This window comes from Oenanthe melanoleuca, chromosome Z (genome assembly GCF_029582105.1).
Source record: "Oenanthe melanoleuca isolate GR-GAL-2019-014 chromosome Z, OMel1.0, whole genome shotgun sequence".
Classification (NCBI taxonomy): Eukaryota; Metazoa; Chordata; class Aves; order Passeriformes; family Muscicapidae; genus Oenanthe; species Oenanthe melanoleuca.
In genome coordinates this window covers 31946839-32091017 of record NC_079362.1, presented here as the reverse complement: position 1 = coordinate 32091017, position 144179 = coordinate 31946839, and the positions used below count along the sequence as shown (strand labels likewise).

The window sequence follows — 144179 nt, the reverse complement described above, 5'->3', positions numbered from 1 at the left end:
AAATCACTCTTGATATCTCATGCTATAAATATATTAATGAAGCAATATTAGTGTCCTGAAAACAGATAGAAAAGAACACCTAGCCATTGCCAATGTCTCTAAAAGTTATCTTTAGCAAAAAGTTGCAGTTTTCTAGTGTTAAATATTTATAGGCATATGGGAATACCAGTACTGCCCATCATCAAGATGGCTTTGAAATAAGTTATTTGAGACAGCAAATCTGTAAAACAGGACTCAGGAAAATGAAATAAATAAACGAGGTGAAGCACGTTTAAAATCATAGCAAGAACTTACTGCAGTGTGTAACGGAGCTGCCAGGCAGACTAGATCCCTCTCTTGTTGTTACTGCTGCTTCACTGCACTTTCACATGACAAGGCTCTGCTTCCTCTAAGGAGACTGACTGCTGTGTTCTGACTGCGTTGGATTCTGTAACAAACATCCTTCCTCCAATGCAACAAGCAGCTGGGCAGTGGCAGGAATAGTCTGTGTCTCTGTTAACTGGAGAGACCTGTCAGAAATGGATGCAGCAGTTTAAATGATCCTGTCAATGCAAGTAGGCTCATCTACTGCAACAAGATGACGGAACAGCCTCCTGGTGCAAATAGGAGGTTGGGCTCTTATTTCCTAAATGTGTGTCTTCAGGGTTTGGTGAGGTGTTGAGCTTTTTTAGCTGCCTAGGGCTGTTGGAATGGCCTGACCATGATGCACAGAATATGAGTTGTCAGTCACCAAATACCATCCAAATCACCATTTCTCCTTGTAGCCATTTGGGACTAACCTACAAAGACTCTAGGACCACAGGGCATGGAAGAAACAGATTCAGGCCAGACAGCAGCTGTTGTAAACACAGCCAGCAAAGTGCTGGGCTAGTAACCAAATGAAAGAGCCACAGAGGGCAGACATTCACAGTGCATAGACTTTGCTGCTTCTGCAGGACCTGATGATGGTGCTGCTATCCCATCTGGAGATTCATCTATCAGGATCAAATACATGGAAGCAAAGTGCATTCTTGTAACAATGGGATTTTTCACTGTTGACAGATTTTGTCACAGAATGGACTTTCTGGTACTGTAAAGCAGTTGGATACAATGGGGCCAAGCAGGTGTAAAAGACAAGAGAGAATATAGCAAAAGAGAAAATTTAGAAAGGGCTGGACCTTGGCCAGACACTGTAAAGTTGTGATGGGAAGCAGTAGGGGAGACCCACAGCTCCTGACTCTTTTCACACCCATCAGTGCATCAGGATAGGGTGCAGCCAGCTGAGTGCTCCCCTGGCCTGGAATTGCTGTGCTCTGCCTTTGCAGTGGTCTTCCACACGAGTGTACTGACCCCACTCCCTAGGGCAATGTGGCATGTAGCTTGGTTCAGCTTTCCCCACGCAATTCAGCATGGAGCCAAGCATTCAGCCCTGTCTCTGCAGAGACTGCCTGACAGTTGATGCAGGGAGAAAAGCAGCAGTCAAATTTCTCATTCCATTAAGATTTCACACTTTCTTCCCCTATCTTGCCGCTGTTGATTCTAAACATGACAGACAATAATCAGAAAACAAAAGCATTTACATTCTCTCCGCTGGCAAAGCAGCACATTCACAACCAACATCAAAGGTGGGTTTAGCGATCATTAGTGCAATACTGCTCTTCAACATGATCAAAGCAATCAGTGCCCAAACACAATAAAGAAAATGGAGCTCTGATTCAGCTCATCCATAAAAGGCAACGTTAAAGTGATCTGGGGAGAAGGTGAAAGCACATAAGTATATGAGGGCATGCAGCTGAGATATTCTTTCACATCAAACAATTTCTCATTTCATATCCAATTATACCTATGAGCTGTTCAGACCAACATTTCTGTCATCTCTGGCTTTCAATTGACATTGCAAATTGAGGACTATAAAAAACTACAATAAAGCATGTCTCAGCTGAAATTCCTCCTGAAGTGTGTCACTGCAGACGGATAACTGTTTGAGAGCTGGGATACTTGTGCCGGCCTTACTGATGCTGCCAGCCAGCTTCAACCATGTTTGGGTGAGGGACTCTTTACCTACCACCTAGTCAATGAAAAAAGCATTTTTGCTTTACTGTCTGAATCACAGAATCATAGAATAGTCTAGGTTGGAAGGGACCTTAAAGATTGCCAGCCCGCCTGCCATGGACAGTGACACCTTTCAATACACCACACTGCTCAGAGCCTCATCCAACCTGGCCTTACACACTTCCAGGGATGGGACATCTACAGCTTCTCTGGGCAACCTGTGCCAGTGCCTCACTACTCTCACAGGAAAGAATCTCTTCCTAATATCTAATCTAAACCTACTGTCTCTCAGTTTGAAGACATTCCCCTTTGTCCCTCTCCATCTTTCTTGCAGGCTCCTTTTTTCGTACTGGAAGGCTGCAATTAGGTCACCCCAAAGCCATGTCTTCTTGAGGGTGAACAAACCCAATTCTCTCAGCCTTTCCTCAGAGGAGAGGCACTCCATCCCTCTAATCAACCTGGTGGTCTCCCAATGTCCTTCCTGTGCCGGACCCCAGAGCTGGGTGCAGGCTTCCAGCTGGGGTCTCACAGAGCAGAGCAGAGGGGCAGAATCCCCTCCCTCCCCTGCTGCCCACGCTGCTCTGGATGCAGCCCAGGACACGTTTGGTTTCTGGGCTGGCAGTGCCCATGGCTGGGTCATGTGCAGCCTCTCATCCCCAGCACCCCCAAGTCCTTCTCCCAGGGCTGCTCTGATCTGCTCATCCCCAGCCTGGGCTGATACCAGACCTGCTCTGAACCATGGTTGAAGGTTCAAAGTAGAAAGTCTTAAGTGCAAGGACAATGCACTTTGTGATGCTGGGTATCCATAGCCAGAGTAACAAATGTCATTCAAGGCAAAATGTAGACATGACATTAATCAAGCCACTGTAATGGACAAATCCTTTTGTTTCTTGGACTCGTGCTGCTCAGGCCACAAAAAATCCCATAGGAAACCCTCATCTTCTGCCTTACTGGGGGCAACACTCAAATTCTGAACTCAGCTTTGTCTTAAAATCATTGAAACAGCCTCTTCCACATGAGAGAGGAATCATTTCAATGCCTTGCCACAGCAGTTATATATTTTCCCTGAATCCATGCTCAAAATTCCTGAGGGAGGCTGGGGGAAGGCTGTGAGAACTTCGGAGTACAGGGGTCAGAGGGGGTTTGTAGGGGACAGTTTGGATTAACAAGACATCAGATCCAGGAGTCTGGTCCCTAAGTATGTTGTCTGTGACTGCAACTGAGCCACTCTGTCTTCTCTTGTGTAAGCTAAACTGCAAAAGCTTCTCAAGCTTTTCTCAGGAAGATGGATTTTCCACACTTGGAATGGCTTGTAAAGAAGATGCTTTTAAGATGTATCTCAAGGGAAGAATACAAACAAAAGACAAGGAAAAAGAAAGGCATTCAGTGATATTTAGCAAGGCAGGGCAGTGGTTTGGAAGTGGCAAAGCATCAATGAATATTGACATGTTGTGTCGACAGCAAATTAAGCCAACGACAAGGGGAAGCAACTAAGTCATGTGTGTTTAAAGAGGAAGACAAGGCAGGTCACAGAGGATACAGAATACAACTTAGTAACAGAGCAGGGATGTTCTGCAGGGGGAGGAGACTATTTTGTTCCGAAGGATGAGATGAGTAAAAAGTTTGAGGCAAAAGGTGCTCAGCTGTGTTGGCAGTGAGTGTAAAACTGTTGCACTCACTCTCACAAAGCTGCATCAGCATGCTCAAGTGAGCTCTTTGTCTGTATTATGAAATGGCTTAAATTGGATAGTGTTCCCATTTTTGCTTTATAAATACTCACTGTCTTCTGGGTAACAGCAGCATGAACATAGCTTCGACCTAGTGAAACATTTTAAAATTAGCCTACCTCCTCTTTCAGAAGTAAAAAAAGTTTTCTTTACCAAAAGCTTCAAGGTCATACAATGAGGAGGCATAGTGACCTCTGGCTCTTCAGCATTGAGTCAAACATGCATGTAATTCTTGAAAAGAGCATAGTATGCATGTATGGAAACTTTGGGAGCTGGCCTGCAGAACAGAGGGTGTAAACCAGCAAGCAGAGAGCACAAACAGCAAGCAAAGAGCACTGTAGGGAATTGCAGTCAGACATGAAAGATACCTGGGCACTTTTTGCTCCTCTGGATTTCCACTGTGAGTGGGATCCTGGACAAGCACTTGTCTTTGTCCATTACTTATTGCTCAGTCCTATACCTGCACTTCCCATAAGGAGCTCATGTATTTGGTGTGCACTTGGGAGAGAGAAATGAAGAATTTTGACCTATAAGGGTAAATAAAGGCACAGAATTACTGCTTTAAGTTGTTCTAGTTCTTCATTAAAGACTTCTTTCCAGACTTTTCTGAAGAAAAGTGACTCTGCCCTGGGAATCGTGCCTGCCAGTGTTAGGGAAGCAGGCTGCAGCTCAGGTAGTGTGTCATTCCAGAAAATACTCTACTCACATAATTAGTTAAGAATTGTCTGCTTAATTCTGTTACTCTCTACAGTTACAGTTACCCTGTTACAGAAATACTTAGTTAATAATTTTTAAATTATCACCTATGATAGCTGCTCCACATTTGTAGCATGGAGGGATTGTGCCTAAGACTTGATTTCTGTGAAAAACAGTAACATGTCCCCGCCTTGATCAGCCCCACCACCTTCTATGCTCAGGCCCCACATCCAGGCAAGGCTGTATAGGGAAGGTTCCTGTCTCCTTGCTGCAAGTGGAGAGGAAGAGATGAAGCATTGGCACACAGAGTGACTTGGCTCCTCTTTCTCTTCCTGAACTGCCAGACTAGCAGAGGCCAAGTGCATTGGATTTTTGCTGCGTAACAGTGAAGAACTACAACAGACAAGAAAGGACCAGCAATCACCCATTTTCCAAGAAGTGGCTGTTCACCAGCTGCTGCCTATTTATGAATATACCTAAAGCTACCTTCAAATTCAGACTTTCTGAATGTAGTCTGTTCTGTGCCTGAAAGAAATATGGAAAGCTTTCCTTTCTGCCACATTTTTGTGAATGTAACCACCATATGAAAAGAGCTGCAATAGCAATGGGACAGATCACCTTTCAAAAGTCTGTATGTAGAGAAGAAACATTTGGTATGGTCCTATAAATACAACAAAGGAACATGTATCTCAAGGCTTAGTTCATACATTATTCCACATTTCTTATGTTGTTGTGATCACAAATTGGTCCTGCTCATCAACAGCAAAACAATTTGAATAGGACAGGCAGTTTTACACAGCAAGGATGTGCAGAGCTTCAGGCATATATTTGTGAAATACCTGAGGTAGTGTGACTACTGCTGTCAGAGGTCTAAAACAGAGAGTGAAGCCCTGAGGGAATCCATTCCAGCCTACACATTTTTCCAAGCAGATTTTCACATCCTCTTGGGCACCAGGTTATCTAAATACACTGTTGCTTATTTACATTGATGGACAGAGGTATAATGCACCCAAAACCATCTCAACACAGGCTGAATCCCTGTCCTGAGAGAGGAGAGCGCATGAGCAGATCTGTAACTCAGCTCTAAGTACATGGCTGTATATACTGTGGAAGAAAAGGCAGGTCCAGCGCCATCTCCGGCTTCCCCATCTGCCTTTCTGATCTCCCTTGGCTAGGGAGACTCCAATCTGACAGTGGAAGTGAATCTGCCTGTGCTCTGGTGGACAGCTGGAGGAGGCAGCCTGGCCTTTCCTCACAGGGCCAGAGAGTGGATGTTCTCACGTGTCACCTCTCTGAGGATGCTGGGGAGAAGAACACATGAAGTGTGGGTGGGTGCGGTGCCCAGCACACCCATGAGCCAAGCAGCCCCACCACAGGGGGAAGATGTGAACAAGCAGCACTGGTTCTGATGGAGAAGGAGAGGGCTTTCCTCAGAGAAGACACAGGCACCAGCTGGGAGCTGCTGGGAGGCAGATGCTCCGTGGTGGGAGGGTGACACCACCAACAGCAATTGTGCGTTATCTTCCAGAGCAGTGGTTTATTTGAAACCTGTTTCCAACTGACCTGACAAGTTCATTTCCAAAGCAGCAGCAGATGGCAGTAGACAGATGGCTCAATAATTTCAAAAGCCTCTCCAGAGAAAGGAAGTGTCACTATAAGCCTGAACTATCTTAACATTAAGAAAGAATGAGATCTTAACATCTGCATCAGCTGAAAATAGCATGAGGACACATGTTGTAGGCTGGATTTTTGCAGCCTTATTCTCATGGTTTCCATTGGCATAGCTCCACAGTTCTCAAACCTTCTCCTTAATCTCAAAATGGCATTTTGATCCAATATTTAAATTATTTATTCCATGACTATAGATGTTTTTCCTGCATCATCTTGGTCCAACCACATAGTTCCTTGATGCTTAGCCTCTTGTCTGCAAAACAGAGATAAAAATCCTGTACTGATCCTGTGCTTTTAGACAGCAGACTCATTCACAGAGTATTTTTCCATATTTCCCTATGTTCTTTCTTTTTCTTCTTTGTTGAAGTGGGACTTTCCTTTGCTAGAGCCTTCCCCTGCAAGAAACAATGGTAAGAGAGCTGTATTCCTTTGCTATCAACTGATAAGTAAGGGAGCCTTCATTTTGACTGATTATTTCTTAAATTTATTTTTAATTTATGCTAAGGGTTTGCTTTTCTTTGTTGCAGTTTTACTGCTGCCTGTCCCACCCCAAAACTTAACTCTTTTTGATAATTTTTCTTTTTTCAATTTTCTCTTCCCTTAGATATTTTACTACTGCAATTTTTGGAAAGAATGAAGTTTGCTCTCCCTTTTGCATCCCCATCACATGACAGAAGGCCCATTAAATGCTAGAACCAATAATTAAAACATTAGAAGTGACCTCTTCCTTCTGAAGCCAAGTTTCTATACTCTCAGCTCTGACCTGTCCTCCAGAGTACATGTAACTTCCTCATCTTCTGAGAAGGTAATCAAACATAATCAAAAGAAATCAGGGGGATGACTCTGTCTTGCCATCTGGTGCATCCCCATTAAGCAGAATCAGGAGACAGGAGGCTTGTGGCACAGCATAATTGATCTTTGGAGAGATGAAATCACGGATAAGACTCTTATTTCTCTCACTTTAGACAACTCACAGCTCAACTCAGTGGAGTTAAATCCTCATGAAGTTTGTATAACTTCAAGGTGCACCAGGCCTGAGGAAGCCCAGACCCTCTGTACCATTGTGGCTGCTCTTCAGGCCATTGGCTATCCTGAATTTTCCTTTCTCCTCTGCTAGTGAGAGCAGGTTTCCTCACTTGGACCTGCTGGAGTCACAGAGAAGGTAAGGCTTTGACTGGTGGTGATGAGGCTATATCAAGCTCAAGCCCAGAACTCCATGAGGGTTTAAAAATTAGGAAAGGTAGAAGTGATAGTGTGTGGGTACTGTGCATCAGGAGGAAAGGTATAAGTGTATAGACCCAATGGACATGAAAAGATGCTCACTGTCATCAGGCAGAAGATGACAATGAACACAGAAGGAGAAAGGTCTTATAGGAAGATATAAATGAGAAGGGAAAGAGCTAGTCCTTAATAAAAAAGCCCATGAGTAGTGACATAATCTTAACACAGCAAGGGATAAACTGTGGAGCAAAAATAGGCAATGTCTGTCGAAACCAGCATGCAACAAATGAACTTCATTCAGCAGCTGCCACAGGGCTGTTTGCTGTTCACTCTTCAGACAGCCCTTGGTTAGGTGCTGCAATACATCCTGGGCACAAAAAGACAGATCACCTCGAGATGGAGCACAGCTAATGAAGGTTGGTCTGGCACAGCTGTGACACAAAGGGGAAGAGGTGCATTAGGATGGAAATTACAGGCCTCCCATAATGTGGAAGGGGTTATATCTTGAGACACACAGGTCTGGGAAAACTCTGGTTCTGCTAGCTGCTGCAGAGAGGACATACAAGCTTAGAAGACAGAAGATGCTGGGAACAGTGTAATATCATTCCCAGCTTTTACCAAAATGTTCTTATCATCCTCTTGCCTCTCATTTTTTTTCTTATCAGAGCTGAGTCAGTAAGAGCTATCCTGTTTGCAGAATGTACCCTAAGATCAAACAGGATCTGGAGACTGACTATGTTCCTCTAGCAGAAATCTGGGCTCAGGCCTATCATTGCTCATCCAAGTCAGAATTTTGATGCTCAGTCTGTAGCTAGATGAGATGTGTGGATTTCCACTAGAGAGCAATGGTGTCTCCTATACAAAGGATTCTGCCTTGCCAGTTGAAGGAAGGACATTCAAAAAAGCATATGAGTAACCATGGGGATCGGCACCAGCTGCTGTAAATGGAAAATTCACCAGTGCCTGAGTGCACACAAATCCAAACCTAAAAGTACAAGGACTAGTTCACTGTTTCTGGACCAGGAGAAGGCTGGGGGAAAAGCACAGCAGTCTTACTTTCTGTGAAGCCAGCACTGCATGAATTGCAGTCTCAGCTCCAGCCAATATTCATCTGTTTCCACACAAGCTGTGAAAATAGAGAATTAACTGCTGGGTCCATCAGAATGATTCTGAGACATCTGCAAATATTCAATAAACCCAAATGTGGACAGTTGATCCAAATATATCTTCCACCATTAGAAACAAGAGGCAGGGGGGAGCCCAGTCACTGCTCCAAGGACTTCAGCAAAAATGATGCAAACAAAGACAGGTTATTTTAGAAAAAAGTATGTTATTGACTTGTTTCCTGAAAATTACATTTCTGCCAGAAGTCTTCCTCCAGTCAGGATCCTTTCTGCAGCAGACAGGAAGCAGGCACTGGTCTCAGCAGGCATCTGGCTGTGAGGGTAATTGAATAGTACAGCACTGCAGGTTTGGGACTCATCAACTCTCATGGGCTTTAAAATGAGATTACACAGCTCTTTAAATAAATCAGCTATATTCTAGCCTCTAAGAAAAATACTATTACTGAAGGAAACTCTTCTGGGTTTTTTACAGCAATAAAATAGAGCAAACATGTTGTCTCTGCTGCCCAGTGTGGTATTCACCAGTCTTGACCTTGTGCTTGGAAGTCTTGTGATCACCACAGGTGAGAAAGGGAATTAATTCATGTCATGTGACAGTCATATTCTCCCATTAAAGCTTCCTGAGAGAGGCTTTAAAGTTTCCAGGTTCAAGGGAAAGTCAGACAAGAGCTGGACTTGACAAGATATTCTTCTGTACTTGCAGAAGCTATCAATTGTTCTGCCCACATGAGACATGAATTCTTTCCAGTCAATAAAGGTGATTTGTTGGTCATAAAATGCGTGTTTTACATGTTTGTCTGGAACTTGCCATCAGTCTTGCTGCCTTTTATTTCTCATAAGACAGGACTGCATAACTCATTGGAAAAGGAATTAGCATGGTAGATGATGGGGAATTTTTAAGATACATTTTGAAGTAAATTAAACATGCATTTTTGTTTAAACATGAAAGAAAAGCTTAATGAACAGTACCTGAGCAGAGTCCTACAGCAACAAGAGGTTCTACACAGACTCTGCAAAGTTGCATCACAAGTACAAGTTTTGTATACGCTCGTAGCAGCACTGATCCCAAGAGTGGGTGCATGGGACATCTCAGCCCAGCTGAGTCTATTCCCCAGTCCAGTTCTGCTGTCCAAAGGTGTTCCCTGAGCTTGGGTTCCTCATGGATCCCATTCTAGGATGGCTACAAGACAGTGCTGAGGCTGTTGACTATCTCATCACTGAGGGAAACTTCACACCCTTTACAAAATCCTTCTGTTCTCATGGGCTCATGTCACTCCTGCTTCCAGCCAGATTAACACCTCCTTCCAGATGGGCCTTCTTGCCCATCATGCCATATCATACCTTGGTCACCAATTTCCACTACAGAGCAGTTACAATTAGATTTTCCCCTTCATAGATCAAATTGGTTGATGAAGGGAGGTTTTTAGTGTCTTAAAAATTAATCATGAGGGGCATTTTGAGTAGGGGGACAGAGATTCTGACCTGGATTTTGTGTCAAGAGAAGAGTCAATGTGTACTTACTTTGCCCAGTACTGTTAAGGAGATGATCTCCAGCCACTCACAATTTTAGGCCCACTTAAAGAAAAGGAAAGCTGAGGCCAGGCTTTTGGAATTGCTTGGGAGGCACTAGACGCAGCATATGGGAATCAGCCCATGCACAGATAGGCTGTGACATGCCATGTAGCCCCACCTCTGACCCCTGTGCTGTAAAATGGCACTGACAGAAGCCTCAGAGAGGCTGTGTGCATCGCCCAAGGTAACAAGTGTGTCTGAGCTGAAAATGGTGCTCTAGTCCCCTGGGACACCACGTCCCTGCAGTACCAGCCCTCCTGCCATCCTTAGCCTGGCTTTCCTCTGATTAGACAGTAATGCATGCTCCCATTCCCCTACAATTAATTAGCAAGAAATAATTTATTCTCTGAGAGAAAAAACATATTTCTCAGCCTGCTCTGTGTTTAGACAACTATAAATCTCTTGAATAAATTGATACAATAACTATGCTGAACTTCTAAATCCTTATGGAAAATAACCATTGCAGTTTTTATGTGCATGTCTATTAACTCAATCCCTCCTCAGGGAAGATAAGAGATGTCAGCCCTGAACAGGCACTGGAGGTCCATGAGGTGAGAAACAGGGCTTGCAAGAGCCTTGCTGGCATCACTCATTTCTCCACCACGGTGCAGGAGAGATGATGTCCTGTGCTGTGATCTCCTCCCCGGACAGGTAGGGCCGATGCAGTCCAGGGGCTATGCCCAGGCAAGGAGCAGATCTGAGCAGCATCAGTTTGGAGGGCACAGGGACATGACAGGCTGTCACTTTCTTCATAGCCCTGCTGATCTCACAGTTCCTGCACTGTCATTCTGCAGCCCTGTGGTGTCCTTGTAGTACCCGGCTGGATTCTGGGGCCACTGACATTTGGATTAGCTCAAATATAAGTGCAGATGACCATGGTTTAAGGCTGTGGGAAAACCCTTCAGTAGGAGTGAGTAAAAAATCACCCCCAGAATCCTCCAGTTCCAGTATGTTGATCATTGCCAGAAAGTTCTCTGCTTCCCTTGTTGGTTCCTTTTTGCTGCAATAATTTTAATATTCCTAATTGCCCTTCCCTATTGGACCCCTTCCCTAAACTCTGCCTTAATTCCTCCCCTCCTCCAAGTTTATAGATACCCCTGCCATGCCTTAACACTTGCTTTTAGCCATTTGCCCTTGTGCATGGAATTAGCCTTCCTGTGCCATCTTTCCTGGTTCATTCAGTACAAACTGTTCAGCTTGCTGTTTGTTGTTTTCTATTACTAAAGTTTTTTAGTTCCAGAACAATCAGGTCAGATTTTCTTTCTGCAGAAAATCGTTGAGTTCAGTGGAGCCACTGACCCTAATAGCCAGGCTAGGAAGGATTGGAGACTACACACTGAATTGCATGAACCAGAAGAAAAGCATCAGTGAGAAACGTGTGATGCCATCTGCTGGGAATACAGATTTTTACAGATGAGACCTCAGACTGATCTGATGCTATCAGTCAGACTCTCTGCAGGCCTTTGCTGACACTTTTGCAGCAAGATGTTTATGGAGGGCTCACTGGCACTGCTGAAACTCAGAATCCAAATCTGTCTGTTTAGAAATTTCTGTGGGGCACCTCCTCCCACAAAATATTAGTGTAAGAGTGTATGAAGAACTGCTCCTGGCTTTTGGACCTAGAAGAAGAACACATTCGTGCTGCTGTGGTAATGTGGAATTAAATGCCCTGCAGCTGTGACAGACAGATGTGGCTGTTTTGGGGGGGTCTCATAGGAGAGGAAAGTGTTGAGTTTTCAAAAGAGTATTGGAGAGATACTCTTTTCTGCTTTTGTCAAAGTTGTTTCCCAAATATTTTGATAGAACACCATTATAAAACAGGATATAATTTTGTCACTAACCTTTGCTTCAGTGCCAAAAGTATCCTAGAACCAGAGCTCTGGGGCCTGGGGAGAGACCTTTTGCCTAGAAAAGACCTTTTCTAGACACCTGTATTACTAGATTTGGCCATAGTTTTGGTAATGAAATAGAATGGGGTACAGACTGCTCAGCAGCTCCTGTGCCATTTGGAGCAGCAATTTCTCTTTTTTTGTTCCTTTTTGTTCACAGTACTCATAGCCAAACACCAAGTCAGGTTTTGCTGCAGTGTGCTGTCATTTTGTCAGATCTCAAAGTAGAGAGAAGTCATCAATAAGCCATTTGCTGCTAGCCTAAGACTGTCCACATTTGATTCAGTGGGTGTTTCATCTCTAATTTCTGTGGGGAAATTATTATGAATGTCTTAGAAAAATCCCTTTTGAACTGCAAATTTATCGCCTTTTAATGTTTGAAGCTTCCCTCCCTGCCTTCATTTATTGCTAACACATATTGTCTAACAAGCAAAAGCCAATTAATTGCTAATATTTTAAATGCTGTCTCCAGCAGTTATTTCAGATGAGCTATTTGCTGTATTAGAGCTTCAGGTCCCTGTTTTGCTTCCTAAAATAAGTCACAAATTCATCATGTTGGCCTAGTAACAGAAATTCATAAATGCTTTAATGCTGTGTGAAATAGACCTGAGACATTTTCAGAACAACAGGTTAACACATGGTTTGGATCCTGACTCGGACTGCATGGCAGATACAGCATGGATGCATGAAGGTTCACTCCAAATCCTAATCTAGCAAATTTCTTTTAAGTGAAACACATTTAATGGAGGAACTTCAGAACAGCCCCTTCCAATGTGCTCTGCTGTGAGCTAGGATGGGCAGGCTTTGCCAGAACAGGACTTTGAAGCTGACTTTCCCCACTGATGGGCTGCTGTTTAGAGATGGGTCATTAACCCTCTTCCTCTCTGTTTTGAAGGGTTTGCTAGGTTTTTTAAATTTATTTATTTAAATCCAACTGCTCTATACTTGATGCGCTAATATGTGCCCACAATAGGGGCTCTATTGTATTTGAGTAGAAAAAAATAAAAACCCAAGACTGACTCCAAGAGATCTTAATTCTGTCTGAGACAAACCAAGATAAAAAATGGGCAGCCCCCCAATCTGTAAATTTTTCAGTGCTGTGACTTTTTAATGTGTAGGTGAGAGAAAAACCCTTTCAAAAGCTCTAGCCTCAAAATCCCAGCCTGCAGTACTAATGTTCCTGGGAGAAGGCAAAAGCATCTGTAGGGAAATTGCCTTTGATCTCTTGTGCTAATGTTTGATGTAAATGGCAATATTCTCCCAGTTCCTGCTTTGCAAGGCTGTTCTGAGAGCTGCAAGGGTTTTTACACTTGAGATTAGTTTTCCTCAAATCCTGAAAGGGAAACTTGTAGCGTCCTTCTTCGAAGCACCTAAATACATAGTTCCATGTGGAGAAACACCCTCAATGTTCTCCATTTCTTAATCCTTGACTTTGAGAGAGTTTCAGTGTATCCTTAAAAGAAAGTGCTGGGGGAAAAAAAAAACAAAACAAAAAAACCAGCTTTATTTGGGAAAGGAATACAATTCTACCAGCCTTAGAAAGTGGAAATATAACGCTCTTCTGAAAATCATGTGTAAGAGGGAGAGGGAACAGGGGTGAGTGAAAGTTAACATGTTGAGAAGGCTGGGAAGGGCAAATGGGGACAAGACACTTGAGATGATTTCCTGCTTAACCATGATGTTAATCTGTGTGTCACAAATCCTTTTTAGATAGAATTTTAAGTGAAAACATGTGAAAATATGTGTGCTTTCTTTTGAGAGGAGACGTAGTCTCAGAAAAGAAAAAGAAAAAAAAAAAGTTGGTTTTATTTGTCTGCTAGAAGTGGTTTATTTTCAAACTCTGAGGCCTGGTGCCATTCTTGTTTACACAGCTTTTACATTCATGAAGATAGTTTCACTGGCTCTAACAACTTTGCTCCTGATTTGGACTCATGTCCAGAATTCTAGCCAAAAAACAGTAAAAGGATTTAGAGGGAAGAAGCAGAAGTAAACCAGTAGTGACAAGAATGTCCCCACAAGCTTCAGAGCTGGAGCTTAAAACAATGTAAAGCATATGTCACATCCCTTGCCCTATAAGCCAGTGACCTCAGAAACTCCAGTTTATACACCTTCATTTGCTAAAAGAAAGGGAAAAGATTGTCATGGTACATTGACATGAAGGTTTGCATGTGAGAGGCTCAAAGGAGATTTATAACCTCTGAGCTTTCTTTACAAATAGTCCTTGAAATAGAGGTATGGGAGGGGGGAAGTCAGACTTTTCTCTAGTACCAGATGGAATAAGCAGCTTAGATTTTTTCCTCTCCTTTTTGTGATCCAAGGAGAGTAGAGTTAGTCTTGTCTGAGCTGCCTCACAGAGGCAGTGGTAATACTGACACTGATTTGTTCCTATACACCCCTGGAGTATTTTATTTGCTGGGGAGCAGGGGGGGATGTCTCCTCCTTACCCTCTGTGAGAAGTAAATTTTTCTAAAAACTGCTAGGGGGGAGTGCTTCTGTTCTGGAAAACATGGTATGGGCTATTAGGAGCAAAGAAGAGACTCCACTCCTACCACTTTCAAGTGCTTTTGGGACAAGAGCACAGTCCAGCCCAGTTCAGGCTGCACTGTGCATGTGTGCTGAAGCCCTGCCTGTGTGGCTGGCAGCACTGATTTCAGCAACAGCCTGGTTATCAGTATGTGCTAACAAAGACCTCGTGCCCTGACTCCAGTGAATGATTAACTCTGTCTCTGGTGGCCATGTGGGCCATATGCCTTTGCAGGCTAGTGCTGCCTGCTCTGGGAGGGCAGCATTCGTTTCCCTTACCCCTCCTGACTCTGCCTGAGATGTGACTTAGTGCTGCTTTCAAGAAGGCTTTTGCTAAAAGCCTTGTTGAAGAGTGAGGTTTGCTCCAACATGCATGGGAGTCACCAAGAGCCACAGAAGCCTTCACATTTGGTGACACAAGTGTTATCAAGTGGAGAGCTGAGGGAGTGCATGACCCTCTATTTCAACAATGTGCTTTGCCATGGCAAATGTCACAGGCTGCACACAATCCCTCCTGTTCATGACTCTGAGTGGCACCTGTACCCCCTTTGACAGACAAGGCTTCTCTGGAACAGGCTTTCTGCTGGCTAAACCTTGGGGAACACATAATGAAGAGAGAGTACAACAACAACAACAGCAACAACAACAACAACAACAACATGAATGCTATATTTGAGTCACACAGAAAAGGACATGCAGGACTTGAGTGATCACAGGAGCAGTAACATAATACACACCTCGGAAGTGTTCTGCTTTCAGTGGGTGAGTAACTCTACTGGATATGGCACAACAGAGGGGAAGGGAGGCTGCTGACATATATCTGATTTCCTTCCCCAAGTATGCTTTCCAACACCATTCAGCAAGCCTATGTTAAGCTGTGTCAGGCTACTAACATTTCCATGCTGTACCTGAAAATTATGCTTTGACATCTAGTACTTTTGTAGAGTAAATATTTGCATAATGTAAAGGAAAGTGGGGAGATTCCAACCTAAAGCCTTCCTGCCCCTTCTTCTGCATATGGTACGTTTTGGTTTAGCCACACAGTCCTGTCCATTCCCCAGATGGCCATGCTCACAGTACACTATAGAAATGGGATGTGATTTCTGGTAGGACTATGTGAGTTAGCTTGGAAACTGGAATTCAGTTTAGCAAAATTGTAGGAGACATTTGTGAACATTGTGTTTAAGTGACAAACAAACCATGTTGCAAATGCAGAGGCTTACAGTCTCCTTCAGCTGTGAAGATGCCCAGTTGTGAAACTCCCCCTTCACGTGAAGCCTCTCATCTTCCACTGGGTGCTTGTTCCTGGTAGCTCTCCCCACGCACCAATGTCTCTGCCACTTCCCCATCCTCAGACCAGCTGGTGCTCCTCCATGCCCTCCAGTGACACTAAGAGGAAAGAGACACAGCTGTAAGGATGAAGTAACTCCCTTTTATTACTGCAAAATGGCTTCCAAGGGTCTTTCCCATCCTCTTTCTTTGGAAGTGAGAGCATCCTGCCTGTCTCCCCACACTCAGCTCTTGCCAATGTGTTGATTGCACTGTGAAGCCCCAGATTCCTGACCTATCCCATGCCTCCTTCCTGCACCTATTACCACCTGCCAGCACCTCCACTTTCTGAGAAAGAGTTTCTCTGTGTGCAATGTGTCTTAAACATGGCAAAACAGGTACTTGTCTTTGTTCCTTTGCTTACTCTATGGGGTTTAGCAGCTTAGGTTGGTTGTAGGAATTCTGAGCAGCCCAGTAATGTGAGACTGCAGTATCATAGGGCCAGGTTCCCAGCTCTGTCTCAACAAAGCATTGGCAGCCATGTCTAGATTTTCAGCATGTGAAACCCCTTGTTGGCTCCTCTGCATATTTAAGGACTGCAGGGAATGAGGGCCAAGGCCAGGTAAAGCCGAAAAGCTTATGTGTACTTTTCAGTATGATGGATAAAGAGTGTCCATTTCCCTTTCTAGGATGACAGTGCCATACTTGCAGATTCATCCATGCCATCAGCTTTTTGCTACCAGGCACAATAACTTGGAGATGGGTCTATTTTAACATTTACTGTGAAGGTAACACTCCTCAGACACTAAAATCTACCATGTGACTTCTGTAGAAGTGGCACAAGATGGAAGGACCTGGAGGGAATAATACTGCAGGGATGCATTGTCATGAGGTTTGTCAAGCTGAGAGCACCACACAGTACACACATGGCTTTGGTGTTTCCATCTCCTGCTCTGACGTCCTAAGTGTTCATGGAAACCACTGGAACTAAGAAATCTCTTATTTAAGTCCCTATTTCACTTTGCTCCCAGATGCCTTCACTTCCTGATGTACTTTCTGTGTTCTTTGTCCCTGTGGGTACATTGTCACAGCCAGGAGCATGCCAAGGAGCTTTGTAGTGAAGGTCCATCAGCCTGGCAGCTGGGGCACTCTAAACAGAAATCACTGAGCAGGAATTGCATGTAAGGGACCACGTGTTGGAGGCCTGGCTGCACATCACCATGTGTTGATTGTGTTTTCTAAGGAAGGAATTTGAGTACTTCAGCTTGTTGTCTGGGACACCTCTGTGATGAACAGGTGATTTCTGATGATCAGAAAGTGTTCAAATACTATTAAGAATTTCAGGGAAAAGACATCAGATGACTTGGTCCTTGATGAAAGTCCTCTGCAATGTTTAGTTTCTACATGCTAGCATGAATGTAGGTTGTACAGGGCCAGGGAGATATGTTCTGTCAGTGGTGGCCTTTGGCTATGCCTGGTTGTGTTAGGAAGGGAAGGTTTGTCTTAGATACCTGTCTAAAATTGATATACTGCATGTTTGAAGGAGAAAGGGCAAGACATGCTCCTCTACAGGCTGGCTGAACCTCCCCACTGAAAGAACAAGCCAGTTAAGCAGCTGTGACTTTCATTTCAAACACAGCTCTCTGTATTGGCTGATAGTCGAAAGTGCCTTTTGAACAGCTAAAACAGTTTAACATGCTTAAGCAATGGCTTTAGGGATCTTCCTTTCATAGGAGCAACACATAAAAAGCAGCCAACTGCAAAATCTCACCATCCTAGCTGAGGGTCCAGCTTTGGTTTTCAAAAGAGACTGCTGCTCTGCCTGACCGAAAGTAAAATGCATAAATCTCTAAATTTATTTAAAGCAGATGGAGGAATTTCTTTCCTTTTTGCAACATCTGTCAATGATCAGCATCAGGATTCTGTCTGATTGCTGGATGGCTAGCAAATCCAAGTTGAAACATCTGTGCATCAGATATGCATCATTGCTGATCCATCTGCAAAACACATCAGATGTCAGTTGATTGATTTGAACTTGATAGGGCTAGAAAACCAAGCAGTAGGAAAAGAGAAACTACATGGCATGGTGAGAGTTGTTCCCCCTGCCCCTCCTTCTTTTCAGCTCTATATATTTCCACTGTTTATGTTTTTGCCTTTGTTTTTCTATATGGTGCAGTTATTGGGTTGGATACGGATAGGAGAATGAAAGCACACATCTCAAAAATGTGGCAACATGTCTGTTCTTGGCAAAAAATAACTTTATCTGTAACTGACATCACCAAAACCATAAATGAAATATATAATGATATCTTCCAGAAACTGCTTGGGATCTCAGTGGGAATACAGAGGGTGGCATTCAGGTTCTGTTACAGGGTTTTTAAATTTTTGAGTGTCTTCTCTTTTAGTTTTTAAATCACATTTATTCAAATGCAGATATGACACTAGAGATTGTTATTTGAAGCCAAAGTCTTATCTCCTGTCCTCCTAATCCCTGATTGCATTTACACTGGTCACCACCATTCATCATCGCTTCATACTGCCCTCTTCCTACAGTACATGCAGTTATTGCCTTCTGTTTGCTTCTTTATTGACCTCTGGAAGTGCAGACATGCATGATGATGATTAAGAAGACTCTCATTTTTAGTTCTTTAATGTGGTGTGCAAGGGAATGTGGCCTGGCTTATGACTGTGTAATCTGTTGCAGCAACTACAGTATCCTTCAGTGCCATAAAATCAGCCTAGATCTGGGGCTTGTATTGCCCTTCCAGCAATCAGTGAAGGATTCAGCAATTATCACTCGAGTAGCAGGTGTCCAAACAGTACCTGAGAGGAGAAAATTAAAATCTGTCTCACTCAGCCCTACATGGCATCATCGTGGGAAGTAATAGCAGCACACTGCTGTGAGGTTTTCAGGCAGATGTGACCACCCAGACACGATAGAGACAGCAGGTACAAGACTAGAATAGATTTATACAGCCATCTTTCTGATTCTAACTGCTGTTGATGTGCCACATCTGGATAGGCAGCAACCAAATCCTCTGCTGAGATCATGTCATACTCTATTTTTTTATGCTGCTCTGAGAGCAGTGAGTGTAGAGTGTTTCTGTGCAGGCAGTACTGGTAAAACCCTGTTTCTGAGACAGGGAGAGATGAAGGCTTGCTTCAGCAGCCTTGTGGGATTCTGTGACTATTATAGCTGACAGAGGGGATACAGAGTCTAAAATCACAGCCATCAGCCAGCCTGTTAAATGATCTTCCCTCTGCAATTCAAGGGTAGCTTGTTAGCACAGTAGTTCAAACTTCCCAGTATGATTGTGATGTCTGGGTAAGTGCTTTGCAGACTGTATTTTATTCCTGGTAGGAGCTGAGCCATCATTGAGCAGCTGGCTGGCCTAGCAGATGAATCCTCTCTTCTGTAGGCTCCCCTGTGTGAATTACAGATGTCTGCATGAGAAAGGAAATCTTCTCCTCGAAGGCTGTGTCTCAGGTATTATGCATGAGCTGCTTTATTTGTATCATGCCATCTGGAGGAAAGATTTTTCTGCATCAAAAGAAACCAGCAGAAAATCACAAATGGGCAGAAAAGTGTGGATCTCATAACTGTGTATAAATACCTGAAGAAAGTGTGCAAATGTGTTTGAGCTAATCTCTTACCAGTGATGCTGAGTAATGGGACCAGAGGCAATGGACACAGACTGAGACACAAGAGGTTATCTCTGAACACCAGGAAACATTTTTTTACTTTGAGGGTGACCAAGCAATGGTGCAGATGAGCCAGAGAAGGGATAGATCTCTGTCCCTGGAGTTATTCAAAAATCATCTGGACTCAGAACTGGGAAACTGGCTCTAAGTGGCTTTGCTGGTCCTTGGGAGTGATTCTATGACAGTGAGTGAGGATTTCTCTTCAGACCAGTCTAATGTGAGCATGGTCTTCACCCAGGTAATGGGAGTTAATCAACTCAGTGGCACATGGCAGTGAAATGGCTTAGCCATGATCACCTCCTAGTAGCAGTGCTTCCTCTGGTGCAGCTTCTCTCTGCTGCAGACTCAGAAGCACATTAGTAAGGACCCACATTTCACAACCATGGGAAAATGAGGCCCTGGAAAGCGGATATAGGATCGTTTAGGTGTAAGACAGTTCCAGAGGCCAACACACTGAGCAATATCACTTAGTGAGCGAGGTGGTTGTGCAATGTTGTCCTAGGGAAGAAAAGAATCAAAGCATTCCAGGTTTTTCTCCTACAAAAACTCTGTGACATTCGCTTTTCCTTCTGTCCTTTATGCCTGGGGGCAATTTAACTGGTAACTGACAAAAGTGAGATTGCTGCAAGCGTGCCCTGCTCAGATCTAATAAATCACATAAAAGTAGAAAAGGAACAGAACTGGAAATTCTCTGAATAATCAGCAGATGAAAAGCCTTTTACAATCCACTAAACTTGAAACACAGGCAAAGATTTGGTCCATTTTGTTTCAGAACTAAGTAATTCTGTGGTATAAATTAAATAAAAAGCCAGCAAGAACATTTCTCTTCCACTGTGTGGGGGAAATATGCTCCAGATGCTTGCAGTCTGTTGGTAACATGCAGCAGTGTGATGGACTGGATGGATTTTGAAATCATACCTCTAACTGATCTAAAGAAAAAGTAATGATAAAATGTTTAGCAACTGGCTAGGTGGAAATAACAAATGGAGTGCTGTAACCCAGACCTCAGAGATGCCTCTTACTGTGCTTCTTTGGGGGCAATTTTCAGAGACAGGACACAAAAACAGCCCTAATGGTGAGTGATGTATTCTCTCAAGGTACTGGTAGATACAGGGAAAATTTTCTGCCTGGTCTAAGACCTAAACCACGATTCTGAGCATGCTGCACTGGAAATGCAGAAGAGCAACATTAATGCAGAGATAATTTGCTGTCTGTGGAAACCAGCCCTGACTCTGAGAGCTTTTGGGATCTTTGCCACAGCAATAAAGTTCTCTTGAGGGAGAACACAGCCACTGGGAAAAACATTGTTAAGAGTTTAAGACATGAAGTTTCTGAAGCTGATACAAAAAGAGAATTTTGTCTCAGAGCACCAGCTATGTGAGATATCAATGCCATTTTGCAGGGGGTTTCACCCTTCTGATGTTGCAGCAGAGTTAGTTTGGAATTCTGGTGCCAGGATCAACCTAGCCTGTGCACAATCAGTGGCATAGTAAGACCCTGGGATTCTGTATTTTCATTGGGTTTTACTCACAGGGTACCTTGAAGATAACTGTGTCCAGAGTTAGCAGAGGTTTTATGGCTAGAAGACTAGCAAATGTGCACATGGATCAGCGTGGTGACTTTGAAGAAAAGCCCTATTACTGGTCAGAAGACTACTGCAGCAAGGATATCCTGCTTCCCCAGTGGCTTCTGTGGCAATTGACTTCTGCTAAACTCATCCGTGCTACTCACACTTGCAAAGGTGCAGCCACGTTTTTTTGTGAGATTGAAAACTTTTTCATACTACAGTTATCACATATATTAGAGTCATGTAGTTATATAATCAGCCATTTTTTCTATTAAAATATCCTTTCTAAACTCTTTAGAGTTTAGGTTTTGCTTACAACAGCACTAGACAATGATTGTGACAATGGTAGCTGCCAGAGGTGTATTAAGATGCCTTTACAGCTTCATTTTGGGACACTTTTCATCCTCCCTAAGGATGGCTCCAGGACCCTGTCCACCCCAACAGGTGGTGGACACACCACACAACCTGGCCCCTGCACATGCTGCTGTATGGAGCTGTGCAGCCCTACCAGCCTTTGAACTAGCTTTGTTATGTCAGAACAACACCACATCTTTATTTGGCATTCATCCCACCTGGATGTTGAACTGTATTCTTCAGCTTTTCTGAAAAGATAAACTGTAAAAGTATGATCCATTCTTTCACAGTCTTCTACTGGCTAGAGCGAGGTGACCAGTCTCAAAACCTGGTTAGACTCTTCTGACACAGCAGGCAGTTTGCAAATATGAATTGTCCCAGCTTTTCACTATGTGCAACGAGATCTGCCTGAGGAGGTGGGTGAGAACAGACAGCCAGAAAAAATTATTGTGATCAGGTTTCTGGAGGCCAGGCCCTGTTTTGGGATGACAAGTACTGCCTTAAAATTAGACAACAAGGGGCAAACCCACAAATCCCTCCAACGCAAATTTTCTTGAAGGGAATCAGAGAGAGCAAGCCCACGGAAATATGCTGGAGGCTGCCAATAAACTGACCTCTTGATAGGTGCTGGTGAGCAAAAAGGGTGATTAGAGCCAGAAGGATTTGAATCCCAGGCAAGGAGTGACAAGGTTTCATTGTGTCCCCAGGAGTGATGGGGAGAATCCCAGGAAACAGGGTGTAAATTATCTGGTTTCTTCCACTGGAGTCTAGCCAAGAATTTAACACTCTTGTTTGCTTAGGAGAGGTCCTGCAGTCCATTTAGTGTCTGTAAGGACCCCCATACTGCTGCTGTCTCATGCAACTGTGCTGAAAGAGCACTTCTGGAGAAGTGTCATGAATCAACACTGGCCCAGGCTCCCCAGGAAAAAGTAGTCAGTCCTCCAGTCTTTACTGGGGGTCCCTCAGTAATTTATGGATCCCTGGTATACTTCTTGAGGAGGTGCAATCTGCTCCTCTGGTTTAGGGTTACAGCCTGAAGGCCATTTTTAGAACTGACAGGGATGTGTCCTGTGCCAGCACAGGAAGAAGATATCCTGGCACACTGCATCTCATCATGGTCTCCACTGGTACATCAGCTGGTCCTGATGAGCAACTGGAGGGAGTTTTCTTGCAGGTTGACATTTTGCACAGCCACACAATTGTTACCACAGAGATCTGTTCTTTAAGTGATAATGATTTTTTAAAGTGATTATCTCAGGTGGAAAGGCTGACTTAATGCAACTGTATGTACTTACTGTACATAGATAACTGAAGCTCTGGTATCCACTTTCATTTAGTCAGCCTGCAGCAAAGCCCTATCAGTTCCTGGGACTAGTGAATTTGTGGTGTGTGCAAGGCACTGAGCCCAAAATCACAAGCCTTGCCAAGTTTGAGGTGTCATTCTGGCAGCAGTGCCAAGCAGAATGGAGGAGCGAGAGGTTGGGAAAAAAGAAATGCCTACTAGCAGAACACCTTGAGGATGAACTAAGTGCAAATAGGCAGAAAACTTCTCCTTTTCTAGACAGGGTCAGGGAAGTAATCTTGTGGGTGATGAAGAAGATAAAAAGGCAATGCAAACACTGGAGGAGCAGCAGATATAGCAAGGCTGCTGAGCTGGTGTACAGAGTGTTTAAGGGGTAAAACAGATGGTGAACAAAGCCAAGCTCTGGCACCACAGGTTTTGTGACATGTAGAAAAAATCTTGTGCCCAGTCCCAAAATATGGAATGAGTATGTTGGGCTTTTTCCTCTTTCCTCACCAGAGGAAACAGATTCTGCCAGAATGCATTTGTCTGAATTCTCATCCAGGTAAAAGCCATATACTAAGCTCGTTCCCTACTCCAGCCTTGTATATAACTTTTAGAGGCCCAGCCTAGCAGTAATGAAAATTTTGTTCGGCTTTAACAATAAATTCACTGTCAAACATTTGGAGAAACAACACAACCTCTTCCAGCCTTAACTTCTTCACCTGTCTGTTCTGACTTGACAATGACCAGGATGTATCCTACAAGATATTGTAGATATGGTATTAATCCAACAAAGCTTTAATAAACTTTTAGACAAGAAATGCTGTTGATACCACTTCTCCCCCAGATTTTCATATCTTTAGTACACAGTCTCTGTATCAGTGATGCTAAAACATGTTCTGTCCACTTCAGTTGTATGACTGCCACTCCATCTCATTGCTGAATCTGTGCAGAGAGAGACTGACACATCTAGATACTGACTATTCTTGCTTTATTGGTCTATTGCTTGATAATAGAAGGTGGCACAACCAAGAAGACAGAAGTGGTAAGAAACATTCTTTAAATGCATTTAAAATTGTTAAATAGGACCAGGAAGTTAGAGTTCAGGAAAAAAACAGTGCCTCCCTTATTTCCTGTAGTAGAACCATTCAAGATTGTTTTCTGTGCTGAACCTAGCTGATTTTATCTGAGCATATGGTCCTCTTGACTTCTGTGCAGAGCTGTGAGAGCTGGTTTGTAATGACACTGGATGCTTGGTACCAGTCTGCACTCTTTGTGTGGAGTCTAGAGGCTGCCCTACTACTGGACTGTGATGTTGGCAGCTATTGAGCAGAAGGATGCAGAGGCAGATGGTTCATAATATCTAAGAGATATTGAGGCCTGAAGCCTTCCAAAGTGGGGAGAATCTCCTGAAGATGGATAAGGGGAAAGAGGCCGCCCTGGGAAAAGCACAGGGCTATGCTTTAGGATGAATCCATAGAAATCATAATGCCATCTTCTAGTCAGAATGTCTTTATGGATCAGAAGAGGAGAAGAAACAACAGTACATACCAAATCCCTTTATCTGCAGAGAAAGAAGAGTGGAGTCAATGCTGAGTGCTGTTCAGAACCTCGTCTGCACAGTGTCTTGTGCAGATCCCATCTGTGCCTGGGTGTGCACTTGGGCTGCAGTCTGGGCTGGGAAAGTAGCCCTGGTCCTTTGAGTGCAGATTCAAGAAAGCAGATGAGATAAACCTGTAGGTTTCTGATAAAAGCTGACCCCATGGCCTGCAGAGAACAAAGGTGTAGCAGCTAGCTTAGCTGCTTCTCAGGTGTGGAGATGAAGTGACCTGAGAGATTCATGAAAGTCCTACTTTGGATCTTGCATTTTTTAGCAACAGTTAAAGTGTCCCTGTCTGTCTGAAGGAAGGCTACAGGCCTCATGGAATGTCAAAGCTAATTCTAGCAAATGTTTCTGAAGCTTAAAAAATGAGGCTTGGGTTTAATATATGCAGGGAATCATGGTAATTAAGTAGGAGTGCTGTCCACCACTGGAAGGCAAATAAACAGGATGAAGTACCTTCAGTGCCTGTGCCTCAGATCAGGAAAAGAATGGCTTGTCTTGCTAATGGTTTGGCACATACAGCTCAGGTCTTTAATCTTCACATGGTGAGGAGATATCCGTAGGAAAGAACTCTCTTCCCAGGAACTTTTGTCCTAAATGTTTTTACATGTATTTGGTATTAAACACACAGACCAATGGAGGGTTCCATTTCCTTTGATTGTTCTGGTTTGGAGTTGTTTTCTGCACAACAGAGCATTAGACCAGATTTCAGCCTCAAGTGGAGAGCTGTGGTACTGTCCATCTGCTTCAAGTTAAATCAATCATGCTTCCAAGAGCCCTCCTGGTTTGAAGGGACATGGTCCTGCTGCTTTCATGTCCCTGGCAACTCACTCACTTGAAAGACACCGCAATGATGAAAAAAGTTTGTTTTATGTCATCTCAGTGGGTGCAGAGGAGGTAATTTGGCCTGTTTTTGTAGCACATCCTTAACACAGGATTTAGTGAATAATCCTGTGGTCACTGAAATCCTGGACAGAGCTGTCAGTGGAGAGAGTGCAAATCAGATCCAGACTGGCTAAGAAAGTTACACAGCATTTCCAGCAGAAATGTTCATGGTGCCTGATAAAGGTTTGGACAGGGTTTCCGCTCTTCAAGATCACCTGCTTGGCAAAGTGAGGTGCAGCAGCTCTGACTGTGACTAGAGGCAGTTATTAGTCCCTTCCCCACCCAAAAATGCTGTTTCAGCAAATAAATTCAGCCTTTAGAATGGCCAAGCTAGAGTGGTGCCATTTCTTGGAACAAGTAGAAAGCACATTTTTTGGCTCTTCTAAATTTATCTTCTTTAATCCTGATGAAGAAGTGTAGGCATTTTCTTCAGTCTTTAGCAGGGAAAAAGAAAATTCCCAGTTGACAGAAAGAAAAGCGAGTGCTGACTAAAAGAAAATTACCCATGAAAATAGGGATAGAATAAAAACTTAATTTCAGCTCTGCTACACTTGATGGGCTGACAAGAAACAAGAATCTTTACAGTCTAGTGAGGAATAATCACTGACGGGCTCATATCCAGCTATGTGGTCTCTTGAGAGAGCTCAAGGCTAGTCCAGAACTGCATGAAACTTTCTCAGCATGCTGTTTCTTTAATTTCCCTGGGACATATTGCAGTTAGGGAAGCAAACTGTCTATGTAACTCTCCACAAGGCCTGAGCTTTAAATGCCTCAAGGCAGGGATGGCCATTAGCTCTGCAAGTCCATATAGCAAATATCCCAGCAGGATAAACAGTGGCTCGCTGCTGAGCAAGGACACATTCGAGTGCTTCTCAGAAAGCAGGTCTGAAAGGGCTGGAAAATGCATGGCAATTCTGTGGTGCCACAAATGGCTGATTTGACCTTCACCACCCCGAAGGAAAATTCCACCCCACTGAAGTCAGTATCCTGAAAAACACCAAAAATGGTTTCCCTTGTGCTGGAGCTTCACTCCCATCATGCACTCTGTGTTACTGCTTCAGCTAATGCCTGCAGAGTTCATAATGTGTTTATCTGGTTTAAAAAATAAAATTAAAAAAAAAAAAAAAAAAAAAAAAGGCACCTTACATACTGTTAAGATAACATTATAAACCAAGTTACTATTGCTTACATATTGTCTTCAACTCTGACACGCTTGCTCATATTTTTTAGACCAAGTTACAAAACCAGGAGAAAATAAGTATTATTTCTTGGAAAACTCCTCTCCTTTTTGTAGAAAATCCTTAATTACAGTTCCTAAAAAACAAGGATAGCTTTTTTTCCCCAAAGACATCCTGAAAAATAAAAGCTAATTGAATTGAATTCAATGCAGATCTAAGTGTCTGAATTTCCTTCAGTTGTTCCAAAGCAAAACTGTCCTGATACTTCCTAGAAGACATCAGAAATATACCTATGTAAACTAAAAATTTTACAAATTTTGGAGTTTTCCTGAGGGGCCCAGTCTTTTCAGCTGCTTCCCAGATGGATGCTTATGTGCACAGGACTAGGCTCACCCGAGTTTTCAGGACTGACTTCTCCTGCATCTTTCCTCCAGCCCAGTGAAGGGCTTGAGAAAGGAGTGCAAAGAGGAGAGGGACTGTTGCATCCCTCCTTTCCAAGGCCTAGGCAGCTGTTTTTCTGCCAGTAGGGCTGAGGGACATGTATAGGTTAGCTGTGGAGCTCCAGTTCCCACACAGAGAGAGAGACTAAATCCCTGTTTACTAAATTTAATAAAATTACACATTAAGCACATTCATTTTCCCCAATCTTTTGCTTTTTTTCCTTCCAACATTGTGAACTACTAACTGACTAACTTTTTCACTATTTCATTAGCACTTTATTTCTCACATTTTAAATAGTTTGGGTTTTGACTGCAGTCTTATAAAAATACTTCCACATTGGGGAAAGGGATTTGTAAACTGCAATTTAACCCTTTCCAGCCTGGCTTCAAATGATCCTCTCCTTCATTTCAAAAGCCCTGGGGCCTACACAATTCAGAGCTCCCTGTTATGGTCATGTACTTTCTCTTCACCTCCTTTCAATATTGAAGAGATTTATTTTTGTTTAGCTTTCCCTCTCCATTCAAATTGAGATTGCTATTATTAAGATGCATTTGGAGAACAGAATTCCACTCTTTTCTGTTTATTTTTAGCTTTTGGCTAACTATGCTTGATAATTACATGTAACCACTTCACTTTGTAATATATTCCCCATATTTCCCTTCCAGCTGACCTAACACTTTCATACAGTAACATACTACAAAGTTCACTAACCCTTTTTTATGCAGAGGCATAATTGGGGCTCTGTGTTCATGAATCTCTGAAGTCCACATCAATCCTTCTAAGCAAACTTCCTTTCAAATGCAGATAGAGTACTTCTTCTCAACTTGATGAAGAAAGCTCCTTTGCTCCTTTATTATGTGCTTTATGATATGTGTTTCATAATTTTAAATGGTGAGAAATACTCATGCTTAAATTTCATGGTCTTTAAAATCAGTTTTGAATTCGTGTTCAACAGTGGGTGAATCAGAGCTGACCTGCCTGTTAAAGGACTGTGAATATATTTCTGTCCTGAACTCTGTGCAAACCTCTTTTCTGGCAGCTTCTTTCACTCAAGATTTACTGTGTTTGGCTGCATGAGGTGGCTTTCTTCCCCGCTGCAGGTTAATGTTAGGCACATGCATAATCTGGAGGTCTCTCAGGCATGGGTGTGCTGTGTCACATGTAGACATGGATGCCATCCCAATTAGCACGTGCAGGAGTTCTGGACTGTGATGCTCTGCAGATCTGTCACCAGTGACACCCACTTGAGGAGACTTGTGCCTCTGACAGCCTCTCAGCCATTTCCACATAAATGCTCTTATGGCCTGGGAAAATAACTGAAGTTAAGCATCAGCTCATGTAACAAAAAAAAAAAAAAAAAAAAACCAAACAAAAAACCAAACAAACAAACAAACAAAAAAGCAGTCCATTCTTGCACACAGTCCAGGTCACCTCTCAGCTCTTGGCTCCACCTGTAGGCATACCTAAAGCTTGGGGTGTGAGTGTGAGCAACTGCTTGTGCATGACAGCTGCTTCAGCTCAAACTGTGCTGCTGTGAGAGACACAGCTCCTTCAATCACCTTGAATTAAGTACCAACCAGTGACAGCCAGTGACTCTCCGTGGTCCAAGGCCCCGATCCAGAAAAGCATTTCAGTGTGTGCTTGTTTAGCCTTTCTGTACAATGTTCATAAGCACATGCTTGGATGTAAGGACATTTTGAAGTCCTATTGAAATAATTTTTCAAGGGACTGGAATAAACAGATCCTGGCCATGCTGCAGATAGAAATTATTAAATAAAAGTGTTGGGTTTATCTCCTAGGTTTCTGCTAAGAGAGCTAGGGTGTGTCTTTCTACTGAAATGTGGCAGTGCAAGTAAAAATTACTTTGGAAGTCTCTTTAAGACACTGCCTTTGTCTTTTCTAGTTCCCTATTTTTCATTAGCCATTCACCACAAAGAATGCATTTCCCACCAAGCAGCATGTTAATCTGCATTGCCTGTAGGCCTGTGAGCTGTATTTCAGAAAGCACTGTTATGTATTTTGCTACTTTAAAACAAAAAGCAAACCAAATGGTCACACAGAAGAATCACTCTCCCAGCACATCTCTACGCCATGAAAAATTTATTCTTATTCTCTTTACATTGATCAGGGTATTGTATGAATACTATCTGTCTTTCATGCCCAGGCATACATATGACCAATACGTGACCACTTCATGCATTACTCCAGAATAATTCTCCTCATCAAAATCCACAAGATTCAGATATATAGTGATGAATATAAAAGAAGGCAAAACAACGAAGGGTTTGGGCTCTGCCTACTTTCATCTGGAGGCAGTTAATTTGCACCAAAAAAACAGACAAAAGTAAAGACTGGCATCTTCTCTTTCTTTGAGCTGATGGGAAGTTTGCCATGGACTCTGAACCAGAATTTAACCTTGGGACAGATATCTGGATCTCTGGAGTGGAAAAAGATGTGTTTAGAAGTAAGAATATGGGAAAACTAAAAAGACAGTGACTATTGAGTCTGTGAACAGCCAGAAATGCTTGTCTTTTGTTGCTTTGCGAATTGTATTTTCACATATACAGCTTTGGAAGGAATGATCCAAATTAATAAAGAAATTACAACAGTCTTTTAAGACCATTTTTGTTCATTCTGTGTACTTAGCCCATGGGTTGGTCAGGACCACCAGCAATTTTTTAAAAATACCAATAAACAAACCCAAATCAGAAGAAACATCATTCAGTCCCTCAGGATAGCGAGCATAAAGGTCATTACCAAGGTATAAATTGTAAAAATACTACTACTGGATTGTATATATGACTAATATATTGATATATATTCTTAGTATAATAGTATATATAAGTACTGTATACTATATTGATAGATAACATGTATTATTATATATAATCAGTGAGAAAAGATGGAAAAATTAATCATAGAGAATGAGCTGCATAAAAGAAACGCCTTATTTTTCTACTTAGACAAAAAGATACTGCTTCATAGAGTGGCATGCCTTTCACCTTTCATTTGACTTTTATGGTCTTTTTATTTAAGGCTCCAATAGATTTTGCCTTTGTTGTTAGGAAGTACTTAATTAAACCAAGTAGGAATGATGCAGAAAGGATTGCTCCATACAATAATGTCATACACTTTAGTGAGCCACAGATAGTTAGCATTTTAACTTTAAGGGTTTGCCCAGCTTAAGCCTTAAAAGTCCTAACAGTTTTGCTATATATGAATTATTTACACGTGCCATAATAAAATTATCAGGAGGGGACTACTGAATATTTTGAGAGCTGTGAAAGCTCGCTCTTTTAATTTGCACTGGATTAAAACCTGGTGCATTTCTGGCTTTTCTGAACATTTTTAAGACTGTACTTTACAGCAAGGTGTACTTTTGTGTAGATTTAAACACTAGTCTTCACGGCAGGAACGGCTGAATTTCTCTATTTGAGACTGATACATTCTTCAGCGTTATTTTTGACCATGCCAGGCTCACACTTAGAGCATGGCACTAATGGTACCAAGCTGACGGTACCAGGTTCATCGGTTCGACGCCTTCATCGGCCATCCACCGACGGGCTGGGCTCAGCGGTCCTTGCGGTCCGTCCAACTCAGAACACGCGGTGATGCCGTGACACCGCTTGTGCGGAGCACACCGCACAGCTTCGGAGCGGCCGCCCGAGACACATCAAGGAGTCAAAACAATTCAAGCCGACGGCAAATAAAAAAATCGTGAAGAATGACAATATTGCGTTTTATATTCGCGGTACGAAGGGCAGGGACCCAGGCGGGCAGCCCAGGGCGGACAGAGCGCGGCTCGCCGGGGGCTGCGGGACGGGGCACCGCCGGCCCAGCCCTCGGGGCCAGCAGAGATCCCGGCCCGGTCCGGCCCGGTCCGGCCAGAGGCTGCGGGACCCCCCGAGGCCGCCCCAGCGCCCGCCCCCGCTGCGACGGGCCCCGCGCCCTCCCCTTCCTCCCCCCGCCCCGCTGGGACCTTTAAAGAGGAGGGGGCAGCCACTGCAGGGCTTGGCCGGGGGACGGGGCCGCTGTGCGGGAGCGCTGGGACTGGGTCGGACGGCCAAGACCAAAAAGTAGCAGGGAGGAGGAAGGGAAAAAAAAAAAAAAAAAAGGCAAAAGGAGTAAAAAAAAAGATAGGTAAAACCCGAAGTGCGGAAGCAGGGAAGGAAAGGTGGAGGCAGAGAACAGAAAGCGCAGGGGGACGCGGTGCGCAGGCTGCGCGCAGCGCGGGCATGGTGCGCCCCGGCGGGCTGTGCCGCCTGCTGCCGCCGCCGCTGCTGCTGCTGCAGGGCTCCCTCCTCCTGCTGGCCACTGCCCCGCACGGCCGCGCCGCCGCCTGCCCGCTCCGCAGAAAGGTAAGCGCCGCCCGGAGTGCCCCCTGCCTTGGGGTGCCCCTCTGCCTTGGGGTGCCCCTCTGCCTTGGGGTGCCCCTCTGCCTTGGGGTGCCCCTCTGCCTTGGGGTGCTCTGCCGTCCGTCCCGCTCGGGTCTGGTCCCCTCGGGCTGCGTGCGGGGCCGCCCGGCCGCGGCTCGTTCCGCTCTGTCCGGCTGGGGCGGCGGGCGCTCGGCAGCCGCTTCCCGGCGGTGTGCGGCGGGATGCCGGGACCGCTGACATCCCCGGTGCTGACGAAGAGCGTGACGGGGGCGGAGGATCCCGGGTGAACCCCGGCAAGATCTTGCCTGCGCTGAGTGGGACGAGCTGCGCTGCTCGCCCGAAGACACACTGGCCGGGAGTGACTTGGTGGCACCATCCCACTTCATCTTCACCATCCCCTAGTCCCGCTTCAGAACGCCGGGCGTGCTGGAACAGGTTCGGACCAGCAAATGGCCATTTGGCGTGAAAACGCGGCTACGCTTTATATTAGCAGCCTGACTGTAGTGGCCAGGAGCAGCGTGTGCTGACTTAGCTCCGGTGGGTGGTTAGCACAGCGGAGATCCGTGCTGCACGTTAGGGGCGATGCTGTGGCCAGCGTGAAGCTTGTGTAGACAGTGTCCGTCATTTCTGTGAAAAATCAGGAAAAGTCGTTCTCGTTGAATCTTCTGAGATAAAAGTACCAAAAATCATGTAGGAAAAGCCTCCTTGAACTTACTTTGTGTTAACAGGCTATCCGTGCTGTCTGTAGGCATCTCCTTGGATCTGACGTGCCTCTGGGATATGTGTACCATCACTTCACCTTCCCTCCAGGCAGGGTTTACTCCACCAGCACAGCTCTTAAGGAAACTGGAAGCCCTTAGAAGTAAGTGCAGACCTGCTGCACTGGGGAGGTGCCAGAGCCACAGCAGGCTCACTGCGGGGTAGGTGTGAGAGTTTTGCGACTGAAGAAGGTCTGCTCTGTGACTTCACTCCGCTCTCTCACCTGCTGATGTACCTACGTGTAGCCCTTGTTTTTGGGGCCTTCCTGCCTCTGTGAGCATGCTGGCTCCCCAGAATGTCTTCTAGAATTTAGGGCATTATGGAATCAGCCACATGTCAAGCTACATATTCTTCACTGGGGGTGTCTGCATGAGCTTGAGTTAAGCAGAGCCTAGCCCGGCCTTGTGGGATGGTGTCTTTACAATTTGCTTGGAACCAGTTTGTCAGCTGGATTTGTAGGTGGCCAGCTGTGACACTGCCATAAAGTCAGGCCAAGCCTTTGGAGTGGGTGCCCTCTTCTCCTTGAGGGCATGATGTGCAAACGCCTCTGGGCTGGTACGAAACTAATGCATGGAGCTAGTGAGAACAAGGATAAAGGGGACAGCTCCTGAGCAGAAGTCACACTTGTGGAAATGGATAACTTCACAGATTGGGTGGGACATGCAGGAAGCTTCTTTCAGGAGCAATTGACTGGACTTCTGCTAGTTGCTAGCAAGACTGGAGGTGAAATGTGTTAATGGTAGGTAATTATCTGCTGATTACGCTGTCATTAAAATGTGAGACCACCTGTAGTTCTGGAATAGGCAGGCCGTTTCCGAGGGTCGTTAGGATAGTGATAATAACCACACTGTCTAAGAATGGCAGCATCTGCCTTATTTGCAAAACTGTTGAATTTATCCTTATGAATATTTACATGAGCAGGAAAAATACACTGTCTTGTTCCTGCATCACCGTGAATGGCTTTTTAATTTACTTTAGTTCTTTATAGGATTCCTTTTCTTACCTCTTAGACAGGTCTAACGTTCTTCTTTTTGTCAAGTTGCCTCAGTCTCTTCCTGGAAAAAAGTATGTGTGTTGTTGCCTGAAAAACTGCTGTTTTAAGGAATGAACCTACAGTACTTCAGAAGGTTTTTTCATCATGATTCCAAATTATAATTAAAGCTACAACCAATAATGTGTCTTATCACTCGCCAAAAAAAAGCCATTGACAAAAAAAAAAAAAAAAAAAAAAAAAGCCAAAGACATTGAAAACAGTTAATTTAAAATAAGTATGCTGGAATATTTTTGGGTTGTATTCCAGATACTAAGTAATGTGGTCTGGTACTGCTCTCTTTTTGCTTAACCTTGGAGTGTATTGGAAAAATCAAAGCCAGAAATCAGGGATTAATTGTGGAATGCTTGTAGTTGTAGTTGGTTAGTATTTTATGATGTGCTTTTCCTGATAGAGGGCCAGTTAATCTATATGGCTACCTCTCCCCATATATGCCCTTCAGCAAGCAGAGCAAGTAATTTGTCTGCTCTTAACCTGTGACTTTTTAGTTAAAAACTTTATTTTTCATTTCTGGCACTTTGGATGTGGTTTTTTTTGGTTTGTTTTTTTTTTTTTTTTTTTTTTTTTAGCAGCTGTAGCCAGTGCAGTGTTTATCCCCAAGTGAGCTCTGCTTTAAATCTTAAGCAGAGTTTGAGAGTGTCCATAATGCAGCTGGGTAAAAGCTCAAGATAAGTGCTATTAAAAATGTGGCTAGAATTTTTGTGTGTGTTGCCATAGTTGCATGGCCATGAAACATGGTGAGTAAAATCTTTGCCTCAATTAGGTATAAAGGAACATGACAAGATAGGATGCCAGGATAGATAAGAGAGAGGGAGGAAGCCATATAGGGAGGGTTATAGGGCTGTCTGCCTGGGTGAAATACTGCATGCCATGTTCTTTGGCTTCTGTAGCAAGCAAGAAAGATAAAGCATGAGAATATTGTGGATTGAGAAACAGTGCAGTTCTGAGCTGAGGTTTGGAGGGTGTGGCTGTGGTGAATATTAGGGATCCTGAGAGACAGTGAAGCCACAGAGGGCACCTGCCTGCGCAGTGAGGTATATACACCTTGTGCTTTGAAATGCATAGCCTGCATAGAGGAGACAGAAGACAGAAGGAAGCAGAACTCATGTAGAAGGAAGCAGGCCAAGTGAAGATTGACCATATGTGGAATTCCCATCCAGTTCTTCAGTCTCTAGACAGTAGTTTTCCTTTCCGTCTGAGCCTTCATTCCCCGCATCACCACAGACTTCTGTCTTTATTTTTCTGTTTAATTTTTTATACTCCCAAGCTCCTCTAGATGTTTCGAGTGCTGTCAGTAGATGAATTTTTTGTTCCTCCTGGTGTCTTTGAGTTGTTTTCTGGATGCTTGCCAATTTTATTCTTGTTAGTACATAATTCAGCCCAATTTGAGCTAGTTTCCCTGAAGAAAACAGACACTTTCTCTGATTTTCTTTGGCACTTCTCTTTCAGAAGAATCAATTGCTGTTTCACTTGAAGTGATGTATGATATCTGATGAACGCAGTAGTATTTCTGTATTTGAAGACTACAGGTTGCATCCTATAATAGATCTATAAGCAGTGCTGGAAAAGCAAGCTGCTGGTGCTAGTCAAAAGGAATAAAATCTGAGGCTTGGGGTTTTCTAATCAAAAAGAAAGAACTTCAGCTCCCAAGGAAATACTGTTGATGTGCACCATGCTTTTCCAGAAATTTTGCAGTGGCTGACACCCTTGTCCTGTCACATTGAGGAAATGTTGTCTGTCCCTATGAGTCCCCATTGCACCTCAATGCACAGTGAAGTTTGTCCCCTGTGCAGCCTTGGTTGAGAAGGTGGCTTTCCAAGTCTTGTAGGTAGGGAGTGTATCCCACAAATCCCAGTGCATTCTCTGTGACAGTGTCAGCTTTTTCACCTGGGGAGCTAAGGTAGAGGAGAAGGCACCATGCCATAGTGCTGAGCATTCAGCAATACCTTGATCTGATGGTTCCTTGAACCTTTGTTTGGCAGCAAGTTGGGAGACCTGTATTCTCTTGTGAGACTGCTGTTCTTTCACCTTTTCAGTGAAAAGGGTTTTTCTTGTGATGGGTAACACATTGAGTACCACCTGTCAATTGTAGAGTGGAGGCAGAAATATGCATCTATGATCATCCTGATCTATTCATGAACCTTTTTGTTGTTACACTACTGGAACTGAAATTCCTCACTCTGTACAGCCCAGCTGCCATAAACCTCCAGCACAACAGTTTGATGTAATTTGTTTGTTTTAAAGCACCTTTTCCTTTTGTTGCAACAGCTGTTTTAAAGGATCTTACTGCAAAGGAAAACTGGGCTGTAGCACTTTTATCTACTGCATGCTCTCAGGGAAGTGAGGTGCCGCAGTGACGGTGTGTGGTGTGATGCTGAACAAGCCTCAGTGCTGCTGCTGTGCTATTTCATGGCTGCCTAGAGCACTCGTCAACAGCTTCCCTTTTATGGCTTTGGGGTGAGATTATATCCTTGCTTTTCTCTCTCTGAAGCAGCACTGAGACATGCGAGAGCTCCAGGGCAGGGAGATGGGAGTGTCTGAAGATACAGCAGGGGAACACAGCCCTGCTGAGGCACACCAGGGGCTTTGTCCCTTCCCCACTCTCACAGAGCAGTGACAGGAGGCTGTTGGCACAACAACTGGCTGTTGGACAGAGGCAGAGCAGTGCTGGGATTCCAGACTCCGCTTTGGAAGGAAAAGGAGATGCCAAAGGAGTGTGAGGCACTAGCATGTCCGGAGCAGCTGTAGTGCCACCTTTTAGAGGTTTGTGAGCTCCCCATATACCATCACTTGGTGATAACAAATACTGGTGTCTGATATCCCACGGAGGGATTCTGCAGGGTCCGGCAAGGTTCCCATCAGTGGCGGGAAACTGAAGTTGCTCTATATGCTTGTGCTGGCTCCAGGCTTTCTGTGAAGGAAATTCTGAGTGGTTCTTAGGGTGATTTCTCAAGTTTGTGACTACTCCTTTTGACATGCAAGTGCCAGCAAGAGTACTCAGCTGCTTTGCTTTGTAATGGCAGGGTCTTGAGAACTGTGTGAAAATCTTTGCTGTGTCTCAGCCTGCTTTCCTTCTGCCTGTGCTACAGGCTCTCTAAAGGAAGACTTCATGTACTCTGTGCCTAATGGCCTGTTTTATTTCTTCAGAACTACCACTGATAGCTGGCAGTATTACTCTGCTTTCAGTATAGATTATGAAAGTTGTGGGGACAAGCAGAGGAAAAAAAAAAAGTGTAAGGCCAAAAGCTTTTCTGATGGGCACTAGTCTGTCTTTTCTGTCTGCACTAGTGCAGAGCAATGCTAATGATCATGTTAAAGTCTGTTACCAGTCTTCCTGGGCTTGAGCCTTCTTGCTGTATTTATTGAGGAGCTGAAAGGTTGGCTGGTGACCACTTGTTCTGTACAATTCCGTGCAGTCATAGCTGGTTTTGTGCACTCCCACATACATGATCAGACTTGCTTGAAGAGTAGGAGTATTGACCTCCTAACCTCATGCCTGTCCCAGGTACCCCCTCTGTCTTTATACTTGCAGTAGATAGGAAGCAGCACTTGTGCTCATTCCTCCTTGCTGCCTGACCACTACTTCCAGTTCATTTCTCACCACAGTGGCATGCCCTTTTATTTTCCCCTTCTGACTAATGTCCAGGGAGAGCCCTGTCTTATTTTCCCTCTTGTTTTACTTTGCGTATTCATTCTCCTGTGTTCTTCCCAGGTCTCTGTTAGATTTGTATTCACCTGTTGCCCTGTATCTTTCGTATCCCCTGGTGCTCTTCATGTTTGTTATCCCTTTTTCCTATAGTCTCAAGGACAGTTTCTGCGCTCTGCAATTCAGGTCTGCATTCCAGGACTATCCTATAAGATTTGGAGTTGTAGAATGGTGTTGCCATCATCTGAGGTATCCTTTGAACTCTTGATATGCTGCGGAACAGTCCTTTGGAATATATTTGATTTGTACGATGCTCTTGGGCACTTGGTGCAGGTCTTGAGGTTCTCCCATGCAGCTCTGAGAATTGAACTTCAGTGATCCCTGTGTGTCCTTTTCAGCTCAGGATATTCTGTATTTTATAGTCCATGCAGGTGAAGTGGGCTGGTGGTAGCACTTTGCTGAAGTGCTGCCTGATCTGTGGCCTGGTTTTGATGTACAGAGCTGATGGAGAAGGTTGTGGGGGATGAGCCATTGCAGGGCAGTCTTTAAGATTAACCTTTCTGACCCTGAGTCTTTAGTGTCAGAAATTTATAGGCAATGTGCTTCCAGTAAATTCCTCCAAGCAGCCTGTTCTGCTTTTGGCAGTCAGGCAGGCGTCTCAGATCAGCACACAGGCACAGTTAGCTCCAGTGCTGAGGCTAGAGTTATCTGCTGGCTCAGGATTGACCAGATGTCTGAGTGCATCTGGAAGCCTGTTCTCTTACTTAGGCATGCAAAGGCTGCCTCTTCCTGTCTGTGCAGACAGGCACCCCTTGTGTCCATTGTCCCAGTAAGTACTGCTGGACCAGTGGGGGACTGTGGGTGATGAAGGTTGTGCCTGCTGTTGGTGTGAAGTGAGTTGGAAGGATTCAGGCAGGATCTGTGTTGTCTCATCTGCTCTTCTGTCCTGTGGGAACACCACAACCCTGTATTGAAGTATCTCAGGTGGTGCTGTGAGGTGTATTTTCCAGCAGAAAAAAATTAAATCTGATTCTAACTTCCTGATGGCTGTGGGTTTTGAGAGATTTTAAAAGCTGGCTTTAAAAAATATGCTTTTTTTTTTGTTTATTCCTCTGTGTTTACAAGTGTATACCCTGAAACCACAGGCCAAGTTTGTCCTGCAGAAATGTTTTTTTGCTTTTTTTCCAAGGTATTGCATGCTCTTCCCTGCTACTCAGGAAGGAGTACTGCACTGTGAGGAGTCTTTACTGAGTGTCTGTCTGCCATGTGCAAAACTTTTTTTCTGCCTGCTCCAGCAAGTCTGCCTGCCAGCTGTGTTTTGTGCTACTCATTTTCTTGGTGTCATGCTGTTGTGGTATAACCCCAGCTGTCAACCAAGCACCGCACTCATTAAATTCCCATTCCATGCAAGAGAGGTTGCAAGAGAGCATTGGAAGGGTAAAAGTGATGGGTTCAGATAATGACAACTTAATAGCTAAAGCAAAAGTCATGCACACAAGCAAAGCAAAACAAGGAGTTCATTCACCACTTCCTGGGGCAGGCAGGTGTTCAGCCATCCCCAGGAAAGCAGGCTCCATCACGTGTAGCAGTGACTTGAGAAGACAAACCCCATCATTCTGAATGTCCCCTCTCCTCTTCCCCTGCCCTCCCTGGCTTTTTGTGCAGAGCACGATGCCATATGGAATATTGCTTTGGTCAGTTAGGGTCAGTTCTCCTGGCTGTATCTCCTCCCAGTATCTTGTGCACCCTCAGCATACATGCTCCCAGTCATACGACAGAGAGAAAAGGCCCTGGCTCTGTGCAAGTGCTTCTCAGCAATAACAAAAACATCTCCATGTTATCAGCACCATTTTCAGCACAAATCCAAAACTCAGCCCCATACCAGCCACTGTGAAGAAAATGAACTCCACCCCAACCAAACTCAGCATACCCAAAGTGGGAAGTTCACCTGTGATGCTGCACCACCTTCTGACTTACAGAAGTTAAGAGTTACAGCAGTTTCTTTGATGAAAAGTGCATTGCTGTGCTGAAGTGAGAGGTGAAAGTGATAGAAATCCTGTTGTCCTGCTTTGCTTCAGCAAAGTGATGCCAATTTTTGACTTGATGAAAGGCAGAAGTTGGGTAAGTGTTGTGCTTGAATGATGGCTGTGCTCTGCTACTGCTTTTGGTAGATGCCCAGATGGTGTATCAGGTAATATTACTGTTGAGAAGACAGTGTTACCTTTTAGGAGGAGAAAACCCAAGCCAGTATTCTTATGTTTTTATTTAATGAAACTGGAATTTTTACCTCAGGACCTGAGAAATGCAGTCAAAGAGGACTTTATGTGAGCAACTTTAGGAAAAGTCCATGCTGGCAAGCTGCTGAGCCAGGTGACCTGCTGGCTTGGCACCGTGTTTTCCTTAAGCCCTCTGCTGCAGTGGCCTGCCATAAATGCATGTACTTACTCAGCTGTGTCTCCCTCTCTCCCAGCAAAATGAGCTCAACTCCTTCCTGTGGACAATCAAGAGAGATCCCCCATCCTATTTCTTTGGCACCATCCATGTCCCGTACACGCGTGTCTGGGATTTCATCCCAGAGAACTCCAAGAAAGCCTTCCAGCAGAGCCACATCGTATACTTTGAGCTGGATCTCACTGACCCCTACACCATCTCAGCTCTCACCAGCTGCCAGCTCCTGCCACAGGGGAAGAACCTCCAGGATGTGCTGCCCCGTGACATCTACCGCCGGCTGAAGCGGCACCTGGAGTACGTCAAGCTCATGATGCCATCCTGGATGACCCCAGACCAGCGGGGCAAAGGGCTGTATGCAGACTACCTCTTCAATGCCATTGCTGGCAACTGGGAGCAGAAGAGGCCGGTCTGGGTGATGCTGATGGTGAACTCCCTGACAGAGGTGGACATCAAGTCACGAGGCGTGCCCGTCCTGGACCTGTTCCTGGCCCAGGAAGCGGAGCGGCTCAGGAAGCAAACGGGCGCTGTGGAGAAGGTGGAGGAGCAGTGCCACCCGCTCAATGGGCTGAACTTCTCCCAGGTGAGGCGCAGTGGTGTGCAGGTGCCAGGCTAGCTGCTGAGCTGGGTATCGCAGCAGCAGCATGGGCTGGGGCGCGGGGTCAGTGCTGTATACCCAGAGACTAGTGTCTGCTCCCTGCAGCCTGCGCCTTTGCCTGCATCCTCAGAAGAATTTGCTGGCACAGGACATCAGGCCAGAGATCAATTGACCTAGGCCTGGCCTGGGAAACCCCTGTTCTCTTCCTTGGGCAGCCTTGGGCGTGTCCTACCCTCAGAGACACCAGACCTTTTGGATGTGTGCTCTCTGACTCTGACTGGGCTGCCCTGCAGGAGCTCAGGACAGGCTGGGGCTCAGTGTCCAAACTTGTTTTTGTAATAGCAAGTTAAAGAAGTGATTGCTTGGGGAAAGCAGGGTTACTGTGAGTAGTGCTGAGAAGTAATTGCTGATTGGAAAGCATCACAATGAGAATTTTTGTGCCCTCAGAAACAGGGGCTCATCATCCACACTATTTTTTGTTTGTTGGGGCTTTTTTTTCCCTTCCTTTGTTACCATGTGAGAGTCAGTACAGCTCAGCTTTCTTCAGGGAGCTTCACAGACTAGTACAAATGCCTTGTGCAAATGTCTTTGTGTTTGCAAACCTATTGGAGTACAGCACTGTTGCTCATGCAGCAGGATGACCTCTGTGTTGTCCATGTGTTGGATGAGGTGCTCCTCTCTGAATAAAATACACCAGGCAGCAGTATCTGTTGTCTCTGCCCAGTAGGATCACAGGCATAACATTCTCTCTGATTTGGGGTACCTTCTCTGCAGGGCAGTACTTGGGGAGTGGAAATGGCATTTGCTTAGGAATAATCAAAACGTGCATTTCACAGTATGTCCTAGTAGCACAAGATGGGAGGATCTTTAGTCATGGGGCTGGGGAATTTTGACTGATGCCTGACCCTCTCCCTTGCATCCTGAAGCCTGTCACTCACGCATGGTTTGGAAGGGAAAGAGCAGAAGGCGCCTGCAGGGCAGGGACAGCAGCTCAGAACTTCAGAAGTATCTGAAGTGCTGCTACCCCAGACAGCGTTGATGGGGAGAGTATGGTGCATGGAATAGCACAACAGCCCAGGCTGCATCACTTGAGCAGTCCCTGACTGCAGGCAGGGCTTCTACACTTCTTTTCCATTGTTTGGAACTGGGCAAGCTCATTTGCATCTCCAGTCTTTTGCTTAACATGGTGCTGTGAATCCTTATGCTGTTGCTGTTTGGTTGCAGTTAACCTGGGAATAGGCTGGGAAGTCCCTCCTTTTCCACGTCTTACCTGGTTAAGGATTTATATACATTATTGCCCATGTTTTTCTTTTGCTGGTGTTGCCCCTATAGTTTATCATGATAGGCGTGGAGGCATGGGCGTTTTTCTCCACTGCCTTATAAGAAAGTGGTAGGGAGACTGAGAAATGTTGGTTGCAAATCATGTCCCTGCTAAGCTCATGTAAATATTGACTCTTAGGCCTTCACAGCTTTCTTTAAAAAGCAGCTGGTTTTGTGCTGTTCTGCAGATGGGATAAATACCAAGTGATCCAAGAAGCTGCATGGGCAAGGGACACAGAGCTGCAACATCCAGAATTGCCCAGCTTTCTGAGAAGACAAAAACTGCAGGAGAAACGTGCCTCTGGTTGGGAAATTCATACCCCATGGTTGCCCCACGGTGAGTGGAGGCGTGCATTTGCATCAGGAAGGCTGCAGCTCCTCCCATGCCTGCTCATTTCCCTTGAGGGAGCAGGTCTGGAGCAGCTGCTGCACTGCAAACTCACACCTCCACTGCTTCCCATTACTAGATTTCCCGTACAGGCAGCCCAAGGAAAAGGAAAACCAGAGGCAGATGATTTTTGTGCTTCTAAGCCAATTTCATGGCTGTTTCAGAAACTGACTTGTGAGCTTTCATGGTTGGCAGTTGTGTAAGTCTTTGATTTTAGAGCTTTCTTGTCAATTTGTTCAGGCAGTAGAGTTAATTACGTGTTTAATAGAAAACAAACAAAGAGTTTGAAATAGGCTCTTAGAAAATTATTTTCTGCTGTTTGGAAACCCGCAGTATTGGGACACTGCTGTGATTGCTTTTTAAACAAGCAAATGCACAGGTATGACTCAGAAATTTCTCTTGGGGAAAGTCGGGAAAAACCCATAAGGAATAGTCTAACACTGTACAAGGAATATCACAGAATCACAGAATGGCCTGAGTTGGAAGAGACCTCAAAGATCGCTTAGTTCCATCCCCCATGCCATGGGCAGGGACACGTTTCAATTAGACCAGGTTGCACAGAGCCACATCCAAACTGGCCTTGAATGCTTCCAGGGATGGGGCACCCAAGCTTCTCTGGACAGCCTCTGCCTTACCAGTCTCACAGTAAAGAATTTCTTCCTAATATCTTATGTAAACTCACTCTCCTTCACTCTGAAGCCATTCCCCCTTGTCCCTTGTGAAAAATCATTCTTGTCTCCTTTCCATACTGGAAGGTGCATTGTAAGTCACTCCAAAGCCTTCTCTTTTCCAGGCTGAACAATCTCAGTTGTTTCAGCCTTTTCCTGTAGGAGAGGTGCTCCTTTCTTCTAATTCATCTTGGTGGCCTCCTCTGGACCGACTTCAACACATCCATGGTGCTGGGACCCCAGAGCTGGGTGCAGGCTTCCAGCTGGGGTCTCACAGAGCAGAGCAGAGGGACAGAATCCCCTCCCTCCCCTGCTGCCCACGCTGCTCTGGATGCAGCCCAGGACACGTTTGGTTTCTGGGCTGGCAGTGTCCATGGCTGGGTCATGTGCAGCCTCTCATCCCCAGCACCCCCAAGTCCTTCTCCCAGGGCTGCTCTGATCTGTTCATCCCCAGCTGTGCCAGTGATGGGGGCTGTCCTGACCCAGGTGCAACACCTGGTGCAACACCTGGCACTTAGTCTTGTAAAACTACATAAGATTCCCATGAAGCTTGTCCAGGTCCCTCTGGATGTCATCTAGGGAGATGCTTTTTTCCTTACAGCAGAATTACAGAGAAATTATTTATGTAGCAGAGAAGCAAGTTCAGTGTTTTTAGTTTGTTTTTGCATGAGGTTTGCTCTTTCACAAACGAAATTCTGGCTGGTAAGGCAGACTCCCAAGCCACTTTCAAACTTTACATTGTTACTAGCTGGGTCCCTGTTTTGATCCATTCTATTGAACAAGGCCTTGTTGGTGTATGTTATCGCAGGTGAAGGTCTGGAACAGTTCATTGTTGTTTCCCTAGGCATAGTGCTTAGAGACTGCAAAGTACAGAATAACTCAAATTAGCGACTTCCTTCTCCTTGCAAAGAGAGAACATTAAAAAAGGGGGCGGGGAAAAACTCAATCAGAAAACACATGCAACAGCCAACAGTGCCTGTCAGGGGACTCTTTTTCTTTGGCTTGTTGTACCAAACACTTTTGGTTTGTGACTCTCTTATTTTACCTGCCAAATCTCTCTGTTCTTGCTCAGCTCAAGCTGGTTACCCACACTGCCAAATCATAAAAATATCATTTCTGTTCAGTACGCAATGATGTGTACACAATCTCTTAAATACTTTACTGCCTTTTCAATCCCCCTCTCTTGTTCCAAATTCTGTGCAACTTCAGGAGTATGGAAGGATTAGTTTGTCTCCATGCCAGGGCCATGGTGCTTATTTCTCCTCTGTCATGCAGTGTCCATCCTAGTTTGTCTTACAGATTTGTTCTCCCCTCCACCTCCTTGCTGGTAGTACCTCTCTTATTGCAGTACCTTGCATAGGTCTCATTCCTGGCTGTGCCTGGGTTTGTAGCTATGTGTTGTGACTTCCAGCATGGAGTCAGTCCTTCCCAATTGCTTCTTTCCAGTTATGCCTGTGCTTACATGTTTGCTGTATTGGAGGCCTTAGTGCTCCAGCCAAAGCAGCTTTGCTGTTGGCTTCAGTAGTGTCATGAACATCAGTTTAGTATTGGCTCAGAAGATGAGCAAGTTTTTGCCCTTTTACTGTGCCAGGCATTTGTTTGGTACACTAAGGTGGTGTCCAGGCTGTACTCCTCACAAACTAGTCTGAGCTTGAACAGAAGTTTACACTTGTATCTACCCTTTGTGTGGAGCCATGGTTATATATGCAAGCACTGTCCAGCCACTGCTACTTCCTAGCCATGACCCTGGCCAGTTTGTCTTCTCCAGTACTGGGACACTTGGTGAAAGATTCTATTCTTGATTTGAGAATGTGACTTTCCCGTGGTCATACCTTGTCATACCTGAGCATCTGAATACATGGCTTTATATTCAGACATAGTCTTCAGAGCTGCTCGGGATGCAGTAGGAAGCCAGGAGCCAATAAGGGCTGACTGCTCATGAAGTCCTGGCTCCAAATCTCAGACCCAGAACTTGAAAGTCTTGTCATTTTCGTCTTTCAGCCAGTCCCTAATACAGCTCATTGCAGACAGGAAATGAAGCAAAATTTTCTACATTGATCATTTTGTATTAATTAGGACTGTTTTTTTAATGTTTCTATTCAAAAAATAACCTTTGCAATCAACAAGGTGATGAGGAATTCTTGTTTTTCGCAGCACTTCCAGGTTCTGGGTCACTAGCATGACTGTGTGAGCTATAGATGGCTGCTTAGCAAATACAGCCCTTCTGACATAACAGCAACATCGTTTTTCTGCTTCATCTGTGTACCCACCAGGGTGAAAGGGCCACCCTGGATAACCCCTTATACAAAGTTATTATTTAGGAAAAGCCTGTATTTGTGGGGAAAATAGGAAGCAAAGACACCATTGCTTTGTTAACAAGTGTTACATGATTTGTTCATTGGCTTGGATTTTTTCCCGTTCTCATTTTAAGTAAAAGGGGGTTTTGCTGTACTTGGTTGGTCAGTTATAATTGTTGTCTTTAATTTCTGGAGTGATGAGGCCAGATTTGGCAGTGTTTCCATTCACAAGATCTTCAGGCTCATCTTTGACGAGAATGGAGAATGTCAAAGAAAGAAAAAGCAAGGAAGAGCACCTATTACAAAATCTGCAAAGAGTAGATTAGATTCTGTAGTTTAGGTCCAAATTTGGAGCTGAGCAAGGCAAAGAGCAGCTGCTTGATGAAGGAGCTGATAGAGGAGCAGAGGATTTTATTGCTGAACAAGTTGGATGGGACACTGCTTGCAGTAACCTGATTGCATCTGCTGCCCCATGGGTGCAACTTCCAGATTTATTTGTTAGGACCAGCCTTCTTTCCTCAGGTGATGGGAATATCAGGATTTTGCAGTGCACATGAACTGGAGCTGGAAAAACTGAATTGATCCTATTTGCATCTTTGACTGCTGGAGTCTGTGACCTAGATTTGTTTTTGTTTCCAGTCTGTGTGTAAACAAATCTGCAGACTCCATGTCTAGACGTGGAGAATGGGCTAGGGATGGGGAATGGACTGGCTGGTGGGAACTAAAATAACTAGGGCTTTGCCTATGTATTGAAATAATTACAGTTTAATTAAGATCTTTTAAACTCCCTGGGGATATCAGGGTTCTTCCCTCAGTGAAAGTGGCATTCAGTGGTGATATGCTGCTTCTGCACTCAGGAGGGTGGGGAGTTTGTTTAAAACAGCCTGGACTCTGTGGTGGGGCTTTGAAATCTCTTGCACTCTGTATGCCTATCAGCTGGCTGGATTTTCCCATTAAAAATGCCCTTAGCTCACCATATTACATAGCAGAAATAGAAGATGTCAGGGGCAAAGATGGGTTTTCTGTCCTTGCTGCCCTGACGAGGCTCCTTGCAAGTGTCTGGCTGCCAGTTCTACAGTGTGAGCTGGGCAATGAAATGTGTGCACTGCTCTGGCAGCTCTTGTGACTGGCTTATCCTGCTGACCTCTGGCAGTGCACTAGACTGGGCTGTGCTGCTGTCCTCTGACAAGCAGTGCTAAACTGGTGGGCTGGTTGGCGGGTGCCCTGTGTGTCACTTACATCCTCCAGCTTTGGCTGAGGGCACTGTTGCTGCAGAGGAGCATAACCCTGTCAGCAGGCTGAGGGGTGCCAGGCATCAGTGGCCACCCAAGGTGTCTCACAGCAGCTCTGAGCTGAGTGCTTTCTGGAGCAGCTCAGTCAAAAGAAAGCAGTGTGGAGCAGGGCAGAGACATGGCCTTGGTTTAATTGGCTGTTCAGGAGTTGGGTGCCCCTGTGTGAAGCTTTGTTGTGCACCTTCTCAAGTCCTGACAGAATAACAATGATGCTGTGATTCTGGTGCTGTGCCAGATGTCTGATCCCAAAAGCTCACTACTTATTGCCAATACAGAACCCAAAGCAGGGACTGTAGCTGCCAGCTTCTTACTTGGACAAAAAGACTGCAACCAGTCTGGACACCTTAAAGGCATGTGCCTGCAGAAGTTGTAAAAGACAGCTGGACTGTGCTGCTGTCCCATACTGGTGAGAAGGTACTTCTGGCCCAGACTGGATTGCAGGATCCATGGGAATCCATGTTGGCTCCTGCATCCCAACTGACAGTGTTTCTTACTCATGGCAGTGGCTCTGGAGACTGGTTTTTAGTTTTCATCAACAAATTCAGATGAAAAATAAAGCCTAGCTTTAGTTTTCATCTGCTTGATTTTGTGAGGGTTTGTATTCCACTGGAGAGCCTCTGCTGTACTTGTATGAGCATAATTTGAAAGATTGATTGCAAGTAGGGTGAGGCTGAAAATATTTTTAAGATAACTGTTTATTTTTCTGACCCAAGGCAAAAAGGAAAGATAGGAACAATTATTTGTATTTTGTTGATAATAGAGAAAAGACTGGGTTCCTCAATAAAATTCTTATAATCCAGCAAGCCTAGCAGCTATATGCACATCCTTACCAGGCATCATCCATTTCCAGCATGCCTGGATGAAAGATGCTCAGACACCAAGGCGTGTGAACAGTTTCAAAGGAACTAGATGGATGAAGGATAGTCACAGCAGGGAGCTTCATACATGTCTTAAGCTCCATCTCTGGCTCAAGACATCTCTGTCCATGACAGCTTGAATTGAGGGCAGGTGTGAGTGGAGGAGCTCTTCCATGGGTTGTGCACTTCTGCTCCACTGGGCAAATGTGGATAGCTTCCTCCCAAAATGTAGCTGAGGTGGGCTTGGGAGTTGATACGGAGTGGGTCTGCTGAAGTGATCTTGGCAGTATCCCTGCTGGAGCACTCAGATGCCCACATGTTCTCCCTTTTCACAAAACTTATCTTTCTTGAGTGTGCAGAGGTCGCATGTGAACAGATGAATATGTGGGGAGCAGTTGGCTATGCTCCCTGAAAACAGGGAGAGATTTAGGAAGGTTTATCCATGGATCTTGAGAACAGTCCTGTCAATTAAGACCAAATGTGTAACAGTGTTTAGTCTGCAATTAACTGTGATGTCAATCCTGGCCTATTACTGTTTGAGGGAAGATTTAGGTTGCTGGCCTTGTGCATTTCTCAATCTCTTTGTTCTTAATAAGATTAACAGGATTACTAGCTTCAGCCAGAACTCAGATTAATCTTTGACAAAAATAGATACACTCACTTGACTTCTGCACAGTCAAGTCTGGTAAATGCATTACAAGACTGTTCTAGCAAATATTTTTTTTTTAATGGCAGATTTTATATGCTTTTGTGTGACCTGCTTTGCTTTTTGAGTGCGTTCATTAGCAGCACATAGCATTAGAGGCTGATTGGCATCTTACTCAAACCTTCATTTCTATAGACTATCAGTGTATCCCACTCCCTCCATATTCCCCAGACAGCACCATGTGAGAAAAGTATGTATGTGTATTTTAGGATTGTTAGGCTGTCAAACCTCAAATTGGGTTTGCAACTACGTGTCAAATCTGGCTGAATTTGCTCCAAATAAATCAGTGCTTGCAGGAGCTACTTGATGTAGACAACAAGCATTATCCCATTCTCCCCAGGTTAAAACTGAGATTTTGGCTGCCTTATGCTGAGTATGTCTGGTGGAGAGGCATGGTCACACTGGTCACTTGTAATAGTTTTAGGGAGAGACCCCACTGAGACATGGTTTGTGGGGAGAATGTTGTGCCTTGTTTCTGTCTTGAGAGCACCCAATGTAGAGTTAGCCCCTCTGCCTTTCAGCTGGCTCACTGGGATGTCACATAGGATGAGCCACCCTACTGTCACCAAGGACAGGAGTTTCATGGTCTCTTGATTGAGTGGGGAGCCTGTGCAAGCTTTTTCTCACTTCTGCTTCAGAGAAGTCAGCACAGGATGGCTTCATACAGTTCCTTGGCTTTGGTCTTCCAAATCTTACAGTATTTTGAAGAGCTTCCTCCAAGTTCAGGGAAAGTGTTTGTGTTTCCCATGGGAAAATATTGTATAAATAACACCAGATGCTCTACAACAGCAGGAGAACTTGCAGCCCTGCTCTGGTGTGCTGCTGGAGGCATCCCAGCACAAAGTGTTCTTGAGGACTCTGGTACTGACACTACAGCTCCCCTGATTCAGTGTAGGCCAAATCTTCAGTTGTGTTAGGTAAAAGTTTTACCTTTGTTTGGGATACTGGATTAACTGCTTAAGGATTTTAATGACTGAGAATTTCATCTAGACATTGTCCTAGATATCTTCCTGCTTCTCTAACTGCAAACCTTTGGGTCCTGGCTCTTGCACACACCTGAAGAACCAGGGTGAAAAGCAGGTTTTGGTATTGTTGTTGACTTGTTTTGCAGAAGGAAGCTGGCTAAATTACTCAGATGCTCAAAATCCAATGGTTTCTTCCCATATTTTTACCTCTCAGCCTTCTGAAAGGCAGGTAAGTTATGTTCAGAATCCACTGGTAAAGAAAACTAAAGCAGTCCAGCTTTCTGTGGTTACACAGGATCAACACAAAGCTAACTCTCACAGGTCTTTCACTAGACATCTCACTCAGGGCTATGCAGCTTTGGGAGCTCTGTGGTTGTTGACCTAGACCAGAGCTGCCTCAGCAGGAAAGACATGCCCTTAGCCCCTGCTAGGCAGGCAGATTTGCTGCTGTTCAGTTTTCTGTTGAGTTCAGTTTTTAAGCTCCTGCCCTATCCTGGCCAAAACACCCCGTTCTGCTGGGAATGTGCAGCAATTTGATCACCTGATCACACAAACACAACTTCCAGATTACAGAATAGTCAGAGTTGGAAGGAGGAACACACAAAGATTATCAGGTCCAGCTCTTAAGTGAATGGTCCATGCAGGGTAGAACCACAGCCTTGGTGTTATTAGCACTGTGCTCTAACCAGGTGAGCTAACCATAGCTCAGGAAACAAATCACACCATACAGCCTAAGTCTGAGCTCCTGTACAGTCTCTGATGCTCAGCCAGTATACAGTTACTTGTTATGCTAGGGTGATTTGATCACAAGTTTCACCTCTGTGTGAATTTATAAGGTATGTTTATAAGATAAATGGGCTATTGTCACAGCTGAAGTCCCATGGGGCAAGCTGTATTTTTGTCATGTTCAAAAACAAAGTAGCTACAGCCATGTTTTCTAGGAAGAATGAAATGGAGAAGGCAAAGAAGGTGAACTCCACATTTATTTTTATTTGCTTTGAAGCTGTTGGTAAGTCAGGAAGACGTGGAAAGCTCAAGGTTGTAGCTGATCAGCAGTAATGCAGGAATGGAAGTATCTGTTATCAGTATTGCACAGTTCTGGGTGAGCATCTCCTTGAAACTCTATCAGAGGAGAACAAGAGAATAATTATACTCCAATTTAGGTGCTTCAAGTACTTCAGCACTCCAAGAAAGCTATTCACCTAAAACACATATGTGAATAACACTGTCTAGAAAGTATTGATGCTGTCTTGGAGTAATGCAATTTGAGTCCTCATCCAGGTTAATAAAAAGTTAATCACTGAACTGAAAAGAATGCTTGCTTAGGTACAAATAATAATGACTGAACTTTATTTTTATGTGAGTAGAGAATGTATGATTGGTGCTCTAAGGGGTCTCAGTTTTTTGAAATGGAAAAGAATTATAGGCCAAATAAAGCAGAAGGAAGAACTTTAGCATAAAAATGGGAATGATAATTGGGAGTAGTTCAAGAATCTTAATTAGGTCCCTGAGAAATCACAATTCTGCATTTGCAAAGACTAATTTTTTAGTTTTAAAGGAAGCTGGTTTAGTTAAAAAAGGAGATTAAAGGAGCAAGAAACTTCAAAATGCAATGAATAGAAAAATGAGCAAGCAGCATAAATAAGTAATCTGCAAACAAAGACAGACAATGATGGGGGAACTGAAGGGTACCAGTGAAGAGCTTTTGGGCAGCGTATTGTAACAATAAGAAGGGATTCTTTAAATGTGTCTGGGATTCCTGAAATCCTACTAGTGGTGTAGGCTCCATACTGACCAGGAATGAAAAAGCAGTGGCAGAAATAATCACTATTTATTTTGTGATGTTTGGAAAGAAGACCCTGTATTCGTAGGTTGGTCCTAAGAGAATGTTTTCTGCTGCACTGACAAATTGCTTCCAGTAATTAGGAAAAAAATGTTTAAGGTTATTGTTTTTAAATGTTCAAAACAATGGTTAACTTACAGTCCATAATTTTTAAGAGTAAACCAAGGAGCTCTATGAATCATTAATTGCACTTGAAAAAATTCAGGGGAGTGGAAAAAAACCTACTGTAAGAGTATTATTCTGGGACAATGAGGGAGTAGCCTGCCAGACTACCCAAAGTTCAGTTTGGTCAGAGCCCAGAAAGTCTGATAAGCTCTGCACTGGTGAAGAATTGAGAAAAGACAGTATGGTACTAGCCAATTTTCCCTGAATGGGAAACTGGCTTTGTCAGACAACTTCCTCATATAAGCATGATTTTTGGTAATAATTGGTGACATAATTACACATAGCTTTGGAAGCTTTTGATTTTGTTCCTGGTGATACTCTGTTATAGGAGTTCATGCCAGACAAAATTAAAATTACTTATTTTGAATAGCCAGAGTATTTGTGCATTCTTAAGAAACAGCTGCACATGGGGAATCATCCTCCACCAGTGAGTAGGGAAACTAAAACAGTCTCGTACAGAAGAGCTAAAGGTGTCTGTTCCTGGCCCTGCATTACCCAGTGGCTTTGTCAGTGATATTAATGGTGCCCAAGTGTTGTCACAGGCATGGAGGTGCTGTGGTTGGAGGGGATGCAAACAGCAGGGGAGCTGTGGGAGCAGAGCTGAGTCACCTGAGAAGCAGGGCTTGTCTGGTGCTATTCTGTGCAAGGCTGTACATGTACAGCTTTGAAGCACGATGGAGGCCTTGTCTGGAATATCCTGGTGGTGCAACAGGCTTGGAAGATGCGAGTTAACATGACTGCCAAGCTCACTAGTTCAGCTGAGACAGAGCTCGCAGTCCTCAGGTGAGTGGTAGGAATAGGGGGAAATGTTCTGTGGACCCTAGTGCAGGAATGCTGCCTAGTCCTGGTGTCAGCACTTCAGAGAGTATTGAAGAGCTGGATTTAGGCCAGGAACGAGCTACACTTTATTCTGGGACTTGAAGACCATGCTTTTATAGCAGGAAAGTAAACCAACTTGATCTGAAAGTTGTGTCCAGAGAAACAGACAAATCATTCCTTGAGTTTGCTTGGATATTTGAGGTAGCAGGACATTATAACAAATGCTGTATGTCCAGTGGCCTAGATGTTGAGGAAACATGCCATCAGATTCAATATAATTGGTCTCTAGTGAAGGCAATTAGCCAGTTTAATGAAGTTCCTTAGGACCTAGTGAAACTGCCATTATTTAGACTTCAAGTAGCCACCAGATATCCCTGAAACAGAAACTGGTTCTAGGTAGCTGCTGATTTGTGCATGGTATCAATGTACAGTTTGATCTATCTGGCCAGTGACTGTCTTTACCTTAATGTGAAACAGACCTTTTCCTTACAATGAGGCATAGGATAGTAAGGTTTTCTAAAACAGAGGTACTGTAACTTCAGCAGGGTGGGGTGGCAGCTGCAGGTCAAAGCTGTGTGCTGTTTGCTGCACATCCTCTGCAAATGGGCTGGGCTTCCAGGAGCATATAAATGAACATAGAGAAGGGGGAGTGTTGACACACTGGAGGCCCTTGCTAGCTTGTTTTAAATGCCCTCAGGCGTCAGCTCTGGGTGTGTGTGTTTGTGACAGGAACCAAAAAACTTGTAGGTCTGCATGCAGTGCTGCAATGCCTGCAGAGAAAGACCCCCTAAGGAGCAGGCACCAACTCTTCTGGGCTCTGTTTACCTGCTTAGCAAGGAATGGAGTGGGAACTTGAAGCCATAATGCTGCCTGGAAGCCACATTCCTGCTCAGGTTATTCAGGAATGAACCTCTGGAGTTCAACAGGGCCTACACCTCAATAAGGCCCTGCCTTAACTTTGATGGTTTAGTCTGTTTCAGGATACTGTAAAGGTCCTGTTTCTGTCTGGAACAAGGGCAGGGGATAGCCCCCAGAGTGTGGCAGGTGCAGGGATGCATGGCAGGTGGACAGAGTGCCCTGTCAGGATGTGGTGTGACACTGGACCCCCATATCCACAAAAGCCCTGTGCAGTCAAGTGGAGGGTGATTTTGGTAAGTGATAACAAACCCAGCTTGTCATTGAGGTTTGGCAATGAGCACAGGGAGCACCAGACAGATGGAGGATGATTTAAAAGGCACCTGTGTTTCCCCTTAATTCAAGGCTGTCCTGGAACACTAGACACTTTCCTGTGTGCTGTTGTTAAGATGGCTTAAGTTGATCCCCAGAGCAGTGTTTTGTGAAGGTTACTGGGACAGCAGCAGTGTCAGGGACCCTGTGATGCACAGAGGTGGGAAACTGGCAGCAGTGCTGATGTTAGGTAGCTGAATTCACTCACTCCTCTTGTTTATACTCTCCAGCTGAGGTTCACACTGTCTGAGGAGCATGCAGCATGTCTACACAGTGGCACTGTAATTAATTCTTGGGGAGTAATCTAGTTGCTTTTGCCCTAAATTTGGTTGTTATAGGCTTGTCCAGTTTGTTGGTAAAAGTTAAAATTTCCAGCTGACCAAAGGAATAGTTGGAGCTCATTACCACTATTGCAAATGTGGTCCTGAAATATCATTGTGTTGTCACTGTTAGAGATAGCATTGTAGTTAAGTGGGAATATCTCTTCTGTCCTCCCCATGCTTGGTGAGGATTTGCTTGATGAGGATTGGAAACCTGGCCAAAGACATTGCCTGGCTCAGGCAGTTTTCTAACAGGTTCAAGGCTACTGTGGTGTTCTGTCTTGAGCATATCTGCTCCCTGTTGTGGTGGATTAGGGAAGATGGGTTGCCTGTGTTGCTGGAGCATAATGTTTTTGTAACTTCCAGAGATCAGCTTGAAGGGGAAGTTCATGGCACTGCTTTCGTGTTCCATTTACCATGTATGATTGTGCACATGCAGCTAAGCAGACATCTAAAATTTAAAGGAATTATGTCCTTAGCTCAGGAACCTAAATGAATTAAAGTCTGAATTAAAGTCTCATAAGGTGGTATCAGGTCTTAGGTTGGAATTGATAATCTCAAAGGTCTTTTCCAACCTAGTTAATTCTGTGATTCTGTGTGACTGTGGGACAGGACAAGCAGGTGTTTCCATCCTGCTGTCTTTAGGAGATGTATGTTCATGTTCATCCACAATTATTGCTTCTGTGTATCCTCCTACCAGCAGTACCTCTCTGGAAGGAGCCACTGTGCAGCTCTTTGCTGAACTCGGGGGTGGTGGCTGTGGTCTGTCAGGAGGCTGGATGCTGACATAAAACGAGTTCTCAGGGAATGCAGTGGAGTGATGGTGGTTACTCAGTAGTGTCTGGCTAGTTTACACAATTGTGATCACATGTGCTGCACGCTTTTCTGTGCTTGCTCCTAATATAGGTGCTGGGGATCTCTTGAGAGCCTGTTGGTTCAGGCAAGTCTGTAGAACTGACATCACCAAGTCGGGGCGTTTGCCATGTGATGTAGAGACAGAGTGGTTGAGCTTTGGACATAGTGTTAAAAGAAACATCTGTATTCAGTATTACTATCCCTTGAGCTGGGTTTTCTTCTCTCCCCATCTAAATAGCAGTGTGGTTTAGGGCAGATGTCACTGCTGATTGCAGAAGTTAAATGAAATGCTACTTTGTACTCACATAGTTGTATTCACAGCAAAAACAAGACCCAAGGTGTGTGTGTAGCTGGAGAAGGAGAGAGATAAAAGCATAGTGGTTTGAGTTACTCCCATTTTCTGCTTCAGATGATCATTCTTCCTTTTGTCCCACATTCAGGGCCGAGTTTTACAGAAACTCTCAAGTCAGGTTTGGTTTGCCTGGTACTAGGATGCTCCATATAATCCTGCTGCTGACACTTTCTCTACTGCCTCTAAACTCCACAGGCATCAGAAATTCAGTCCTGTTCATCTTCAGGATGAGAAAAATTCTTTTTTCATCCCCTCTGCCAAATTCTGGGCTCATGCTATTTTCTGGAATAAGCATAAAGGGGCAGAGTTAGAACTGAGTTTTAACTGCATTCCTGCCTGGGTCCTTTTTACAGTTTAATGTCAACACTTGGCCAGTTGGTTTGGTTTGGTTTGGTTTTTTCCTTTCCTGCATTTTTCCTGGAATACGCACTGTTATTCACAGTTGGATAGGTCTAATGCAAACCAGTGGAGTGCCTGAGCTCTGACTGTAATCAAGCAAGCACTTTTGCTTCTTGTTTAAAAAAAAAAGCAACCATTAAGCAAATTTTCTTGACTGTTGGGTGATAGGCATCAGCCCTGCAAAAGCCTTGCTGCTTCATCTCCTTGCTGTAGAGGCAGCAAGCTTGCTGGAAGCTGGTGTCTGCTGAGGGTTTCTTCTCCAGCACCACAGGCAGCACGTGTGATGTCCTGGCAGGGTGCAGGGCTCGGGACAGCAGGTCTCCCCTCTGTGCTCCTGGCCTCTGTGCATGCACCAGGTGGTGGTCCAGCCTGCCAGGAGATGAGCAAGAAGGAAGCCCAGATTCCTCCCAGTCTGACTGCCACGACTGTGCTACACTCCTCGTTGGAAATACCCTCCAGGCAGGACTGCATTCCTGGCTGGATTTGTACATCTGCCAGCTCTGCGGGTTGCACAGCCAGAGGTGCTGGGGGGGTGGGTAGGACCTAGGTTTCCACTCACTGACAGCCCCTTGTGAAGTGAAAAGGAGTGCTCTTCCCTCCAGCTGGGAAATGGAGCATGGGCTGGTGATGTGGGTTCACTGGGGCACATGCTGTACAAAGGCAGTGCCATTCCTCTGGAGGTTAAAGAGCTTTCTAGGGTCTGGTGGTGAGAGCTGTGCAGACATTTGTCATCTTCTACCTGGTAGAGGAAACAAAAGATGTGATTTGTTTCAAGGCTGGGAACAAGGCAGTTGCCCTAGTGCTGCTGCATTTCTCAGTTATTTTCTCCCTAGCTGAGGTCCTTGGTTTTATATGCTCACCTGCCTTTCTCAGGGACTTTCAGTGAGCCAGAGGTTCTCAGTGTTACCACACTGTCCCAGGGCACAATGCAGTGCTTCTGTTCAGAGCCTTTTTCTTCCCCCTCTTTCTCCCCCTTTTTTTTTTTACCAGTCACCCATGCCAGGCAGAGGTGCAGTACTGCTGAATTAGGAGGAACATCTGCTTTGATTGACCATGATCTTCAGTCCCAGCATCTCTGCTTGCAAATGCCTGCTCTGTGTTGTCAGAGCTCAAGTGTTTGCATTGGCACTGGTGGTTTGCTTGAACTCCTGTTTGCTCTCTGTTCACACTATGTTTTAATCTAGCCTGGCTCTCCTAGAAGCTAGTCAGTTTATCATCCAGGGTCTAGCTGTGTGTCATAGAATGGAAACCTGGAGATTCACCAACGTATGTGTATTCACATTAGGTATTGTAAGTATTACATGAGGTTTTCAAACAACCTGCAGATAGCTTACTCTGGTTCTAATAATATTTGCCCTGGCCAAGATGCTTTCTTCCATCCCTTTCAGTCCCTAGAGCTGAGTGATTGCAGATTAGTTAGCTGATAGCAAGGACTTTACCCTGGCCACAGACAGTTCCAGCAAAGGATTTTATTGATGTACTTTCATTGCTGAGAGTTAATATGGTTGGGAAAGCACTTTTCTGAAAGCTGTGCTGCATTTAGTTTTAATGAAGGCAGAAACTGTACTTGCCTCAGACCTATTTGAGTAGAAGCAGTCATCCCCTATCTCTGCTATGACCTCTAATAAGAGTGGCAGGAGAAAATTAAGGTAATGTCTTGTTGCTAAGACTCACAGGAATGAAAATCTGGTGACGTGTCTAGGTCTTGGAGTGGCGACTGAAGCCAATCCATTTCTCAGCTTCAGCTCCTACCAGGAAGATGATTTTATCATCAGTCACATGCCATCTTATTTAGTAACTGTGGCAGAGCTGTGGTAGGAAACAACTCTGCCCCAGCATGAGTCAAACAGCAAAGGGATTGCTAGTTTAGGCTTCAAAACTGCACAGCATGAGCAGCTGTGGGAGCATGGGTTGTGAAATGGTTGGTGCAGGAGTGGAGAGGGCTGAAGTCAAATTTTTCAAGGAGAGAGACTGTAAGTCTGAGAGATACTGCAGTCATTGAGTAAGTGACAGAGCATAAGTGGCAGAAAGGAACAGCTCCTAGTGTTGGCATCACTGCTTACCCCTCTGCTTCTCCAAGCTATGTCAGTGAAGGTGCTTGGAATGTCCTGTAGAGGTCTAGTTGCTCTTAAGTGTTTACATTTCATGCATATCTGGTCCTACTCTTTTAATGTGATGTTCAAGCAATGTGTAACCTTTCAGAATTCTGCTCTAAGGTTTTTCAAGGTGGTTATTCTTACATCAGTGGCTCTGCCACTGAGATGTAAGGGTAAGTTACTTGTCACTTCAGGTGGCAAATAGAGTGGCAGCTACATAAAGCAATGCTTAACTGCAGAATTAAAGACACAGGGTGCAGCTTGTGAGAGAGGTGCTTGATGTTCTCCATCACTTATCATATGTCACTTCAGGTTTTAGATGTCCAAGTCGTTTGAAGTTCCCTGTGGGAACTTGTCCTGGTGAAATAGTGAGGACACCACATGGCTTTGCCAGCCATGAATCCCTTTGCTGATTTGTGGCTAGGTGGGCCTCTGTAGACTCAAAAGAAAGGCTTGTGTTGGGAAAAAGGAGACAGGCTGGGGTGTTGAAAAACAGGTATGGAGCCCATTGGATGGTAGCCCATTATGGTTTCTATTAGACTGCAATCTTAATAATGCTCTACAGCAAGTTGTCTGGAGAAATGTACCAAAGATTGCCTAGCACTGCATCAGTAATTGTTAGTGGTGTAGGCTATGATAGCAGAGAGCCCTCTTCCTGCGCTGTTGATAAAAGTGTTTCTTACCTTTTCATTTTTTTGATTAGTGCTGAAACAGCTAGTAAATCTGTCCCTGATGTGCAGTCTGCTACATTGTAGACTTTACTGTATTTGATTTGCAGTTCTGTGCTCTATCTGATCAGATGTTACGAGGGATGCTCCAGTTTGCTTTGTAGATCAGTTACACTCTCCTGAGCTAGCAGTTTACAACTGGAAATTGCACAAGGCAATCTTTGCTCACTTACACTCTTTCCAGTGAGCAGGGGAACATGAAATTCCTGGACAGAGATTGAACATAGCAGTTCCCACTGTTGCAGCACAGCCTGACTCATTAATGTCAATTGTGTATTCACTGCTTAGCTGTAAAAACTAGAAGTTATGACTCTAGATTGTCATTCCAAAATCTAGGGATTTGATTCCTCAGAAAACATAGAAAACATATATTTCAATGGTTTACAAACCAGAGAAGGGTCCAGTTGTGACAGGCACAGCATAGTGGAAAATACATGCAGAAAATTACATTTAGAAGCAAGAAAATTAGAAAGGATGAGAGGAGGAGCCAGATAAACTCTTAGCAGTGGTATACTGTGAAAAAAGATCATTGTATTTTCTACAGGAGAATGAGACACCTTAACAGACTTATTTATCAGTTATCTCCATGAATCTTTCAAAGTGGAAGTAGATAACTTCCCTAGAAATGGTACAAGAGCATGTGAAAAGGGCTGGTTTGGGATTGGACCTGCAAGAGAAGTTTCCATTCAACCATCTTCCTTGTAATGTGATTTTTGTATCTGCTGATCTTCTGATAAACAGGTAGCTTGTTCCAACAGGTCAAAGTATGTTGATCAGGTCAGCTGACTTAGTAAGTGTTGGCCTCAAATGTCTTCCAGGTTTTCTGAGGTCGCTGTTTCCTAGCTTTTACTTAGCCTGCTAGAGGCAGGCAGTGTAGTATTTCACTAGGTAGCTGGGATGCAGTGCAGCTGCCAGCAGATGATCTGGTACTGCAGCTGGTGCATCCCTCCAAGGCCTGGCTAGCTAGCTTCTTGTCCAGCTGTAGCCAGGAGGGAGAATTGAACAAGACACAGTCCCATAAAGGGGTGAATCAGAATGCAATGCTGTTGGATGATTAGCTCACTGTAATAGGTTCAGAGGAGCAGTGTGCTCACATATCCATGTTAACTGTTCACATGACACGAGCTAGGCTGGCCTGCACCCTGCATTGCAGTGTAGCATGTTTTCCACGTTTACCCATGCACTATGAACCTCCCCTTGGACGGACATGAGCATAGAGCACTGATGTTGTTGTAGGACTGGGGTATGTGAAGAGGGAGAGCAGGGATCAGGAGCTCCAAACATGTGCTGTTTCTTGGTGTAAAACATCTGGCTGCATGGTCTCTTTTCCCTTACCTCTGCTCCACATTTGTCTCCAGTGATTAGTTCTGACGTGTACCAGAAATGTGGCATCCAGTGAAAATGAAAGAAGGCTGAGCCCAAAGGATGTGTTCAAGGACACCAGGCAAAGCTTACAAGGCAAGACGTGGAGTAGGAGCAGGTGTTCAGGAGAAGGAGATAGAGAGTCTTACTTGCAAGTGGCTGGAGGCAAGCTTTTCAAACAGGTCCTGTGTGCTCCAAGGGAAGAGAGTGTGGTTGCTATTGTGTTCCTGCAGACTTCTGTGTATGTTGTTCAGGGTGATAGGTGGTGTAGTGCCCTCCTTGTCTCACCTGTGCCCCGTGTCCTGGGCCAGCTCTGGTAGCACTGCAATTCCTGATTGCCAGTTCTGTTCTGGTCTTTGACTAGAGCTGCTCTGAGGATCTGAGGTGAACTCTTCTACCAAAAGTTTTGTGAAAAGGCCAGAGAGGCCTTGGTTTAAAAGAAAACCATGAACATGTTAATGTAGTATTGATGATGGTTTGAAAAAGACTATACTGTAACTGTTATGTGGGTTTGTTGGTGGTTTTTTTTGAAGATTATTTCTGGCAAAAGCATTCTTTTCCATTGAAGGATGCTTGGGATAATACGTGATGGACAAAGAACCTGGTGTCTCCAGGCTGAGAAATTATAACTAAGAAGACCTAGTTTGAATTCCAAGACTTGCCGTTGTCTTTCTGCCTGTACTGTGCCTTCTGTTCCTTGTATAACATCAGGATTTACCGTGCTGTGTGGAGCTGTCATGGAGATGTTGCAATGAATATGCTGTGCCAGTACTTGGAAATAGCAGTAGCAGAAGAGTTCACAGGAGCAGATGATGGTAGCATGCTGCTTCTGCTGTTGGCTTTCCTAAACAAATACAGCCAGCCACATGCTGCAGTCACACTCTAGGTTCAGTTTTTTTGATCCTTTCCTAGCCTGAGAATCTAGTTCCCTTATTAGTAACAAGCCATTTCAGTAGCCTTTTAGGGAGGTAGAACTGGGTTGTTACTGCAGAGCAAGCTGAGGTGACATGTGAGGGAGTCTGCCTGCTTTGAATGAAGGTGGATTTAGTTCCCCAGGCAGTCTAGGTTTTTCACATGCAATGAAACTATGTTAATAAATTAGATTTCAAGTATTTTCTTTCAAGAGCTAATAATGTCTCTTTGGTAAAAAAGTAGAAAGACTGCATCAAGATTACAACACATATACTTTCCTGGATGGGTACAAAATCTGTCCTGTAAGCAATAGCCAAATGATTACCTAGGAGAAGAGTAAATACCAGAATAGTGTTATTTTTCTTACTCTCTCCACTGATGAATTAATATGTTTTGAATCAGGTGATGCTGCTTTTTTTATGATGTTTCCCGTTAAAGAATTTAGAGAATGTGGATTTTGTTAATTTATGTTGGTTTAATTTTGGCACAAATTTCATTAAGATTGACAGTGGCTCAGCAGTAACTGGGTGTTTTCTGTTTTGCCTCTTAATAGACCTCTGTTTCTCCAGGAGGAATTAGATTGTCATGTTTGGGAAGATTATATTCTAAAACACAGTGCTTCAGAGAATAGTATTGCACCAGTGACTTTACATACTTTTGTGGAGGGAAGATAGGTGTTGTTTCTGGATTTTCTTCTTTTCATGGCTCTAGTGAGTGTAAATTGTATTATTTTTGAGACCAGAACAGTATTTCACACTTCTGTCACCAATGGGCCTGTTAAAAATGCAGCAGGAGGGTAAGTGCCTTAAGACTGGGGAAGAGGGTGTGTTGGCAGGAAGATAATGTTCTTGAGAGTTTTGTCTCGTGAGTGCTTTGTCTCATGGTTATAAATGAGTTCTGCTGGGTCATGGCAAGTTTTAGTTCAAGCCTATGTGTCATGTTGATGGGTTTGTGTTTAGTGCAGGAGGTTATGTACAATTTCCTGCAAGCTTCTTGCAGTGTGAAGAGCATGCCTTTGCTCCTGGATATGATGTTTGCCAGATAAGTAAATATGTGCTGGCTGAAGCAGATTTTGAAAAGTGTCAGGTGGGTTACAAGAACAAGCATCTTAGTCACAATATTATTGGACTCTTATATTCCAGCCTGCATCTAAAAATCCTTGCTGGGATAACCAAAAATCTGCATAATTCTGGATTTTTGAAAGAGCTGTATAAAGGGTCCTATTTCTTTTCAGTGTGACTGTTTGTTAGAAGATGTTAGGTCTGAATCTCCTCACTGTTACTTTGCCTGTGTTGTGACAGCCCCATCACCAATGTCACTGCAGAAGGAGTGTGAACAAGTAATTTTCCAGCTGTTAGTGCAATGTAACAGCTCAGATTGCTGGAGGTGAGAAGATTGCTTCTTGCTGGTTTGGCTGTGCTCTCAGCTGTGTTGCTATGTAACAGAGATGGCAAGCAAAGGCATCAGCACGCTTTCTAGCCTAGAGCAGAGTGGAGGTTTTGGCTTACTTTCCAAGTGCTCTGCTGAGTATCTTTTCCATGGATTATGCTTACAGTGAAGATGGTGGAATAGACAAATGTGCAAACAATCATCTTTCAGTCATCTCTGGTGGTGACTTTTTTGTCTTTTTGAAAACATGCTGTAACTCAGATCAAAGGAGATTGGAACCTTTTGCACATACAACTCTCACTTTTTGTTATGGTATCGTGTTGTTAACACAGGAAATTAAACAGGAGGAAGACTGACTTGGAGAAGGCAAGCCATGTCCTTGAGTTCTGTGGCTTAAAAGGTCTTTCAGCACAGGCCTGGTTAGCTGATGCTTATTCTCTTTCCCCACTGGATTGTTTCCTAGCCACAGGCCAAGGAATCATATTTTCTCAGGTTTGGCTTTCAAAGGTACAACTAGAAGTGTGTGGGAAATAGTTTGTTTTTCATTAGTATTTCTAGGTTTCAGTTAGATCTCTCTGTTTTAAATTGCATAGTGACTTTAATTTTGTGACAATAGGAAACCTAGAAGGATTTCGGCCTTCTAGGTTAATTTGTATCTCCAAATTTTTAAATTTTAAGTAGAGTTACTTTTTTATGCAAATGTTTTTGTTTTAGAGGTAGTGACGCCAATGGTTTTCAATTGGGCTGGAAGAGGCACAGGACTTCAGAAATGCAGTATCTTATATACAGGAACTCAATCATAGGTTGAGTCTCTTCAGGCAGCCAGTCTTGAAAGAAATTACTCTTGATTTTCAGAGAGCTGGATGGGTATGCATTGTGCTTGTTCTGAAATTCTGATAGCTTTGATTTCCTTCTGCCCAACACTTCCAAGAGTGCTTATTTGCTTGCCATCTTGGCAGTCATTAAAAGATCCAGCTGTTCTGTGCAGGTTTCCTGTGGGCTTTCAAGTTTTTGGCAGTGTAAGGTGGTAGGGAAAGGCTAGAACCCTCTACCTGTGAATTCTGTTAGGTTGGAATTAGGAGAAATTTTCTTCACGGGAAGGCTGAACAGAAATTGGAATAGGCTGCCCAGGGAGGTGGTGTAGTCACCATCCCTGGAAGGGTTTTAAGAGAAGACTGGCCATGGCGCTTGGTGCTGTGGTCTGGTTGACAAGGTGGTGTTTCTTCCTAGGCTGGATTTATGATCACAGGGGTGCTTTACAGCCTAGCTGATTCTGTGCTTCTGTGATACACATTCCCGTTCAAGGGTGTGTGTGTGCATACGAGTGTGTGAAGCTGAAGCAGCAGTGTGATAGGGGTGACATGTGAAGGGGATCTGAGAAAGACATGCAGTTGAGAGATAGGGTTTGGCAGAGACGTGTTTTGTCAAGAAGGATTGGAGTGCTGGGAAACCAGGACTCTCTTTGTGAGACTTGCTATTTCAGTGGGATTTTGGGCATTTTTTTGCCCTCTGGCATAAGGACTCTAGATGGGACTCATCTGTGGCAGCGATTAGTGCAGTGCCTTGGCTGCAGTCTCACTTTCAGCAACCTTTTCTGATTACTAGAAATACCTTGAGAGTATGTGTCTGCTGTAGGATCAAGCTGAGCAGCCTCTGAGCTCTGTGGGTATCCATGAATAATTTCTATTCAGTAACTAAATTAACAGCGTATTCAACAATGCCACTTGGTATATTAAGTAGGTTTATAAGATGAACTGACTGATTTAATTTAATAAAATTGAAATTGAAGGACCAATTAAGCGCCTGCAGTTGGCAGTTATTAAAGTTCCTGACGGAGCTGTTTTGCAGGCTGCCACTGAGCTCATATGATGTGGATGGTTTTATTATCACCAGGTCGCATGATCCCAAGAAAATTATAACCACCATTATGTAAATAATCTCCAAGATGAATTACTGTGTCATGTAACAAACAGAAATGTTTCAGATCTTGTGGGTTTGCGGAGTTTAACAAAATTACCTGGGAGCGTATGCTTTTCTACAGACTGTCTTATCAGAAATTAATCTTAGGGAAGATTATCATATTATTTTGATCACTGACTTTCTCTCTGCCTACATTTATTTTCAATGCTCTAGATAGCGCTTAATTATTGTGCATACAATATTTTGTTTTTACCCAATTTCAGGTTTGTATTTGTTGTGGTTTAATCGCAGCCAACAGCCCAGCAACCAAGCCCCAGGCATCAGCTTGGTTATTCCCACATGAGCTGGGACTGGGGAGAGAGAATTAGAAGGGTAAGAGATAGAAAACTCATGGGCTGAGATAAAGACAGCTTAAAAAGGAAAAGCAAAAGCCACACACATATTCACAATTTCCCATGGCAGGCAGGTGTTTCCCATCCTCAACTTCCTCACCAGTGTGGCAGTACAAAAAGCAGAAAAGGCCTTTTCTCTGTGTAACCCCTGCTCAGCAATAACAAAAACATCTCTGTATTATCAACCCTGTGTGCAGGACAAATCCAAACCACAGCCCCATACTTGACTCTGTGAAGAAAGTTAACTCTACCCCAGCCAAAACTAGCACAGTGTTACAAGCAGCAACTGAAACCTTTTTAATAGGGAGGTACAAATGTGCAAAAATTCTAGAGGCTGGAGCCAGCCTGTCAGTCAATAGAACTCTTGATTTCGTCAGCACATTTTCAGGACTGGTAAGATTTGGTGTTCTGGTATCACTTGAAACAGGAGAGTATCCTGACCCAGAAGATGGGAGGTTTCAGAGAGAACTGGGAAAATAAGGCAACCTTTTAGAAAGCAAAAATCTGCAAGTATTATGTCAGTTCAAAATGGAGATGGACCTGGGAAATTTATTTGATACTGATATTGTAGGAAATGACAGTTTGAGGCACCTTGCTTGGGTTTAGCCATGCATTCTCATATGATTTATAAAACAGAACTTGTTTCCTTTCTTGTTTTTTAAAGTCTGAATTCAGGCTGTATGTAGTATTCTATTTACTTTACTTCCTGAAATGAGCCTCTTTTTTGAGCATCCTTTCCTTAAGAATATAGCTTGACAAGAATGGTAAGCACATGATGAGTTAGGCATCAAAGGCTGAAAAACTATTACATCTGTGTTGCAACTCAGCCTTTCCTAGCAGTTTATCTGTCTAGAGTTGCTGTCCTCATGCCTGAAGAAACAAATGCTTTATAGTGTGAGAACATTTGGTTATGACAGCTAAAAAGATTTGCTGAATCTGTGGAAATTAAATTAATTTTCTTGTCCCAGGGTAGAAGTAAACCAAAATGATGCAGGAAGATAAAGCTAATGGTGTCTTAAATACAGTGCTGGAGGCTGTACACTGACCCAGGGAAATCCATTCCTCTTCTTTTCTTCCCGTCTTAGCTTCATCTCGTACCAACACACTTGCTGTTGCAAGCTGACATCTTCTTGTGGACCATAACTTGCTGATCTTTTTGTTTGTTAACAATCTTCTGTAGGCAGGATGAACTGTAGTGATGCCTGTCTCTTTCCTCAGGCTTCTCTTGCCCTGAATTGATTAAGTCAGTTCATCCTTTCCAGTAGCTTATGTTTCCAAACCTCTGAACAGTCTTCCTTTTCTCCTCTGGACTCTGCATTTGTTTCTGTCTCAGCAGTTTCTGAAACAGGAGGTGACTGGCAGAGGCCTTGACAGGACTGGATAGGACAGCTTAATTACTTCCCAGTTGTTATATATTATACTATTGGAAACTGCTTTGGCAAAAACATCACTTTGTTGATTCACAAATTTCCTAATGCCCTGTCATCCAAAGATTCTGTTATGGTATAGTACCTTCCCAGTAATTCCTCATGTTTATTTTTGTATTGATCCTGATTTTTGCTTCCCACATTTTGATTTGATCCACCTGAGATTATCCTTTCATTTTACCATAACTGTTGTGAAATATTGTGCTATCTCCAAAGAGGAAGTTCTGGTGACCTTTTTGACCTTGGAATTAGAAATACCACAGACCAAAAAAGAAAATAAAAACAAAAAACCCATCAAAATTTGTCATAATAAATCTTCACGTATTGAGATAGAGACATAGGAGTTCACAGTAAATTTTGTTGTTTTTAGCTCCTTAGCCTATTATAGAGAGGCACATTCTGTTTGCAGTGACAGCTCCTGTCCTGGGAAGACCTCATAAATTAACTTGCCTAAACATACTGCCTTTTTCTAAGTCTAAAAAGTCCTTTTATTTCAGTGCCTTTTTGGCTTGGAAGCTCAAGAGATATGGTAGGCTTGAAACCCAAATTTGTCAGAAATGTTACAAATGAATTGTAATTGTGCATTTAATCCATTAATGTAGTAAATCCCATAAGCATTTTCTGGATATGAAATACTTATTAAATAATGTCAGAACGCATGAAGAATAAAATGAAATGTGGAAGGTTTATGGTGTAGTTCATTCAGCTGTGCCAGTTTGTGCAGTGATCCTGAATGCAGGGTGTTTTGTGGTGCTGCACAAGTCCCAGGCCATGTGTGACTGCAGGCTGTGGTACAGCTGTGCCCAGCAGCACAGGGCAGTATGTGAGCTCTAGCTAAAATCCATGCTTATGGTGTGCACTGCTTGGGAAGAGAAGCAGCAAATGTTCTGGGAGCTCTAGCAGTGTGTCAGAGATGATCTTTCACATCTGCAGAGGAGGACTTCTGCAGCTGGAAGCTTTAGTGCTCATGGTCTAAGATTCTGGTAGTTCCTGGTGAGCTGTTTCAGCAGGCTTGCTGCATCCACTTGGTCACTCTGTGAAAGGGAGACCTGGTGGTAGCCCTTGGGCTGTTTGTTAACTGCAGGGTTCTTTTCCCCTCTCCAGAGTGTGTGCTTTCTGCAAGGTTTCCTTTGTGTCTCAGCTGTAGTGCTTGCCAACACCTTTGAAAGACACTCCATGCTTGGTTTTTAAAGAGAGTGGGGCTGAGGATTAAGGCCCTCATGACAAAAGCAGAGATATTTTCTTGTGTCAGCCGTTAAGAATTTAAAAGACTGTAAAAACTTTTTACAGAAGACAACCATAGGACTCCCTTTCTGCTGCCTCTCCTGCCCCCTCTAGTAACCTGTAAATATCTAGCTGCCATTCAAAGCTAGGTCAAAGTTTCAGAGGACTTTCTGGGTTTAGCCAAAACAGTTACTGATGCAGCTGATGCTTTGTAACTTAAATTCCCTACCAAATCAGGGAAATTGGCTGCAGAGAATCATGCTCATTTAACACTGGTTTTTTTGTTTGACTTGTTAAATTAGGAATTTGGTTCTAGGGTAGATAAAGCCGTGAAGTCTAATGAGTGTGGTAAGAAAATGGAAGGGACACAAACAAGAAATGTATTAATTATTTTTTCTGGTGGCCAGGATTTTTGAGGACTGTCCACCAGCAGCTCTGCCCTGGTGCACAGTCCCTTGTAATGCACAAATATTCATTGAACCATTTTGCACCAGGGGAGAAGAAGCTGTGGCAGTAAGAGAGGAAGATGAGGGTAGAGAGGGATTTGAAAGAACAGCCTTGGACTATCTGAGCATGGCAGAAAGGCTGAAGTAAGCATATTTTTTGGTAAAAAACAGTGCTCTTATGGACCATCAGGAAATTAATATAATTGATACTGGTTTAGTCAGAAACTTACTGGTGAGGGGAAGGTAAGAGGATTCCTCGTAAAACTAAAAACTAAAACCAGTAGAAGCAGGCACACTCAGCCAAAGCTTCTAAAGAAACTAGCACTGGATACTACAATCTGCTAGGCAGCCTTTTTGAACTTTCATGGAAAACAAATGAGATCCAAGGAAACTGAAGTAGACAAATGTAGTAAAACTCTTTAACAAGATAAAAGCAATGTCCCTGGAAAATGTTCAGCAGAAAGTTGAATTAAAATGATTTTCAGATGTTACGAAGGTCAGACGTGTCAGCACTTATATCAAAAACAGTTTTTCAGCTATTTTGAATTGAAATTGAATTCGGCCTTTCTGCTGGTAGAGAATTGCAGACCGTTCTGTGCAATGATGTTACAACAATTCCATCAGCACAGAAAAAATTATAATAGGCCTAAAGTATGAATTATTTTTATTTCATGACTGCTTAGGTTTGATTTTTGAGGATGGTTTTTAAAACGTGCAGTCATTTAATGTATGATCGCCTGTGTCCCTGGATGACTCCTCTGTCTGACCAAAATTTAATTCAACACTGTGCTGCACCAAATACATCTTTGACACAATGTACTGAGGGTTGGCCCAGTGGCTTTTGAGTTTCATGTAGCCAGTAAAGAAAAAAGGTGCTGACAAAATTTTGAGGGTCTCTGGAGCAGAGCTGTGTGGTTGCTGAGTAAACTGAAAACATAGTCCTGGATTAATTGAAGCATAAGTAAAATTGTCTCTATGTTCCATCTTGGATGAAAAATAAATGTGCTAAAATATTTTCTAAGGGCCTCTGCAGAGGGGTGATATATTCCCTGCAAAGGCTGTGTATCTCTAGCAGACAGGCTGGAAACATACTTATGGTTTGGATTGACATTTATCTGACTTTCTTTCTTGCAAGAAGAGGACTTCAGAGAAATGCCAGATTCCATTGCTGGAATGATTTGTTTCCCTAGCCAAGGATAGAGAATGAAGTAGTTACTTGCCAGGGTGTTCAGCCTTCAAGTTTTGTTTTCCTTGATTAGAGCTGTTCAGGAATGTGTATGCAGTTGGACGTGCTAACTGAGAGCATGCTGTATGACTCAGCTTTGTGCCTTTTGAGCAGTGGTGCTGCTATTTTTGTGTTTGTGAGCTTGCACTGTTCTGGTCTGAGCAAGACGAGCAGGACTGCTCTCAGGTAGCAGCTCTGTCCATTGGTCTGAAAGATCTCCTGGAAGGAGTTGCACAGGGAATTGCAGTAGAGGCTGCAGAGGTTTGGGATTCTGGGTTTGGTACTAAGCTTTGATGCTGACCAGAGGACATGCCAGGGGAGTGAGTTGTTTCCCAGTGATCTCATTCTCACCATTTATGGATGCTTGTGCAAGCACTTCCTTCCACAGTGCTTCTTGTCATCAGGCAGAGAACCAATACTGCCGTGTCAGGAGAATCTCGAATTTCATGCTGAAATATTGACACCTTTTGCTGTTGCATCCGGGAGGAGGAGCCTCATTATAAAAAGCAGAGGTGACAGCACTTAGCATGTGACCATCAGGAATGGACCCTACAGTTCTTGCCACCTTTGGAGCAGTGGAAAACTGGGAACATTGAATTGAGTGAGCTCTGACTGGACTCCAGCCAGAGTCTGGTGGTCACCAGCCCACCAGTGGCACTTTCATCTACTCAGTGGCTTGTTTGGATTCTCACACAGTCAAAGTGCATGCCAGCAGGTCACAAGCAAGCAGAAGGGGAAGACTAAGCCTGAATAAAAGGGGCATGGAATGGAAAAGAAAGAGAATTTATATAGAGCTTTGGTGTGTGCAGCAAGAAGAAAGGCTTCAGCCAATGTATCCAACTGGCTCAATGTGCTCATACAGTGTGAAATCTTATTTTTGAGTGCAAGAAGGAGAGTAAAAGCAATGAAGTGAGACACTAGCAAGTACTACACCTAATCTTCAGCACTGTTCAGGTGGAAGTATGTAGCTGGTTAGGGCTGAATTTTTAGAAAGTGGTGTGCATGCACATGGCAAAAGATTTTATTGTCCTCTATGCTTGAAATTCACATGTGCACTCACTGTAGTTTGGGCTTATAAAGATCATAGTGGGGCTGATTTGCAAAGTATCCAATGGCTTCTGAAATATCTTCAAAAACTTAGATTTCCTTTTTACATTAATTCCAAACCTCTTAGCACATTCTGGAAGTGTGACCACGTTTCAGAAGTTTTTTGGGATTTATATAAGAGCTTGAAATCCAGTTCTGAGGGATGGTGATTTATTTCCATGTTTGATCTGTCACAAACAGATGTTATTCTATATAAGGTTTCCTAACAAGAGGTTTGATGTGAATTTACTTTTCAGCACCAAGTGCATTGAACAACAATAAATACAATCACTGTTGTTCTGTTAGGTTTCTGCTTAGTTTTTTAACTCTTGAATGGTGCAGAGCCTAAAAAACTGGCATGGTTGGGAGAAACACAAATCTGGTTTTGGTTAAGGAGTGGTTTTGGGTGAGTGTTTTTAGGGCAATGTCTAGGAAGATTCCTATACTGGCAAGGCTCTTGTGGGCTTTTCTTCCCTGATGAAATACTGCTGGGTCTGAAAAAGTTAGGCAATTAATACTGACATTTCTCTGTCATCAGTGAGCCCCTGTCCTGCTCATGTGTAAGGAAAATTTAGAAAAAAATTGCAAAAGCTATATGGTGTGAGATATATAGAATATTGCAAGGGCTGAATATCTGCTTTATGTTACTTGTTCTGTGTCACAATCCAAAGTGAGGTAATCTCTGAGCTCTTTTGTCCTTAATCCAGTGTCACAACACTGCACAGAGACAAGGCTTGTGGACCTGCATCTCAGATTTTAACTGAAGAGACAGAAGCATAAGGAGCTCCAGTAGGTGTTGCCTGATGCTGAGAAGATGCACACTACTGACAGTGTAATGATGCAGGAGGGAGGCATATTTCAGCAGATCTTTGGGGTGAATAACAGTAGTGAAATTTAACCCAGGACTTTGTATGTGTTGTGCTCTCATTCAAATGTAAGTTTTAAGAGTAGACTTTTTGTGGTACAAGCCTATGCTGTACAGGCCTTCTTGTGGGTTTGTTGTTCAAAAAATGAAATTGAGTCACTTGGTAATGCCTGGGAAAGATCTCATTAGTCTGTCATATCTCAAGTACAGCTTGTCAGAATTTACCTTGCTTGGGGGTAAATATTTCAGCTACTTGAATTATTTTTCCCTGATTACCTGCATGTTGTTTTGGTTTTGTCACAGTTTTAGCAACTACTGACTAAGCAACTGCTATTTACAATATTGCTTGTTATTTTCAAAATTGGATTTGGAGAAAGATGATTCAAATCTCATTATATCTTTACAATCTTTTTGCACCAGAGCTTTTTCCTGTGGTGCTGAAAGTTACAGACCATAAGTCAGTACATTCTTGCATTTTTCCATACAGATACCAGTTGCACTGTGGCTTTTTAACATAATTTCTGGAAAGCATTGGCCTGCCTAGCCCCAGAAAGCTACCCAGAAATTCACTTACGAGGCCAAAGTGTAACATGCCCGTAAGATAAATCCTGACATCCTTTGTTCTTGTTTCTGTTCATTTCATCACACCCCAGACAGAGCCTGCCTGCTTATCTTGGACCATTTTCATCTTGACAGTCAGAGTTACATAATCACAGTGACTTTGCAAAAATTCTGAGCTCTTGGCAGATAGCTCTGCTTTTCTCAGATCTTTGAGCAAATGTTTATCCAGAACACTTACCCTGACAGCAAGTGTGTGTGAGCATGTGCTAGAACTGCTGTGGGGAAGGTGACCTGCCCTGGCCTTTAAAAAAATGATTTGACATTTTGATCTAGGGCTCAAAAGTGCTAAAGAAGACAGGGTTAGCTGTTGGAACAGTTGCCTGCCTTGTTCACTGAGATGATGAAGAAATTTTTGTTTGGTTGGTCTAAAAGGTTTGAGTTCAGAGATATTCTCATGGCTTTTTTGCCCTTTTTGCCCGACAAAATCTTGTGATACCATTTTTTTGTCCATTCTAAGTGGTAGTGATGGAGGATACATTTAATAAAGCTTCTGCTATCCAATTTGAGTTAACATCCTTCTGCCTTCCTATCTTGATGGGCTGCAGTTACATTTTGATGATATAACACTTTTATTTTTAAATGTAGGCAGCAGGGGAATTTGAATAATAAAGACACGTAGTACAGTGGACAATTCTCAGGACCAGCAGAGGAAAATACGAACATTTTCTTCTGGCTTTGGATGCATTGAAACTAGCTCAGAAGTCCACAGGTTAAAATCTTCCATATTTTGCCAGCAACTGGTTTACCTCATAAAAGATGTCCTGCAAATCAGTTGAATTTAGACAGCTTCTTAAAATTCCTGAGGGGTCTTTTACGGCATGCAACAATCCTTTTCAGGAGCAAAACAAAGAGAAAAACATAACAAAACAGCCCAGATACTTTCTAGCCTTTGGCTCAGAAGTGCCAAACACTCAGCAGTTTCCTGATTTCGTTGGCAGCAGATGGGTTTTACTGGGTCTGAAAATCAAAATATTTTAGATTTTTTTCACAAAGGCAGCTTGGTGTATTGGCTGAATTGGGACAACTGGTCATGTCCTAATGTGAACAGCCAGGGAGGTGAATGGAGGTGCCATCTGACAGGGGATCCAGGTGACTCATTCCAAGAGTATCATCTGCAGGTTCTTACTGCACAGCTGGTGGCTTGTAAATTCCTATCCTACCTTGGGACATGCTATTTTTTCTGTGTGGCTGAGCTCACAGGTACTACAAAGAACACAGATTCAGGCCTGTGTCTCACTTTTCGAAAATTTTGTCAGCTATTCCTCTTGGAAGGCTTTTGCATTGAGAACTTCTAGCCTTTGATCTTCTTGAGACCAGCTAGGGACCATTCCAGCAGTTCTCGTTTGAGGTTTTCCATTGCAAGGTCTAACAATATGTAACAACATAGAAATATAATGTAAATTCTCCCTTTCACCCCTGTGTCAATGGAAAGGTCATCTGGTGCTCTGCTGTGCTCGTTTGGGAAGCCAGAACCATCTCTTAAAGATGCTTCTAGTTGCCTACAGCATAGACACTGGTTCAGATTTGTTGTTCTGTTTGGAACAGCAGCCAAAGTCCTGGCCTAATTGTTCCATTGAGTGGAAAATTGTTTTATCAGTGCTGAATGTTTTATATGGAATATCCTTTCTTAGCTGGCAGAACTTCAAGAAAATCCAAAGATCCTGCTGCATGGTTACCAGAAGACATATGGTAACTGTCTGGGCCTGTTCATGGCATTGAAAGATTAGTTTGTTTACACTAGCAACCTCATAGTTTTGATTTGTTCACACTTACAGGAATCGTGCAAGTAATGACATCAGTTTTGTAGAAAGAGGGGGAAGCATTCCAGACAATTAAAAATATGTGTTCTGAATTATTCTATTCCACCAAAAAAACCAAAAATGTATACAAGCACTGGTGAGAGAGTATATTCAGTATTCTAAATTTCTAAGGCATGTTACTTCTGGAAGCAATCTTCAAAACTGCTTTTGAGTTTAGTCCTGAGTTATACGTGGCCTGTGATAGAGAGGATAACTAAAATAAATACTGAAGGCTAGTTGGGACTTGTAAGAATTTTTCTTTCACCTAACAGCACTCTAAAGAGCATCTGTGAGCACTGAGTGGAAAGAAAACATGGCAGCTAAATCCCAGGTCATTAGTAGCAAGTTTGTTTAGTTTCTGTAATTGTGGGTCAGGAAGATAAAAAGTACTTCTAAATCTTATCCTTGAAGCTGTGAAAGACGACAGGTAATCTTCAGCATTTTTACTAGCTTTCTTCTTACAGTCACAAACACAGTAAAGTGTCATAATTTCTGCATTTTTTACATGCTTTCTATAGTTGGAAAGCCAAATTGTTTCCTTTCTAAGAGAATTTTCCTGTATGGATGTTAAGAAGTGTGAAAAATGTCTGTTTTATTAACCTCAGTACTTTAGTTTTGCTTCAACAACATTTAAGACTATCAAGTGGAAAGGAAGGAGGAGGAAGTGGATCAAAACAACTATTTTAGCAGAAAATTATTTAAAACAAACAAACAAAATAACAGCTAAAACATTAGTTACAGATGTTGAGTTTTAAAAGTATAGCTAGTCTCAGCCTGGGAAACCCTAGTTTCAGGGTTCTTTAGCTTTGTACTTGGTTATTCTTGTAACATAATCTTGAGATGGTTCTGTTAAGTGTCTTGTGAAGTAAGTATTGGGCAAAAGAAACTATTGCTACTAGTATACTGGTTAGACAGTTCTGTAAATTGGAAAGTGAATATATTCTAAGAGAAATCAGGATTGTTAGTATTTCCTTTTCGTTTGGATCATTTGTCCCAATGATTTCGAAGCTGGACATTGCCAACTGAAGAAATGCTGAATAGGAGACAGGTAGGAATTCTAAGTGTAGTAGGTTGAAAATAGGGGGAGATTTTTTTGCCTTCAACTTTGCTTCAGGAATGTAGAAATTAAACAAAGGGCTAGTCCTTCCTTCTGTTTCTTGAAATATAAATGTATGTGATGAAGATTTGATGCATGAGGGTTTTAGAAACAAACTTTGCTAGCATTTACAAAATCTTTAACAAAGATAGAATTAAAAAAAATTTAATGCTTCTTTAGTAATGTGCATTAGTATGGATCACTAGTTCAAGGATTTTCTATATGAGAATGCGCTTCATGAAAGCTTGAGAGATTCCTGCAGGACAGGGAGGAATCCCAATAGGCTTAGATGGAGAATTCTCAGGACAAGTGCAGGTTCATAGCCACATAATTAACCCCATAAAAAGATAGGAACAAATTCCATCAAGGTCTTGGAGGTGTCCAGATGTGCATTAAAAGCTATCATAAGTAATGGGAACAATCTATTCCACTGCTGGTCTTATTCCACATTCAGCACATAGTGGGGTGTTCATTTCTGCTGAAATCAGTGGAAACATAAAAGTTGCATTTTGCACTGTATATCAGTGTAAATTACTCAGACAAAGGCTATGTGTTAATGCAATCTATTATAAGTAAATGGGTTGCACTTCTTCCAGCAGCGCTGTAAGTAGCGTTCCTTTGATGCAACCATCCTTCTGCAATAAGAAGAGAATGAAAACTTCATTAATTGCTTCTAAAGCCTTGTTTTTATAGCTCCTATTTGAAAAAGGGTTGGTTTATGTATTCCTGTTTAAATTCCAGATAATAACTGAAAACTTTTAGTGTCTTCTGTTTGGTCCTGGTAAGACAAGCTGTAAGAATTTTGCATAAGATATTTTAGTGAGAGTTTGCCGACAGCAGAGACAGAGATCAAATTCTTCACTCTCTTTACCTGTGTCAGCACTGTTTTTGTCTGACTGGAGGCAAACTGGATGTCTTCTAAGTGACTTGGGTGATCCTGCTACAGAAGAGGTGCTCCCTCTACTTGAGATGCTGGCTTTGAGAAAAAAAAACCCAAATATAAATTATACCAAGCCCATGGGAAATGTGTAACTCATAAGGAACATAAAGTGGTTTCCATTTCCTTTGTTTCATTAACTTCTACTGTTCTTGTCTGCTGGGCGGATCCCTCATTTAACCTGCTTCTGCTAATGGCTTCAATCCAATCTTTCTTACAGAAGTGGTCCAAGTTTGAGAATTTACCTCATTTTTCTCTCTTCAGTTTTAAAGCAACAGTTCTGAAGGTGTCTTAGGCTGCTCTGAAGGCTGCAGATGGTAGGTTGAACTGCTTTTGCCATTTTCAGCCCATGCCGAAACTAGACTTCTCCTGCCTATGTGTGCAGGAGCTCCTCATGGTAGGTGGGTTCAGGCTTCCAGGCTCTGGTGTTGCCAGTCCCAGCTTTCTGTTGAAGGCTCACCAGACTTCTAAGGAGCTGCATCACACTGGAACAAGAAATCCTGCTTTCTTCTCAACACTTGGCCTCCTGGATCATTACCATGACAAAGGAGGATTATTGACTTTGATAGTCATGGTACGTTTGATTTAAGGCCTGCTTTGATTTGGGGCAATAGTGTTCATTGGCCCAGAGAAGCAATGGTCTCCTCCAGGTGAAGAGCAAGAAGAGAAACATGCTTTTGAGAAGGAGGAGAAAAAGGGAAAGAATTGGCTGAAGGGGCTGAATGGAAGTTGTAATGGATGCAGTTAGTCTCTGGGAAGGACCCAAAAGCAGCTCATGATTCCTTAAGACAATTAAAAGCAAATTGTCCGGCTGAGCGATCCCAGAGCAAGGAGGATGCTCCCCAGACTATAATTCAAGGGGCTGAATGGCCCTCAAAAACTGAGAGCAAAAAGAAAAAAAAAAAAAAAACAAAGATGAGGCAAATGATGGAACAGATGTGAGCGCTTTTGTTGGGAAGACTTGGAGGCTAGCGGGATGGCGATAGGCTAATTTGAGGCGAATAATGCCAGGTTCCTTTCATATGCAGAACAGCACTTTGATCCAATGTGGATGAAAGTACTGAAAAGTGGAGAGGATGGCAGGGGGTCTTTTGTCTTTGACAAAAAAGGCATCTGCCAGGCTCTAACTCCCTTTTCCCCACCCCCTTAACCTAGCAGGCCACTCCAACAATGCTAGCAAAGGGGGCAAGTGTCTCCTGACAGCTGAAGAAATCTCTAGGAGGAGAATGAGGTTTGCAGCAATATGTATACTAGAGAGCTTAATCGATTTTTTCCACAGTACAAAAAGAGAGAGGGTTGGGGAAAACAGAGATCACAGTGAAAATGGGAGATGGGAGATAAAAAATCCCTTTCTAATAAACTTGTTACTTTTGTTCTCCGAATACATCTTTTCAGGAGATGCTTTGATGCTAGTATGAATACACTTAATGGAGCAGAGCAGGATAGAGTTGCTGGAGGGGGTGTGTGAAATAAGGAAGAATAGTTTTGCAAGGAGGATGAATGTAGAATGATTTTTGTGGATTCCAACTCAAGAAAGATCTTGGAAATAGTAAAATAGTGTAATGCAAGAGATACCTGCAAGACAGATGCATGCTTTCTGTACCACCTGCTGGAGGAGCTCAGATCCACCAAATTATTTGGTTTGATTTCGAAGCAAAATTGAAAATTTCTTTTTAACTTTTCTGTGTTTGCTGTTTTCCTAACCGCTTGGAATTACCAGCGGTGAAAGGACTGCAGGATCGAATGGGCATTTTGGAAGGCAGGAAATATTTGTGTCAGCAAATATAGCAATTTCAGACCAGCTGCTGATCTGGTCCCTGCTTCTCATGCTCTGTTGACTTTCTTCAGCTTTTCACATCTGGTAAACAAGACTGAGATCCAGTTTGCAGAGTTTGATGGCTGTGGTCTTCTTTAAGCATCACTTTGCACCTAGTCTGATGTTTTCTTTGAGAAGTAATGACAGATAATGAGTTATCAACTTCTGAGCAAAACCCATTTCAGTAAGTTAAATCCTTTAAGAACAGTAGGTTCAGGAATCTTCCCTTTTCTTGGGACCCTGACAATGTTTATCCATTACTATTTACTGAAGATAACCTTCTCACCAGGGCAGAGCTTTAAGCAACATCTGATATCGCAAATAGTTCCTGCCCCTTTACCCCCACATCCCCTTCTCTTTCTGCTGAGGAGTTTAAATTCCCCCAAGGCAGAAGTGATAGAGGAATTGAGAATGATCACGTTGCTTTGAAAGGCTGCACACTCATGCTGATGGCAAATTGCAGTCCTCTGTAGTTGTTCAGTAGTTGTGCCATCCCTCCATCAGATGCAACAATCTGTTCAGACCAGCTGATGTGGAGAGTATTTTTCACAGTAGAATTTCCTGAACTCCAACTGTGCAAAGCTTGATGCATGAATTACTGTTACTCATTAGGGAGGGCTATTTGTCAAGGACATTGATGCCCTCTTGATTTCTGCCTCTTTGTGATATCTTGACTTTTCTTCCTTCTGGTGCAGAAGGACTTGAGCTGCTGCCACTGTCCTCAAAGAAGCAGAGACTACCTTTGTCCCTTACAGCACCTAGGTGGAGGCCCACTCTCTTCAGGTGGTTCTTGTGTGACTTCTCCCTCATGTACTATGTACATGAGTGATAGGATGCAGGTCTAGGTCTGAGTGGGGAAAGACATTGCTTGTGGGGAAGTCTGAGCTGCCGGGAACAGTCTGCAGTCCTCCATGACAAGGGAAAACAGCTGATGCACTGCTACACAAACCACCAACATGGCCATGGAGTCCAGGGTAGGCTGCTGGATGCTCTGTGCCCTGGCAGCTGTGGTTAGAATAGGATGTAAGAGTCTTGAGCAGTGAGCTGGGACACTTTGTTCTTTGAGATGAAACATGAACAACCTCATTGTAAAGGGTCTTTTGTGCTTTCCCATTTGGACAGACAAGCCCTTCAGCTGCTGTTGTCCTGAAATTTCTCCAAATCCAGTATTAACTCTTAGATCTCGAACCAAAAAGGTGTAGCAAAGGCCATAGAGCTGCCAAAGCTGCCTCTCTGGGGCAGATTTTTGTGATTCCAGCAGTAAGATTAGAGATATGGAGGAAGAGGGGGTCAGTTGCCTCTATTCCTGTGAAATGTGCACAGTGGTCCTGCGTAAATGTAGGTCATTGTGGAAATTTATGCTGTGCTTTTGGGGCAGATTTATGTAGCTCTGTCTGCTTACAGAAAGGAAGATGCCTGTATGGCTTGGCCTGGCTGCTGCAGTCCATTCCTCGTCTGTTTGGAGGCAAGACTGAATCTGTTTCACCTGAAGCACATTGCAAGGGGGGAGGGAAGACGTCTGTGTGGACCTGAAGGTAGCATGCAGAGCAAGTGACAGCAGGAGTACAGGCTGCAGGGATACAACAGACGGGGGAAGATTGGCTTTTTTCTCACGTCTTGCCCATCAGGCTGGTGCTTTCTTCCCAGAAGCCATTTACCCTCTCCTGGTTTGTGTTTGGATGAAAATCAAACAGTAAAGATTGCAAAGCCTCTTTGATGTGCTTAGTCTGCATTGAGGCAGAGCTACCTGACCAGCTCAGGAGGCTGTTACATTTCCTGACTGCTGTCTGGACATTGTTTCAAAGTCTGGAAAAGGACATCTGCTTTAATGGTAAATAATCAAGCAGATGGTGCCCAATAGCTTAAAAATAGGTCATTCCCATGGAAGGGCTTTCAACTGGACTGATTGTACATACTGATATTTTCCTGGCATGACCTTGCATTCATGGCTATAGAAATCCTGTATTTTCAGCATGGATTTGGCTTGTTTCTAAGTGAATGTTGCCTAGTCATTAGCATCAACTAGGAGTTCTCTGAAGCCAAACAAATGGAAAATGATGACTTTGGAGTATGATAAACCCCAGCCCACATGCAAGCCTTTATTCAGACATAAAGGGGTTTCAATTTGGTTTTGTTCAATTTAGTTTAGCATCTAACAGAGGTCCTTTGCAAGACAGCCACAGCTTAGTTTGATGTAACTTGCCTGCATGGAGCGGTTTGTACCAACAAAGTGAATTCTCTCCCTTTTTACAAACATGAGGTGTGAGTGAATGTTGCTATTCACACTCCCAGAATTAATGCTACCTTATGTGTTTTCATACTGGGTTACATACACAGTGGTTTGGATCCAAAGAGGTAAGTCTAGCTTAGTGGAGACAGCATAATTTCAAGTCTGGTGGAATTCGCACCTTTCTGTAGAAGGTTGTGCTTTGGGAGGGAAGTTGCACCTGTTTGTTTTCACATCTGCTCTGTAATCCTAAAATTTGGTTTACATAGTCTCAGGACATTGAGTATGCTTACTCATGTGTGAGTTTCATAGTGTTGGCAAATACTTTCAGTTCTAGAGTGCCTTTGATGGTGTTTGAGGCAAATGTCCAGGAGGAATTAATTACATAGAGAGCAACCAGAGCTTAGAAAATAACACTCTCATGAGTAATTTCTGAAAAAATTCAAAGCAGTATCTGAGCTTACTTCCTTTAAAAATAAAATTGATAAACCAGTAGGTTGTTGGAAAGCTTGTTACATTTGTCCACTTGTGGTGTGAAAACCAGTGGCAGCATAAGCATGGAGAGAGGTGCTTAGAAGAGAGGGTAATGTTTTACTTGCCAGGTACTGACAGAAGACTGCTCCCTGCACAGGAGACTGTGCACCAAAGGTGCCCACAGGCATCTTTATTCAGCCTGCAGAGTTTCTGCCCCAAGTCTTTCCTTGGCTTCCAGCCTTTCTGGGTCTTGGTGGCTGCTGTCTAGCTAGAGGTACAGAGATTCTGCATCTGCTTGGCTTCAGAGACACCTGTTGGTCCAAAGTGCTGTCTTGTCCCTTTTAAGTGGCTGCCATGCTCACGGGCTGTGCGTTGCCCAAGGCGGGGGGCACTTGGATCCCTAGCCAGTGTCTGGGCCAGGCCCTGAGGCCACCCTCTTGGGAGAGCCCTGCTGTGCTGGAAGTGTCTAGGCAGCCACCTCTGGAGGGTGATCTTCTCTGATCTTCTCTCTTCAAGGGCAACAGAAAGGTCCCTGGGGGTAGGAACTGTGGCAGCCAGATAGTTTTCCTTGAAGCAAAGGGGATGGGAAGTTTGCATTCCCAAGGGAAGGCTGAGGAGTAAGGAATGGAGGCAGCAGTGCCTGTGGAGGCAGTCAGCTGGGAGAGGCTGGGTGCTGAGCAGCTGCAGAGAGAGCAGCTTCCCGTGTCCCCCAGCAGCCAGCACTCTTCCCTGGCTGGCTCCTGCCATTCCTGCCTGAAATAGATGTGGTGTCTGAGAGGAGACACAGAGCAGGAAGCAACAGCCTGTGGCTGCTCTTGCCAATGAGGAAGGAAGGGCAAACAAGGAGAAACTATGCTTAGTTTAGGCAGGTGGCTGAGGAGCTGTGGGGACAGGGCCCACAGGCCCTGGGGCTCTGTGGTGATCAGGCAGACTGTCATCTAAGGGAGCAAGATTGCCCCTGCTTCAGCCTGCCCCTTTGTGTCATCTGTCTTAATCGAGTCACAGGCAAGCCCCATTGAGTTAAATGTGGCGAGTCCATTCCCTCTGCAGCCAGGATCCGAGGTGTGAGTACCTGTGGGGCGTAGGAGGCATGGGTTGGTGAGAGACTGGCAGGCTCAGAGCAGGAGCAGCTTCCGAGCCTTCAGCAGGTGGCTGTGTGTCTGTGACCTTCTCACGGGGTGAAAAGAGAACTTACCAGGACCTCTGTCTTTTCCTCCCTTCTCCCCCTCCCTCAGGTGGTCTTTGCTTTGAATCAGACTCTCTTGCAGCAGGAGAGCCTCCGAGCAGGCAGTTTCCAGATCCCCTATACGACAGAAGACCTTATCAAGCATTACAACTGTGGGGACCTCAGCTCCATCATCTTCAACCATGACACCTCTCAAGTGAGTCTTGCCGCTGCAGCCCTCATCCTACACACATCTCTCTCCCTGTAGCTCTAACCCCTGCAACACGTGTACTCGTCTCTCCTCGGGCAGGCCCTTGCTGGGTGAGGCCAGGGGCATTGTGCTGGCTCCCTGGCACATCTGCTTTCCTGAGCCTTCTGTTCCAGGAGTCTGCACCCCCTCAGCCCCCCTCTTGCGCACAAGCAGTGCAGGTGCACCTGGCTTTCCCTGTTGGATGAGTGTCGTGTCCGCTTTAGCATCAAAGCTCTACGAGCTAATCATTTACTTGCTTAAGGATCCTGTGGAATTAGGCTAGCTTGGGTATGAGCAAAGGTAACACCAACAGAGAGCAGCAGCAGGCTCTTCTCTCTAGAAACAGAGAAATGCACTCGTGACTTGGATACTTGTGTAAGGCTGGGAGAGTTACAAGCTTTTTAAGGTCTCCTATCAGTGTGATTGTGCGCTGTGGACAAGGCCCAAAGAAGAGAAATGGAGTGAAACAAAGGAAAGATAGATTCAGACTGAATGTGAAGGAAAAGAGACCTTCTGAGACCTCACAGACTTGGGTTTATGGAGATGGTTTCCTAAGCAGCACAATGGAATACAATACTGATCTTTAAACCATGAGAAAATGCCCAGCAGGGACCAGTTTGGTCTGTTTGGGCTGTTAGATTAACTAACCTCAGGCTGAGACATCAGGCCTCTCTGTTGTTGTCTGTGAGGTGCTGCCTGGCAATTTGTGCACATCAGTGAAAACACAGGCTCTGTCCTTAGAGTGCTGAAAAGGCAGGTGTTGATACCTGAGCTTTCTGTGCTGAATAACCCTTTTGCTGTGACCTTTTGATGCATACGGTGCCGCCTTTGCTTCCCTGGTGCTGGGCTTTGTGCGTGTGCTGCTGCCTTCCTGTCCTGCACACCCACCCTCCTGCAGGCACAGGCATCCTAGTCATTCATGCTGCCTAGCTTCTACACTGTGCATCCCATGCATGGGTTTCAAAGGAATTCTTAGAGGAGACCAGCATCTTAAGAGGGTGCAGATGCTCCATTGCTATCCTGTGGAGGTGTTACAGACTGCAGACATTGCCCCTAGGTCCTTGGAGAGAGCAGATCTTTCTGACACATGCATGTTGCCAAGAGAACAGCTGTCCCTTACTTGTGAGGGGCTGCACCTCAGGGCACTCTCCTTGGCAGGAGAGCTGAATTCTGATAGTTTGCAACACTGTCAGTTTATGTTTTAAGCAGAACTTCTCAGTAAGTTGTATGTGACTCCATGCTTGCCCAGTAGATGATTACCTGCAGGATAACTACCCTGTGGAAAGATTCTGTCATAGTCTCTGAGTGGCTCCAAAGTCTCTTTGTCTGTTGCAGCCTTGCTGGGGAAAGCACTTGGCTTATTAGTGGCTCTGCTCTCCAGAAATCGCCACTTTCAGGCCCTTTAGTATAACTGAATGCCTAAAGCTACTTGTCAAGAAGCCAGGATTGCTGCAACAATTGCAGACCCACATTTTCTCTACACTGGCAAGAGGTCAGGGTAGTGTGCAGCCACAGCTGTCCTTGGGGGCCCCAGGGGAGGAAGCCAGCATTTTAAAAGGTACTGTCAGGACAGGGCAACTGGAGGTGGTAATGTGTTCTTTCCTGACAAAATCTGTCCCTTTTAAAGTCTGGGGGTTTTTTTTAACTTCTTCAAATTGCAGTTATTCTTTGGCAGCCTGAGGGATCTGATACCAGTCAAATTCTCTTAGAAGAGCATAATTATCATTACAATTATGTCATACCTATGGCAATTTAAGAAAGAGGTATGTAGCTAAAGGCAGCTAGGGGCAAATACTTGCTTCAACTAAGTAATCAAGGTTCAGGATCTTCAGTGTGGCAGAATGATAGTGTTTGTTGACTTTGAATAAAAAAAAATAATCTGGCTAGTTTATGAAAGGATACATTGACAGAAATTAAGTACTATGCATCAGTAGAAGTTTGCTAAGTATTTTTTTAGCTTGCTTTGTGTTTTGTCCTACTGGCTTTGCCTTGAGGTATGAGGCAGTTGCTACACTCTGTGTGGAGCATAAATGCCTGTGCATGATGGCTGCCTGTGAAATAAATTCCCAGTTTCATGAAGACTTTTTTTTTCTACCTTAGGTCCCAAATTTCATTAATGCTTCACTTCCAGCTCATGAACGCATTACTGCCCAAGAGATAGACAGCTACTTCCGCCAGGAGCTCATCTACAAACGAAATGAGCGAATGGGCAGGAGGGTGAAGGACCTGCTGGAAGAGCACCCAGACAAGAGTTTCTTCTTTGCATTTGGAGCTGGTATGTGACTGTGGTGCCATTCAACCTGACCTCATCCTTCCCGTGTCGTTTAGAAGCATTTTGCAAGTGTTTGCCTCAGTTTAAACAGGGGTCAGTGCTTTTACTGTGGTAGATACGGAACTCAGCTTCTCCCTGATAGTTGTACCCCAGCAGGAAAACCTTTTCAGTGTAGGAGACTTTTTCTTGAGTGTGCAAAGACCTCACAGTGCTTACTGCAATATCTGTGAATTACAGACATATTTGCTGGATGCAGAGAGGCAAAGATACTGAGTCAACTGCAGTTTATACAGAGGAGGAACAGGTCATTGACCTACACATGTTTTTATTTTCTTGGCCATCAGTGCAAGAGGATAGGAGAAATAGGGAGCTGAGATGAAAGGCAGCACGTCTGAGCCTGCACCAGTGCTTGAATTAACCTTTCAAGGACATGTTCAAAAGAAGACTGTGCCAAATTGTGTGAATCTGGGGGACTCAATAAATGCAAGGGAAGAAGCAAGGCAAAATTTTGCCTTTCTCTTCCTCCTGCAGCTCCTTACCTCTTTCACTGTGCTTCCACAAGAAAGTTGTTTCTACTACTATTTTGGAGCAGTGGAGTGGGCCTAACTGGGGAAAATCTCCATTTTCTGCCTCTTAGCAGTCACCATGACTCTACAGGTACATGCAGGAGCATATCCAACTCAAAGTTAGCATCTACACTTCTGGTTAGAGCTGGATAGAGGGTATGAACACAATTGTTTTGCCATGACTCCCATTCTTTGTTCTATATCCAGGGAAAGGAAGAAGTTAGGATCAGTGTTAGAAAAGACAGGTGCTAATTCTCAGAGAAGTATCATATCCCCTCTGCCATGAGCCATATGGCCTTTGGGAAAGGGGGGAAACTGAGACTGGTGTCAGTATCCATGTGTGGTTTTCCAGTCTCAGTGCATACTGTTTTAGTGAGGATGAAAGATCTAGACAAGGCAAGGAAAATATTTACTTAAACACTAAAAACATTTGCATTCAGAATCTGTGAGAATTTCTTTACTTACAGCAGGGAGTTGTGGTTACAAACTTAGCATAACAAGGGCCTGATGTGTGAGAGCCAGGATGTCAGGAAAGGTGCCATGTTTGTTCAGATGTGTGTGAAGATTGTAACCTGCAATCTTCCTGCAGTATCTCTGCTCTGTGCAACTGGCTGTCAAAGAGAACAGTGAAGCACTTATGTAGATTCTGGTCATGTCTTTCTGTAGGCTAAGGCCAGGGCATTGCTGCACTCCACTGCTGAAGTTCTGATCACATTTGAACCTGCTGCACAGATCTTTCTGATGAAAGCATGTGCCAGCTCCAAGCCCAAGTTGCATTTGTTGTAAGTAACTACTCTTCTGTCTGGAGGCCAGTTGCAGATATTTGGGCTTTGGTTACTACATCACAGCTTGAGTGATGAGCAGCCCTTGTAAGCAGTCATATGTGTTGCTCTGACATGTTCCAAGAGCAAGATCCTTTGAGAGGAGAGAGCACACACTCTGAATCCCAGCAGCTGGGATGGTTTAGATGGTTTTGTGTCATTTGTTTCCCTTCTCACCAATTTCTTTCTGTTACTGCCCTTCTGTCCCAGACTGTCCTAGTTGTCATTGGCATGCACAGCACTGCCCCAGAGTCCAAAAGCACTGCAGGACCAGTACAGATGCCTGTCCTTCTTCATTTCTCAGCTTTCTTGCTCTCAGCTTTCATGAAGTACTCAAATCCTTTTGCAGGCTTCCTGGAATCTTCCCAGGCTTCTTGGAATCTTGCTTTTCTTTTTCCTTTTATTTTCCCAGTTCCTCCTTTTCTGCCTGCTGATTGCCAACATTTATATACTGCAGCACTCCTGAGAGCCTTGTGCCTAGATGAATACCCTTGATCTTTGGCTTATGTGTTCATAGCTTGATCTCCAAGCAGCATGCTCTTCTCATGCTTTTCCATCATGCTTTTGAACCCAGACAGCTTCCCTGTCTTCTCTGGGGACTTTGGACTGATTTTTAAATTGTCTCTAGTTACTCTCTGGCTTTGATATCAGTCTGTCCTCTGTTCTCATCTGCTCTTCCAAATAGTTCTGTTCAGAGGATAGTGCCAGCCTCCCACATTTAGCAGCACAATTCTTGATTATGCCCTTGTTTGACTGCATGAGGTTTTTTGGTGGGATTTTGTTTGTTTGTTGTTTGTTTTGTTTGTTGCATTTGTTTCTTATTAAGCGTCTAAACGAGAAGTAGCATCACAGGATCTATTGCAGAAAACAGATCAATTTCTACAGATTTCTGGGGTTTCCTGAGTGCATATTGCAATTTTGAATGCAGTCTTTCATTGTTTTCCAGCAAGCTAATTCAGCCTTTTGCTTATGCAGATTGCTGTGTGTGATAGATAATTACGTGGAAGAGTTATTTTTATGCCAGCAAGCAGTGAAGAGGAATAAATATCTTGTGATCAGTTTTAAGCATTGCTTGGAATTGTACTGCTGTTAATTACAACCTGTGAAAAGGTTCCAAGAAAGTGCTCATACAAGGCAGGTTAGAATGAGTAGTAGAAAAAAAAAAAAAAAGGGGGAAAAAAGGCTATAGGAAATAAATAATGACTGTGTGGTGGTTTGCCCTCTTCTGACCACCAGTGAAGAAAGCATTTCCTAGCAGTAGCTTATAAAAGCAGGGCAAATTGTAGTAAAATGGTAGTAGGATATTTAAGGGTCTCCCAGTTAGAAGGAGAGGGAAGACTTTCAATTGATTTTTTTCCAGATTTTTTTCATCCTATTTTTTTAAACAAAAAAAATGTATTTATTTTTAAATGTATTTTTAAATTTATTTTTAAAACAGCTAGGCTTTCTGTAAGGAAACTCCAGTTTTTCCATCAACGAAATACTATTGTAAGAACAACTTTAATCGTAAATTATATGGAAATAAGATTATGGTTTGTGAGCAACTGTAGGATTACATATACCTTCTCTTGTTATTTAAACTACTTTTGGTATTTTAATTTTAAATGGAGGAAAATCAGAAAATATTGATTTTTTAAAATATATTCTAACTGGATTGATGGGATTTAAAGATGTGCAATATATTGTGCAAAAGACGTCTCCTCTCTTTTCAGGTTGTGATGTAGCTGCATGGCTATAGATGTTGACTTCTTACATGGAATTACATGTGGTAATTTGGGCCATAATCAATTTGATCATTAGATTCAGCACATTTTATGCCATTTTTAAAATCAGTCAGGCGAACTCTCTGTATATTCAGTCAAAAATACTTCACAGTCAGAGCTCATTTCTGGAACCATTTTTGTTTGGAAGTAATTTGCACCAAAGTGAAGAACTAAAAAATAACAGACTTTGCTGAAAAGATCCAAAACACTTTGCTTCTGGCCAGAGTGCAAACAAGGAAATTTTCAAGCCCAAATGAGTCTCTTTGAGGGAATTTGAGGAAAGCATGGGAATAGAGAGTTGGCAATGCCAGCAGCATTCCACTACGTTCAGTAAAGATTTATCTTAATTGCAGACAGGCCTTTATGTATGGCAGCACCAGGGTTACAAGCCAGGCCTGCTGCCTGTTGCCAGTGGTGGGACTTGTGAAGCAAAGCCAGCTATAGTCTTTCACCAGCAGCCTTCCTTCTGTATGCATTTTTAATTTCTGTGAATTCTTGAGGGACACATTCAGGATCTGGATGCTGAGCCAATGGAAGTGATGGCATGTGTGATTCCACAGCCAGCCAGCCCAGTAATGCTGTAGGTTTCTGGTTTGTCTAGGAAGGGAACACTGACGTGGTGAGAACTGCAGTGTCCTGTGGAGAGTTCTACCACTTGTACAGGTTTTACAAGAGTGCTGCATACTGGCTAAACCTTCCCAGAGTCAAGGGATAGTTGATACTGACAGAGAGCCCTGATTCATCCCTTTGCTTGGAGCAGGATGATGTAGAGAGAGCAGTTTTCCTAGGACCTGGAGTATGGGCAAGGATGAATACTCCATAATCTCTCTGGGTAATCTCTTCTAGTGTTTAATTATGAAAGATGCTTTTTCTTATGTTTAAGTGGGGCTTCCTGCATATCAATTTTTGTCCATTTCTTCTTGTCCTTTCATGGGACATCACAGCTAGGAAAAGTTCTGTCTATTTTGCAACCTCGTATCAGGTATTTATGCATAAGTTTTGGCCCCCAAGCCTTCTCTTGTCCATACCAGCCTCTCCTGGTATCACATGTTCTAATTATTTTATCATCTTTATGGCCCTTTGCAGTGCTGTCTCCTATATGTCCTCATCTCTTTTGAGCTGGGAAGCTCACAGCTAGACACTGGATGGACCCAGATATGTGTTACCAGGCCTCAGGAGCAGGGAAGGATCACCCCCCTCAAACTGCTGGCAGCACTTCTCACACAGCCCAGGAGGCCATTGGCTGCCTGTGCCACAGGGACACCTTGCTGGCTTGATGCCTACCTGATGGCCACCAAAACACCACGCCTATTTCTGCCTAACTGGTCTTTGGCCAGTAGATCCTCACTGTCGTGGTGCCCTGGAGCTATTCCTGCCCAGGTGCAGAGCTTGGATTTCCTGAGCTTTATGAATCAAGTTTCCCCTTACCATAAATCCATACTGACCACACCCAGCCATTTGCTTACCCCTGACACATTTGGAAATAATTTGCAGGCTAATCTGCCCCAATATCTCCCCCAGGAGCAGAGGTGTGGCTGAGCAGTTTATAATTCCGCAGATCTTTCTTCCTGCCTTTCTTGAAGACAAGAGTTAAATTTGCTTCCTTTCAGTGCTCAGGGACCTTCCCCACTTGGCATGACCTTTTGAAGGTAATTGAGAGTGGCCTCTAGTGACCTTAAGCAAGCTCACACAGTTTCTCTGCATGTGTCCTATAGGGACTTGAACATGTCTGGTCTGTTTGAATGTTCCTTAACCCAATCCTATTCAACCTATAGTGAGCCTTCTTTGCCCTTCACTTTCCTCCTAGTCATAGGAACATGAGATTCCTGAAGGTTGGTTTGACCACTAAATAAAGTAACAAACACATTTAGTACTTAGTCTTCTCTGCATTCTTTGTCATCAGGTCTTCTGTCCCCTTCAGTGCTTAGATTATAGTTATCTAGTCTACATTTTACTGCTGACGTGCCAGTAGAGGCATTCCATGTTCTCCTTGATGTTTCTAACCAGATTCAACTCTAGATGGGTTTTTCTTCAGCATGGTCATTTTATTCCATTTAATTCCTTTAGCTTACTTACAGTTTCTGTTGAAGGGGCTGAGGAATAAGAGAGAAAAAATAAAGTGTTGAAGTTTTTATTATGTAGGAGGAAGCATACTTAGTGGCTTGAGATCTTGACTTTATTTTGACTGACAAGACCTCTGGTGAAACCAGGTTTCTAGGAGCCAAGTTTAAATTCCCTCCAGTCTCTCCTGCCTCTTTGAACAGTTGAGAAACTCTGAAGTGTCAGTTCATGAATAAGAAGTACAGAGGGATCTAAGATTCCTTATATCCCTGTGGAAGAAATTACAGACTTCAGTGAGAGAGGCTGGCTGATTTGACAACCTCAGAAGCTGGTTGTCTTAATCTTGAGAACACCGGAAAATTCCTTTTTCTCTTAAAGCAATTTTGCCTTGATGCTCCTGAAAAAAACATCATTCTGAGGCTTTAAAGTATAGTGGATGTTGGTAAGCCACCATTAACACAAAGAAAAGAAGGATGTTGGCGAGAACTTTTTCAGCTACCATTTCTTCTAATTACTAAAGGAAATAACAAATGTGTTTATTTGGCATTAGTCAGACTGTATGGAGTCAAGGAACTGACTGGTTTTTTTTTTTCCCAGACAGAATGTGTTACCGACAGTGGTTACCCCAGTCTGCTGAAGTCCACCAAATGGTTTCCTTCAGCTTCTTCTCTGTGTTTTGAGGCAGTCCTTGTGATGTGAGAGGTCAGTTTTGTGCCAGCCTTAGATCTCACAGCCACATGCATTGGATTCATAGGCATGTCTATACCCTTTTCAATCAATCCATACACCATAAAAAGGAAAAAACACAACTTCCAGGGTAAAGAGAAATTGTGCTGAATCTGAGTGGTGTATAAGGTGGTACTATTTCCATGTAGAGCTTGTTGGTTTTACTTCTTGACTTCTATTCCCTCTGGAATCTTTAGATTTGAAATTATGCAAAAGGAACAAGTTTTATTGTCTCTGCGTAAGAAAAGATGGGAGAAAGGACCTGTCAGCAGTGGGTCTAAAAAGCAGTCAATGATGCTAAGCCCAGGATGTCTCTGTCCAGCTTGTATCAGTGTTTATACCCATAAAACCAAACAAAAACTTGCCCTGAGAATATGGAAGTGCTTAGGGAAATGAGATATCATTTTGAAATTTGGTGGGAGTTCAGAATCCACCATTGAAAATTTGAAGCTGCCATCAGTACATTTGGAATTGGAGATATGGGCTTCACAGGGAATGTAGATTTACCTGTGCTTTATGTAAAAGATTTGAAATGCTTAATGAGTAAGTTCATGAAAAGTATGTAAGAAGGTGAATAGTTGTGGATCCTGGAAGAGGTAAAAAAACCCCCAAAATAACTGGCAGGAGAGGCAGGAAGACAACGTAGTGATAAAATAGATTTAAAAAACAGATTAAGTGAGTCTTGTGGGGCCACTTCGCTTCTCCCTTGGCTCAAAAGACTTGCTGATTGCCTGCATGCTTCTGTCTCTGGAATGCAGCAGGATTTTAACTTCCTTGGGTGGGAGGAAAGGCTGACTGCCTGAAGGTGTGCCTGTACCTCTGTAATCTGAGAATGCCAGATACAAGCCAGCAGCTTTGAGACTGTTTTCCTTAGTAACCTCTCCAAGTCTTCAGAATGCTAATGACAGGGTTTATTAGAACAACAACCCCTGAAGGGGAAAGATAATGTTGTGTGGAGGCAGGACCTACATCCAGCGCCCCAGGGTTCACATGAAGGGCACTACTCCTGACATCTCTGACACTGAAATGAAGAAAGCTTTGGATTTCTCCATTAGAGGCAGTAACCTGTGTTCTAATATATTAGTGCAGCTGTCAAAATCAGCCAGGCAAAAAAACTGTGCTGTTTCTGCTCAGGTACTGGCAGTCTTCTTATCAGTGCTGGATTTACCCATTACTGCCTTTACTGGGCAGCCAAAGGAAAACTTTCATCACGTAATGTGTGTTTTGAGCTAGGGGAATTTCAAGTCCTTAATAACTTTTTTTGCTGGAAAGGAAGGAGTGGTGTGTAGTAGGAGCACTTCCATTGGTAGAGGCATCTGTGAGTACTGTAACTCAGATATGACACTGGTAATTCCTTCCCTTACGGGTAACACAGTGCTGGATGCTAGCATAGTCACCTCCATAACAGTCTTCTTGTCTCATAACCTGAGGCTTTATCAGAGGAAAACTCTTAGTAAATGGATACAGGCTGCCTGAATGTAAGCTGTTTCTCTTAACTAATTTTTTATCAAAACAAGCAATATGGGCATGTAAAGTTTTCTTTGTGTTAATTTAGTCATAAATTTGGTCTTATAATCAGTGAAAGAGCTTTTTCTAGTTTCAACTTTTGGAGATTGTCAGGATGTTTGACTTGCCCAAGGGTAAAAATGAGAATCTCTGATAAAATATACTTGCATCTTACATTTAAAAGGCCTAGTTTGACAGAAACAGGTAGATTAGTATCTTCTTATCTTTCACAAAAAAAATGCCTTCATTTTGGCTCATGCAAATTGTAACTCCACACGTTTGTTTTCCATGGTATTAGACCCTTTTTCCCATGTTGTCCAAGGCTACTTGCACAACATCTACTACTTTGAGAAGTTACATAAGTGAGTTGATAAGCAAACGACATCATTTTTGAAGAAATGGAAGATTGTATTTTTTTCCTCCTGAGCGAATTCAAGTTTGAGGCACTTTCTTTAAGTCTTCTCATGTTTAGGGAAAGTACTTTCTTAGGCACAGAGAACACTACTGTTCGACCAGATTTTCCTGTTTGGTTTGAGAGTAGTAAAGTATAATCCACTAAGGTTTTGTACTATTAAAATTTCCAGGAAATCATGTTTTTGTGGACAAACACTTATCATGGTCTCAATAGGATAAAACCTTGGGTTGAAAGTTTATGGAGTAATATTTCATTAATATTTCATCTTGTAGGTAATCACAGGAAGAATTTTGTTTGGAGGTTTCTAGTCTGAAAAATGCAGGAGAGCATTGGAGGGCTGTATGTATGGGATTTGACCTCCAAGCCTCCAGTAGTATTTTCATGCAACATCCTTATACTCCTACCCCTAATGTGAATTCAGGGATTCTTTTAGTTCACTTACAGCATCACTTCTGCCACCTCATCCCCTTCAATCTCTGTCATTTCCTTCTCCCTGCATTATTAAATCTATGAGAGTACCATGTCTTTGTCCTTTGGTTTCTGTTCTGGTACCTGGACTTTTCTGGACTTGGAAATACTGTGAGAAGCAAGAATTTACGGGATTTAGTATCACATGTTTTGCAGTTGATACATGTAAATGGCAGATTTGTAGTTCCAGCCACTTATGACTGATCCCTGTTTTCCATATGTTGCTTGGATTATCTAATGTAACTGTAAAATTTCCAGCTCCTGATTCTGGGAGAACTGAAGTGTGAGCCCACTAGACCTGGGTGCATCATACTCATGCTTGAAAACATTGTCTTTCTCTTGAAAAGTGTGAGCAGAAAACATACGTGTGAAGGAAACTATTTGTAATTTAATTGATCACATCCCCTGCTTTCCTTTTTTTGCTTTGTATCATAATAAATACTTTGTCTAGCTTTTTTCCTCCATAGTTGTACTAGCTGGGTTAAAATTACTCCAAGTTCTGCATCCCAGTGTGTACTTAAAAAGTATAACTGTGTTTATGTTAAAGGTAAAGTTATGAAGAATGAAAGCAGATTATAATTGCCATAGGCACCTCCAGAAAGTTTCTAGATCCATACCTCTCAAACTTTCTTGGAAGTGTTTGTTTCAGTGACCCATAGAGTCTCTGGTACCAAAAGTCCATTTGAATGCTTGCAGTCCAAATAAACATCCAGCTTTATGGTGTCCCCAGTGGCTGGACTAATTTGTGCTGTTGTGTGATTGCAGTGCTATAATTCTGTGCTTCAGTTGTTCCCACAACATCTTGGAAGTCAGCAGTCAAGATCAGGTTTCCTAACAAAGAGTTTGGTGTCTTTACATGTATATCCAGTGATTCATTGTCTTGGGATGTTTGTAAATGGAGAGGTCTTGACATGCTTTTGGGGTGGATGGGAAGTGCCATCTTTCTACTTTCTTTCTACTAAAAAAACCACAGAATTATGTGTACTTGGAGGTTTCCTCTTACATGACTCTAAGAGGTCAAAGAACTTTATTTATTTGCTTGGAATAGTCAATTTTGTTGAAATTCAGAGAGAAGTATAGTTTTCATGAGTCTTACAGACTTGTTTTTTGTGAAAAATTAAAATTTAGTAAGAGAGACAGAATCTTTGTATTGCAATATTTCCTAGATCCTTTCGCTAAATGCAATGATATTTCAGACTCACAAAGGCTCAAATTTAGGTTCAACAATCTCTGCTGAAACCAACGGTTGTCTGGATAAAACTTATCTAGACTGGCACAGTTACAGAAGCAGCTCTGTGTGTGCTGGCAGTACAAGCTGCAAGCAGGAGACGCAGGTTTCAGGGCAGCAGTGGCATCCTGTGTTCTGCAGGATTGGGTATGGCTGCTGGGGAAGCATACCCAACAATGTGTGGTCAGGTCTGCAAGGGCACACTGGTCAACCTGCGTTGTTCTTTGAGCACGCTGCCTGTTGTGGTCCCTGCCTGCCATCTCCTTTCAGTACAGATTAAAGGCCTGGGTCTTATTTACTCTCCAGTAGAGTGCATGGCTGAGCTGGTCCACACAACAGCTTCTTAGTTTCTCTTTGAGCTTGAACACAGAAGAATAAAGATTCATGACTCCGCACCCCCTGCCAGAGTAAATTGACCTCTCAGAGGCATCTCTTCACCTAGTGGTGTGAGGATAATGCAGGGCTATGTACAGAAAGAAAAGAGCAGGCTTTCTGATGGGACAGGGCTCAGGGCCTTTCTTTTGGGGTGCATTCAAGTGTGTTGGGCTAAAATAGAAAACAGGTGAAAGAGGTCTGCAGCCTGTCACGTGAATTATCATCCAAGTCTCCCTTGCAGCAATAGCTGCCTGATCTTAAACCTTGGAGGGGGAATCTTTCTCGTGTTTCTTACCATTGTTTTTGGCAATCTGATCTCTCATACACCACTGAGTGCTTTTTGTGGAGGTCCCCAGGAATGAGTTAAAAATTTCTGATGCTAGAGAGGCTCCTGGTGGGGTCCTGTACCTCAAACCCTCACCCTTCTGCCTTTTTTAATTTTAAGTTTCACTCAGTTGAACCTGAAGATCCTCCTTTTGGATAGTGAATGCTGCATCCCCTAACCCTTTATGCGCCTAACCTGAGTGGCTCCTGACTGATCATGTCTTGTGAACAATCTAATATCATGTGCCTGTTTGTATTTGTGTGCATCTGTTTTACACTGTGTTCTCTTTTGCACAATATTAGCACATCATTTTTCTCTTACATGCAGACATAACTCATTGCCTTGGCAACAGTGAGCAAAGGCACTCTGTGAAAGTATGTACAGATAACTGTGATATAAAAGATATTCTTATCACTGCATTAAATTAAATTAAAAATAAAGAGCCAGCTACAGAAAATCACTCAGGCAGGTTGACTGATTGAAATGGGGTTCATCCTTGTGCTACAGTGATTTCCTACATTCCACACTAAATCACTGCTCTGAGCAAGGATGACTGAAGATTGATGGAGAAGTAGTATGTTTAATAGTGTGATGTGAGCATCTATTCAGTAGCTCACTCTTGAAATACATATAACTGTAAGCTCTTAAACTGGTTTGAGGAATATTATTTTAAACCATACATTCCTTATAGATTGCTTATCTTTATGCCTTGTCTCTTTCCTCCTGAAAGATTTGGATTAGGAAAATACAAGTTCAGACTTGGCACTGCTTTTCTCTTCTGAAGATGGGATTTGGCTCATGTATCATTGCCTGCATAAGGTGAATTCCCCATCTGAGCTTGGAATATACACTGCTCCTATCCTTGCCAGTTGAGCGGTGCTTCTCTACAAGCCCAAGTTGTCCTATCTCTCTGTCCTTTTTAAGGAATGGAGCACCCTTTGGAGGCATCCTTTCCTTTGCTGTGTGGAAGTAGGGGAGGAGGATTGAATCCCTCTCTATGTGAAACTCTCCTCTGTGTTAAAGGTGAGATAGAAAGCAGGTCTGGCATGTTATGTACCTACTGTTTGTTTCACAGTAGCTGATTTTACTCATTTACAGTATTTCATTACAGTCATTCCTGTTCCCTGCTGCAGCTGGTCCTTTTTGCTGACATGAGGGAATTCTTGGTTAACAGTACCTGGAGCTGAGCCATCGGGAAGCAACAGATACCAACACTATTAGGTTAGGTCAACATAATGGTACATAAGCTTTACTCCTTCTGTAGACAGTATTTAATCTGAGGATGTGGGGCAAAATCCAATTAGTGTGTGAGAAAATATGGTACCCAATGGGTGTGCATTGCAGTGGTCAGCTAAAAGGTTTCATTTGAGCTAGATTGGTTTATGCTCTTAGGCTCCAAGGGAAAGTTCATCTTGTGCTCTAATGGTACCATCCAACTCATGCCTTAAGCTGGTATATCATAAGCAGTTTGTTGTTGTGGCATGAGAAACTGCAACTTTTGTGCTTCTGTTCATTCAACCCCATTTGGAATGAAAAGTCATTCATCACTGATGTTTAGTCTCTTGATATTCTCAGCATTGTTGGAATCTCTTTAAAAGTTCTTGCTTTCCCTGGCTACTATAATAATTCTGTTGGTTCTATTGCCATGTTATTATGAACACTATTATCAGAAAACAGTTTTTCTGGACCTACTTATCAGTTTAAGCACTGTGTACATTTACAGAGGCAAGGGATCACTCTAATGAGTAAATTGCCAAAGGCCAATTTTAATTTATGTAGGCTGTTTAATGAAGAAATACTTTATGTAAGCTGTATCTATGAGGGATTGTGCAAGGCCTTTGTTCCTCTCTATGTTCTCTCTTTCTTCTGCTTCTCAGCAGCTTGGTCTGATGACATGTTAAAGTGATGGTGGAAGACATTCTGTGAGCAGAGCATAGTGTAAGGAAAGCTCCTGCAGCCTTTGAGTTGTTTAGTCATTATGATGCCAAAATTCAGTTTTACCAGCCACAAAATCTGTCTGAGAATGGAGTGGAGATGTAAATCACAGAATTAGGGCACAACTACCTAAGTCCTTCTAAGACTGAGTCCTTTTATGAAGATGGCTGAGGTCGGGTTTCTGGTCCCAGTAGCATAATAATGAAGAAATGAAAGAGGTTAATCTATGCCATTGGCTTTCAGAGTGATTTTCTGTTCTTTGCAGGTGGGTGATTTAAAAAATTTAAAAATTGTTAGTGATATTGAGCAACAGCTCTGTGTCTTTATGATGCTGGAGAAAATGTGGCTGGATTCTATCACCACCAGTGGTAGATTCACTGCTGCTCTTGCACAGGGGTGTCCAAACTTCATCTCTTACTCTTAATCCAGAATGGCCTGATAGTCACAGAGTCAGTTAGGTTGAAAAAGACCTCTGAGATTACTAACTCCAATCTTTGACCAATCACCACCACGCCAACTAGACCATGGCACTAAGTGAAACATCTAGTTTTTCCTTAAATGCTTCCAGGGATAGTGACTCCATCACCTCCCTGGGCAGCCCATTATGCAACAACCTGTGGGACCAGAGTAATTGCAATCACATCTGCAGCTTAGAAAGGCAGAATGTAGTAATTGAAGTGACCTTGGGAAAGTTCAGCAATCACTCATTAGAGATCCTGCATTTCTGGTGCATGTTGATAAGGAGTGATAAAGCCCTGCCTGCCCTGAGTGTAGCACACCTCCTGTGATGAGGAAGAACCTTGTTGTTCTTCTCCCTCTTTCCATGTGGTTGGTGAGTTCTGATTTCATTTTTCTTTTTAACTGCAGGTCACTTCATGGGCAACAACACAGTGATTGATGTTTTGAGGAGAGAAGGGTACGAAGTAGAACACACTCCAGCTGGACAAGCCATCAACAAGTAATGCATGTTTTTAACTAGCTGAGCAGCCATTGGGGAGTGATTTGTAAGCAATTATGAAGTAGGAATGGTGGTTGGAATTATAACTAAGAGTGATCTGGGCTTTTTCTCTCCTTCCCAGCAGTTTGCTTTTCTCTTCCAGGAGCTAGTTTGGAAAGGGGATTTTATTTGGTTTTGTTTTGATTTTTGTTTTTTTGGGTTTTTTGGGTGTTGTTTTGTTTTGTTTGATTCTTGGGTATTGTTGTTGGGGTTGGGACTGTTAGGTTTGTTGGTTTGTTGGTTTGTTGTTTTGTTGTTGCTGTTGGTTTTGCGGTGGGGTTTTTTGTGGTTTTGGGGTTTGTTGGGATATTTTTGTTGTTTTGGTTTTTTTTGTCTTGTATTTTTTAATTGTTTTTTGTTGTTGTTAAAAAATTTTCACCCTTACAAGTTTTTAACTGTTAAAGGAACAGCTGCAGAGTGTGGATGCTTGGTTAATCAGATCTAGATGCTGTCTTGTACCGCACAAGCTTCCAGGTTCCTCTTTTCTCTCTTTTATGTGTTTGACTTCCCTGCCTTGTGATAATCCCCTTCTTTTATACTGCTATTTTTTATTCTTTCTGTTTACTCTTTCCCAGCCTAACATCTGATTGCCCAGTCTTTACAAGCTGTCTCTATGACTGATTGCTCTCGTGTCCCCTGCTTTCTTCTGCATTTTTAAGCTAAGGTACTTGTTGTTCTGGTTCATCTGGCAGCTGTCTGTTGGGATATACCCTTTCTGCTGCGTTTTATCTTTCACTGGATGCTTTTATCCACCTCCATGGTTTCAGTAACTACAGAATGCCAGATAATCTCCTCCTCCACTCTCTACAGAGAATTACTTTTGCTTTGACTCACCTTTTCCTGGAATTCTTGCCTCCAGACTAGGGTCTGCAATCTTTGCTTTCCTATTCTCCAGACTTATCAAACATGTAGCTGTCAGCTATACTCATTCTTCATTCCTAAAAAAACACCAAGGAGAAAATTAGAAATTGGTCCCAGTTATGGCACTGTTTCCCTTTTGTCTTCTGTGCCAGGCAATGTCCCTGTTTGCATCTCTGTCCCTCCTCCCCCACATTTCTGATATGGGACTTGCAGACAGGACTACCAGTTTTATATAGGATTTGTGCTGAGGGCACAATGTTGAGTCGTGGTCTGTGCCAGGGGCTCTACTGGTGTGGTGCAAATTAGTGACAGCTGTTTTTCTCATACTCTGGTTGCTTCATCTTTCTCTTTATACCACCTTTGCTGTTGTCTAGAAACATGAGATTGAAATTCTGGCAGCTTGTTTTTTTTGCGATGATTCTTGACATGGACATATGTCATTACCTGTACATGTACTGAAAAAAAACTGATCCAAGACTTAGCCCATGATTATATGAATGCCAGTCCCTAACCCATTTTCTACCAGTGGGCAGGTAGTCTGACAATGAGAACCACTGTGGTTAAGCACAAGACTTAATGATTCTGTGATACTTGAATTGTGCTAGAAAAGCCAGTGTATCAGTGTTTACAGGGATGGTAAAACAAAAAAAAGAAAATAACCCAAAGAGTTTGCACTGATATTTTCATGTTGCTTTTTAATTCTTAGCTTAGATATTCCTAAAAACAGCTGCAGCATCTTCTTCAAGTTTAAAGAAAGATAGCTTAATAGGTACTTGAGAATAAATGAGATCTGATACTGCTCTGCAAAGATATAACTGTAAGGGCAGACAACTGAAGAAAGGAGAGGTAGATTTTTCTCTTACCAGGAAGGCTGGTATCAAGGTTGCTTGGAGTAGCTTACTTGAGTAGCCCTCAGTTTGGCATCAGTTGCATCTTAAACCTCTTATTGGGAGTATTAGACAGAACATGTTTCCTGGAACCTTGGTATTAAACCTGAGTAAGTAGACAGCACATCACTGTTAACATTTCTGGATAACTTGGAAACAGATTTAAAAATATGAAATACATTTTAAGAAAAATGTGGGTTCAAAGGAAAAGAGCATATAAGGTGAGGGAAAGGACCTGTGGCAAGAGTGTGTCAGAGTCTCGGGCTTGGAAGGAAGATTTCATTGATTCCTATCCTGGGCTTGTTCTAGGAGCAAATAGCAGAGCAGCCTGTGACAGTAAACCCAGAGCTGATCACATAAATGTGGAACTGCAACCAGCTATTGTCCTATATAGTGCTGCACACAGTCCAGTCAGTACTTGTGGAATATTTCACTTATGTAACTGAGACAGGATAAAAATGCAAGTGGTTGGACCTAGACAGAGAATTTAAATGACTGCTCTGGTGTCAGGCACAGTAGAGATATTAGTTGAGAGGTCCTACAATACAAGAAGGAGGAGGTCTGCAATCATCTCCTTTCCTTGCAACATGCCATTTTGCTGTAGCAGCACAGTCTGCTGGTTCCTGTGCTCTGGCTAGACAAAAAGTCCCTTGTGAGGTATGTTGTAGACACCTATGTGCTGAGCCAATAAGGATACAGGATAGTCATGCTCATTTTCCTGTAGCAAGCAGGGCTGCCTGTACCTTCCATCTGCAGAGCAAGTAGGGTGGATGCTCCAAGTCTGGGAGACAGAAATGTTCCTTCTCCCTGGCGTCTCCCAGGCATGCAAGGCAAAATAGGTGCACCAAGCAGGCAGTATGGCAAAGGGCTGCTTATAAATGGTAGCACAAGTTCAGTCGAGCTCTTTCTGGCTCACTTTGGTGTTTAACTCTTTAACTGTTGTTCCTGATTTTAGAATGTAGTTACATATAATGAAATATTCAACACAATCACAGCCATAACTAAGGTGCTTGTGGACTCTCCCTGAGCTGCTGTGATGGGGGAGGGAACTGGCCTCGGAGGGGGAAGAAGGAATTATTTTTTTTTTGTTTTTGTTTTTGGTTTTTTTTTTTTTTGTTTTTGTTTTTGTTTTTTTTTTTTTTTTTTTGTTTTTTTTTTGTTTAAATCTGTGTGCCTTTTCCAGTAGTCTCTAAAAGAATGTCCTGCAGGAAGTATTGCAAAGGAGGTTTGGTATGTGGATGTGCCTGAGGCAGCATCTATCAGAATAAGTGTCTGGCCATGCAGGAAGCAGGTCATCTTCTACCTGTAGCAGTGCTGAGCTCCAGCATGGTGTGGCCATGGGTTCAGTAGGGAGGGCTGCAGGCAGATGGCACTGTAATCTACAGGGATGGGGTGCTGCCCACTCCGTGGCTTAGTTAAGGAACAAAATAAGTGAAGAGAAATGGCGGAAATGGGAAACATAGGCAGAAGATCTTGAAACAGATTAAATCAGGCCGCTGGAGAGAGCTAATGAGAGCTCATCACTCTGTAAGGCAGAGTTAAAGAGTGGGCGATGTGAAGCAGCTGAGGAGGAGAGCTGCAGGGTCATGGCAGTTTGGAGGTGATAAAGTGTGACTGATTTTGACACCGCAATGATTTTGAATAAGGTTGATAACCCAAGGTCTATTCTGCGGCAGACTCTCTACTATAAACTTCAATATGTGATCACTCTGATTTTCCTTGCAGCAAATTAGATAAATTATCTTTGTTTTCCATCTACTCTCTCAATGTTCAAGTCCACAACTTCATTTCCCCTTCTCCAGGAACTACTCTCCATTTGCTGTCAAATAAGTGAGCTTACAGTGATGGGCTAGCTTGAAAAGTGCACCCATGCTGAAATATGTCTCCTTCCAGACCACCTCCTTTTCATGCCATTGGAAGCTAAAAAAGGAGCACAGGTCTGGGAAAGTTTCATTGATTAAAGGCAGGTTTCTACTTAGTCTGTGGCTTTCTGTTACTTTTCTGAATTTCAGCCCAAGCCAGTCTGCACTTTTTTCACAGAAGACTGTTGCATCTCTTCTCTTCATGAAGTAGCCATAAAGATCAGTCAGATGTTCCTACTAGGTTCTCTGTATACAGAGTGGTTTGAGTTTGTGGTTTTGTCCAAGATGCTCATAATCAAGAGGGACAATTGTTCCAAACAATGAGAAATGTGAGCCAGCAAACTGTGAGTGAATAGCACACTGCAGACTGCCTGCCTTAGAGTATAGATGAGATGTTGCTTGCTCTAAGAATAAAGAGACAGAGCTTCAGTAATCAGGGTGGAGATCATTGTTGTTTATTTCAATTTATCACTTTTGCAGGAAGCTGAGTAATCAGAGCCCTGAGAGCTTTTTCTGGGAGCTCAACTTTATGTTTCTAAGATTTGTATTGTAAAACAGTTTGTAGATGTACATAGTCTCAGTGACATACCTCACTTGCTGGAGCTCATTTGAAATTCCCATTAATGGTGCCAGCCTAACACAGGATCTGGGTAGCTGGAAGGCTAAGGCCTGACTCCCCCTCCCTCGTTACTTGCTATATAAATGTGTGCAAATCTTGGCTCTGCTTATGAGAGAGATGCAATTTCTCAGTTTCCTCCCCTCCATATAGAACTCCATACTTGTCCGTAAAACTCACTAAGACAATGACCATTTCATGCTCCTTGGTGTACTTTATCTGAGTGGCAGGACAGCATTACACCCTTTTGCAGATCAACACTAGAAGCCAGTGCCACAGTGGTGTGTTGAGTTCTGGTCTCTTACGTGTCAGACATGTCCTCTGATGTGATGTTTTGTAAAGGCTGTGCATTCACCTCTTTGGACCATCTGCCTTCATCAAAAAGAAAATGAGATGAGAGTGAACTTGGTGGTGCCAAAACTAATCTGCTTTTAATTGATGTGCACTAGAAGGCACAAAGGATTCCTCACAGAATCATAGAATGTTAGGGGATTGGAAAGAACTTCAAAGATCATCTTGTCCTAATCCCTCTGCCATGGGCAGGTACGCCTCCCACTAGACCAGATTGCTCAAGGTCTTATGCAATCTGGCTTTGAAAAGTGCCAGGATTGGGGAACCACAGCATCTCTGGGGAACTGTTTCCAGTATTTCACCACCCTCACAGTGAAGAATTTCTTCCCAATACCTGCCCTAAATTCATCCTTTCTTCAGTTTACGTCTCTTGCTCCTGTCACTACAATTCGTGACAAAGAGTCCCTCTCCAGCTTCCCTGTAGGACCCTCCAGATACTGGCAAGTTGCTATGAGGTCTCTACACAGCCTTCTCTTCTCCAAAATGAACTGACCTATCTTTCTCAGTCTGTTTTCAGTGAGGAGGTGCTCCAGTCCCCTTATTAATGTTATGGTCTCCTCTGGACTTGCTCCAACAGTTCCGTGTCCTCCTTATTCTGAGGACCCCAGTGCTGGACACAGGGTTCCAGGTGGGGTCTCAGCAGAGCAGAGGGGCAGAATCCCCTCCCTTCTCTGCTGCCCACGCTGCTTTGGGTGCAGCCCAGGATCCCATTGCCTTTCAGGGCTATGGGTGCTCATGGCTGGGTCATGATGCATTTTCATCAACCATCACCCTCAAGTCCTTCTCCTCAGGGCTGCTGTCACTCAGTTCTCCACTCAACTTGTAGCTCTGTCTGGGATTGCCACAACTTATGTTCACTTGTCCTTCAGGGGTTTGCACAGCCCCACCTCTCCAGCCTGTCCAGGTCCCTCTGGATGGCATCGCTTCCTGCCAGCATGGTGACTGCTCCACAGAGCCTGGTGTTGGTGCCAAACCTGCTGAGGGTGCCCTTGATCCCACTGTCTGTGTCACTGACAGAGATGCTGAACAGTGTTGGCCCCAGTACTGACCCCTGAGGGAGACCACTCATCACTGGTTTTCATGTGGACAAGGAACTGTTTACCACAATTTTTTGCGTGTGGCCATCCAGCCAGTTCTTTTTCCACCAAGCAATCTATCCATCAAGTCTATCTAGTTTGGAGACATGGCTGTAGTCTGGGACAGTGTCAAACGCTTTGCCACATCCATCAATGCTGCAGCCCCATCTGAGAAGATAATAAAATTTAACAAGCATTGTTTGCCCTTGGTAAAGCCGTGTTGGTGGTTACCAGCCACCTCTTTGTTTTCCTTGGGTTTTCTTAGCATAGTTTTCAGGAAAATCTGCTCCATGATCTTTTCTGACACAGAGGTGAGACTTTAACTTTGGTATTTTTAAAAATGAGAGTTATATTTCCCTTTTTCCAGGTATTGGGGTTTTTATCTGAGTGCCACAAGTTTTTTGAAATAATTGATAGTGGCTTAACAACTTCTCTGCCAGCTCTCTTAGAACCCAAAGATGAGTCTCCTCAGACCCCATGCACTTGTGCACATTCAGGCTCCTTAGATGGTCTCAAACCCAGTTCTCTCCTACACTGTTCTTAGGATCTTCATACTCCCATTTGCCTCCCCTGAGCTGGGCAGCTTGGCTGGAACACTTGCCATTGTACACTGAGATACAGAGGTCATTGAGAACTTCAGCCTTGTCTGGGTCCACCATGCAACCAGGTTACTGTCAATAGTATGCTAAGGATTTCCCTTCAAAGGTGGTGATTTTCAAGATGTGTCATGACCATAGTCTGTGGGCTAGCTTGTTTCTTACCTTCTCCACCATTGAGAGCTTCTGATCCAGAGCTGGTTTCATCAGCTGGTGCTTTAGTTGCTTTGTTTACCCCTTCTCCTTGTCCCCCAAGGTAGTTTGCTCTGGGCAGGAATGTTGAAAGGAATAATCTGGTCTGTGTTCTGCAGCACATCAGACTAGAGGAATGTTGTTTGACTCTGACTTAGAAATTATTCCATTTTTGTCTCTTTCTAGAGATGCCAGCTTGTTACCAAGGGTTACTCCACCCTTACCAGACTACATTCTTTCCTCTGATATGGACTGCCTCTTTTCCAATTTTTTTTTTTTTTTTTTTTTTTTTTTTTTTCCTGAGGAGCACTATTTTGATCACAAAATCAATATTTACTTAAGGAAGAGGGAGCAGGTGTACAAGGCAGAGAAATGAGCATCCAGGGAGAAACATCTATTTTAAATGTACATGTCTTGATAGTATCTCTTACTGGATTTTGCCTCAAAACCCTTTTAAATGTGTTCTGTGTTCTCTCTTTCTTCCAGCCAAAAGTCCCCCAAAACCTTGTCAGCCTTTTCATCATCACACAATCCCTATGTCATGTCCCCTGAGCTCCCACTGCACCCCCAGAAGGAGGAGGAAGAGGAGGAGGAAGAGTTCCTGCCTCACCTGCTATTCCCTGACAGCATTGATGTGCTCATGAAAGCAGACAGAAAGTACAAAAAGAAGAAGAAAAAGCAGCAGAAGAAGCAAAGACAATTCAATGACCTCTGGGTTCGCCTTGAAGAAAGGTAGCTAATGGCTGGGGAGGGGGAGGATGGCTTGTCATGCAAACTGGACTTCAGCTTAGATGGTTTAATACAGACCCTCAAACTTCTGCAGGATATATCTACCCTGTGGACAGGATCTGACCTTCTCCACTGCTGTGATTCTTTCTGAAGCATTTGCACAGAGTTTCTTGTGCTTTTAGTGGCAAAAAAAAAAAAAAAAAAAAAAAAAAAAAAAAAGCTTTTTTTTTTTTCCTTTGCATAGTTAGATTTGTGGAAAACTAGGCATAAAACAAGTGGAAGTCTTGTCTAGATCATTCTGGATCATTCTGCATTTGGATTGGAGGGATTGTGAGCATATGGCAGTCCTCTCTTTCATGGAGGGCTGGGTCCAGTAGTAGATGGTACAGATCAAAGCCTTGTACTATTATCCAAAAGCTACTGCATATGATGAGACTATCATTCCTGGCGTAGGTTCTCCTTGCACCTGGGCAATATTCATGCAGTATTTTTAGTCTCTGTATTCTTTCAGTCTGAAAAAGCATGACAGCCTAATGGATGGCAGAGTTTATATTAAAAAACTAGTGTGTTGTGGGGTAGAGGTTCACACATAACCCTTACTTTCCATCTAGAAAAGCTTAATTACCTACAAGAGCTACAGCAACCAGAAAAAAAAAAAAAAAAAAAAAAAACAACCCAGAAAGACAATTTCTCTCACTACCTATACTTGGGCTTGTGGCTGAATGTATACCTTAATGTTTCCCTCCTGTCAAATAAATACCACACGTGCCCAAATCAGCTTTCTTCTGTACTTTGTGTGTCTGTATTTCTGCCATACTGAGGTTGAAGGCACTAAATTTTTGTAATAAATAACCAGACAGATTGGGGTGATGGAGAGAAGTCTGGCAGTTCTTGAAATGAAGCCTGTACATTATTTGGGTTTTTTCCCCTCTGAAGAGTACTTCTTCCTGCTCCCCAGTTACTGAGTTCAGGGTTCTCCTATGCCTTTCCTGTCAGTTCCCTGGGTCCTAATTGTACCAGTGTTATGAGTGATACATGGCTCAGGCTGGCCACAGGTGACTGCAGCAGCTGTTCTGCTTGAGGCATTCAGCTATTGTCCGATTTTTTTAGACCACATTCCCTTCTCTTCTCCTTCCTTCAACCTTAGTATAAGTATTTGGGAGACATAGGGAGACCAATGCTCATGTGACATGTCCTCTGACAGACCTACACACAGTCCAAGATTCACCAACACTACAAATCCTGTACTGATCACATTTGATTTTGTCTCCTAGTGTACCATTTACTCTCTGTTAATGTAGTTGATACTAGCTGATTGTGAATGGATGTTTGGAGTTACTGTTGATAGTCTGTTTAGTTGAAATGCTAAGGGACACCTGTCTTAGTCTCCCACCCTGCCTCCCCAGTGCCATGTTCAGTGTTTCCCATGCAGGTGCTCCCACAAAGCTCAGGGAAGTCAGTGGGCAGTGACTCTAAGATACCTGTGCACTTGCAGCATCAAGCCTTCAGAAAAAGAGGGAAGATGGCAAATTGTGCTACTGTGACCAAATTGAAGGCACATTAGGGCTGCATACTAGATTTCAATTACTTCCAGGCAGTAGTGAGGCAAAAACAAAGCAAACGATGGCAGCCTAGGAAACTGCTGCCTAAGTATGGGAGCAGCAAATGCTGCTTTTCTTCTTTTTATGTTTTCTTTCTTCCCCTACTATTTAAGTCATCCTTTGTGCTAGAAAATTACCCCAGTGCTAAGTGACAGATGCTTTGTAGAGCCGACTCCTTAGCAGCAGAGAAGAGCTTAAAGGTCTGGAGATGGAGATGTTGCATGGCAAAGACAAATGATGCCTGGGAGATTGCTGTGCCCGCAGTGCCGAGGGAAGGCAGCTCTCCCTCTGGCAGGAGACCCACCCTTAAAGCCCGGGCTGGGCTGGGCTGGGCTGGGCTGGACTGACAGCCCCACCTCGCGGCACATCCCTTCCCAGGGAAATCCTGCACCTCTGGGTGTGCAGACACAGGTGAAGCTGTTGGGTTTATCATCAATAGAGCCATTCACAGCTCTCAGGGTTACAGATGGGCTTGATGACCTTTCAGGTCTTTTCCAACCTACATAATTCTGTGATTTCTCCTGTGAGCCTGAAAATGTGAAAGGTGCAGCTTAAGTGATTTAGTAGAGATGTAGTGGGCTTGTCAGAATGGCCTTGGTTCATGCCCCTGTATGCATCAGTTAGCAGCTGTATTTCCTTGATGTGCTGCCAGCTGGCTTCTCTCAGCTATTGTTTAGATCTTCTGGGGAGCCCTTTGGGTAAGGGAGAGTAAAGTGTTTTTAGAAAGGATAGTAATTGCCTTCCATTTCCCAAAGTATTTTTGTTTAGTGGGCTGAAATAAACAAGGATGGTGCACAGCAGCTGGGGATTGGGTGCAGAAGAAGTTACTTGGTTATTTTATTTGCCAGATGGACTTGCTTTTAGTTTTGTCCAGATTTGTCTTCAGGTTCTACAGAGCACCATGTGGTCCTGAGGGTATGTCAGTGGCACAGCTGTGGTGTTAAGCCTTGGTTTCAGTCCATTGCCAAAGAGAGCAAAGCCTGTAGATAATCTGACCCTTCTGACTCCTGGCCTGCTGTGGTGTGTGATCTCCCCTAGTTTAGGTCAGTTGGCTTTAGCAGCCTGGAGCATCGAAATTTCTCTCCTCCATCATGGATTGCCATTATGGGAGCTCACCTCAAGTGCACTCTAATTCAGTTCTTGTTCATCATGATGTCAGAGTGCTCTCTACCACTGGGACATACTATGGAATGTGGTGATCCAGGATGTGTTTCTGGAAGCCATTCTTCCTCTGCCTAAAGTACGTCATGTAAATCTTTTTAATTCCTGACCTGTAGAAGAGATCATACAGTGTAGAAACAAGGTGAGTCCACACCAAGGTGCAGGAAGCATGGCTGAGGAAGATGTACTCAGAAAACAGGTGCCTCACTCCAGCTGTGCTCAGCAAGTGCCCCTGCAGGGACGCTTGTCTGCAACAACACTTGGTTTGTTCTTATCTATTTTCTTCTTAGCTGGCAGGGGCTAGGAATATGGTCATATTAGAATATGGTCATCTTGGAATATGGTCTTCTTACCCACCTGCCTGACTGTGTGGGAGCTATGGGCACTCTGGGTAGACTTGGGGCAGGGCAGGTATTTTGGTGCTGTCATCACTCTCCTCAGTCTCTTTGCTGTTGCCTCTCAAGTCTGCTTTGCAGTTTGGCTGGGTAGCACCTTGTCCTTGGCGTGGGAACTGTCCACATGTGTGAGGAAGGGCTGAGACAGTGCTCTGCAATTTAGGAGGCACAGACTTTTGATGAGTGTGTAACTTGTACAAGAGACCCAGAAAAACTGGCAGTGGATCACAGAGGCTTGAGCACCTCCTGCTGTGAGGCTGTTGGGCAGCTGTGGGCTGGGTCAGGACTGATGCTCTTCTCTTGCCTTGCAGTGCTACTGATCCCCCTCCCCGGATCCGCATCATTAATGGCTACATCACGGTGGAGCCCCAGCCGCGGGGCCATGGACGGTCCAGTCACACTGGCACAGACACCAGCAGCGCTCACCAGCTTTCCCATTCTCTCTTCCTTCCACTGCTGACTTTGCCTTTGCATAAGATAATGCGTCATTGAAGCACAGGAGGACCCAAGCTGCAAGGCTCTTGCCTTAAAAATCAAAAAAAAAGATATAGAAGACTGTGAGTGGGACAGTAATTCTTTGGGGTGTTCTTAAACTGCCTCCTTTTCCTGAGTCTGGATCATTAACTCTATTGTTTGACCTGCCCAATACAGGAGAAGGTATTTTAATGAAAGTGTTATTTATCCTTCTCTTGCAGAAGAATGATTTCATGTTATCCCATGATGCTTTGGGGAGATTATAATGCCGCTATAACATAGCTGTTGTTTAGCTGTTTGAGCCCAACTAAAGTACATATTTTTCGCCTTCAGTGCCTTGTAAACAGATTTACACACCACTGACTTGTTTATTAGAACAGAATATTTTGCTCATGTGAGCACAGCTGGGAAAAAGAGTTGGTATTTTATGTCTCTACTGGTAATGCTTTTAATTCTTGCTTGTTAGGGCTCCAGATTACACATAAAGGTTCATGACAACACCTGCAATAGAATAAAACAGTGAAGGTTTGTGAACAGAATGTTTCTGCTGTCTGTTTGGTGCTATTTTAGATGGGTCTCCCTGAACCTCTAGTGGTCTGGCAAGTCTCCTAGGTGCAAACTAATGTACATTTAAGAAAAAAACCAATTCTGTGAGAACTTCACAAATCATAATGTTGGAGTCTTTCAAAGTAAGTTCTCAAGAGGTGATTTGCACAATTAGGACTTAATTCTAGAAAATCCTTTCAAATATGCTACTGAGTTCATTGCTCAGACTTTTCCAAATAGTTTTAAGTCCTTTCCTGTCTGTGTGAAGTAGATGTGTTATCGACTGTTGAATGTAAAGAAACTTGGAAGTGGTGATGAGTTTTCTGTATTTGTACGGGACATCTCTTGTGGTCCCACTGAACTCAATTTGTGAGCAATATTTCACCTCTGTCTCTTAGCTGGGTTTCGTTTCGTTTCACCATGTGTGAACTTAGAGCTGATGTGCTGGGCTTGGTAACCTGGAAACATGGTAGTCACCTGCCCCAGTGAGACAGCAAACCTTCCCAGTGAGACAAGAAACCTTCAGTTTCCCTTCTGATGCCTTTACACATACTTCACTGCTTTTTCCATTGCCTTTAAAATGTAGTTCTATTTCATAGCCTTTTACAGCACATTAGAGGAGGAGCAACAAAGGTTCCAGCTTTCCTAACAGGCTTTTTATCTCAAATTTCAGTCCACCTCCAGAAGGGCTGAACCTGGACACAGCCTCTGTTTGCTGAGGAAAACAGAGGAAGGAGAGTAAGTGTCACAGTTAGCAGCAGCATTGTGGGGAATGAAATGTGTCTGGGCTAGGGTAGAAGACAGACCATCTCATTGTATATTCCTTCTCACACATAACACTGGGAGACTTTGAGTACCTGCATGCATTCAGGCTGCCATGGCTTTCACAGCAGCCAGGCTGATGATGTGTTCTCCCCTGTCTCTCTCTCTGGTTGATGTTTCACTGGTCATAGACCTGGTCGGGCTGGAGCTTGTTTTGGTTGACTTGAATGTGACCTGAAGGGAATAGGCTGCATGAAGTATAGTTGCTTATAAAAATGCATTGCAGGCCTGACAAACTGGGCATATAAGGTCATTGGTTTAGTTTGGTTTGGTTTGGAAGGGACCTTTAAAAGTTCATCTCATTCCAGCCCCTTTGCTGTGGGTCTGGACATCTTCCACTAGACCAGCTTGCTCAAAGCCTCTCCTTGAACACTTCCAGGGATGAGCCATCTACAGCTTCTCTGTACTGCCTGTTCTGGTGTCTCATCATCCTCACATATATGCCTAATTACCAGCACATCAGGCCACCACAAATGTCACACAAATGTCACAAGAGTGTGTACAGCACTTGCCAGTCTGTTCCTTGGTATTGCTTCTCCTCCCTCTGTCTTTAAGGACTGCATGATGGAAGTGTGGCGCAGGTCAACAGAGCACTGCAAGCACTGGGAGAAAGTGATCGAAGCAGTGTTTTCTTTTCTCAATTACAAGAGAAATTGCTGTGTAAAATAGCTGCAAGCTGCCTTTTCTCTTTTTTTTTCTTGGAGTTTTCCATGGAGTTTTCTCCTCCGTGGTGGCTCCTGAGTTTATTTCTGTGGGGATAACTGGGCTGAGTGAAACAGCCGTCAGTGTTTTTCTTAGGTTGGCGTGAGGGAAGGGTGGTTATAAAATGCTCTGAAAAAACAGAGACCTGAAGTAGCACTGTGGCTAATTCAGTTCTGGTGGTGTAACTCATTTTGTAGCCTGTTTCCAAGTGCCTGACTGTCAGAGAAATAGAAATGTATTTAAACTGTGATGGATTGTGTGCCTACAGAGGCTGCATCCTGGGAGTCTTTCTGCAGAGTAATTGAATAAAGATGCTTTTAAAGATCTCATGGACTTGAGTGGATACTTGTGAACTAAACAAGTGGTTCCAATCCCTCACTTTTCTTTCCAGACCAGTCCTTGCTGATTGACTTCTGCTCCTCCCACCCAGAAGCAGCTGGGTAGTGCCAGCAGGTCAGAGGACCAGCTACACCTGGACGCCCAGTGGAGGAACTGCTTCTGGAGTCCCAAGAAAAAATGGAGCAGAGCTACTGCCTTTTCCTCAAAGGTAGCTCTGAGACTAAAATGTTGACTGAGACATTTCCAGCTCTCTGCTAGAGGGGATTTGGAGCCAGAGCTCCTCCTGGTGGCCTCTTAACCCCCTCTGAAAAGTTAGCTAGGGAGACATCCTCTCCATGAAGGTAGCCTTTTCTAAAGAAATTGTAGTAATCAGGTATTTTGATAGTAGTAGCAGTAGAATAAAATAAGATGCTGTCTTTTCAAGTTGCATTGCAGTAGATATGCAGTCACACATCATATTATTGTGATTTTCCACCTGTCTTTTTAGGTTATCGAGGAACTGCATTTTGTATGTCTGATTTTAATGTAGTGGAGTGCTGTAAGTATAAACTCACCTGGCCCATCCCAGATCTTGGTAGCAGGAAAGGCTATTCTCTGATACCTTCAAAGGATGGATTTGGGCCTCAGTTGTATGTGGAAGGCACATTAAGTTTTGTGCTGGACTTCTGCAGCAGACTGGATATATATAACATATCCAGTATATAATATATCATCAAGGATATAAACTCACACCTGAGTGGATAAAAGGAACAAAGGCCATTAAAAGTACTGGAACAGAAATGCTACAAGCAACAAGAATTTTGGGCATCCTGCCCTGGAATGGAAGGCAAAAAAGATGTGTAACACAAGTGCAGCAGCCTTCTCTCTGTCTTGGGGACTTAATGTTTACAAGCACTTTGCTGATGTGCAAACACCCCCAGTTCCTCATGCTGGGGAACTTCATTGCTGTGTAGACATTCTGTACCCAGGCTCCTGTGAGACATGCACATACACAGACTGCTTTCCCCACAACACGAGTGACAGCTTCTTAAGTGCCACACAGTGCTGCTTGGGGTTTTTGCAGTGTTGTAAGCTTGCACTGCTACCTGTGGAACTAGAATATAGTAGTCAAAGTTGGCCAAGGAACTTATTCTCTAGCAGGTGACTTGAGACCCGTGTCACTCTGGTAGTGATGTGAAGTTTATTCATATTAACCATGATACAAGAAAATACAGAGTCTTTGCAATAGACATTGCTATGACACATTCATATTTTACCAAAGGATCATGGATTGGCAGAAGAGCCTCTTCAAGTTTGCTCAGACATTTTCAAGCTTGATGCCTAAATTGTCTGGATGTGTGGAAGGCTTACACACACTAAAATTACTACTCTTAGCAGAATTCACTGCATTTCTAACTTATTATTGTGAATATACTTGTCCATTATCTATTTGGGAGGTAAAGCTGTAATGTTGGAGTTGTTTTCCGTGGTAAGACTCAAATTTGAGGAAAATCAGTTGTGTTTCAGAATTCTGAAGATACCTTTTTTGTTTTGAGCCTGAGGACTGAATAGCTATAAAGGAAATTAGGCAAATAGAGCAGTTTGCAGAAGAGCTGACAAATACTGTCTCAACAGTTCATCACCTAATCAGCAAGAATGGAAACTGATAATTCATGAAGTGTTTAAGTATATCACTGTGTGAATGAATACACAATAAATTGCCCAGGAATTATGATGTCAATGATAAAGTATAGTACAGAGATTGGTTTACAGCCTGAAAATTGACAAAAAAACCGTTTCCAAAATTTCAGTGGCAGCTGCTGAAAGGGGTTTGAATATTCTTCAAATACCGGTTGCTTTACTGAATTTATCTGTTTAGTCTAGTCTGTTTTCTCTAGTAATGTGTTCAAGCTTTACGTGGAATTTCTTGCACCTGAATTTCATTAAAACTCAAATTTGTTTTAAATGTTCTTCATGTTTGCAATTTGGCAGCTGCATTTCTTAATGTATCTGTACTGATTTATTTTTTTTAATGCAGAGTAAGAGTGCTGTACAACTGGAGCTGTTTATGTCTGTTCTGCATGTTGAAAAAAACAATGCATTAAAGGTCTCTGTAGGCACCTCTGCCTTGCTGCACACAATCAGCTTGTACTGCCATGGCCCACCCCTCTGTCTGTCCACCACTCCCATCTGCATCCTGAATTCTTTTGCATGCTTCACAAGTCTCCTATTCACAATTTCATCCAGTTAACAGATCCAGAACTCACACTGATCTCACAGGTCCCATACACTCCCAGGTGCCCTCATTTACCAGCACTGCTCTTCTGCCTGCTTGGTGCCTCTGCTCAGGCCCAGCACCTTCTGCTTGCTGATGGGTACAGCTTGAGGTTTGCAGTGAAGTACACCCCACACCTGCTCACAATGGGTGAAGATACACACCCTCTTCTGCCCCATGGCAAATGGTGCCATGCACTTGTGCCTGTGACCTGAGGTCTCACTCCAGCAGCTGGAGCTGAGCCCCTCACCTGCTTTGTTCTCCCTCACAGTCACTGTTTTTCAGCATGCCCACTGTTCTTGTCATGGAGGATAGGACCAACTTCATTGATCAGGCACAGGGTGTACTCAGACAAGTGTGACCAGCAGCCCAAGTCATCTCCAAAGCTGGAGTTGAGAGTTTCTTTTAATCATCCATCAATTAGTAACTAGAAACTTTTAATCCTGACATCATCTCTCTTACCTGTTGTCTATCAGGTTTATCTTTATGTGTTCATGCTTATCACTTTCCCTTTCATTTATTTTCCCTTTTGCTCTGAATAGGTCCTTGATTAAGCTTAATGGGACACATGCTCTTACTGTCACAAACCTACAGCACAAGACGTTTCCCAGTAGGATTACAAAAGACCAGTGATTTTTATTGTTGGCAACTTGGATTTGAGTCATAGGAAGAGTAGAGGCCAGGGCAAAAAGAGTTTCAAACTCACCTTAAAGATTGCTTTGCTGAAACAGATTGCTTCTGAATTGATGCTGTACCTTTAACCTGCTTTCTAAATGTTCCAAAATGCTAATTACTAAGTTTAAAATAGACACCAATAGAAGTGACCACTTATGGCAGTTAGGCATTGAGAAAAGGGAAGCAAATACATGATGTATGCTTTTTGTGGTAATGCCTGTCTGATCTCTGGGATACATCTTGACCTGACCAGGAATTTTCAAGGAAACTCTTGCATGGTCATTGATTGTCCATAATCCAGATGTTTAACCATTCACTGAGATGCCAGAATATGCAGTATGCCTCAGCAAACACTAGATGTTGCCCATGTACTTCAGAAGCTGATACTCATAATGAAAAAAGGAAACAGGCTTGAGGACAGCAAGGCCCAAATACAGCAAAACTATTCATCTAAATGAGGTAAATGATGCCTGGATGAGCAGGGATCTGAAAAAAGTACTCCAATTTCCCATCTCAGTGTTTTAACCACATGTATTCTTTTGCTCAAGAGAGAACATGATGAAAAACAGAACAAGACACAGAGCACAAAGATAGAAAACAGTGAGGATGTACTGGAAGCTTAGTAACAGCTTAGCCACATCCACTTACAGTGTGCATAAATCCACCCTAGGTAGCACTGCTTCATACAGAGGTATCAAAAAACCCAAAAATTTTAAGAAGGCAGGTAAGGGTTTCAAATCACTGCCCAGACAGAACTAGCCAGATATGAACCATGATGAGAAGAATAAGAAGACATAACCACCACTTAAAATGAGGCAGAAATATATTTGTACTGCTGACTGGAATAATTCTGAAATAGGAATCCCATAGCAATGCATCTAGGGTAGTTTTTTTCTTAAGAAGAGGCTTAGAGATGCTTTCTCCCCACAGGGATGTTACATTCTTAAATATGTATTTAAGTGCTTGAATGGGACTGATAAAATTATGTGTGGGAAAAGTACATTTAGAGATAAAACCATTACAGTCATTACCTGCATTAAAGATGAGAAGTCTATCCCACAGTATTCAGCTCTCCAGAGTGTCATGTTTTTGGAGGAATTAATGGCCAGTGTACGTACAGCACTGGCAGCCAGTTCCTCTGAAGTCTGGCCAGACCACTGCTCTGTTCTTTTGAGGCATACCTTGAAGTCTTAGCCATATGCAAATCCATCAATGTGCTTTAATCATTACTTTTTCACAGAAAAGATAACCACAGAAGCCCTGGATTCCATCCAATGACCATAAGTAAACATCAGGCTGGCTCTATACCTATCACCCTGCTGTAGGAGACCCTGTGCTATTTCTGCCTCTTTACCTGTGAGAGAAAGCCACTTTCACTCCCAGTCCTACTGCCTTTCTTGAAGAAAATCCCTTCCTTCCTGGTGTGCTGACAAAAAGTATCATCTGTTTCTTTGGTTCTACTGCTCTTCTTCTTTGGATTTGTGTCACTATTTGTTTTTATATCAGTTATTCTCCAAATGGAATCAACATGCTGCATCACGATTCTTAATGTTATACAGCATTTCAAACACAGACTGTCTGGGCGATAAATCCATATACTCTGTCATACATGCTCAAGGCCTGAATGTCTAGCAATTAACTATCCAAACTTACCTACCTAGTGCATGTCTGCCTGCTTATTATTTTGATCCATCTTGCCCACAGAAAGAGGTCATTGGAAAAATAAATTCAATGATCCATTTTTCAAGGATCTCTGACTTTATAGAGAAATCCACCAGGTCATTTTCTTTCTCTAGACTGGTCTGTGAGTGGCTTCTCAGTAGTCAGACTGAATTAGAAAAACCTAGAGCACAGACTTTATCTGTTTGAAGAGAGAAAATAGAAGATTTGACATTTAATTGCCACAAAGTTAGACAGCAAGAGTGTTTGAACTATTGTCGTGGGTTTGTCCTGGCAGGCAGCTGAGCCATCCAGCCAATTGCTCATCCCTCACAGTGGCGTAGGGAGAGAGTTGGAAGGGTAAAAGTGACAAATCTTGTGGGCTGAGACAAAGACAGTTTGGTAGGTAAAGCGAAAACTGTGTGCAAATAAAGCTTCTGCAGGCAGATGTTCAATTGTCTCTGGGAAGGCAGGGTTTCATCACATGGAATGATTGCTTGGGAAGGCAAATACCGTAAGTCCAAATGCCCGTTTTTCCTTTTTTCCCCTCAGTTTTATATGCTGAGCATGATGCCAAACAACCTGGAATATTGTTTTGGTCAACTGGGGTCACACTGCCCAGCTGTGTCCCTTCGAACCTTTTGTGCACTCCCCTCCTGCTAACTGGCCAAACCATGAGAAACAGAAGAGGACTTACGTTGTTCAAGCACTGTTCAGCAGTATCTAAAACACATGGATGTCAGCAACTCTATTTTCAGCACCAATCTAAAACATAGAACCATACAAGCTACTATGTAGAAAATCAGCAGTACTGAGCAAAATGCAGCACAACTATGGAGGAAGATACTATGCATGCATTTAAAGTTTTATGTTTGAAGTTGCCAAAACTTTGTTCTTTAACAGGTAATATATGTTTCATTTGTAAGTAATGATGTCTAAGAAGCTCTCTCTGACATCCTTCTGTTAGAGTGAATAGCACATTTTACAGATACTTAAATGAGGGGCTATTTGGTGCTGTCAGTACTACCAGCAGTCCAGAAGAAAGTCTGGTTTGTATGTTTCCCAAACACGCCAACCCAAGTGCCTTGAGATTTGTGCATAACACAGAACTAGAAGATAGACCAAGGAAGGGACAGCAAGTTGTAAACTGAACCCTTGAATATTGAAAGATTTAATAATGCTTTAAACATTTGCAGTTGAATCTGCTTCATTTGTAGAGTTAAAAATTTAGGGCAGATGTTGTCTGAATGGTTCTTTCACAACTGTGGTAGTGATTCACTTGAGGAATATTCTCTGTCATGGTCTGAGTGAGGATGACCTGGTACCACCTACTGAGAACTTTTCATGCTAAAATAAGTTAGATGACTAAGGGGCTGGAGCATCTCTCTAGTGAGGAAAGACTGAGAAAGCTGGGCTTGTTCAGCCTCAAGAAGAAGTGACTGAGAGAGGACCTCACCAATGTCATAAATATCCCAAGGGAGCAGGTATGAGACCATCTTCTCTGTAGTGCCCTGCAGTAGGACCAGGGGCAACAGAGAGAAACTGATGCACAGGAAGTTCCACTGAACTGAGGAAGAATTTTGTTATAATGCAGGTGTCTGTGCTTGGAACAGATTGCCCAGAGAAGGTGCAGAGTCTCCCTTACTGCAGATATTCAAGAACCACCTGGTTGCAATCCTTTGCCAGGTGCTCTGGGATGAGCAAGTTGGACCAGGTGATCCGTGGTGGTCCCTTCCAACCTGAACCACTCTGTGATTCTGTTTATACTTACAGCGTTCAGAACTGGAAATCTCAGTTCCTGAAACAGTACTCTCAGGCCTGTACAACAACTGAGCATGTTATTTCTCTTGTGAAAGTTATTATCACAGATAAAAGTATCTCAAATCTGTAATATTACAGACCCCTTCAGAGTCTGTTTCTTTCTAGTGACAAAGAATTATAGCAAAGAATATATATTTATATATACTGTGGAGTCTTTCAAAATTATCAGACATTAATTCTTAAAACATTAACTAGCAATCATAAGCTGAAGAGAAGATAGTTGTCTGTATTTCTGAATAGTAAAAATAGGAGAACAGAAAAATAAAAGTGTGACAGGGTTTTAAGCAGGAGTTTGCATCTGTTTACAGCTCTTAGGAAAACATAACTTCATAGCATAGGAAATTCAGAGTTGGCATATGCAAAGCAGTGCTCTTATGGACAGTGATTATCTCATGTTTGTGAATTTTACTTTACTGTGACTGTTTTCACATCCATTACTTACTTACATTTGTCTGACTGTTTAAGATATAGGCCTGGGCATCATGTGTTCAAAGATGATTTTAGGATACACCAAAAGTTTAAAGACAGTAAAGTAGAAATAGAAACCAAGCTCAATTTAAAGATGAAAATGTACCTGTACCAAGTTATTCTTGGATATACAGTACCTGTAGCTGAAAATGTGCTATAGTTGTTACTAAAAGTTTCTTTTTCTTTCTGATGTCTGTAGCTACAACTAATACAAGATAAACAGGGTATGTGCCAATTTATCTGAATTTCTCTGCTCAGACAGCATCAAGTACACAAGAGATTATTGAATTCAAATTGCAAAAGACAAAGAAATATATTTGAGATAATTATTTTCCTAATTATTTCTTTATTTGAAGATCAACCTTTTGAAATACTTTCTGAGCAGATTTTGGAATTCTAGAGTTAGCTCCAGTGGAAAGCCGCTGAGGAAGTTCAGGGGGTTGTAACACCTGAGATATTAACAAAGGCTGAGAGAACATGGTTTGTTGATTTGCCTAGAGAGGACTCTAAGGATATAAAGTTGTCTGGGCTTGGGGTTTTTTTGCTTTGTCCTTTTTTTTTTTATTTTTTGCCACGTGGGCGAGAAAATACTGGAATAGTTTGCTCACAGAGATTTTTAAATCTTCATCCTTGGAGATACTCAACACTCTACTGAACAAATAGAGACTCTTGTTCTACTGAACAAGAGACCTAACTTGATTTGTCCTGCTTTGAGCAGGAGGTTGATACACAAGATCCCAGAGATTTCTTTCGGCCTAAAATATTTTATGGTTCTATTGTTCATGATTCTAATGATATATTAAGGAAAACGATGACTTTGCTTTTAACAAATGTAGTTCTTTAAGTTTCACAGCTGAGCACAAAATTGAGGTATCTCATAGCTCAATTTTTTTTTACCTTGTAGCCTGGTATAGAGGAAAGTTTTGAAAATTATTGCCAGTATCTTTTCTAATGTGATATTCAATCACACCCATGTAGTCTGGCATTAAAATTTATTTTAGATTATATTTATAGGATATTACCACTCAGTCGACTTACTAGCAGTGATAGAAAGAAAACCTATCCACATTTAATTCACGTCTAGGCTTAGCCTTGGCAGTTCAGCTGAACAACTCCAGACTCTTCTGCAGAGTTGTAAACTGGCTTTTATTATCAATATTTTTGTCTACAATGCAACTATCCTTTTTCTCAGAAAGTATATTTACTCCATAATCCAAACTGCAAATATGTACCCATAAAAACACATTGGTATAAAATAAACAAGATGGGACATTTTGAGGAACTGAAAGAACACAGCTAAAAAGAAATGGCAGCACACAGCAATAGCTTTTATGGAATTAACAAAAATTATTCACTGGGGAGCTTCTCAAAATTTGGCAAGTCCTATTGCCCCAAGTAATTTTTCTCTTTTGCAAACGTGGTGACAAAATATTAAACTGTAGAAGTGAAGAAACACTACATACTCATTTGAATGTGTTTTGGTTTCCTTTCAAAATCTAACTACTTTGGACTTTCCTGAAAGTTGAATGTTTTTTTGAAGTGTGATTTGTTTGTCATTGCTAGATTATAGAAAACAGTTGAGATGTCTGGTCTGGTCAAGATGTTTGATCATCTTGAGACTATCTATGATTTAGAGTGATGGTTAAAAATTACTTTTAAGTAATTTAAGTGATTTAAGTGATTTAAATGATTTAAGTACTTACCTGCTCTTTGAGATTCTATATGAAATGCCATGAAAACATAAATTTATTTCTTCCTGTCTGTCCATGATTTACTCTTTCTTTAATATCCATCCTGCTTTCATGCTTAGTGGGTTTTGTGGGGTGGAGTTTTTAGGTGTTTTTTTTTTGTTTTGGTTTTGTTAGTTTGTTTATTTTTTGGTGGTTTTTTTTTTGTTTTGTTTTGTTTTGTTTTGTTTTTTTGTTGGTTGGTTGGTTGGTTTGTTGGTTGGTTTGTTGGTTGGTTGGTTTGTTGGTTGGTTTTGTCGTTGGTGGTTGTTTGTTGATTTGTTTGATTTATTGGGGGAAGGGGTTGATTGGCTTGTTTTTTTACTGACTCAGGTTTTTCTCTTAAGTTTCATGCCATAAGGATGTGAATAAAACTATTATCCAGATGTCTGCAGCATGAGTAGACCTGTAGGATGGTGTTCCTTTGATCTAACACTATATCCTATTGCATACTGAAAACTTCTGAGGTTCCACAAAATTAAACAAGAAAACAACAATGAAGCTTGTGTTCCTTGTTTCAAGTGAACTGTTTTGAGACAAAAAATTTGAGAATTTGCCAGGTAAAGATAAGTGGGCCAGTGGAAATCTCATGAGAGTTTACTAAGCCTGAATTCAGGGTGCTGCATCCATGCTGGGGCATCAGCCCAAGCTGGGGATGAAGGGATGGAGAGCAGCCCTGGGAGAAGGACTTGGGGGTGCTGGGGGTGAGAGGCTGGACATGACCCAGCCATGGGCACTGCCAGCCCAGAAACCAAACGTGTCCTGGGCTGCATCCAGAGCAGCGTGGGCAGCAGGGGAGGGAGGGGATTCTGCCCCTCTGCTCTGCTCTGGTGAAGGATAGAGCATCTCTTTGGTGAGGAAAGGCTAAGAAAATTGGGATTGTTCAGCCTGGAGAAGAAAATGCAGCAGGATGACCTAGTTGCAGCATCCAGATCCCCCTGGTTGGCATCCTATCCTCCAGGAGTGTCAGCTGCACCACTCAGCTTCGTGTCATCTGCAAACTCATTGAGGATGCATTCAATCCCTTCATCTGTGCCACTAATAAAAATATTAACTCAGGTCCCAGTATGGATCCCTGAGGGGCACCACTTATTACTGATATCCATCGAGACTCTCAGCCATCAACCAACTGGATGCAACTGTCCAACCAATTTCTCAGTCTGCTCATCAAATCCATCTCTCAGTTCAGAGAGAGAAATGTTGTGGGGGACTATGTCAAAGGCTTTGCAGAAGTTCAGATAAATGACACCTAGAACCCTAACCTCATCCACTGGTGGAGTCACTCCATCACAGAAGGCCACTCTAGGGTGGTCAGGAAGGACTTATCCTTGGTGAGGCCATGCTGGCTGTCACAAATCACATCCTGGTTCTCCATATGCCTTTACATTTAGCAGGAAAATTAATTTTCAGCACACATTATGAAATTACTATAAATGACTGTATTAATAAAATAGTGTTTTGTCCAACTGTGGTTTCAGGCTGTAAAAAAGCAAGTTTCCCCTTGTGGATAGCCTGAGCTACATATAAGACAGTAATCCCTGCTGCTCGTGATTGAGGACCTGCAAAAAATTCTGAAAATACAAGGATAAGTGGAAGTTTGATCTGTTTGGCACAGAAGTAGCTGGTCTGTTTTTCAGCAGAGGGAGCTGCTAATGCTTTGGAGCTATTCATAGTAATGTGTTGGTAGCAGCAATGGCAAGGATTTGACAATGCAACTTCTCCACAGCAATGTTGCCTGAAAACATCCCAGCTTCTTGTCAGCTCTTACTTGTTCTAATATATGCCATTTCTTCCTTGATACCTGTTTTTGGAGCTGCACAGTAAGCTCATTCAGCCCTTTCTAACAAAAGCAGTAACAAAACAACATTAAATATACAATTTTTTTAAAGTCTGTTTTCAAAGGCAGAGTTTACATCTTAGTTGTAAATTACTTTATTTTCCCTTCAATGAGATTTCTTGGATAGACAAGTGAGGTCCCATGGTAGTTCAAGAGTTAGCAGCTGTACATGTACAACACCAGTAACAGGGAATGCTAATTATTCTCTCTGCCTCTTTGCAGGTCCCAGGGGAGGGTAAATTACACCCAACATTTTGATCATTCAACTCCAAGGGAACAAAGGGGAAAGGAATCTGTCACTGACACCATTTTTTTACATTAAATGCCAGCCCTGAACGAATTTTTTTAAACAATTAACTTCAGCAAAACAATTATGCTGAAAAGAATTTAAAGAATTAAAACCAATTTAAGCTAGATAATTTTCATTCAAAAGATCAGAGCACTTAACTGTTTATCAGAAGAGGTTTTAGAGTCAACCACCTTTTGCAAAGATATCTGTACTCTTCTCTGATAAGCAAAGGCTTTATTGTGTTTTGTTTAGCTTCTGTGAGTGAAAACTTAGGACTTTTTAGGAATTCCTTTCTACCTAGTCCCAGAAGATATCTCATTGTAGAGGCAGTAATTTAGGAAGAATTAATTTGACATGCAAGTAAGCAAAGAGATATATATATATATATATATATATGTATTAGGTAAGAGGTGACAATAATTGAAATATTCCAGCTGCATTGTGAGACTGATTTGACAGAAAATGAGGCATGAAACACAATTTAATTGTAATTAGAATAAGTTGATTGCCTATTGTAGCCTATATTGAAAGACATGAGGGTGAGCTGAAAAGCTAAAATGAGAATTGAGATCAGGTGTAAGCACACTGGAAAAATTAAGCATGGATTTTAAGAATGAAATCTTGGTGCATAAAATAAATATATTCATTTGCAGTCTAAATTCCTTTTTATGGATATTGAAAGCTCTCAAGCCTTTGTGTCTTTGGCCTCTATCAGGACCTTTTCCTGCTGGAGGTGATCCATGAACCCCACGTAATATGAAAGGGTTATGGGTCTTTCTGGCTCCATGACTTACAGACATAAAATGGAAACTGTGAGAAATGTCTTTGGGATTTTTGTGGATTTGAAGAAGTGGTCATGGATTCTTTTGCTTCTTTTTAATAGTTTGCAGTCCTTTTCAAATTCTTTTTTAATCTATCTTCCATAAGTTTTATAATGTATTTATGCCATTAATATGAATTTTTATGGCTGATTTGTCCATTTTTCATTGTTGCAAGTGGTAATTGAATGTATGTACAATCTCACCTCTAGATTGTAATAAAGACACTCTTGAAAAATATAAATATAAATATTCTTTATTCTGAAATATATTTGAAAAGGAGGGATTAGATTGGCAGCTATCAGACCTAAAGTAAGAGAAGTAAAAATACTAGATTGGGTTATAGCAGATAGTATTTTGCACAGAAATCAAGATACTTCTTTTGAAAGAAGGAAAAGCAAAATTTCAGTAAGTATCTTTTATTTATCTCATTTGAAAAGAGAAGGATACTACATTTGCTCTGTAACTGAAAAGACCACTGTGTAAAATTTTTTATTAAAACAATGGTCTATCAGGTCTGGACAGAATATTGATATCCTGCTTTTAGTGAGAGCTTGGTAGGTAAGTAAGTATTTCATAAAGGTGACCTAAGTTCATAGTCAAAATTTAATTATTTCCTGGCATCATCAGAGGAACAATTACTCATCAGTTGGAAAGGCTGAAGCTTATTGTTGCAGCCAATTTAGCTTGTTAGAAATGGTGTTCTTAGTTGAAAGAGAAAAAGGAATAGAGAGGTCCAAATATGCATCTTTTCACATGGTAATACAAAAAGAGAAAAATTAAAGAGAAAAAAAGAGACAAAAAGTCAAAGGAGTGTCATCAAGATAAAGTACATTTTTATATATCTCTGAGAACATATGTATATAAATGAAGACAAATATTTTGTAAGGAGGTGCAGACATAGCAAGCTACCCTTTAAGTGGGCAGTAACATCATGATCTTGGTCCTTAATTTTGTACTATAATCAATGTTCTACTTTTCTAATTATTCTTTTCCAGAGCCTTGTCTTTCAAGAGTACCATGCATGTCTCATATTTAGAACAGTCAAAAATCTTCAAAAATATTGGCTACTGTCAACAACAGCTTAACCAAATTAAAAATTCAGGGACTTTTGAGCTCTTCTTAATGGCCCTCTGGGAGCAAACTGCAGTAATCACTCATTGTGTAACAAACAAGACCAGAGATGCTGTTTAAAAAATTTGGAGGGAAACCCCCCCAAAGACTGCTTTTCATAGAGAAGAGTTCTCAGTTTGTGAGTTAATTGAAACAAGGAACTCAAGATAATTATCTCTGCCTAATAAACAGAAAGGGTCAATCAGTCAATCTAAAACTTATTTCTTGATTTTCTGAATATAAAATGCTTTATTTTAGAAAAAGAATACATATGATGGGGAAATAAGAAAACAGCAGAGCTTAAGACTGTTATTCTGGAAACTGTCTTCTTGGAGGGACATTACTTTAAGACAACATAGCACTTCTGTTTGATTTCAATTACCGATGGCAACCCCCACAGAGAAGACTACAGTGAGAGAAAAAGGTGACAATGATTCTTGATACCTTCTGAGAAGGACAAAGAGGCAGAGGAAGATAAACTACAGAAGTCAGATCTCTGAAAGCCAAAGAAAGAAAAGCTTTGGAAGAAGCAGTAAGTACACTGACATATCTGGAAAGAAGCAGTACACAGTGGCACCCCTTTCCTTGAGTTATCTATTGGACAGGCTACAGAGAATTCACACTCTTTCCCTGCCTACCCAGCAGGTGGCATCCAGAACACACAAATCACATCAAATTTCTAGTTTATTCCTGTAAACCATAACTAAGAAACTTTGATGTTTTGTCTTCATCTACTTCCCTGGGGAGAGATGAAAAAACAGTTTTGTGACCAGAACTTTTGACTGCTTAATGTGTGACCTCTCCCACAGCAGTCAGCAAAAAGAGAAAAAAAATCCTCTCTGAACTAAGACTGACATTGTATAAATGAGCATTCTAATCTAATAACTTGGACAGGTATTATAGCAGAAAAGTTCTTTCTCCCAGAGTGTTGTTGGGATCAAAAATGTAGAGTATTGTCCAGAGGCTTCAAAACTGTAAATAATGTAGGATACAAGAAGACTTTGTTATGGGTACTAGGATAGTTTGCCTTTAATATCCTAAGTCTTCAGAAGAATAATTTCTGCTCTTTTGGAAACACAAAAAAGAGTTCTAAGTCAACCATGCTAAGAGGTTTGATTAGGTCATTTCAATACTTGAGTGCCAGAATCCTCTTTTTATTTCATTAAATCTATTTTACTCAGAAAATTAAAATCCACTGGAAACAGTTTCTATCAAGAGGCTTACTCTCTGAAATCCATTCTATGTGAAGATTTTACAGCCTCTTTATGCCAAACTCTAGTCCATAATCCACTTCTTAATTTTTAAATCTCATCAATGTTGCCAGCTAGTTATTCTTATGCCACAGCTAAGTTTGATTCTCAATGATGCGTACTCCTAATTTTTTAAAATGGAATTGTGACTGCTTTTTAATTTTATTGTTAATGCTGTTAGCACAGTGGACATAAACTTTGTATGCATATGAAGGATGTAATTCAGAGAGCTACTGGTTTCCAGGCTGTTCTTTAGTTGAGGTGCTTTGGTAAGAGGGGCCAGCTAAGAGTGGAGGAGCCAACAAGCACAGCAGTTTGCAGAGCAGGCTGCACAGATTGGGGGTCAGCAGCTTGGCTCAGAAGGGCACATGTGTCCTCAGCAGCAGTGTCCCTGCACCTCAGAGCACCCTCAACAGCTGCTGGGGTACCTGTGCCTGTGGCACTCGAGCTGCTGGTGGGTGGATGCTGCCTTCCAGGAGAGCCCAAGGCCCCTTGCTGGGCATGGAGCAGTGGGGAAAGGCTTCCTATGCTGCAGGAAGTGTGCCTGTGTTGAGAAATGGTGTTGCCAAATGAAGAAGCTGTGGGACAAGGTCCAGAGATTGTGCAGCAGCAGAGATGATGCAGAAAAGGTTAGACATGTCTTTTCCAAGATTCTGCCTTCAAGATCTCGAACTTACAAGTGTATTGAAGGAGCACAGATAGAGTCTGGTTTGGGAGACACACACTCCCATTATGGCAAGTGTTGGAAATTTCTAAGTTCAGGCATTGGGAGAATGGTTTTTGCTCTATATTTAGAATTGCTAATAAGGAGTAGGTGCAGCACTTTTGTAGCTGTCAAGGGTTGACAGCTCTGTCAAATTAAGCCTCTAATTGGGCTGACCTTGAGCCCTGCAACAGGACCAGGATGAAGCAGCAAGTTATAGAGACTCTCTATGGTGATCCCTTAAAGACACTGAAGATGTGAATAAACAGAAAAGGATCCTTTTAGTTTTGTTGGGATAAAGTGAGACTTGCTGAAGCCCTGAATTGAAGAAAAGGAAAACAAGGATCAGAAGTGTCAGGGCAGCCAACAGAAATACAAATCTTCCCTAGTGATGATGTGCATCTGTGGAAATCAGAGCTTGAAGATCAAAGGAATTCAAATCACTGTGGGCACCAATGCTGACAAAAAAGTGATAAAAATCAGAGCCACTGAAGACAAAATTCTCAGAAAGATTCTCAGGGAAACACTGTGGACAATGAAGAACTCATTGATGTACTGCAGCTATGAAATGCAGGTGACATACTTGCGGTTCCTGGGCAGAAATCAGAATAAATAATTGATGTGCTCATTTTTGGTTTTGTGTTTCTCCTGGATGGGATTATTTCTACAGAGAAAGTGTTGCTCTCTGTTACATGTCAAGGACTTGCTGGAGTGGATGGAGTTCTGTGCTGGAATGGATGAAGAGCCAGCTGAGAGCTCATGGGTTTGGGTTGAGGGCAGGGCAGGGACAGGTGACATTATAGCAAGGGCCCACTACAGACCAGGAACACTGAGCAGCTGAGTCCCTCTGCAAAAAGATAGGAGCAGCCTCACATTCACAAGCCTGGTCCACAGAGGGGACCTGAACCACCCTGACAGCTGTTCAAGGGAGAATACAGCAGGACATCAGCAATTTAGGAGGGTCCTGGAACACAGTGATGATAACTTCCTTCTCCAAGTGACAGAGTAACCAACAGGGAAAGGTGCTATCCTGGACCTTGTTCTCACCAACAAGGAGAGGGTGGTGGGGAATTGGAAGCCCAAGGGCAGTCTTGTCTGCAGTGACCATAAAATGGTGGAATTTGAAATCTTCGGGGCAATGAGGAGGGCACCTAGCAAGCTCAGTACCCTGAATTTCAGAGGAGCACACTTTGGTCTCCTCAGAGATTTGCTTAGTTAATACCATGGGATGACTCCCTGAAGGGATGAGGAGCCGAAGAAAGCTGGTTGATATTCAAGGATCACCTTCTGCAAGATCAGGAATTATACATTCCAATAAAGAGGAAGTCAAGCAAAAATATCAAGAGGCCTATTTGGATGAATGAAGAGTTTCTGGACAACTGAAACACAAAAAGAAAGAACAAAGAGGGTGGAAGCAAGGACAGCATCCTGGGAAAAATACAAAGATACTGCCTGAGCAGCCAGGAATAAGGTTAGGAATACTAAAGCTCTGATAGAATTAAAACTTGCCAAGAATATCAAGGGCAACAAGAAAATTTACTATAGGTACATTGATAGTTAAAGAAAGACTAGGGACAGTATGGGCCCTCTCTGGAAGGAAACAGGAGACCTGGTTACCAGAAACATGGAGAAGACTGAATTTTTTGACTCAGTCTGCCCTGGTGAGTGTTTCATCCATGCTGCCCAAATTGCAAAAGTCACAGAAAGTAAAGGGACGAGAACTGCCTGGTGTAGGAGAAGATTAGTTTTGAGACCATCTAAGAAACCTGAAGGTGCACAAGTCCATGGGACTTGATGAGATCCATCCATGGATCCTGAAGGAACTGGCAGAGGAAGTGACTAAGACACTGTCCACCATGTTCAAGAAGTTGTGACAGTATGGTGATGTCCCCATTGCCTGAAAAAGGGAAAACATAACCCACATTTTAAAAAGGGTGTATAAGAATGGAATGGGGAATGTGGGGGTCCAGAGTATTCCTCTGGCTTCCCTGGAAGGTTTAAGACCCCCCTGGCGGGGTCCCCAAAGACCCTTGAATGAGACCCAGGTGTCTCGGGGGCTGGATTTGGCTCCTTGGACCAACTTACCAACATTGAGAGAAGAAATGCAAGCCACAGGAGTGAATGGAGTATAAATTAGACTGTTAGAATGTAGAATTAGCAGATTTCTAGAATGTTTGTGATAAGGGACACGTGGCCAAGATGGAGAATTGGGGGTGTGGATACCTCTTCCTCCTTCTTCTCCATGTCATCCATGCTGGGTGACACGCTGGCACTTTTAGATTGGATGAGAACAGATCTGGACCATGTAACAAGATTGTATTGTATTGGGGGTCATTTGTAAATACCTAGTACGTAGTTTAGACTATAAAAGATAAGTCCTGCCTCTGCCAGGCAGATTCTGCCATGGACATCTGGCGAGCAGACTGCTGTTCGCTGGACAAAGCATTCCTGAGATAAAGAACAATAAACAACCATGAAAACCCCTAAAAACAGCCACCTGCAGTCTCTCATCGGCGGGCATTGGAAAGAGCTGGGTTCCAAACCACCTGCATGTCCACCAGAGGTGATCTCAGGTCTAAGGAGACACCTCAGGATGTGACAGGGGAACTACAGGTCAGTAAGTCCCACATACGTCTGGACCCATCATAGCTCAGATGCTCCTGGAAAATACAGAAGTGCGCAAGAAAAACAATTAGGTGATTGTTGATGACCAGAGTGCCTTCACTAAGCAGATAATGCCTGACAATATTGGTGGCCTTCTACAGTCAGGTTACAGCAGTGACAGGATGAGGGGAAATAGCTTTAATCTGAGAGAGAGTGGGTTTAGATCAGATACCAGGGAGAAATTCTTCAATGTGAAGGTGGTGAGTCACTGGTACAGTTTGCCCAAGAAGCTGTGGGTACCTGGAAGTTCCCTCTCAAGGCCAGGTTGGATGGACCTTTGATGGACCTGATGTAGCAGAAAGTATTCCTGGCTGTGGTAGGGAGGTTGGACCCAGGTGATCTGAATGGTCTCTTCCAACCCAGACCATTCTATGATTCTTTAAATAAGGAGCCTTAAGGAATTGCATACCTTTTCCTGAAAACAACTTATATTTGCACATATTCCATGTAGATTTCCAGACAAAAGACTTTCCTCAACTTCTATGGTGTGGCATAATTTAATTGACATTCTGTGTAGGCTGTCCCTCTGTAGCTGAAAATAACTTTGATATCTCCACCCTGCCCAGAAAGCAGAGCTGAGAAGTTACTTCATTTAAGTAAAGGTCAACTGATTACTTTTAGAACTTTCAGAACATGTTACATAATATTTTCTTCTTCAGAAAAAATTCTTTAGACTTTTTGATCAAGAAGTCAGTTTACATGATCTGCTGGCACAGTGCCTGTAGAGTAAATATTAGCTGCTACCTTTTCTTGGTATGAACTTCTGCAGTTCTAAAGACACAAAAGGCTGCAGAGTCCTCTGGGTTTTAAGTTTATTTCATTATTTTAGAAGTGCAGGATACCCAAGATAGGAAAAATAATTTGTCCTGAGTTCCTGCCTTTGGTGAAGACAAGAGAGAGAGAGAAATTTAAGTGGAGTCAGGTCTCTTTCATCATGGCATAACATTTACATACCAAATGTGCTCTGATGACCTGTCCCTGTAACCACTTCAGCCTTGGGAGGACAAAGTTTTCTCCAGTGTTTGGTTCCTAGTAACAGAAAACATACAAAAATATTGTGGGAAAATGTATTTCTTTTACATTACTACAAGGCTGAAAGAGGCAGAAGAAATGTTACAGAAAATGAACACTGCTCATGAGAAATACTCAGTTGTTACCACTCAAGGATCTGTCATGCATTTTGCAATGGCAAGTCTGCCAGAGACAGATCCATGTATCAATTTTTATTTGAAGTATTTTTAGCAGGTTTGTTTAGGATATCTTTTAAGAAAACTGCATTTTGCATTACCCATGTTTTAAATGCCCCAAGATAACCTCTTTTTAAATTGCATTAAAGTGTTCACACTTAAAAACTAGAGTATTTGTAGAAAAAAATTTAAAAATATTTCCGAGAAGATGGGACTAGTATGGATTTTATTAATTTATCCTTAAATGTAGGCCAGACTTCTTCCTTCTATACCTCATATAAGCATCCATTCTGTTTGTGCATACATTATGAGAAACTAATGAGGTCACTGAAGTTGTAAAAATATTCATGTTTTACTTCCAGTTCATATTCTGTATTAAGTCTTAGTTTAGGTGACAAATAAAATTTCTTTATCTTTCAAGGCATCTATAGACATATGCATGTATACATACGTACATATATATAAATTTCTTTTTAAGATCAAGATGCTTAAATAAATCTTACAAAATGCTCTTGGACCTAGAGTGCCCATCCTCTTCTGTTCCAAAGCTGGGTTTGAGATGCCTAAATTTCTCTCTACAGGCATTTGCTTAAGCTGTTATTAGCAAACTTCAATTACAGAAATTCTGCAAGTTCCTCTTACCATCTTTTGCCATCACTGATCATTATTCAACCAGCTTTTGAAATCAGGTCATTTTTACTGTGAGGTGGATGAATTTAAGCTAAGTATCAATCAACATTTGATTAAAACAACTTTCTTTAAAGTCACATAAGAACTCTCTAAAGGGACCAGATTTTTCTACTGTCATTTTCTCTTATATTTCACTTTTCTGCTCTCTGGTTTATCACCATCAAAACAAAAGTAAAAATATGCAGCCTTGCATGTGTCCCCATTTTAAAACAAACAAATTTTCTTGTTATCTTATCTCCTAGTGCTCTTGTATGTGTTTGGCTTCTAGTGCACTGTTACTTCTAGAGAAAAAATGAGAGAGTTGCTAGTGAGAATTGAGGGTCTATGATATCTTTGGTTTAAACTGTGATCAAGCACATGAAATCAAGGGTAATTGTTTCAGATAATCTAGTGAATTACTCCAGGATTTGGCTGTAATTAAGTTACTGAGCTCATCTAAAACAAATCTGTTCTTTCAACTTTTTAGTAAAACTACTAAGACTTTTGAAAGGAACCATAATCTGGAGAATCTCTTCCTAATACAGCTTAGTCAACACAATATGCACCAGTGTTTTTTGAGTCTTTTTGAGCTTCTGACAAAGTCCTATTTAGCTTTATGCTGTGCCTTGAAACCCTACAGCAAAGAGAATGATTTAGAGATATGGAATGGAATTCTGCCTCCAGTAACATTCTGACTTGGGTTTAGGTGCCTTGCAACAGGCTTGGGTTAAAGATACCTGTCAAAGATTAGACACCTGAGGTCTGCTGTGGTGTTTATACACAAGGGTGGAAGATAGTTTGTTAGAGTTTAGACTTTAAAATGTTGATATGTAGGACCACAATTACTGTTTTTCCAAGATAAAATACCCTCTAAACCATGCCTAATTTTAAGTTACTTGCCATTTGCTGGCCTCAGTCCATGAAAGTATACTTAGTACTTCAATATATGAGTGGAATTTAGTAACATATTTCTAGGAATGCTTAAATGCAACTTCTCCTTCAGTTGAGAAGCTGACTTAAGGAATGTGTTCAAACCACTTTTGGAAATAGAATGTTATTCACAATGCTGTTTTTCATAATTTGTTTTATAGGCTTGTATTTCGCCTAATGAAAGTCATACACTTCCTAAACTTTTATTTGAAATTCTCTTTATTTAATTTTCACTGACTATTCTCTCTACTCAAGAGCAATGCCTTGTTAAACTGGATGTGCCATGGCTTGAAGACACTGTGTGATTTATGTGGCATGACTGAGATGAAATGCACAGAAAGAAATTCAAAAGGATGGGATTGGTAGTCCTGTCTTCATTAAAACAGGTGACACAAAAACCTGGATATATTTGAAAGATACTTCTGTGATTTTCAACCCATTGTTTTAAAAGTAGATTTTTCATAGTGACAGTGTCTCATTTCATTGAATGTATTTTTAAACAATTTCAGAGACACCAGCTCAGCTCTGTCTGTCAGTAGTTTCCTAAAGCCCATTTCTGTTTCCTCCATCTGCATAAAAGGATCTTGTCACACAACTTGATGGGATAGTTCAAAACTCCTTTTCCACCTCCACAGAAGCAATGCAAAAGAATATAGGGTGTACTTCTCCCTTCTTCCCATGCTTACTTGTTCCTTGTCCCAAACCAAGACCATGTCAGTATTTGTGCCCTTGTTTGATAAGACATGCTATAATAACTTACACACACACACACAAAAACCCTTTATCAGTTAGATGGGCGTAGCTGTCAATCTGAAAATGATCTATTTGTTACCATAGATTCTCTGAAGTTAGAGGAGATGCAAGAGATTACTAGATCAATCCTCCCACTCAGAGAAGGCTCGAAGACTTACTGATTTTTATGCAGTATGTGTCTTCTGATAACTGTTTTAATCCTTGTAGTGTGCTGCCAGTGAATGTAATAAAATGTGTGTTCACTTTGAAGTTCCAAGGGCTTTTATCTCAAAAGCATTAAAAATCTGTTTCTTTTATCTGTGTCATATTTATGACCTAGATGTGGGCTTATTGATATGATATGGACTAGACAATCATGGCATAGAAAATGGTAGTTCCATATGTAAAGTTCTTTGGAATTCATGTTCATCCAGAATGGGGACACGATGATTAGGAACCCTTTCCTATGGAGCAACACAAGGAAAAAAGAAATTAAAACGTGACAAAAGCTTCTTGAGACTTCAGACTGATCAAGCTTCAGAAATTAATTGTGGTAAAGCTCTATATTGCAGAAAAGTTATGGTTCCTTTTGAATTCTACCTGTTCCAGAAACTCCAATACTTCTCTGTGAAAGAAATCATGAACTATGAGTCCTGAAAGAGTGAGGGCATGGCTCTCTACAAACCATTTCAAGCTGGGCTTAAGGTAGACCCAGACTAGCTTGTAGATTCATAACTGTTATGGAGGAACATAGATCTGAAAGGTATTTTCTGTCTGTTCTTCCTGCCTTTTAGAGGCTTTTTAGAGCTCTACAGTGGCATTTACAGTCTATATTTGTGAACCCAGTGGGAACAGTGGCTTCAGTGAGACTACTTGGAAAGACTGCACTTTTGTAGTTCCCCCTTGTCATATGGAGCAGGTCCACCTTGTAGAAGCTGACCTCAATTTCTTGAAGCATTGACAGTTACAGATAATATTGTTTGAATTAGTAGATTGAAGAGAGCTCTTTCTTTTGCTTGTGGATATGCTGAAGCAGTTGTTTCTAGACATGATAAATTTTTAAATTAGTATCCTAGATGATTGATTTTTAAAAGGTCTTAATTATTTTTCTCTTTCTATAATGACGAAAAAATAGGGTTCATCTGATTTTGTCAGGTATTGTTGAAGAAGCAAATGGATTTGCTTCTAAGGTACAGCTCATTTTGCTTATCTTGTCTGCATTTATATACAGCTGTATCATTATTTCCTCTGACCACCTCTGCACTTGCTGAGTTTGAAATAGTGAATCTTGGAAAACAATTCATAGAGAATCTCCAGGCTGGATTTGGACCTCTGGGTAAAGACAAATCTTCCTCATCTGCATTGGTTCTCATCTTGGGCATATGTCCTGACCCAATTGAAGCTTCTGAGCAATTTCACAAAAAGCAGAGATGTTCAGAAAGGTACTGATTACATTGTTTGATTGCACATGCATTAGGCAGATTTTTACAGATGTCAGTATCAAATATCAAAATATTTTAGTGGTATTTAGGAAATTAATTATTTAGGCTTATTTGGAAAAGAATTCTACTTGGTCCCTTTAAAATGCCAGCCTCTTTTAAACCTATCCTTATTGTGTCAAAATACTTGAAGGGACATTGCCATGCATTAAATCTTATCTGTGTAACAATTGACAAGATTTTACTGCTGGCTTAGTAGAAGTTAAGATTTCATCTGCAAAGTGTTATAGATACATATTTCTACACATTTTATGTATATTATGTAATTATTCATCTTCACAAGAACAGTAATTTTTTTGTGTGTGTGTCTAAAGTAATATGCAACAACTAAATGCCTAATGATGGCTTGATTTTTTAAGCCACTACCATCAAAATGATGTGCTCATGGATTTGGTGGTGTTTAGTTCTTCAGAAAATTAAGTCATTTTCATTTTAGGTCTAAATATTAGACTGAAAACCCTGATTTCAACACTTAAGCCCCAGAGTTTTCAAAACGGTAAATCCCAAAGCTTCAGCTACTTCAAAAGTGACCAGATACAGAATTTTATTTATTACAGAAACTCATAAAACTTTTGCTTTATTGCCAACTGGAGTCAATTTCACTGGGATAAAGCCAAGGCTCTAATGCAGAAAAAAGATGATATAGGATGCAATAAAACAGGGAAATGGAATACTTCTGGTAAACTGCCAAGTCACCTTTACATGGGAGTTTGCTCTATAAGAGCTTGTTAAGCTTGTGGCTTAACGCAGCCAAGGATGTAATTTTCCTGCCATATTAGAGCATGTTTTCACAAAGTTAGTATCAGATCATTATTGTGCAGTTGTAATTCTCACAGTTTAAGATAAATTGAAAGATACTTTAAGATTTAAAAGTTGCTATTTGCTGTATTGTTATGCAAAATGTAACCTACACTATAGTGGTCTTCAGGCCATTCCCATTTTTATGGCTTTTTAAGGTGTACCACATTACTTACATGTGGTTCTTTTGTGAAAGAATTGATGACCATCCACTGGAAAACTGCACACTTATCCAGTTTTAAAGCATGAGAGCTGAATCATAGACGGGTCTACATGACATATGGCAAGCCATCATTTTTGCTAAATCCACCCTACTACCAGTGTTTGCTTTCACTAATGCATCAGGTGCTCATTTTTATAGTTCTCACGACTTTGCTTACACAACAATAATCTCTGGTTTTTTTGTTATTAATTTCATTGACTTTGTATCTTTTTAAATGGGTAACAGTGATTCTGGTAGAGATGTGATTATTCAAGCCATAGTGATAAAATTATACGAAAAAAAAGCGATTGTTTTTTGCTATTATATGGTTGCACAAACAACCCATAATTACTGCCTTTGCAATTTTAAAGAGTTATCTTCTGACTTTCATTTTATTTCTTAACAGTTATTTCCCATAAGTTTTCTGTGGTTTTTATGCTTTGTTCATTCTTCTGGACCTTCAACCAATTCCAAACTCCCTGATTCCAAGGAGGTTTTCTAAGTGCAATTAGAAAATTGTTTATTCTGTCTCCCAAATCACACATACAGGATTTAGCAATTATTACTAAAGTCCTCACTTTAATTTGTTTTGTGACACCATGTTGGTTAAAATTGGGTTAGTGCATTAAGCCAAAGTTAAAAGAGAACAAGCTGTTCACATGTGCTGGTTGGGATACAGTTAATTTTCATCACAGAAGCTAGTATGGGGCTGTGTTTTGGGTTTGTGTTGGAAACAGAGCTGATAACAGGATGTTTTCACTGCTGCTGAGCAGTCTTTACACAAAGCCAAAGCATTTTTTGTCTCTCACAGTCCCACTGTGGGTGAGCTGGGGGTGCCTTGTGAATTGTGAGGGGACACAGCCGGGACAGCCGATCCCAGTAAGCCAAAGGGATGTCCCAAAACACATGGGCTCATGCTCAGCCAGTAACTTCTGGGGGAAGAGCAAGGAAGGGGAAGGACATTTGGCATGGACACTGCCTGCCCATGGGAAGTGTTCCTTGTTTTTCTTGCTTGTGTTTGTAGTTTTTGTTTTCCCTGTTAACCTCTCTTTGTCTCAACCCACAAGTTTTCCAGCTTTTACCCTTCGGATTCTCTCTCCCAAACCCACCAAGAGGACAGTGACTGAGTGGCTGTGTGTGGTGCTTAGTTAACAGCTGGGGTTAGACCACAGAAACTATTTGTTTTTCAGATATTTCAGTTCATGGGAACTTCTATCTCTATTTAAGCTCACTGCTTTGTAAAAATTGTCCTGTCCCTGTGCTGCCAAATACTGCCAATGAAACGTGTTCAGAAAAACAAAATAAAAAACCATCTCCTTTTAGAGTGTCTCAGATAAAATATTTATGATGTTTTCTAAAAAATATATTTGTGGATGTTAGTTTTACACACTAATGCATTTGTCTTTAGTTATTTTCCTTTAAGTTTTAAGACACACCTTATTTATGACTACATGAAATGGGATAAACTGTCATCACTGGGGATACTGAAGAATATAATGATAACAAATCATGATATTTTGCAATTCTAGTCTTAGTGTGTAGTGTGGTGCATGTAAATATTAAGCAAGTACTGATATCAAGTCTCAGGAATGGAAAAATAGTTCTGTGGAAACACTATATTAGAATAGTAGAATAAACTCCTATTTTCCCTCCCTTTCAAAGACTTGTGATGTGTTTGATTCAAAATTCTAGGGAGGCAGTTGCAAATAAACCCCCATAAATTCCAATGATAGCAGAAGCCCGAAGTAGAAACCTCCAGTTGAATAAATGATCAAAGAACAGAATGATTATGACAGAAAGCATAAATTGTGGTTTGCAGTTTTAATTCTGATGGACGAACTTCGAGTAATTCCCAGCCAGAACCTCTCTGTTCTGTCTTAAGTTTTAGTACTGGCAGAAGTGATGAGGACACATCACCTGATATATTTGAGTTGCAAGTAGCAAAAGCAGAGTAGGATTGACCCCCAAAATTTATACCATTGCAAGGATGAAAGAAGTGTACTGCTCTCTCAAGTGTAAATAGACCAGTTCAAACTGCCTTGGTATCTGCAGTTTGCTTTGTGGCAAACGCGACTGCAATTTTTAGAAAGGATTCAAGAGATATTTTTGGAAGCAGTCTTTGTTGAGACTGGGAGAATTTGAAAAAAGCTATGAGTCATAGAATTTACTACTCATTCTATGATTCATTCTATGAGTCAATTTATTCTTAGGAGTATCATTACCCATTTTTCCTAAAAATGGATAAACAAGTACTCTTGGAAGCATGACAGAGTAAGGGAATTCCATTTTGTGAAGTGAAGTCAGGCCTCATGGATCAGTTGCAGGTCTTTGAAAGAGTTAAAGATGCAAACCAGTTGTAATATTGGTAGTACTCTTGGCATTCAAAATAGTCTGCAAAGTCTCCAATGAAAGAGTAGCAAACCAAAGAATGAGTCTCTGTACTTGCTTAAACACAAAAACCAAAACCAGAATAGATAGTAATCACAGTGGTGCAAGTGAAGCCCATGAATCTCTGTGCTAAATTACTTGTGTGCAGTTAATGACTGTAACTGCCCTGTGAGAGGAGATGATCAATGAAGTGGCATTATTGAAGATGTACAGAGAAGTAAAAACAAAAGCAAACTGAAGAAATGCTGGAAAACCTCATGCAGTAAAAGGAATAATAAAGTGGCAGATGTACAGATAAACTTTAAATAATGCATGTAGGGGAAAAAACCCTAATTCTTCCTACAAGGCAATCTGAGAAGTTGTGATACAGTTCTATGAAAACCTAAGAGCAGCAGTCAGGAAGGCAGAAGGAAAGCAATGGAGAGGAACACAATTCTACACACCTCTGTACAAATCATGTTGGTCCCACTGTGTCCTGTGTGCTATTCTGTTGGTCCCCTGTCCAAATTTGCATCATTAGAAAAAGCTAGAAAAGAGCAGGTGTGTAAAATTTTTTTTTTTCCTTTTTTTCTGTTTCTTTTGGGGTTTTTTGTTTTGTTTTGTTTTGTTTTTGTTTAATTTTAAATTATGAACAAATGAATAGACTAGAAATCTTCATCCTGGAAAGTAAGTGAATGAAAAAGAAATAACAAAGCTTTATATTGAGAAGATCAAAAGAATGTAGAAGAGAAATAACAGTGTACTTTAAAAGAGGAGGATGGGCATCAAATTAAGCCATTAGTTAGCAAATTGGAAAAAAGCCCACTCTATTATATGAAATCTAAAAAGTAAGAAAGATTAAGAAAGCATAAGCCACAAATCAACACTACCTAGACGAGGTTCTGAGGAATAAACATTGTATGATCTCTCTGATATTATACTCTTTCTTACTGAAAGAGTAAGAGTAAGAGTAAGAGTAAGAGTAAGAGTAAGAGTAAGAGTAAGAGTAAGAGTATTATACTCTTTCTTACTCTCTTACTTTTATACTTACTGAAGCTGCTTACTTTTGCAACCCGTATCTTTTTAATCAAAAGATTTAAAATGCTGGCTCTCCTGCCTGGCCATTCTTTCTGCCCATTAGGAAAGGCAACTGCTGCTTGAAAATGGGATATTTTAACAGCTAAACAAGACCATTAAATTATAATAGGGCTTACTCTGTCAACTCTCAGCTGATTTATAGCATGGTTATGCCCATCTCTGCAAGACCATTTATTTTAGATCTTTTCTGCTCTAAATCTCTTCTTTCACCCATTCAAATGTAGAAAAATATAATGCCACTTGTTATATAATCAGCATGCTCATATGACTAAAGCTAAAACCTATTGTAGATAAATCTATTCAATCCAGAAAATGGAAATCCAGTTTCCATGTTGCTAGAGCCGATCTGTTAACTTCACAGCACCATAAAAATGGAAAGAAAATTTAAATATATAGTTAGTATTTTTCTTTTAGTTCATATAGCAAAGGAACCTGCAAAAGGACTTCATGCAGACATATGGTCAGCATTCATAGACATGACAGCTACATTTTTTTAAAAAATGTATTTTTGGCAAAACACGAAGAAAAATATTTTTCTGCATTTGTGGGGCTTTTTGGTTTCTTTTTCAGTGCTGTTAGCCGGGTAGGTCAGAAGGTACTGAAGCACAGAGGAAGAGGAACTCATTAAAACAGTTATTCTACCTGTCTTACATATTTAGGATTTTTTTTTTAAGCAGAATTTCACAATTGTAATAGTATTTTCTGCAGATTTTATATAGTTTAAAATAAATAAGTACAGTATTTATTTCACTACTATGATGCCTCTCATCCATCGTATTAATTATGGTTCTGCAGAAAGGTCCACAGAAAGCTACTACTTAAAACTAACTTTAAAAATTACAAGACAAAGGAAGAAAACACAAAAAGTAATCTCTGTGTTTCCAAGCAGTTCAATTAATAAACTACTTATCTGAAATTTAAGATCATAGACTGGGAGTGGACACATGGATATATATGCCTCCATCATTAGTCTCTTTTCATCCTAATTTTTGAAAGTGTTTTTAAATAAAAATACTATTAAGGTTCAGTTACTGATTTTGCAGAAAATCAATATTTACCCCATTTCCCACTACAGCCAGCAGTAGTTTACTTGTTACCAATGTTATAAATTTTATTTTGCTTCATCCCAAAGTGGCAGGAATTTCTTGTTTATCATTTCTCATGGATACAATATCAAATTTCTTCAGTCACGTAATGAAGACTTGTCAAGCTATGTATTTTAAGACAACAAATGCATATTAAAGAGCCATTGATTTCAGCTTAAATCTTTCTTTCACATTTCCCATTGTTTATCTCACTGTGCAATAAAGATTTCAAAAGCTGACAGCAAAAATCTGTTTTACTTTTAGATTTTTAAAATATTTTCTTGAGAAAATTGCTCTTGTAACTTAAGAAATGCTCCCATAACCATTTTCATTCATTCCACTTAGGAAAAAATCTGGAAGAATCTGTGTTAAAAAAAAAAAAAAAAATAAAAAATTATACATCTCTTAAGAAAATTTCCAACAAGGGTAATTAGAAGTCAGGAAAAAGTATCAAAAACGATGAAAACTTGTTTTAGGGTCCGAACCAAGAGGTTAGCATTCTAGTAGAGATAAGAATTCAATGGGTAATTTAAGCAATTTTTCTAGAGCTGAATTGACAGCTTTAGTTTTTCCAAGAATTGATGTAGTGGCAATTCAGAGGATTCTTTCTGAGCATTAATTAGTATTTTCAGTGACAGCACACAGAGGGATCATCAGATACCTCCTTGTGCTTTAGGGGACAAGATGTGATCTATGCTTTGGCCATTACACGTTTTTAGAACTGCACGAAGCCCACTCCACGCCATGACGTGCTACATTTTACTTTAAACGCCCAAGGAGGGGAGAACATTTGCGCCTCTTGTTTGGAACATCTGGTGTGAATTTAATGATGGTGATACTTTCCTGAAGCTTTTGTTGTCAGGGCAGGCGGAGGCCGTGGGCTGCCCGGACTTAGATAACAAGCACAGCACTTGCGCTGCAGCATCGTGGCTGTCTGCTCCTGGCATTTCTCGGATAAAGGAGAGCTCTGCAGACGGCAGGTTATGTAACACGGCCCAGAACTGACATGACCAGCTGGCTGCCAGATGAAGCTGTAGAGCATTTGCAGAACCCAAAGATGTTTTTCTTGTTAATACAGCTTGTCATGGCAAACTAGAGGTAGTATGAATGCTAGTTACTGACAGGCAGAAGTATTTTGCTTAATTGTGTCATAAAGCTAATAGGTCTGATCTCTGAGCTGCCTCTAGTACCCCTTACAAAAGCAAGGAGAAGGAGGTGAAGGAGGAAAAACACGTACTGTGTAGACACAGCATACTCCATCTGTTTAACATGTTTATTCCATTTGTTTTAAATATTCTTCCTGATTTATTATGACCTTAGTGAAGTGCCCTTCTCATTCCATTGACTGAGGAGGGTTTAAGACAGCAGGCTAACAGAAATACACTGTTCTTTCTGAAGGCTAAAATTAGTTTGGCTGAGTTGCACATACTCTCTAAAACTGAAGCACCCAGTGGAACAAAGGATATAGTTACTGGAGTCCAGGATCTGTGATCACTACTGATCTCAGACCCATAGATTATTGAGTCAAGATTGAGTGCCTTTGAAATATTCTTAATATAACACGGATTTGATTTTCTAAACCTCTTTTTCTTTTTTTCTCAGAAAGATGAAGAACTTTCTGACTTAAAGACTCCATATAGTTTTTATGTACAGGGTAGTTAAATATTCTTACATGCTGCCTATCAAGTCATAGGTAATCTTCTCTCATATGCAAAAATAAGTATATAAAAGTATATAAAATAAGTATAAAAAAACCCTAAATTTCTCATATTAATAGAGACCATTTACCCCATACATCTCTTTTCCAAGATGAAAAGAAAATTTCCAATTTTTATCTTCTCAAAGAAAATGCAATGTCTTTTTCTTACAGTAAGGAGCTTTCACAGCTCACTATTTGCAGTCACAGTCACAGCCTTTGGCCTATGCAGCTGCTTTACTGCTGTCCTCTTTGAACTCTACCATTATCTTGTCTCCTGAGTGTGTCTGCTGTTACCCAACTGATAATCTCCTTCTTGCTTCCACAGGAAGAGCATCCACAGGGAATCTTCATGCCTTTGCAGAGCAGGCAGCAGCTGTATGCTCTCGGCCTCTGCAGCAGGAGCAGTCCACAATTGCTTGACTTCATACCTTCATGACATTTGCAAAGAAGTATTTTCTGCTTATTTTTATGCCTGAAGGTTTCCCTCCAAGGCTGACCAAACATCTGTTCAATGTATTGAGGGAATCAGAGATTTAGACAATTTATTTCTGGCACCACAGGTTACTGAACAACATTCACAATACCACAGTGTCTTCTCGAATGTTGTTACAGTTTTTCACTCTTACAAACACCTCTCTTACATTCTAGAATTGGTGATGTATTACTCATTAGTCTTCATACCTATAAGCACTGGTAGCAAATTCAGGGATGCTCAAGACTGCATCATTATGGCCCCAACTTCCACTGGAGTCATAGCTTCCACACATGATAAGGAGCTGTGGTGAGGGAACCAAGGTAACTGTGAGCAGTACAACAGAGAAAAATGACTGCAGAGATGAGGCAGATCTTCTGTTCAAATGTCTCCTTTCTGTTGAAATATGAAAGTGCTTTCTTTGCCCAATACTATGTATTTTATATAGTCACCTTTCCCGTCCACTAGAAGATAACCAAAACTGGACATGCTGTTCTGAATTATTTTGCAAAGCTTAAGATAAAGACCCTTATATATTTGTTGAAATGTGTGCTTTTAAGTATCCCTCCTAAGCAAAATCTGTTTTAATCTGCAAAATGCAGCTCACTATGAGTTTCAAAAGATGCGTTCTTTGGCATAAGATAATGAATGCTTGTTTAGATGACTTACTTTCTTCGGACTACAATCATATAATCACAGAAAGGTTTGGATTGGAACAGTCCTTAAAGACTATCTGTTTCCAATGCCCTCCCACCACGGAAGGGACACCTTTTAAAGACCAGGTTACACAAAGCCTCATCCAGCCTGGACCTAAACAATTCCAGTAATGGACTATCCACTACTTCTCTGGACCTGCCCCAATGCCTCACTACCCTCACAGTAAATATTTCTGCCATCTTTCTACCATAAAACTGAGCCTCTTTCAGTTAAAAGCCATTCCCCCCAGTCCTGTCACTACATGCCCTTATAAAAAGTCCCTGTACAGATCTCTTGTAGCCCCCTCCAAGTACTGGAATGTGCCCTAAGGTCCCCTGGAGTCTTCTCTTTTCCAGACCGAACAACCCCAACTCTCTCAGACTGTCTCTGTAGGAAAGGTGGTCCAGCCCTCTGATCAGCTTTGTGGATCTCCAACATGTCCATGTCCTTCCTGAGCTGGGATCTCAGGACAGCTGGAACAGCCCTTGGGGTGGGATCATGCATGAACAGAGAGGCAGATTGATCTCCCTCACACTGCTGGCCACTTCTTTTTCAGCCCAGGGTGCAAGTGGTTTTCTGTGCTGCAAGCGCACATCGCCAGGTCGTGTCAAGCTGCTTGTCCACCAACACTCCTGAGTACTTCTCCTCAGGATTCCTTTCTATTCATTTCCCACCCAGACAGATTTTGTGCCTGGGATTGCCTCAACCCAGGAGTAGGACCTTGCACTTCACTAGACTTCATGAGGTTTGAACAGACCCACCTGCCAAGAGTGTCAAGGTTTCTCTGTCTGACATCCCTTCCCTCCAGTGTGTTCACTACCCCACACAGCTCAGTTTCAGCAGCAAACTTGCCCTTGACCCCACTGTCCATGGGGCAAAAAAGGTGTTGAACAGTGCCAGTCCCAGTACAGAACCCTGAGGATACCACATGGTTTCTGCTTGGACATTGAGCCATTGACAACAACACTTTGAATGTGACATCCAGCCAAATCCTCATCCACCAAGGGATCTGTGTGGCAAATCCGCATCTTTCCAGTTTAGAGACAAGGATGTTGTGTGGGACCGTGTTGAATGCCTTGCACCAGTCCAGATAAGGTCAGTCACTCTTTCATTCACCAACTTTGTTACACAGTCATAGGAGCCCAACACATTGCCTTTGAAACCATTTTACTATATTAGCTAGAGCATATATGGTAATATTTGATTGTTCTAATGATATTTGTTGTGCAGAACTAATTGTCTCCATTCAAATATTTTTTCTTTGTTTCCTTTTATTTCGTTCCTTTCCCTTATGAAATATGAGATTACAACTTTGTTGCTTCGGTATTCTGTAGCCCTAACTCCCAAACTATTTTAGAGCAAAAAGGTAGACTTTTGTTCCAAGATTTTACCCAAGGACTTCAAAGAAATGTGACATCCATGAGAATATAAATTCTGATAATCTGTTTTCCATTAATTGCCAGACCATTAAAAATGGAAAAGTTACCAATGACAGAAAAAAAACCCCAACAAAACTGTGGAAAAGTAAAAACACAAGGTAACACAGAATTAGATTCTCAGAAATAGATATATCAACCCTTGAAGACAAACACTGCAAAACATCTCCATGGCTGTTTAGCACAAATCACATAAAGATTTCTTCTTCCTTCTTTCTTCTTCTTCTTCTTCTTCTTCTTCTTCTTCTTCTTCTTCTTCTTCTTCTTCTTCTTCTTCTTCTAGCAGTTGTCTTGAAACAAAAATTAATTCTATTAAATTTAAGGGACACAGCATTTCTTTAGCCTTTTCATATTCACTTTATTAATCTTTACTTCTTGTTTACTGTATCACAAATATTTGCTCTTTGAGATAGAAGTCAGAGCACATAATAATACCTGATACAATTTTTTTGTTCTCTTGAGAATGTTTCTGCTTTTCACTTGACAAACAAAATTAAAAATGCATTTTGCATCTTTCAGAGGGTCTCTTTGTGTGCACATGTGTAATTAAACAGTGCTGATACCAGTTAGTTTTAGAAGGTTTGCATATCTAGGAAGTTTCATTTATCTCTTATTAAGAAACTAGAACTTCCCTATAGAATTCAAAACTCTTTCAATTGTTATCTGAAATTAAGACTAAAATAGTTCATGTATGTTGATGATCCCACTAAAGATCATAATTTGAAGTTGCAAGTGAAGAAAGTGAAAACAAGTGTTTGTTTTGCACATGCATTGATGCTTTGCTCATATAGGAAACTGGGCACATATACAAGTAAATGACCCAAATTAGTTGCTTGTTCACATGGGTGATGAAGCAAACAAAGGCTATAAAGTAGAAATACGCAGTTGCACCCATGACCATGTTCAAACCAGGTATGCAATAGCTTTGTATGATGTCCAATATTCAATGTTTACTTCACTTTTACTGCTTGACATAGATATTTTATAATACTACTAGTATTGCTTTATACTTTGACAACTGAACAGAACTGATTCTGATATGAAGGCACTCCCATTTTTGTGCACATGACGATAAAAAAATTTTCTAGATCAATCAGAATGCTCAAAATATTTAGAGATATTAAATATTTCTTTGTGCATGTTTATGTTCAGTAGGAATCTGTCAATACTGCATCTGAAACTGCCTCAGCCTTTGTAAAGTCCTAGAGACTTTATGAACTAAAGTTCTAGAGACTTTTTTGCTGGCACATTGAAATATGATAAATACACTGAATCAGGTACAAATATTTCAAGGAAAGGATGAAAATGTTTCAGTTAGCTGACAATCTGAGTAGAATAATATATTAATGCTCAGCTATTATTTCTCTACTCCATAAATGTCATTGGTTGTGTATTTTCATGCCTCTTTTATGTGGTACAGAGAAGCAATAATCTTCATCTAGCATCAAGCCCATTCAATGCATATAAGCAATATGATAAAATTCATTTCTAGTCTTCACAGACACTTACATAGAAAACTGCTATTTTCTGTGATGAATTGTATTGCCGATGTCTCTCCTTTCCAACATGCAAAACTTTCTGATCAGCAGGCAGAGTTGCAGGGAGGCATTCTTGACACAGGCTTGGCATTACCTAGCAATATTCTAATATGAATCTTGCTTATTGATTATTTGAGCATTACTTTGTCAAGTATTATCTGCAAATAAACTGGCCTAATTTTTTTAATTAATTCCTTCATGTCAGAGAGCAGAAGAGCAATAAATAAATCTTCTCCCTTTCAGCGACCACCTTTCAGGTTATTAATTTGGCTCACTTTATCTGTGAGATTTAATTTTCAGTGCTCAAACTTGAAACAGATCTTGGGATTTCTAAACCTTTTTTGTTATCTATGTGTTGTCTGCAGAGCAGTTGGGGGATGTATGTGAAAACTTCATATTGTCTTCCATGGTCAAGACAAAGTATTCCAGAATGGCATCTGGGTTGTTAAATGGGAACAAACCCCTCAGTTTCAGGGTTCAGCTTGAGGATATTAAAAGCTGATACTGTTCTGTCACCACCTATGAAAATGTTTGCCATCCATGTCTTCCCACAGATATTTTCTTATGGTGAATTACGCATATCTTCAGATATTTCAAGGAAAGTCCTTGGTTTATTTTGATAACATGTATGGGATGATGTTTAATTTTACCTATTTAATTCACAAGAAAATATTTTAATATGGACATCATATATATACACAGATGTATGTGTTTCTGCAACGAGAGTGTATTTTGCTCAGTACATGGCAATTGGCAAAGAATTAAAAATGTAAAGAATACATTGAAACCTTCTTTTGACTGTAGATGAATTGAATGTAGAATTCCTTAGAATGCACAGAAATGACAACTTAATGTTTCAAGTTTGTAGATTTTTCTTAAATACATTTCTAAAATAGTTTTATTAAATGAATTAAAATATACTTTGTAGATTAAAGGGCAAATTTGATTTAACAATCACAGCTTGTTAAACAGAAGTAATGAGAAATTGCTGTACTACTTGTTAGATCTGGCTTCTCTTGCATAACAGAGGATTCTTGGGTGTTCTCTTCAGCCTATTTCCTATCAACTCAGATTTTAAAAAATAACTTCTTAGTATTTATACATTTTATGTTCTACATTAGCATATATATTATCCATGGTTTTGTACAAATCAATCACTTTTTGTGGGATAGTGGTTTGATACTTTCTGATTTAACAAAGGAACACTTTAAAGGAATACTAAAAAGCTTCATATTTAAGTTCTCAATATTATATTTTTTAAATCCTATTCATTTTTCCTACGGGTACCCTAGTAATCCTCTAAAATCTTCTTAAGCAGGACATTTATAGCAGCTGAATCAAAGTAATATTATATGCTTAGAAACACACAGGATAAGAATTCTGAGACCTTAAATACAAACTAAATACAAACTAATGGGTTTGTATAAATATGCATAAACAAGAAAGGAAAAAATGATAGTTTATACTTCAGGTTTTTGGGTAGAATTGCAGTGATTTTCTATAATTCTTGATTGTACCACAGACCCCCATGGTAAGTAATTTTATCTCTTTTGGTCTTTGTTTCTGCATATCATAATAGATGATACGCTACACTTTCTTCCTATACCTGTTGTATTTAATAATGACCACTCTTGACTTTAGAAACTGTTACATTCACCTTAACATAACCTGACCTATAAAGCACAATTCTGCCATTTATCTGAAGCTTTCTACAGGATTTCTAATTATTTATTTTCCTATTCTGAATCCATTAGGTAACAAAACACATACCAGTCCTTTTGGGAAGATGCTATCAACTTCAGCTTTTAGAAGCAGTTTTTGAACAAAATCAGTGTATGGGTTTTACAGCTCTCTATTTAGGGAAAAAAGCTCCAGTATGTGTCCCTAAATTAAAATTAGTTATACAAACTAGGCTTCTATAGCAATAAGGTGAAGTAAAAAAATAAAGGAGAACCCTTCCCATAGAAAATAGGGAAGATAAATAACACAATATTTAATAAACTTTGTTCCTCTGGGCTTGCAACAAGGGTTTAATAACATCTAGTACTAAAGTAGAGAAGTAAAATCATTAAAATTTTAACTAATTTCCTCATGTTTAAGTCTCATTTAGTAATATATAAGAAGTTTAATGGTCAAATTAGAAACATACTGAGAAGAATAGGCTTCTATATGTAGAAATCAGTGAAAATTGTCTTTAGAACGATCAGCTTGAAATATTAATAAACACTAATATGATTGTAAGCATCTATTTTGAATTTGAATAGTATTCATAGTCTGCA

General features: G+C 42.1%; 1 protein-coding gene across 2 annotated transcripts; it reads left to right on the top strand.

Annotated features, from left to right (window-relative positions):
* The first annotated feature begins 30727 nt into the window (after positions 1 to 30727).
* Positions 30728 to 106713, top strand: TRABD2A (TraB domain containing 2A). 2 transcript variants are annotated; one of them, XM_056513790.1, is made up of 7 exons: positions 30728 to 31096; positions 39041 to 39601; positions 79367 to 79513; positions 81647 to 81821; positions 94875 to 94965; positions 101932 to 102177; positions 105643 to 106713. In XM_056513790.1, exons 1-7 carry the CDS (start codon positions 30974 to 30976, stop codon positions 105821 to 105823), a joined length of 1524 nt encoding a protein of 507 aa, XP_056369765.1. In that variant the 5' UTR covers positions 30728 to 30973; the 3' UTR covers positions 105824 to 106713. The 2 variants fall into 2 exon arrangements, with proteins under 2 accessions (XP_056369765.1, XP_056369766.1); XM_056513791.1 differs by lacking the exon at positions 79367 to 79513 and having other exon boundaries at positions 30758 to 31096.
* The last annotated feature ends 37466 nt before the right edge of the window (positions 106714 to 144179 follow it).

Excerpts from the sequence above, each read along its gene's own strand:
- TRABD2A (XM_056513790.1), top strand. The coding sequence starts at position 30,974 with ATGGTGCGCCCCGGCGGGCTGTGCCGCCTGCTGCCGCCGCCGCTGCTG. Across the intron at positions 31,097-39,040 it reads CCTGCCCGCTCCGCAGAAAG|CAAAATGAGCTCAACTCCTT; the intron begins GTAAGCGCCGCC and ends CCTCTCTCCCAG. Across the intron at positions 102,178-105,642 it reads TGGGTTCGCCTTGAAGAAAG|TGCTACTGATCCCCCTCCCC; the intron begins GTAGCTAATGGC and ends CTTGCCTTGCAG.